The 114,746-nt window shown below is 39.8% G+C and overlaps 2 protein-coding genes across 5 annotated transcripts; both read left to right on the top strand.

Moving 5' to 3' along the window:
* The first annotated feature begins 6,023 nt into the window (after positions 1-6,023).
* On the top strand, positions 6,024-33,468 carry FBXO30 (F-box protein 30). 3 transcript variants are annotated; one of them, XM_083348230.1, is made up of 8 exons: positions 6,024-6,134; positions 19,930-19,971; positions 20,273-20,365; positions 21,242-21,281; positions 25,575-25,634; positions 25,735-25,818; positions 28,043-30,104; positions 30,884-33,468. In XM_083348230.1, exons 5-8 carry the CDS (start codon positions 25,627-25,629, stop codon positions 31,085-31,087), a joined length of 2,358 nt encoding a protein of 785 aa, XP_083204356.1. In that variant the 5' UTR covers positions 6,024-6,134; positions 19,930-19,971; positions 20,273-20,365; positions 21,242-21,281; positions 25,575-25,626; the 3' UTR covers positions 31,088-33,468. The 3 variants fall into 3 exon arrangements, with proteins under 3 accessions (XP_083204356.1, XP_083204357.1, XP_083204355.1); XM_083348231.1 differs by lacking the exon at positions 25,575-25,634 and having other exon boundaries at positions 6,025-6,134; XM_083348229.1 differs by lacking the exons at positions 6,024-6,134; positions 19,930-19,971; positions 21,242-21,281; positions 25,575-25,634 and having other exon boundaries at positions 20,033-20,365.
* A 2,983-nt stretch (positions 33,469-36,451) lies between these two features.
* On the top strand, positions 36,452-92,008 carry EPM2A (EPM2A glucan phosphatase, laforin). 2 transcript variants are annotated; one of them, XM_083367478.1, is made up of 4 exons: positions 36,452-36,824; positions 61,847-62,021; positions 73,034-73,275; positions 90,128-92,008. In XM_083367478.1, exons 1-4 carry the CDS (start codon positions 36,560-36,562, stop codon positions 90,400-90,402), a joined length of 957 nt encoding a protein of 318 aa, XP_083223604.1. In that variant the 5' UTR covers positions 36,452-36,559; the 3' UTR covers positions 90,403-92,008. The 2 variants fall into 2 exon arrangements, with proteins under 2 accessions (XP_083223604.1, XP_083223605.1); XM_083367479.1 differs by lacking the exon at positions 36,452-36,824 and adding an exon at positions 57,043-57,136.
* Positions 92,009-114,746: the final 22,738 nt, after the last annotated feature.

The raw sequence follows: 114,746 nt of genomic DNA, 5'->3' as shown, positions 1-114,746 counted from the left end.
AGTGTGTCCTTGGTTGCTAGAGCTACAGTTTGTGCTTGGATGGTACGTAAACACAATTTTACTACAACTAACTATTCAGCTGCTTGCTTTTAATTATTGTAAAGTTTTTAAATTATCAGTTTATTTTTTAAAGAAAACATTTTACCACCTAGAATAGGTAAAATGTGCAAAACCTGGAAATAACAAAGTGCTTTCTCCATCAAACAAGCAATATTTATGTGTTTACTTAACTACAAGCTAGCTGGGTCAGTTGTGACAAAAGTTTCTACCATTTCAGGCAGTCTGAAGACTTGGCTAGCAAAGCATCCCTCTCAGTAGAACCAGCCTTTTTCTTCCTTTTTTGGTTGCCTGAAACATAAAAGTTGTTTACAAGAATTGTCATGTACTATTAACAGAGGCTAAAGAAATACCAAACTAGAGTGGGGGGGGGGGCAGGGATAGGTTAACGCAAGGATATAACTTTATTTTTTCCTTACTTGCTCCATTTAAGGAAAAGAGCAGATGAATCACAGTCCATAAACTGGGTGTTATGAAAAGTGCATTTTAGAATTAAAATTCTGGAAAAACTGAAATACTTTTGAGAGAAAAGTTCTTAGCACACACACGGGAGGGGGGCTAGCTATCTCTCACAGGCATGATTCCTTTTAAATCACATTACTGAAGAAATAACTAGGGAGCTTGCCTTGGCATTCTGGGACATCCCAGAGACTTGTCCCAACTAGAACAAGGGCTGGTGTATTAAAATCTTTGGCTCTTTATATCTTTTTCACATTGGGGAATTTATTGAAAGATATTTCATTCCTGAAGTGGTATAACAGTATTTAAAAATAGTTAAAACTACTTAAAGATGAAAACGCATACCTCCCCCACAGAACCAGCCAGATAAGTCAAAAGCTTATATTGCAAGGGGGGGGGTGGTTCTTCAAAAAAGACAGGGCTATACTTTCCCAAGCCAAGCCAATATTTTTTACTGTGCAACTAGGTCATACTAACCCAGCTTTTCTTATGCCCTATCTCAGACCTTTTTAAATGCCTAGCATGTCTGTCTAAAGAATTCTGATTTGATTAAGGCATGCTTTTATGAACACAGTTCCTTAACAAGACTGCTTATAACCTTCAAGCTGCACTCAAATCATGTTGCTAATTAGGGCAGAAAACAATTCAATTTCTTTCAATAGTGCCATCATTTGAATAACAGCTCGATTTTTTCCAGTATTTTTTTTAATAAAAGTGGCAGAATTAGTGATATTTTGAAAATGAATTTCTTATTGATGTTTGTTTTGTATGTCTTCCTCCTGTTCAATATATATTCCATTAGAAGCGGTAACTTCCATCTTTTTTTAAGGCATATCTAATGACTAATGATGCTGCATAGAATATAAATTACACTTTCAAGCTAATGGTTCAGTGACATTCAAAAGAATTTAGTATGTAAGAACTTAACTGATCGATTCCATGAAGCTGCCAGTAAAGGCAAAAATCAATTAAAATATATTAAAATGATTTCAGCCTGATAAATCTACTCCTTTTGCAATAAGAACAAGTTTGGTTGAGTGTTTTAAGGCATCAGGCTGCAAACTGGGAGACTTGTGATTTCTAGTCCAGCTGTAGGAATGAAAGCTACCTGGCTGATTTTGGGCCAGTCACTCTCTGTCAGCCCAAGCCACCTCACAGGATTGTTCTTGTGAGGAAAATAGGAGGAGTAAGGATATGTCTGCCACCTTGAGTTATTTATGCTAATGGTGGGATAAAAATAAAAATGTTTTAAATTAGATTGCACTTTTATTTTGTGAGTGGTCATAATCAGTCTTCCTTTTGCATATCATTGTTTTGTATGTATTAGGGGACTGGGGTAGGGAATAGATTGAGATCCGCTTCCTTTAATAAATATATGTTAGGCGAAAAATAGGATTTGAGAAAGCTTGAGCTATTATGCAACATGAAAAATAGAGGCTATGTTAGGCAAATAATGCTAAAATAGTGCTTTTCAAATATGACAACTTTAAGATCCATGGGCCTCAATATTGGCCAAGGAGTTCTGGGAATTGAAGTCCACATACAGGTGAAACTCAAAAAATTAGAATATCGTGCAAAAGTTCATTTATTTCAGTAATGCAACTTAAAAGGGGAAACTAATATATGAGATAGACTCATTACATGCAAACCAAGATAGTTCAAGCCATGATTTGTCATAATTGTGATGATTATGGCGTACAGCTCATGAAAACCCCAAATCCACAATCTCAGAAAATTAGAATATTATGAAAAGGTGCAATATTCTACGCTCAAAGTGTCCCACTCTAATCAGCAAATTAAGCCATAACACCTGCAAAGGGTTCCTGAGCCTTTAAATGGTCTCTCAGTCTGCTTCAGTAGGAATCACAATCATGGGGAAGACTGCTGACCTGACAGTTGTGCAGAAAACCATCATTGACACCCTCCATAAGGAGGGAAAGCCTCAAAAGGTAATTGCAAAAGAAGTTGGATGTTCCCAAAGTGCTGTATCAAAGCACATTAATAGAAAGTTATGTGGAAGGGAAAAGTGTGGAAGAAAAAGGTGCACAAGCAGCAGGGATGACCGCAGCCTGGAGAGGATTGTCAGGAAAAGGCCATTCAAATGTGTTGGGGACCTTCACAAGGAGTGGACTGAGGCTGGAGTCAGTGCATCAAGAGCCACCACACAGATGGATCCTGGACATGGGCTTCAAATGTATTCCTCTTGTCAAGCTGCTCCTGAACAACAAACGTCAGAAGCGTCTTACTTGGGCTAAAGAAAAACAGACCTGGTCTGTTGCTCAGTGGTCCAAAGTCCTCTTTTCTGATGAGAGCAACTTTTGCATCTCATTTGGAAACCAAGGAGTCTGGAGGAAGAATGGAGAGGCACACACTGCAAGATGCTTGAAGTCCAGTGTGAAGTTTCCACAGTCTGTGTTGATTTGGGGAGCCATGTCATCTGCTGGATTTGGGGTTTTCATGAGCTGTACGCCATAATCATCACAATTATGACAAATCACGGCTTGAACTATCTTGCTTTGCATGTAATGAGTCTATCTCATATATTAGTTTCCCCTTTTAAGTTGCATTACTGAAATAAATGAACTTTTGCACGATATTCTAATTTTTCGAGTTTCACCTGTATCTTAAAATGGGCAACCTTGTTACAATGCCACATAATGCGAAAGGCCTAGCATTAATCAGGCCAACTTTTCTTGGCCTGTTTTGCTTGAGAAGTAAAAAGCAAAAGGAAATAAAAGAGAAGACAGCAAGAGAAGACATTCACTTTGTCCTGGCCTTCTAATTTATCTGTAACAATGGATCAATGGTGCTTGAATGCCTGCCCTCATTTTAGTATGTCTGATCTTGAAAAAAAATCACATTTCAGTGTCCCACATACATTGATTAGATTGCACAATGATCGACTGTGAACTGCTTTATTGATGCTTGTTTTTAAAGCATATTTTTCCTTGAGGATCTCTGATCTGCACTTTAATGATCCAGAATATTGTAACAGAAAAGTGGGAGGCCTCCATGTGTTCCACATTAAGACCAACTTCACATATTGTGCAACAAGAATGGTAATACTGGTATATATACAACACTACTGCAGTTTTTAAATTGTTTATAAACTTGCTTCCACTGCCTCATTTGTTTTCCAGACTGCTATGAAGATCTTCAGAGTCCTATTTAATTCTACATGGAGTTAAAGAGTAAATTTTTTGTTACTTAACTTTGAAAAAGGGGAAATCATATAAACAATTCTGGTCTTTTAGAAGTATGTTGTGTACAGCAACAATATAAAAAAAGAGTTTAAACTTCTAAATATATGGAGATACCATTCACGAAGTGTGCAGTTTACCTTGTTGTCTGTTCAATACAAACAGAACATAAAGCAGGCACCCTGCATCACTTATATGGATGAAACCAGGAAGTATTAAAGAAAAAGTGCAGTTTTTAGAGAGTTGGATATTTTAACATTTTAACTGTGTCATGTCTATTTTGGGGTCCATTGTACAGATATATGCATTTCTTGCATCAAAATGCCATTGGTTACTGTGCTGCAAAAATTTGCTGGAAAGTACAGATGGGCTTAGGTTATACATCTAGGAAATAAGTCATTGGGCCAACGTTACAGGATAATAGGTAGGTGCTATTATTTGTAACCCTCTCCATGAAAAAAGTGAAATAGATTATTTCTACGCATGTGTAGTCTCTCTCTTGCAAATCACCAAAAAGTCATATATCAGGAATTAAGAAGGTCCATGCTCTTCTGCATTGCCAATCCTACAGGAATATTTACTACCAGTTGATTACCCCTCTTTTATTTAAATTTCCAGGGCACTCTGATAACTCTGATTGTTAAATAATGCAGAGAAATTTCTTTTAAAGTAGCAAAATTATGTGATATTACAAAGGGTGGTGAGCACAGCACAAGACATTGTGGGCTGTCCCGACACCACTGGATGACATTGCCAGGGCTCACTGACTTGGAAGAGCGAGGAAAATTCTCAGGGATGGACTGACACCCTGTCGGTATCTCTACTCTCCTACCATTGGGTAGGAGATACAGGAGTATAGCCAGCCATACCAACAGGCTGAAGAACAGCTTTTATCCATGGGCTGCTAGGCTCTTGAACAGGAAATAATTTTATAAATTTTATGTATGATTGACTTGTGAGGCCGGTGTGTTGTGCAATTAGCTCACAAGGTGTAATAAGATGGGAGGGTTTGTTGTCACTGTGAGTTGGGGCGGCACGAAGGGTGGCTCAGCCAATCTCAATATATACATGGTTGTAGTTTAACAATAAAGGTTCAGTCATTCATGCTAATAGTACTTCTTGTAAAGGGATAATTTTAGTTCGTTTTATTGACTGTACTTTTGTTGGCCAATGACTGAACTAAAGTTCTGTCTTACCCTCTTCTTCCTTTCCATACAGATCTGGTATGATCTACCTAAAAACAATATGCCATAACAATTTTATATCCGAGCCTTGATTTTGCTGCTCAGAGTTGCTTCGAACAATAAGGTAGCAAATAAATTCGATAATAAAATTTTACTTGTACAACGCACGACGCTACTTCCAACGTAAATTTTGAAAACAGTTGTTTATGGAGAGACTTCTTTCTCTAACAGTTAAAAATCACTTGCTTGTTTTGGGGTGCCGAGTTCTAACTCAATAGTAGTGGTCGGTTTAAAAATCATATTCATGCCCTTTATTTCCCTGTCTTGCAATTTGTAATTTGGTTTACAAATTGTAATTTGGTAATTGTAATTTGGTAATTTTGCTTTGTAATTTGGTTTAAAACCTGTTGATCTGCCCCAGGGGAAGGCAACCTCGGCTCTTTTATGACTCATGGACTTCAACTCCCAGAGTTCCTGAGTCAGCACAGCTGACTCAGGAATTCTGGGAGTTGAAGTCCATGAGTCATAAAAGAGCCGAGGTTGCCTACCCCTGATCTACCCCAATAAAAACCCCACAATAAAAACCTGTTGATCTACCCCAGGGGAAGGCAACCTCAGCTCTTTTAGGACTCATGGACTTCAACTCCCAGAGTTCCTGAGTCAGCAGAGCTGACTCAGGAACTCTGGGAGTTGAAGTCCATGAGTCCTAAAAGAGCCGAGGTTGCCTACCCCTGATTCTACCCCAATAAAAACCCCACTGGTGACGTTCGCTCTTCTTCCGCTCAAGAACGGTTGGTGACTTAGCATAAAGTGGAAGCGACGAGGGCGATTTTTACCGCCAAGTCCTCAACCTCTCGTTAATAAAAAGGAACAGCGAACGTTCCGGCAACACCGCGAGCGAGCTTTGAGGCCGCTTATAAGAAGCGGCGCAATTACCACATTGGAACAACCCTGTCCTGCTCCTTTGGGGAGGGGGGGGGAAATAAGACACTTGCGTCTCTACGTCATTCACGTGACTGGCCGCGACGTCTTTAGAGGCCTCTATCCCCCGACTCCCCAGCTGGCGTGGAACGGAGGGGGCGGGGCGAAGGAGCGGCACCCGGAACGAGGCCTTCTCTGCCCCGCCCCTCACCGGAACGAGCCCCAGAACGTCTCGGGGAAGGCTGGCGCACCGTTCGGGGGGATCCTTCAGACGCAGGAGGTGGGGAGTGGGGAAAGACCGGCTGGGCGGTGAGTCCTAGTGCGCGAGAGGTGGAGGGTCCCGGGGCTTGGCTTGGCTTGGCCCGGGGTCTGCTGCTCCTGCTGCTGCTGCTGAAGCCAGACGGGTAATCGGCCCAACGGCGGGGTTGTCGTTCGGGCTGTTGCTGGCGGCTGGGGACCTGCCCAGGCGAGCGGAGTGCCCGGGCCTTCCTAAGGCGGCCGGCCACAGCTTCCCGGAAGACCGGGAGAGATCGGGTTGCCGTTGTTGTTTGACAGCCGGTGCCTTTATGAGGTGGCCCGGGGAGCCCGGCGCCTGCTTGACCCGGGGGGTGGTGGGGTGGGGGAAGAAGAAGGAGAGAAGAGTAGGCTTTGGTCTCTGCTGCGTTGGCAAGCTCCGGGGCGAAAGGATGGGCGAAGGCGTTATGTGTCCGGCGAGGTGCCTTTCTTCCCTTGGCGACCCCCCCCCTCCCCTTCTCCTTCCACCACCCGGGAGACAATGGCATAAAAGTGTGTGTGGGGGGGGGAATTTGGGGGAGAGGGAGGGAGAAGGCCGTCCCCTTCTTCATCCCGGGGCTGACGAATCCGCGTAGTTTGTATCGGTCGTTTAATAATGGGGAAGGTGCGCAGATTCACACAACCTCGGGCACGCCCAACTCCGCCTGCTGCTCCCAAGAAAGCTCTTTTGTTCGCTGCGCAGGAACCACAGCTGCAAGTCATCGCTCTTTCTTTCTTTCTTTCTTTCTTTCTTTCTTTCTTTCTTTCTTTCTTTCTTTCTTTCTTTCTTTCTTTCTTTCTTTCTTTCTTTCTTTCTTTCTTTCTTTCTTTCTTTCTTTCTTTCTTTCTTTCTTTCTTTCTTTCTTTCTTTCTTTCTTTCTTTCTTTCTTTCTTTCTTTCTTTCTTTCTTTCCCCTCCCACTGTTCCTTCCAGGCCAAGTGAAATTATTCCGTGGAAGGTTTTCTTTAAATTGGGGCATTCGAAATAAACGAGAACACGAAGCAAGTGGGAGTGCAGCCAGCCCTCTTCTGCGTTAGCCTCTAGAGCAGGGGTCGGCAACCTCGGCTCTTTTATGACTCGTGGACTTCAACTCCCAGAATTCCTGAGTCAGCTGACTCAGGAATTCTGGGAGTTGAAGTCCACGAGTCATAAAAGAGCCGAGGTTGCCGACCCCTGCTCTAGAGAGTCTAGATTAAAACAAAACAACAACAACAAAAACTGTCCTGGAAGGAAAACTTGTGTCTTAGAAAGAGGCGCCCTTGTGTTTGTAGAGAAAGGTGTTGTTGTTTTTTTATCCCATTTATATCCCGCCCTTCTCCGAAGACTCAGGGCGGCTTACAATCTAAGAAGCACAAATCAATGTGCTTAGCAATAGCCTTCATTCTATGTATATGCCTGCTTATTAGGGCTTTCGTCACCACCACCACCCCAAGCGGCATTATTACAAAGTCAGCTTAATTGCCCCCAACAATCTGGGTCCTCATTTTACCTACCTCGGAAGGATGGAAGGCTGAGTCAACCTTGAACCTGGTGGGACTCGAACCTGCACTAATTGCAGGCAGCTGGTGTTGTACCATTTGTTCATAGGCAAGGCTGGATGGTTCTTGAGATGATCCCTAATTGAAGCACTGTAGTCTTGTGTATACAGTAAATATCTGAAAAGATGCTGCTTTTTTTCCTCTGCTGAAAGTTAAGTCGGTCTGACATTCTGAAAGCTGGAAACTAGATACTGTTAGGACTGCGGTTACGGTAATTTTTTACAGCAACTGATTTAATTGAAGGCACAAAAGGAGCACTACAGTGCTTCTCCTGTTGAGTATATCAGGAAGCAATTCATCCTCAGGTTGCTATCTTAGGGAACAGTACAAAACCTTGTGAAGTTTACATGTCAAAACCTCTAGCAATGAAAGAATAGAGTGAATGTTAGTTATTTCATGTGCCTAGCTCTGGATTTTGGTGAAAATGGAAAATGAATAATAAGTAATTCATCATATATGATAGTGTCATATAATAATGTTTTGACTTTAGCTGAGTCATAATGGTCAACAGTTCTTTGAAAATGAAATTTGGAATAGTTCTTGATTCAGGTAGAGTATTATAGGCTAAGGACTATTGTGTAAGCCAAGAAACACTAACATTTTCATTGGGGGGATGTGAGGGGACCATGTTTTATTTTTAAATAGTTCTGCTGAAATACTGTCTGCTGTTTTATCTTTAAGCTCTTCCATATTCCACAATAAAGCATTTTTTTCTGAAAGTTCTTCAGAAATTATAGGATGAAATAAAAACCCCAAATCATATTCAGGTAGAGTGTGAGTATTGGTGATTTTATGAACATGTCCATATAATATTCTGGGAAGTAATACTGAAATAGTTTAAAATTGCCTTTTTCTGAATTTTTTTTTTCATTTCTCCATTTAGCCTACAGCCTTGATATTCTTGATCCTGCTGCATTTCCAGGGGTGCTGCCACCTGCTGCGACTACATGCAGAAATGCATGTTTTTATAAACCAAAACATGAACAATACAAACTTATACATATTGAGAAATAGACCTTGAAATTAGTCTTTGAGATCTGCAGTAATGATTTCTAAGTAGGTTTATGTACAATTGCCTTAATTCTGATTAAAAATATTTTAAATCACAACTATTTTTGGGGAAAAAATCCCTATTTTTCCAGATTAGTTGCCATTCATATGACGTGTAGGGGTTTCCTCTTGGATGTTAGGTTAGCTAGGACAGTGAAGAGATAAATTGATGGCTGCTGGTTAAGTAGCTACAGGTAATCCTCAACTTATGACCACAATTGAGCCCAAAATTGATCTTGTTAAATGAGGTTTTCTCCATTTTACAACCTTTCTTGCCATGGTTAAGTGAATCACTGCAGTTGATAACTTAGTAACCTGGTGGTTAAGTGAATCTAGCTTTTTCATTGACTTTGCTCATCAGAAGGTTGCAAAAGGTACAACATGTCCTTATGACACAGCAATGGTCGTAAATATGAACCAGTTGCCAAGCATCTGAATTTTGATAGTTGTAACTGAAAAAGAGTCATAAGTCACATTTTTCAATGTGATTATAATTTTGAATGGTCACTAAAAAAACAGTTGTAAGTTGAGGACTACTTGTATCACCACACTGAAAAACATGTCAGTGAGTAGCTTAGGCATGAATCACAGAAGTGTGTGTTGTGTTTTCAGATCCTAGTTGATGAGAAGTAAATAATTTAGAAAAATATTTCATGCCTAACTTGCATTTCTTTTTTTCTGGGAACTGTTTTACAAGATTTTTAAGTATGTTTTTGTTTTATTTAAAATACATTATGGTTCTGATTCAGAGAACATCTATACACGCTGAGAGGTAAACTGTGTAGAGGAAGTCATGGATGAACAGAGCATCGACAATTCTTTTTATTGAGTTGAAGAGAGAGATGTGTCTGGAATCTGTTGTTCCTAAATTAAGTGTAAATCTCCTCCCATCCCATAAAACATTAGTGGATGCAACGTGCAGGGTTTTCTGGGCAGCTTTTCTTGTATATTCTACTTTACAAAACTGTCAGGGTGCAAATGCTGTAATATATATAGCAACTAATATTTGAAGAATATTTAATTTTCTTATGCAGTTATATTATCTGAATTAAAATTCAGTATTCAATAATTTCCAGTCTCAATAGGCAGACAGTTTATTTGCAGCTATAGCATTTGCAAACGTGCAGGGTTTTCTGGGCAGCTTTTCTTGTATATTCTACTTTACAAAACTGTCAGGGTGCAAATGCTGTAATATATATAGCAACTAATATTTGAAGAATATTTAATTTTCTTATGAAGTTATATTATCTGAATTAAAATTCAGTATTCAATAATTTCCAGTCTCAATAGGCAGACAGTTTATTTGCAGCTATAGCATTTGCATCTGAGTACAGAATAAGCTGTTTGCAGTCACTGAAAGGTAACCAATATGCATATAATTATGCTATATTTTTTGTTTTTCAGATATTCAGGGACTCGCATATTAAAGAATTGATATTTTTAAGCACTTTATCCAAATTGTGAACATTAGTTTTCAGAGGAGTTTAGCCAACACCTTTAGTTAGGCATTTTAAAAAAAATGTCTACATATCATTTCCCCTAGAAATATTCAAATGAGAAATATTGATGGAAGTAAAATACAATATTGATGTAGGTGTTTGATGCGACCCAGTTTGATCTAGTGGTTCAGGCTTCAGATCAAAAACCTATGAGTTCTAGTCTTACCTTAGACAAAAAAACTCAGCTGGGTGATTTTCAGCCAGTCAGTCTCTCAGTCCATGATCTCGGGCTTAGGCAACAATCCCATTGGTCAGTTTCTGTCACCACCAATGGATTGACATTTGGTTGATCCAAAAAAGCTGCAGGAAAAAATAGGAAGAAAATGAAAAAAGAAAAAGTAGGTTTTTGACATTGAGCCGAAACACATCTAGAGTTTTTGTAATGATTTATTATTAGATTATGGAAAATTCTAGTCAAATATACAAGTAGACCCTCAATTTAACAGTTATGAATTTAGTAGACGTCAAGTACAGTTGGCAATTTTTTGTTTTAGACATCATCCACCATCAAATGTTCAAAGACTACAGGTAGTCCTTGACTTATGATCACAATTGAGCCTAACATTTCTGTTGCTAAGCAAGACAGTTGTTAATTGAATTTTACCCCATTTTATGACCTTTCTTGCCATGCTGTTTGTCTCAGTCACCTGTGTTTAAGAGTTTTTTCAAGTGCGCTTCTCTATTTTTATAAATTTTGATTTTGATAATATTTTTCTGTTGAAATTTTAAGGAAAACATAGCAGCTGGTAATGAACAAGTGGCAAATTAGTTACCAAGATAGACGGCAATTGTATTATTTTTTTAGGATAACATGACGATCACTTCTATGTCTTAATATCTTCCTTTACACTGTAATGGCTGAATATTTGTTAAACAGATCTCTCTGATCTAGTGATACCTTGACACATAAAGTTTCACTATGGAATGCAGCATCAAGAATAAGAATCTTATCTTTATTGCTTAATTTAAAGGAAATCCATGAAATCACAGGTTGCGCCTAAACTGAATGTTCTAAAAACTTTATAATTGGGTTTTATTCAGTCCAAATTCTCCACTAGTAGAATAGAAATCATTGGCAAAAAAGATTTACCCATACTTCCTGTGTACTTCTTAGCTTTTTTCCTTAAATATGTTCACATAATAGTATATATAGCTTATATTAGGCATGTCAAACTCGTCGCACGACGTATTGCAACTTTTTTCCCATTGCCAGCAATGGGGAGGGCGCGGTTCCGTTGTGATGCATCCGGCCCGCGGGCCGGCAGTTTGACATGCCTGGCTTATATAATCATATTTATACTTTTGGTGTAATGTTTTGCTAATATATTCATGTGAGGGCTGTGTATTAATGAATTATGCATTGGTTTTTATGCTTGACTATGATATGTGAACTTGGCAGATTTCCATTCAGACCAGAATCTTGAATCCTTTAATTAAAATTGGCTTCTTTTCTTAGAAACTAATAGGCATTGTTCCTAGATTCAGATGTACCAAGGAAATATAACTAACATATCTTCTTTTCCCCCATTTATATAAGGGGAGGAACAAAAGAAAGGGAAAAGAGGGCTACAAACTATGGATAAAAGTCAAGCATTTTTTGTCTTAAGTCTGATATGCCAGTTAGGTTGAATTTGTCATTGAGTTGCCTCATGGCATTTAAATTTAAGAATTTATCAAGTTTTAGAAATGATTAAAAGAAGCCTTCCATCCTTCCGAGGTAGGTAAAATGAGGACCCAGATTGTTGGAGGCAATAAGCTGACTTTGTAATAATGCCGCTTGTGGGGGGGAGCGAAAGCCCTAATAAGCAGGCATATACATAGAATGAAGGCTATTGCTAAGCACATTGATTTGTGGTTTAAATTGTAAGCCGCCCTGAGTCTTCGGAGAAGGGCGGGATATAAATGGGATTAAAAAAAAAGTAAATCAGCTGTAAACTGTTTTTCTTTTCTCCACTTGGAGGTTCCTGTGGGTAGCATTGGGAGTTCTGAGCTGCTGAAGTCTGATTTAATCCGGTTAACAGGAAGACAACAATTTAACATAAAATAATAAAACATAAAATAATAAAAATAAAATGGATAAAAGATGATCAGAAGTGGAATTACAACTCAGCTATCAGGTTTTACATCTGTTGCACTAAGTAATTGGTTACCAAAGAGGTAGATGGTATTTGGAGTAACTTCTGTGTCAAATCATTAACATGATCTTTGCTGTTGATACAAACATTGGTGATTGGATTGCTGGAATTCTACTTGTGCTTAGCAGACTTTCCAAACATGCTTTGGCAACTGTAGTCAGCTGATTGTAATATGTACAATAACATCAGGTGGCCTGGACCTTCTAAGAGCAGTGTACATCTCACCAGAACTGTGTGTATTTTTAGGTTTCTTGGTTGGTAACAGGCAAGCCACAAGTACTTCAACATATCTGACGAACTGAACCTACTTGCTGACGTTGCCTAATGAGAAATGAGCAGCTGCTTTACAAGATTTGATCATTAATGAGGCACAGCATATCAAAGGCTATTATTCTGTTGCTATGACTGGGCATTTTCACTGCAGTAAGTGAAACTCGGTTCTTGCAAGCAAGAATGCGGTGACAGTGTAATTAAATATACGTTGCTGAATAACAAGTCAGCTCCTTATGCACACATTCTACTCCCTGTATTTCCCAGGTTTATTTTCTAGTTTTACCCAACGGATATAGTTTGTGTCTCAAACTGACAATTATTTATATGAAAAAATATAGTTGAATTGTATTAAAAGATGATGTTGGCTGGAAGGAATCATAGAAATATTTACTTTATTTGGCGACCTTTGGAAGGAAATATTTCAAAATCGTGCTCATAGATTTGGCTCCAGTTCATTTGAACTAGTTTTTCAATTTGAATAACTTAAAACACAGCTGTGATTTAGTCAATAATCATCCACAAGAGTGCAAAAAGTATTTTCTAGAATAATAAGCCCCACACATGCATTGCTAAAGTTTTAAAGGTTTATTGCAGCAGATAACAGCATAAATACTAGCATTCAAGAAATTTGAAACAAAATTGTAAAACGCCTATGTTAGAAATCTTCATATGCAATAAATTACATACATTGGAAAGATTTAAGTATTTCAGTATTTGGGGCTTTTTTCCCCCTGCTTTTCTTGGCTATGACAGTAGTATTTTGGCTAATGTCGCTAAGGTTGTCTTTTGGCAGATTTACTAAAAATATATTTGTTTATGTAGAATACTCTTTCCAACAATATCTCTGTAGATGGAAATGTTCTCTCGTTAAACTTACATTGAAAATGAGAGGTTGGATTTATGGACTTTAGAAACTTGAGATGAAAGAACCCTTGATATATTTCATGAACAACTTCCAGGAACTGAAGGATGGTATTGTTGCGATTTAAGACACTAGTGTTTACAAAACGGCAGCAGAAGATTTATTTAATTTGCAATACTTTTTCTTGCATTTTTGTTCTTTTTGTCAATAATTATTTTTTTAAAAAAATGCAGATTTAATTGGAAACTAATAAAGTAAGAAAGGGTGTCTCAATTATGGGAACTTGGGTTAAGTGCTCAAGTAAAGGAATAATAATAATAATAATAATAATAATAACAATAATAATAATAATAATTATTATTATTATTATTATTATTATTATTATTATATTTATTTATTTATTCGTTTTATATACTGCCCTTCTCCCGGAGGACTCAAGGCGGTGTACAGAGCAAAGTAAGTATACAATAAACCAACAATAAAACAAATAAAACCCCAGATCTACAAATAAAACCCCAAATATATCAGGCCAGGCCGGCTTGCTGGAATAGATAGGTTTTTAAATCTCGCCGAAAGGTGCGAAGGTCGGGGTCCATCCGGATTTCGGCTGGTAAGCGGTTCCAGAGGATTGGCGCACCCACTGAGAATGCTCTCCCCCTGGGGGTTACCAGCCGGCATTCTCTGACCGGTGGCACCCTGAGGAGGCCCTCTCTGTGGGAGCGCACAGGACGGAGGGGTGTTGACGCTGGCAGTAGGTGCTCCCGTAGGTATTCCGGACCCATGCCATGTAGGGCTTTGTATGTCATCACTAGCACCTTGAATTTCACCCGGAAGGCAACTGGAAGCCAGTGCAGCTCACGAAGCAGAGGTATAATATGGGAGTATCGGGGAGCATAATAATAATAATATAAATAAATAAATAAATATAAAGTTTTGAAGGTGGTCTTTTAGTTGAAAACCCTGCTCAGGCAGGAAACCCTATACCATTTCAGACAAATCGCTGTCCAGTCTCTTCTTAAAAACGTCTACTGTTGGAGCATTCACAACTTCTGGAGGCAGGTTGTTCCACTGGTTAATTGTTCTAACTGTCAGGAAGTTTCTCCTTAGTTCGAGGTTGCTTCTCTCCTTGATTAGTTTCCATCCGTTGCTTCTTGTCCTGCCTTCTGGCGCTTTGGAGAATAGCTTGACTCCCTCTTCTTTGTGGCAACCCCTGAGATATTGGAACACTGTTATCATGTCATCCCTCATCCTTCTCTTGATTAAACTAGACATACCCTATTCCAGCAACAGTTCCTTATATGTTTTAGCCTCCAGTCCCCTAATCATCTTTGTTGCTTTTCTCTGTACTCTTTCTAGAGTCTCAACATCTTTTTTTACATTGTGGTGACCAAAATTGGATGCAGTATTCCAAGTGTGGCCTTACCAAGGCATTGTAAAGTGGTATTAACACTTCATGTGATCTTGATTCTATCCCTCTGTTAATGCAGCCTAGAGCTGTGTTGGCTTTTTTGGCAGCTGCAGCACACTGCTGGCTCATATTTAAGTGATTGTCCACTAGGGCAATTAGTACATCTTGATTATCAATTAAGGGAAAATTCTATAACTGGACTTCATTATCCATGGCTTTGTTATCTGGGGTTTCAGATATTTACCATTGTTTATATAAACCAGACCTCATTATCTGTGGTACACAGGTTTTGCCTGTCCGCAGTTTTTGGCTATCAGTTCTGAACTCCACCATTGTGTACATGTGCAAAAGGCTACAGATTTGGCTTCTGTTTCCCAGTGTTTTATACTGTTTTGACTTTATATGTTCATTCTCTTCCTGCACATAATGAAAGTGAGCAAGTGTATAACAGAGAACTTTGCTAAGAGATGTGGAAAGTGTTCATGTTAGCTTTGCCTTTGAGAGAAAAGATAAGATTCTGCAGCTGGAAAGTGCCATAGAGCAGGGGTGTCAAACTCAATTTCATTGAGGGCCGCATCAGCATTGCGGTTGCCCTCAGGGGGCCGGGTGGCCGTGGCCTGGGTGGGCGTGGCTAGAGTGTGTATGGCCTACTGGGTGGGCGTGGCCAGCTCTACATCGTTCGCATCAAGGGTGCCTATGGGGGCCTGGGCAGGAATGGGACAGATCTGATGGTCTCTGGCAGGAGGAGGGTCTCTGGGCCAGGGCCAAGGCAGTGGGGGCCATTCCCTCACTGTTTCCAGGATGGCTTCACGGGCCACATGAAACCACTTCGCGGGCCGGATCTGGCCCCCGGGCCTTGTGTTTGACATGTCTGCCATAGAGGATAAAGTGTTTTAATTTGCCCCACTAATGAATGACAGCGTTCAGTTCAGTAGGCAGCTAGAAGTTGCTTTTCAAGTCTGTAAGGACAGGTTCTGAAAAGCAAGACCTGGCAAAGCGTAATTATCTGCTACTTTTCAATACAGTCACACCCACCACAACTAAGGTTCATTAGGAAGCAGCACAGACAGTTCAGAGCAGGAGCAAGTGGAAGATTACTCCCCTTCTTTCCATATTTTGATTCAATAATTTTATAACTACTCTTATTTCAATGTTTTCCTTATATTTTTTCATGATTTTGTTTTGTAATTTTTTTAGTTATTTTCCAGGTCTAACTCTTAAGTATCATAGGCCTGGTGACTCATCTGTGATTTCATTAACCATGATTATAAGCTGGAACCTAACTGTTATGAATAAGAATGCCCAGTTCTATATTTCAATTATGTGATAATTGAATGCTATTTATGGGACACATTAGTTTTTTGTAGTTCAATGGGACAGCAAAAAGACAGAATATTTCTCTTAAGAACTGGATTAATGCTAAGATTATGAAGAATTACCTAGTAAACCATGAAAGGTTGTGAAGTACTAACAAATCTCTGCATTCTTTGCCTGTATTTGGTGATCTAATGCATGTTACTGAGCATTCAGTTGTCAGTCCTGTGAAAATGTGCAGCATCATATCAACATTAGTTATAACGTTATAATCTAACTACAGAATGACTACAAATCTAAAAATACCCCTATATCTGGTTTAGCTTCAGTAAGGTACCATTATATAAGAGAGAGAAATATAGGAAAATGCACACTTTTTATCAGATCTATTACTTTCCTAGTCTGTTTTTTAATCAAATTTGCACCAGTTGCAATTGCCAAAAAAGTAACTTCTTCCTCTGATCTTCATGTAGCATTTTAAAGCATGTTTACTAATGCATCTGGAAATCTATTGGGAAGGGAAGGCTGATTTTGGGGATATCACTGCTTTTCTTTCATCTACTTCCTGTTCTAAACTTCTCTATCATGAAGTGTTCTCTAACAGGACATTTGTTATCAGTTCTTGAATACAAGTGTTTATCAAGTGCTGATAAATTTTATAGCATTAATTAGAATAACTGGTTTCACTACTTAGTTCTTTATTTGATTTATATCTCACTTTCCTATTCAGATACTCTTTAAGTTTAATATTGTGAAAATAATGATTAGAAATTAGGAAATTTTTTAAAAAAATAATGCTAAAGTTAATAATGAAAGGATAAAAATATGTTTATTCCAATTCCTAAAGGCACAGATAGACAGGAGCCAAATAAAATTACTGAGGGCATGCATTCCATAGCTTGGGACTTACGTAGGATTTAATTTTGTATTGTCCTTTTTTCAGAGTAACCAGAGCAAATTACATATGAAATAGAGGTGTCGGGGAGGAGGGGAGAAAGGCTGGACTTAGATAAAACAGGACCGTGACACCAATAATTATTAACAATAAGTAACAATTTAAAAAATTTATTTTAAAAATCATGGATCAGCATAATAACAACAGAGGCACTTTTGTATTTGTCCTACACATTTCTAAGTGAAGAGCAGTTTCAGTTGTTCATTAAAAAAGGATAGTGACCTTGGATGAGAATTCTGTAGTTGGGACAACTAGCACTGGGAAGACACTATTTTTGGCCTTTGCGCAATAAGCCAAACCAGCCAATGGGATCATGAGCCAGGCTTTTTAAATTTAATCTAAACACATCAGTCATATGACATTACTTTAAGCATATCTGGTCGTAAGCTATTTAGAGCTATATAGGTAAAGGTTTCCCCGCACATGTGTGCTAGTTGTTTCCAACTCTAAGGGCCGGTGCTCATCTCCGTTTCAAAGCTGAAGAGCCAGCGCTTGTCCGAGGACGTCTCCGTGGTCATGTGGCCGGCATGACACAACGCCAAAGGCGCATAGAACACTGTTACCTTCCCACCGTAGTGGTCCCTATTTTTCTACTTGCTTTTTTACGTGCTTTCGAACTGCTAGGTTGGCAGAAGCTGGGACGAGTAACAGGCGCTCACTCTGTTACGCGGCACTCGGGATTCGACCCGCCAAACTGCCAACCTTCTGATCGACAAGCTCAGCGTCCTAACCCACTGAGCCACCGCGTCCCTTAGAGCCACCGCTATAGACCAATGCTAAACAACTTAAATTGGGTCTGGTGGCTCAAGGACAACCAGTGCAGTGTTAATAGGAAGAGTGCTTTATGGTCCCATATAACTATCCCACACAACAAATAGGCAACTTTGTTCTGGATCAGATATAGCTTCTAGTTAAGTCTCCAAGGGTCACCCTACGTGGAATAGATAGTTCTATGCAATAAAAAGATTAATATTAGAGCATAGATTGCCAAAACTGGTCTGCTTTGGTCCCAGCAGACTTGTATCTGATGTGCCAGCTAAGATATCTGTACCTTCAGAAGCAATACTCCCTGGTCAACTATAGGCTAATTTCCCAGGCTTCTTTCTGCTGCACCTCTGTGTTATCTTGGCTTCTTTAGCTTATTGGTGCTTATGAATCCATCAGATTCTCAAGTGCCATTAAAATCATCCCTGACTCAACTCCAAAGAAGAAATAGATGCTGAAATCTTCAGATACATCTTCATGTCGATGTATAACTTCTCCATGTAGATACCTCGTGGTTATGGGCTCTACAGGCTGCTTGCTGAGAGTTTCAGAAGATTCAGTTGCATTTCTCTCTCATGGTAACAGAGTTCTGTGTTATATGCAGGTCTGAAATCAGAGTCTAATTTTGTACTTACTGCCTTCCCACCATGCTTATAATTGGACAGTATTATAAGGAATATTTTTAATATTTGCAACTGCCACTTGTTGCCCAGAATTTTAAAATCCAGAGGATTATCACCTCTTATGTAGCAATGGACATAACTTTTTCTTAAAGAGTTACTGATTCTTCATGGGCCCATGCAAGCTGTCCATGCTGAATTTTAGAGATCAGAATACAAGAAGTTGGCTTAACCCCTAGAGGTGTCTTGTGTACTTCTAGTCAAAATAATTCAAACTGATTTTATACTTTCTGATCAAATGGCACTCCCTTCCAAGTCAATAATATCCCCAAGGACCGTGTCTAAGAGCTGATGTGAGCAATGTAATCAAATGAGATTTCCTCATGGCTAGTCTTGAACAGATCAGATCCACACAACACCCCGTCCCCTGGAAACCCTGCAATGGTAGTGCAGAAAGGAGCTTTTTTTTAAAAAAAAAAATCATCTCCCACCACTGCTATTCAACATTGCAGGTTTGAGTCTGCACCCTGGTATGTGCCTGATTTAATTCACTACAAGATATACAGTATTTGTACTCTTATCAGCTCTCAGTTTGTAACAGTACACCAGCTTGTACTGATCAGGGTCTCTGAATGACTAACCCAGGGGTCAGCAACCTCAAAACAGTGAAAGAGCCACTCGGAACCGGTTCCCTCACAAAAGGAAAAACTGGGAGCCGCAAAAAATATGTGCGCATGCGCGTACATGCGCACATGCGCAGAACAGGGTTTGACTGAAGAGTAGAGCCAAGGTGAGATATGCACCTACCCTGCATATTTGAATTGATTGGTTGAACTTTTTTAGTCCCACTTTTTTGTTTTGTTTTTTGGACTGCACATGGCAGAGGACCAGGAGCCACAGGAGACGGTTGAAAGAGCCACATGCGCCTCCGGAGCCGCGGGTTGCAGACCTCTGGACTAACCACTGAGATTGGAAAATCCCTCATAGCATTTAGAAATTCCTTAGATTCTGTCAGTCTCTGAGTCCCTTAAATTTTGCCAGCTCATTGCCAGTTGTTTAATTCCCAGAAAACAGATGGAGTATGCTCTGTCATATATGTAAAAGAAGAGTTTGGATAATCTGTGCATAAATTTGCAATTGTTTGTATCGTGGATTTCTGTTATGTGGGCAGACAAATCTGAGCTGGGTATAGCTCATATATCTTTCATTGTCTCACTTTTCTCTAGTTTATCAAGAGAAAATTCCTTTGTAAACGTATGGTTTCTTTTGTTTTGAAGTTCACATCAGTATTCAGATGATTGTGACTGTGAAGATTTTTCCTAATCATCACAGTTTATTTCAGTCTAAAGAATAAAACTGCATTAAAACAGAGGTGACATTTTATTGAATTTAATTAATTTGTTTTTGTTACAGGAGAAAAAAACCCCACAACCGCTGAAAATCTATTCTGGCAATAAGGTAATAAAAGCAAGAAGATGAGAAGACATATGGAGAGGAAGAAAATAGGGGAGAAGCACTGAATAGAAAAATTACATGCGAAGGAATTTTATTAAAATGTTATATCTTAGATTACAGTTTTAAACATACATTTGTGTTGTTTACTTGGTTGCAGTTTAATAAATTAAGAGAGAAAAGGAGTTATTTCACATGTTTACAATTTAAAACATGAAGAGGATTTTTTTTTAAATCTAGTGATATTCCAGACTTTGCTTTATGGGCTTTTTAAAGAATGTATCCATATGATTCTGTATCTTTGTAGCGTTTTAGCTGTGCCGCCATCTAAATATAATAAGAATGGAGATTATACAAAAAAACTCGACTGCTGTATTGTTTCTTGGAAAGTTTTAATCTGGTAAGTTGATTGTTTCTTTCCTTTTTGTGCCTTTACCTTTTTAGCTTATTCTCCATTGAGTAAATGTTACCACCCAACTGATAGGTTCATTTCTGACACCAAAGGATTCAGACAAATTAAGTCATTCAGAAAATATCAGTGAGGATGATCATGGAATTTGAAAAAAGAAACACCTATGCACAAAGGTGAAAGTTTAGTCATGTTAAAAGTGTCAGGGATAAGGATATGAAATTGCATTATTTGATTATCTGAAAAGATGTCACACAGAAAGCCAAAATCTATTCTCTGTCATACCAGAGAGTAAAAATTTAAACAATGGCTTGAATTTACTAGAAAGCAAGTGAAGGTTAAGATTGAGTATATATAAGTAATTGGATTAGACATCAATAATTCTTTACTGGATGTGTTTAAAGACTGGAAAGACATCTGTTGTAGATCCATCCATCCATTCATTAAATTTATAGGGCTACCTATCTCAATGAAATGATTCTGAGTAACAACCAATCACCTGAGAAAAATTATAATCAGTAGAGGTTAACATAACCAGGAAAAGGGCTCCTAATATACTGGGGGGGGGGGGGCGGCAGTGGCCCAGCCACTTAAACCAATCTTCAATGTTAGATTTTCTGTGTAATAGCTTATTCATATGTTTCATACATTTAGTATTTCAGCTGCTCCTATTGATTAAAAAAGTAGAGTTGGTATACATTATTTTGGCTGTGGGCTGTCTGTTTTAGAGTATGATGGAAGTTTATAAATTTTATTCACATGTGAAATATGAATCAGCATCAACCAAAGCACTGTAATGCTTGCAGTAATATGTAGGAGTTTTCTAGAAATATACATTTCATTGACTAACATTTTTTTCACTTTCAGGACTTCTAATGACTTAGGAATTTTCAGAGAACAGATTCAAGTATGTATACATACATATATATATATATATATATATATATATATATATATATATATATATATATATATATATATATATATATATACACAACATTTGGTTTCTATAAAGACTACTTAAATGTGGAAAAATCTTTGGAATATCTTATTATAGTGTAAGGTTTTACACTTAGCCTCACAATTGCCCCAGCATTACTCAGGAATTTAAAAGAGCCAAAAGAAACTCCTGAGCCGAGGTTTCAGCAAGCAAACAACTTTTATTTTGATCAAAATAGAGTTGGGTGGCCACATCTCTCTTCGTGGCTGGTAGAGAGATGAAGGCAACAACCAGGAAAGATGTTTTCCACCTTTTATACCTTTCCAGAACAAAGAGATCTGGTCTTGGTACTAGGAACCAAAAGATACAGAAAAATAATTCCTAGATGATGACTCATACACAACAACCCAGGCTCCACCATAACTCCTTTCCCCCTCCCCTTACCATGCTCTTTTCATGTAAGCAATCCCCTGTACCTAAAGCATGAAACATTTGCTTTTATATAACTAATTTCCCAATATAAAGCTCCTACAAAGCTGCTTGCACATAAAGATGATTACAAAGTATCACTACTAATATCAATATTACTAACATCAACCTTATACATAATAAAATCCCTTCAATAGGATTTATACATTAATTACATGTAGTGTTATATTAGACTTTAATGCAGAATGCCAGAAAGTAGTGTCTAATTCTTGGTAATTTAATTCATGTTTGATATCATCATTCAAAGTGTGTTCAAATTTCTTTTCCCATAAAGCATACATTTCTTTTCACCAGAAAGTATTGGGTTATTTCTGAATCTGCAGCTATGATTTATGTTGTCTAAGTAAGCATTCCAAATATCATTTATAATTATGGCTTACTCTTAATCTCCAAATTTGAATTGTCTTGCTTAAGTTAGAGTTGTTGCAATATAGGACATATGGGCATAGTATTATTTAAGGTATTATTTGGTTCCTTACATTTTTGTTTCTCTAGTTACTTAGTTAGTGTTAATTAGTTTTTAAATTAGCTTCATTAGGGAGTTTCCAACACATGCCATGTAAATATTCTCCAATTTTAATGACACTTTTAAAATGGATGTTAAAATGGGTGGATGTTTTTTCTATATGTAATATTTTTATTTCCCTTTTTTGGTTGCAAATGAGCTCTAGCTGACAAAAAATTATGCCTTATAATAAAATGTGTTATTTTGAAAAGGTGCTATCTGACTTCTTTGTGAATGTTAATAGTCATCTATATAATAAATGAGGGAACTAAAAACATTTTGTACTTGAACATTTTGTTCATGTTCTAGATTCTGTTGTATAATCAGGAAGCTTAAGCTGATTTATTAATAAGCTTTTTAAGAATTTTTTTTAGAAATGTATAAGGCTGCCCTTATAACTGGTGGCCTTATTTAGATATATTGTGAAGCCATAATATGTGGGTTCACATATCCTGCCAAAAAACAAACAAGTTTATGTTTTAGCACTATGAATTAGGCTAGCATGTAGGAGAACTTATTGGAGTTGTTAAAATTTTAAACTGTTCAGATTTCAGAGACATAATGTTAACTACCCATTCTTCTGGGCGAACTTCCATTTTAGTCCCATGAGATGATTATTTATAAATCTACTTGGCTCTTAAACTTTAACTGGACTGAGTCTGGATAGATTTAGCAGAAGATACAATGCTGACATCTTTTCATGTGAAGACATTGATAATACAGAAATAAGACACAATTGTTTGTTTAAACTTACTGAAAGGGGTAATTTTCCCACTCTGAATCCTCAATATTTGTAGAATTTCAGAATTCTGGAGGCCTTTTTTCCCCCCAACTATGGGTATGTTATTGTAATTTTGGTATAATGATACCATATTATAGTTACAGTCATGGCCGAAATTGTTGGCACCCCAGAAATTTTTCCAGAAAATCAAGTGCCTTGGTGGAGCAGTGGGCTAATGCCTCCTTAAGTAACACCAGCTGCCTGCAATTAGTGCAGGTTCGCATCCCACCAGGCTCAAGGTTGACTCAGCCTTCCATCCTTCCGAGGTAGGTAAAATGAGGACCCAGATTGTTGGGGGCAATTAAGCTGACTTTGTAATAATGCCGCTTGGGGGGTGTATAATAAACAGGCATATACATAGAATGAAGGCTATTGCTAAGCACATTTGATTTGTGCTTAGATTGTAAGCCGCCCTGAGTCTTCGGAGAAGGGCGGGATATAAATGGGATTAAAATAAATAAATAAATAAATAAATAAATAAATAAATAAATAAATAAATAAATATTTCTCACAGAAAAGTATTGCAGGAACACATGTTTTGCTATACACAGGTTTATTCCCTTTGTGTGTATTGGAACACAACAAAAAAGGGAGGGGAAAAAAGCAAATTGGACATAATGTCAAACAAAACTCCAAAAATGGGCTGGACAAAATTATTGGCACCCTCTCAAAATTGTGGATAAACAAGATTGTTTCAATCATGTGATGCTCCTTTAAACTCACCTGGGGCAAGTAACAGGTGTGGGCAATATAAAAATCACACCTGAAAGCAGATAAAAAGGAGAGAAGTTCACTTAGTCTTGTGTGTCTGTGTGTGCCACACTAAGCATGGACAACAGAAAGAGGAGAAGAGAACTGTCTGAGGACTTGAGAACCGAAATTGTGGACAAATATCAACAATCTCAAGGTTACAAGTCCATCTCCAGAGATCTAGATTTGCCTTTGTCCACAGTGCGCAACATTATCAAGATGTTTGCAACCCATGGCACTGCAGCTAATCTCCCTGGTCATGGACGGAAGAGAAAAATTGATGAAAGGTTGCAATGCAGGATAGTCCAGAGGGTGGATAAGCAGCCCCAAGCAAGTTCCAAAGGAATGCAAGCTGTCCTGCAGGCTCAGGGAGCATCAGTGTCAGCGCGAACTATCTGTCGACATTTAAATGAAAGGAAACGCTATGGCAGGAGACCCAGGAGGACCCCACTGCTGACACAGAGACATAAAAAAGCAAGATTACAGTTTGCCAAAATGTACTTGAGTAAGCCTAAATCCTTCTGGGAAAACGTCTTGTGGACAGATGAGACCAAGATAGAACTTTTTGGTAAAGCACATCATTCTACTGTTTACCGAAAACAAAATGAGGCCTACAAAGAAAAGAACACAGTACCTACAGTGAAATATGGTGGAGGTTCAATGATGTTTTGGGGTTGTTTTGCTGCCTCTGGCACTGGGTGCCTTGAATGTGTGCAAGGCATCATGAAATCTGAGGATTACCAAATGATTTTGGGTCGCACTGTAGAGCCCAGTGTCAGAAAGCTGGGTTTGCGTCTGAGATCTTGGGTCTTCCAGCAGGACAATGACCCCAAACATACATCAAAAAGCACTCAGAAATGGATGGCAAGAAAGCGCTGCAGAGTTCTGAAGTGGCCAGCAATGAGTCCAGATCTGAATCCCATTGAACACCTGTGGAGAGATCTTAAAATTGCTGTTGGGAAAAGGCGCCCCTCCAATAAGAGAGACCTGGAGCAGTTTGCAAAGGAACAGTGGTCCAAAATTCTGGGTGAGAGGTGTAAGAAGCTTATTGATGGTTATAGGAAGCGACTGATTTCAGTTATTTTTTCCAAAGGGTGTGCAACCAAATATTAAGTTAAGGGTGCCAATAATTTTGTCCAGCCCATTTTTGGAGTTTTGTTTGACATTATGTCCAATTTGCTTTTTTTCCTCCCTTTTCTGTTGTGTTCCAATACACACAAAAGGAATAAACCTGTGTATAGCAAAACATGTGTTCCTGCAATACTTTTCTGTGAGACATACTTGATTTTCTGGAAAAATTTCTGGGGTTCCAACAATTTCGGCCATGACTGTATATGCCATCAGTTTTTAGAGTTTGGAGGAACAGTTCTGAGAGAAAACAAGTGTGTTAAGCCCTACCTGTATTCTTTATGCCTTGGTGTAAAGGCCCCAAATCATGCCACTGATTTTTTTTTCCTCACATTTTTCCATTAAAATCCAATGGCATTATCTGGGGTCTGCATATAGCATGAAGCACCAGTATGATTTTCTGTAATCATATTAGTTTAGATCATGTTACAAATTTTGTTAAAAGTATATAAGTGATAGTAAAAACATCCCAAACAGTCCAATTCAAACAAAATGAAGTATAAAAATGCAAACAAATTAACAAAATGAATGCAAAGAGAAGACAGATTCCAAACTTGGGGGATATAATTTAGCAGCACAATAATATCTTTTAAACTTAATTTTCCAGAACCAGATAATATCCAATCAAGGCAAATTTACCATGAACAGGATCAAAGCATATGTACTGGTATACTATTGAAATGTAACTATAATCTCTGTGTAAATATAGAACAAAGAAAATGTCTTTGAAGTTAGTTGGTGATTGATCAAAATTTCTTTGGTTATAGGTGCCACCTGAAAAATTTATCATTTACTGTATCAGTAGGGATTGGTCTTTCTTCTATGCCAGCTATGAGCTCATCTGAAGAAAAGTAAGTTCAAATGTGTATTAATTTGATTTTCAGATAAGATTGGTCTCCAAGCTGGTGATTATTTTGAAATTAAATATAATAATAATGTAATCCAATTCAGTGCAATAATATATTAATAAAATGCAAACTTATAAATAAAAACAACATGCACTTGTCTTTAAGACTGTTCAGAGAAAATTTGACAGTACTTAAAATTATGTTATAGGCTGTATTCTACTTTTGTACTGTAATACATTGTGTAGGTGATTGAAGATAACCAGTTTGATGTAATAATTGATGGGGTAGTGGTTAAAAGCACCAGACTAGAAACTGGAGACAGTGAGTTCTAGTCCTGCCTTAGAAATGAAGCCAGCTGGGTGACTTAGGACCAGTCAGTCTGTCATCCTTAAGAAGAAGGCAGTAACAAACAAAATCTGGCCTAGAAAACTGCAGGAACTTGTTCATATAGTTGAGTCAACACCAATTCAAAGGCCCGAAGAATTTTGAGTAAGTCATAAGCCACGGGTCGGCAACCCGCAGCTCCGGAGCCGCATGCTCCCAGCCGCCCGGTGCGCGCGCACCTCTTCGAACGGGCAGTGGTGCGCGCGCACCTCTCCAAATGGAGAGTGGCACCACCCGTTCCGAGAGGTGCATGTGAAACCTTTCCAAAGGGCTGGAGGTGCGCGTGCACCTCTCTAAACCGCCGCCATCCTGTCCGGAGACCTGCCGCGTTCGTCAAACATTGACGAACACGGCAGCTGTGCAAACGGGATGGCGGCGGTTTGGAGAGTGCGCGCGCACTCGCCAAACCGCCGCCATCCCGTCTGGAAACCTGCCGCATTCGTCAAACATTGACGAACACAGCAGCTGTGCAAACGGGATGGCGGCAGTTTGGAGAGTGCGCGCGCACCTCTCCAAACCGCCGCCATCCCGTCCGGAGACCTGCCGCGTTCGTCAAACATTGATGAACACGGCAGCTGTTTGGCGGCGCGCACCTCTCCATAGGGGAGACCTGTCGCCGCGCAGGTGCCTCCCATTTTGCGCATGCGCAAAATGTTTAGCGCATGCGCGTGAGTGGACGCACGCACGCGCACTTTTTGTGATGGAACCGGTTCTGAGTGGCTCTTTTCCTTTTCCCGGTTGCCGACCCCTGTCATAAGCCCAATAAATTTCTATATTTTACCACAAGATGAAAAATGAGAAGTTGAAAAAATTCTACCATGTGATTCTAAATAGATACTCAATTTTTATATTATTGCTATAAATTGGAAGACGTCTGAATAGCACCTTTCCCAACTAACACCTTTTATCGCTTACTTCATCGGAGCCATACTGTGGCTATACTGAGGTAGGATTTAAATTGGAGTGAGGCAGAGAGGAAGGGAAACGAAAAAAGGCTGGTTATGCAAATGCAGGCTACATGTGAAACAGATTAAAAAGTATCTTTTATCAGTTGAAACGTGTAATGTTTGTTAGAATCTCATTGTGTTGGTTGAGATCTGAGATTGTCTGAAATGTTTTTAGAGTGTGCTGAAAGGTGGAGGTGAAATTTCATTTTTTCCGAAATAATCCGTTTGAGGTCTGCCACAGAGCATCCTGAGCAGGTGCTTTGCTACCATAGCTATTGTTTTTTTAATTTTTAACTTCAATTTTAATTTATTTTATTGGGGCTGTTAATTTAATTCTTTTTAACTTTTGTATCGTTGTATTTTATTGTTGTTAGCCGCCCTGAGTACTTCGGGAGATAGGGCGGCATATAAGTCCCCAAAATAAATAAATAAATAAATATTGTCCTATAGTGCTCTAAATTGCCAACATAGAAGTTTCCCAACTTAATATGTGTAAAAATGAGCATGTAAAGACTATAGTAAAAACTATTAATTTTGTCAATTTGAAGAACCTTCTCTGTGGTGAGCTCCAGCTTGCTTACTTTTCTAGATTAGTACATTTGGCACCAATATTGTACTCTGTCTTTCCTCTCTCCTTGGCTTTACTCTTTTGTTATCTCATTTAATATTGTTTTCATTGCATTGGATAGTTTAATTTTCTGCATACAGTCATAAATTTCTTTTTTTGGGGGGGGGAATAAAATATGGGTTTAATTTTTAAAACAGGATGTATTCAAAATTTTCTTGGGATTTTGAACATATTAGCTCTTCTTTCATTTCCTTGCAGAAATAGTTTGTTCTAACTTGCAACCAAAAGCCTTGATATCTTCTCTGGCTTTCTTGTTTTCTATATCTAGCACTGAAGCTGCCACCATGGAAGATCTTCAGCATTTACATTGTGTCAACTGTATTAGTCGGCGTTGTATGACTAGATCAGAAGCTGGGATTTCCTGTGACTTAATTGGCTGCCCTATGGTTTGTGGAGCAGTATTTCATTTATGTAAAGCTGAAGAGCATCGCCTTTTATGTCCACTTGAACGAGTGCCTTGTCTCAACAGTGGCTTTGGCTGCCCATTTACTGTAACCCGAAACAAAATTGCTGAACATCTAGAAACCTGTCCTGCAAGTGTTGTATGCTGCACTATGGAATGGAATAGATGGCCAGTCAGTTATGCAGATCGAAAATCTTATGAGAATCTAAGTAAAGATGTTGATGAAATTGAACAGTTAGATATGGCTCTTGCCCTTCAAGATCAGCGGATGCTTCTTGAATCTCTCAAAGTTGCAACTATGACATCAAAAACTCCTGATCCTGTGTTAAAACCCAGAGAAAAATCTTCTGTTGTAAGTGTCCCAGATGCTACAGTTGCAAATGGGTTATTGCCTGTTGATGAAGAATCATTTGGTGCACTTTATCAAGCCACTGTGGAAACAACCAAAAGCTTAGCTACAGCTCTAGATATTCTAAACACTGCTACCAGCTTGCTAAGTTCAAAACTCAGTATCTTACCATGTAAAACAAATGCAGATTTCTGTGTAAAAGAACAAATATGTAATAGCAGCATGCAAACCATGGTGGAACATGATTCTGTAGAGGAAAATGGCATGGGAGCAGTTGGTGGTATTAAGTTGGATATTTTGAATCAAAATGGACAATTAGAACAAAACGGGTCAAGTGACATTTGTTACGATACTACAAAACACTACAAACTGAATATAAGCCATGATAATATCTCTTTATGTAATGGCTTTCATCTAGATGATTCAAGCACAGAGAAACTGCAACAGAATGAAGAACTAAATGTATGTAATTCCAGCCAGTTTAATGTAGCAAATATTATTCACAATGCATCTCCCTGTGATAAAGCAGCGAATGTTTGTAACTCAGTTCCTGTAGCACAAGTTAAATATGAAATACCTCTGCACAACTTGTCTAACGGCACCATTGACCACATATATACGTCACATGACTGTAACGATGAACTACTACAGAGAGAACTAGAACAAGAAAAACTCAGAAATGATGTATTTTCTTTAATTCCTCACCACACCTACAATTACTTGGCAAATTACTGCTTATCTGCATCAAAGGAAGACAAAGCAGTAGATACATCAGATTTGGAAATAACAGAGGATCCTATGGATCTTCAGGGAATAGACTTAATCACAGCAGCATTGCTGTTTTGTCTCGGAGATTCTCCTGGTGGCAGGGGAATATCAGATTGTCGTATTATTGATGGATACCATGTTGATTTTGGGACTCAGACATTTTCTCTCCCTTCTGCAATTCTGGCCACAAATACAATGGTAGGGGAAATTGCTTCAGCATCTGCTTGTGATCATGCAAATCCACAGCTGTCAAATCCAAGCCCTTTTCAGACTCTTGGGCTAGACTTGGTACTAGAATGTGTGACTAGATACCAAACAAAGCGTTCCATGTTTACATTTGTTTGCGGACAACTGTTTAGACGAAACGAATTTTCTTCACATTTTAAGAATGTACATGGTGATATCCATGCTGGCCTAAATGGCTGGATGGAGCAGCGATGTCCTTTGGCATATTATGGATGTACATATTCTCAGCGCAGATTTTGTCCTTCGACACAAGGAGCAAAAGTTATTCATGATCGGCATCTTCGGTCCTTTGGGGTTCAGCCTTCTATATCGACTGTGTTGTCAGAGCCTGATAAGAGATGCTGCTTAGGGCTGCATAGTGACAATCTCAGTAATCTTCCTTTTGAGGTCCTACAACACATTGCAGGTTTTCTAGATGGTTTCAGTTTATGTCAGCTGTCACAAGTGTCAAGATTAATGAGGGATGTATGCGGAAGCTTACTTCATGCACGCGGAATGGTCATCTTGTTGTGGGAAAAGAGGTTATATCCAGATGGAAGTTTTTCATGGCAAATAAAAGAAAAGGTTTGTATATTTAATTATGAGAACTTGCTTACCTCTGTTTTGAATTGGAATGATCTTTGCATAAAGATTGAGTCCCGATATTTCTCTCTCAAGTCCTATGTGGGAGGCAGGTGTCTAGAGTATGGGAGCAATGAAATAGAAAGAACTTGGAGAACAGTATAACTAAATATATACTGCTCAAAAAAATAAAGGGAACACTTAAACAACACAATGTACAGTATTTAATAGTAGGATGTCTTATCTTGTGTTCCCTTTTTTTGAGCAGTATAGTTAATACAATAATAAATACAAGAAAGAGATCAACTTTCAGGTGATGGGCATACTGGTATCTGCCCTACAGCTGCTTTCTGTATCCAGATTTTTCGTATCTGGATAAGCTAATTACAGCTAAGTTAATTAAGAGAAAGCAAGAAAAGTGTGTGTCCTAAAAATGGCAAAACTCTGGAATCAAACAGAAATTTGGAAAATCAGGTCACTTTTTCAAAGCCTTATCAGCCAATACGTTTGTATCATTTTATAGATCAATACACGTAAATATACAGTATGTCATCGCATTTCCATATTAGTTTGCAGGGTTTTTTAATGCTTATACTGAAATTTGTGGCATGTTTTGTACATTATCCTTCATAGGAAAAGATGTTTGGAGATTCTTTTTTTTTTTAAAAAAACTATCTAGTCTATGCTTAACATTTGTGCTATAAATGCCAGTTCTACATGACGTGCACATGAATGAGTCCTAATAAATATATCATCATGCTAAGAGAAATTTATTTTTTTAGGTGTGGCGATTCAGCACAGCTTTTTGTACTGTAAATGAATGGAAATTTGCGGACATTGTAAGCATGGCTGATCATTTGAAGAAATGCAGTTACAATGCTGTAGAGAAACGGGAGGAAGCTGTGCCACTGCCATGTATGTGTGTCACAAGAGAACTAACAAAAGAAGGACGGTCGTTGCGCTCAGTCTTGAAGCCTGTACTTTAAAGATGAAGAATAATTCTAATTGCACACTCAAGCACCTGAAGTAACCTCTGGATGATAATTTGTGACACTTTATTAATTTACTAAATATGATTTCTGGATAAATTTGTCATAATGTACATAATGTTTTGAAGTGGCATTTATTTTTTTATAATATGGTCTGGTTAGAATGAACAAAAATTGCCTTAAAAATGGAACTTGCTGGTCAGGGGAGTTCTGTATGACTTTTTATCATTTGTAGGTTGTTTTTTTTTCTTTTGGGTTTTCCCTGACTAACTGTATCCATTTCTTTTTAGTGAGTTCAAGAGAGATGCTCATCCAAGCTAAAAGTCTTTGTATAATTTGTCTCTTTGCAAATTTGAATGTAACATTGAATGCTAGTTGAAATTTAGTAGCATATGTTTTGGCGAGTCTTTTCATTCTATGGATTGCTGTGTTCATATAAGCTGGATACAGTGTTATTTAATGTCATTTCTTGCTAAGATTGCAAAGTGTGATTTTAGTGTTAAATGCAAATGGAATAGGAGCATAATCCACAAGTATTTGGAGTTAGGATCAAAACTTCTAATTTAATACAGCAAAATCCTATCAAATGAATTCTGAGGTAGATCTTTTTTTTTCCTAATAGTACCTTCTCTTGATATTCAACATAAACTTCTGTTAGTTCAATGGAACAAAATTCGATTTCATTTTAGGCTCTAAATACCTAGGCTAGAATTTTGGATCAATACACTTTTTCATTGTTTGGTATTAATAAAAGGTAATCTTGAAAAAATGTATTCTTTGCTGTAATTAGCTACACAGATTTCATAATACTTAGATTAATACATTTAACAAAGGGCTTAAGTTTTATCGTGTTGAGATACATTCTGTTATGTTAACAAATCTGGATGTACTATGTGGTTTCAAGGCTACTTTAGAGTTTAGGATTCATTCTCAGTACACTAAATTCCATTGGAATTTCTGTCGTAGCAAATGTGGTTAGGATAGGGCTCTTGAAACACCATCTTTATAAGATGAGAACTAATTCATTGGATAAAGTGTATTTTAAATGTTTATTTCATAACTCCATATTTTTCATAGTCTTCCATAATGAGGAAATGTTGGTGATTGTTTTTTCTACTTACAAAATGCCTTTGTTGATGTTATTCAAAAGCTTTAATACTTATACAGTTAGTTTACTGAGCTTGGTGCCACAAATTTTTAAAAAACCCAAGTTTGTTTAAAAATAATACAATGTTTCAGTTTAAAGAACAAAGTGTTGGAAAGTTAGCTATATATTGGCAATATATTAAATCATTCAAATATACTTGATTAAGACTATGTTGACATAAATTTAGTCTGGAAAGTAATTGTCTTATTAAGCAGTTCTATTAAAAAAGCTAAGTCTCATTCTGGTGCCATATAGCTAGATCATTAAGGAATATGTTTTATATAGCTATTATCTACAATGCCTGGATCTTGGGATCAGTTAATTATTTTCACAATGCTGCCTTTCTCTTTGAAGAACATGGGTGAAAAAGTTTCCTGCAATTGGTGGAATCTTCAGCTGCAAAAACACTTCTAGTTTTAGCAGTTTAAAAGAATGAATGCTACATCAGTATCATATTAGTTTTGGTTACATATTGGATTTTTTTACAGAGGTTTATACTAGAGCCAGGAAACCTGACCCTGACACATAGAGATTTCATTTGCAAAAGTACTATCAACCTAAAACAACCAAGAATATTCATTCTACAGGTGTTGGAAGCTGTTTATGCATATATTGTTATTCATCAAATATTTTACCAATACATAAACCATTCTACCTTTTCCTCAAGAACAGATGGGCAAAATATACCTCAGCCCTTATGTAAGGAGTACGTATATTGTAATTGTAAAGGCTTCCTGCAGTATTCAAGACATCTCTTGGCTTCTAAAGAAATGTGGATTAACCTATAATGAATGCTTAGTTTATTTGTTTACATTAAGCATTTTGAACAGTTCATTCTTAACACTACTTGCATTTCTGCCTTCAAATTCCAATACTGTTTCTTGTTTTATGCCTGAGTTATTAAACATTATTGCTGTAAAGAATAATTAAATATTAAAATATTCTCACAAACAGGAGGAATACAGTTAAAAGGGTATCAGTATTTTATACTGCTGTGCAGTTTTCCAAAGTAGTAGTTTGTCAATACCTAATTTCCTCTACAATAGTATACTTTCCATATTAAAGTCACACTGAAACCTCTCCTAGTTTGTTCCATTTGAATTGCCTTTACAACTTCACATATACAACTGTTTTTCTTACTGGCAATCCATATTACTTTGTTTTAATGTTCACTTAATACTGTGTTTTGCAATGTTTAGTATAACTAATAAAAACACTTGACATTTGTTTAGCACATGATTTTTGTTTATAATTTGGGAAATAACTTTTTCCTTAATAAATCTCCATTCTTATATAGTTAAGGTGAAGCATCAAATATGATTTTATTGCTGGAGTTAGCATTTCTTATAGCTCAGTATGTCATTAATTAAAAAGGTAAAACTTATGAAGAAAAGTTGTATTTTAAAAGCATCAGTTGCTTTAGTTCATTAGCATTATTTCATTCTAGCACTAGTACTATAGTTAATATTGCTACTAAAGTCCCCATGATTTGTCAGTTGTGGGAATACGTCATAAATTGTTTATTGTTTATAATCTATAGGTTTTTAAATCATGAGATTTTTAAAAACAGATATTTTAGAAGTGAAAGCAATATGATCTAACAATTTAGTATTTAGACTTGATATGTTGATCAATCCTGTGAACTCTTTAGAACTGTCCATATTTCTGTAATGCTGTGTGAGCTACAATGTAATAATTTAAGTCCTAGTAGCATGAAAAGATTCTGGTTAAAAAACACTACACCATAGAATGTCCTGGGTCATGACTTTATTGAAACAGCCAATATTCACAATTTTTCTTGGAAATAAATGAAGATTTATTTTTAAGTAGCAAGAACTTCAGTCAAATGTACCTACTGATCAATCATACACATTGGCTTGGAATTATTTTGGCCGTAAAAAAAATTGTTAGGTTTTGACAATTCAGTTCTAAGTAGCCATCTTAATGCATTTTTCATTATTTACAAAAATAGTTCTGCATTTCCCTAAGGATGTTTACAAATTTAATTAAGATTTCTCCAAATAACAAAAGGTGTTTCTTTGCCAATAAATGTTAAGTATCAGGTACATTTAATTTTGGATCCTTTACCTCTATAAGACTGTTGTATAATATCCAATACAGGTGTTAAGCAAGAAATGCAGTATATATTTTTCTCAAGCAAACGTGCAGTAGCAAAAATGCATAATTATTTGGATATAATCTTACAAAGAGATGGGATTATGAAAAGCTACATATGATCAAAACGAGTTCCTGATTTCGTAGGAAGATTTGTTATATATCTCTACAATACTTCATTCCAGTTTTAATAAATTATTTCAGAATACACTGTGAAATTATATGCGTTGTCCAGTAATATATGAGGAGACAGGAAGAAGGGTTTCAAGAAGTTGGTTCCATCCATCAGTTCTTATAAGTTTTGAAATTAATTTGAGGAATATAGAAGCCTATCTCACTAAATGATGGTATTTTTATTCTTTCATCTCAGTCTTAGAAAAGTAATCATTTATGGAGAATAAACACTTCCATTTTGAAACCTGAATTGCTTCCTTGGGTGGGTACAAGTTCTGAGGGAATGGGCCGTACTTGGCCTTTAAATGACATACAGACGGAGTACCCCTCAACAGGTAGGCGGGTTTAGCAAAATACATGCCAATGTTAACAAACACAATAGAGATTCTTACTCCCATGGATTTTTTTAATGAAACATTTATACAGTGCGCGGCACCTTTTGGAAGGACTTTTGGTTCCGCGAAATTTCTGTTTCTGTACCTTTGATTTGGGAGCCTTGCTTCAGTATCTGGCAGCAAGACATTTATTCTGCTTGGAAGTGGGAAAGCTAGTTAGGATATCTCCAGGTCCGCTTGATTAATCTCGACAAATCTAAGCAGCATCCTGTCTGGTTGGGTCTTTTGTTATCAAGTCCCCAGGAAATTCTCCTAAATCGGCGCCGATTCTTCCTCCTGCCTGCCTGCCCACTGTCCTCTGAGTCTCCCCTCCTGCCTAGGGGGTCCGGCTTTCCTAAGAGCGCACAGACTCGACGGAACCAGATCATTCTGTGAGGGTCGGCTCTGCTTTGTCCACCCCACTGAAGCTTTGCACCGGCACGCCACAGGGCTGTGTGCTTAGCCCCTACCTGTACTCTTTATACACTTATGATTGTGTATCATCTGACCCATCCACTGCGATAATCAAGTTAGCAGATGATACAACTGTGGTGGGTCTTATTACAGGTGGGGATGAGACAGCATATAGGGCGGAGGTACAAAAACTATCCATATGGTGTAGTAACAACAACTTGCACCTAAACATCGGCAAGACGAAAGAATTGGTGTTAGACTTCCGGAGAAAAAAGGAGGAACCTGTCCCACTTTACATTGGAGAGAACTGTGTAGAGAGAGTTTCCTCCTTTAAATTTCTGGGAGTCTACCTCTGTGAAGATCTGACCTGGAAAGTTAACACAACTCAGGTGGCTAGAAAGGCCCAACAGAGGCTTCACTTTCTTAGGGTCTTGCGGAAGAACAGGGTAGAACAACAGCTAATGACCCTCTTTTACCGGTCTACTATAGAGAGCGTCCTCTCGTACGGTATTGTGGTTTGGTATGCCGGTCTGACAGCCACGGATAGGAAAGTATTACAGAGGGTAGTGAGCACAGCACAAGACATTGTGGGCTGTTCCCTGACACCACTGGATGACATTGCCAGGGCTCGCTGCCTTGGAAGAGTGAGGAAGATTCTCAGGGATGACTCACACCCTGGATGGTATCTCTTTACTCTCCTACCATCCGGTAGGAGATATAGGAATATAGCCAGCCGTACCAAGAGGCTGAAAAATAGCTTTTATCCATGGGCTGTTAGGCTTTGAAATGGGACATAATCTTATGCAGAATTGACTTGGGAGGCCGGTGTGTGATGTAGTTGGTTCACATAGTGTGGTGGGATGGAGGGTTTGTTGTCACTGTGTGTTTGGGGGGGAGAGAGTGGGGGGGGGGAGGCTCAGCTAATCTCAATGTACACATGTTGCACTTTGACAATAAAGGTTTATTATTATTATTCAGGGATCGAACGGAGAGCAAAAGAGCGAAGACAAGACGCGACAGCGTCTCTCTGCCGGCCAAGTCACGTGGCCTTCACCGGCCAATCCCGTCCACCTTCTCCCTATTCGCTCGATAGAACGTGGCGGCGGCCGGTGACGTCACGGGCACCCCGCAGTCGAACGGGGATCTCCCTGAGCGCGTCCCTCCCTTCTTCTCTTGCCCCCCTCCCCCTCCGCTCCCCCAGTCCCAGGGTCTTTGCTCTCCGTCTCCTTTGCTCCGAGGACGCCCATGCTGCTTCGTTTCGGCGTGATTCTTCCCGCCCGTCTGGCTGAAGGCGGGACGGTGCTTTGCGTGTCGGGGTCGCGGCCGGAGCTGGGTCAATGGGACCCCAAGCGGGCGCTGGCCATGAAGCCCAGCCGGCCGCTGGCTCCCTTGCCTGCTCAAGAACCAGTCTTGTGGCTCGGCGAGGTGGCGCTGCCCGAGGAAGAGGCCGCGGACACCTTTTGGTACAAATTCCTCAGGCGGCTCGAGACCGGAGACGCCGTCTGGGAAGGTAACACGCGCTCCAAGTCCCGTGCGCTCCTTCTCGGCGGTGCCCAGTGACGTGCGCGCGCGCGCGCGCCCCTGCTTGCGGGCTAGAATCGAGGCCGCGGCCGCGTCCCCGCATTCGAACGAACCTTTATTGTCAAAAGTACAACTATGTGTACGTTGAGAGTAGCATTACCTTCTCTTGGCTCTTTCCCTCTTACTAAGAAGAGGAACGGGAACCACCTTACGCACTGCTTTTTCGGTTTTGGTTTTTGCAACAGGGAAGGCGCCCCACCCCAGTAAGCGGTGAACGGCCGTTCTTCCTCCACTCCCGGCTCGTTTAGCGCGAGCTGACAAGAAATAGGCAAAGGAGAGAGAGCCCCTTAGGAATTTGGGGATTTGGAAGTGTGCGAAAGAGAAAGCTTCCTCTACCAAGTAGAGCTGTGCCAAAGATAGCGAGCTCTGCTTCTGCCTTTTGCACAGCTTCGCGGGGCGCTGCAGTAGGAAAAACTGAGGTGTCAGTGCTGCCTGGAGAGAAAAAACAGCAACTGCTTTCCTTGCTACCTGTGGCTTCTCTTTGAAGGAGCTGGCGGTGAGACCCAGAGAAGTTACAGTAGGAGGTGTCACTGCTGTCCTGCAATGGCAGGTGGCCTCAGATTTATCTATCTATCTATCTATCTATCTATCTATCTATCTATCTATCTATCTATCTATCTATCTATCTATCACATTTACATAACCACCCATTTCACATACATGACATAGATGCCCTCGGAAGAGGCCCAGAGAAATTATAAAGTGATAATCTGAATAGTCACTGCTGTCCCGTACTGGCAGGTGGCCCCAGATGCCCCCAGAAGTGTATGTTCCACAGCTGCAGCTGTTTTCAAACCATGAGCAGGATGTTTTGTCTCCCATGATTATTTGTTCTGTACCCTGCCTTTCTTCCAGGAACCCATGGGGGTGGTATAGATTTCCATATATGGTATACTTCTAAAACAGCCTGCTGGATAGGCTGGTGGAGAAGGAGTTATTAACCCATCTTCATCCAGTGACTTTCCATGCCTGAAGGTAGACTTGAACCTCTGTCTCCTGGGTCTGGGACCAACATCTTCACCATTACCCCACGCTTGGTTAACCTGTCCTTCCTTTCAGGAATGTTGCACTTAGAGTATGCCCCATATCCCTTTGTGCAATACAGGAGGGAGAATTACTTATTACAATGTGCTTGTGAGCAGTTGATAGCATGCTACAATTAATAGGAGCTAGCATGTATTTTTGTAATACCATCCCACATTGTTATTTCCTTCTTTGATGGAATTACTAGCATAGTAAATCTGGAGAATTATGTAGACAGATTGTAATTGGACTCAACAAAGCCTTGGATGGAGTGCTAATTATATTCCCTTACACAAAATGCTAAAATATAAGCTAGATGATAGACTCGTATTGGGTGAACCACCACACCAAAGAATGCTCATTAATGTTTCCAGCTTCAGAGGGGATTATACCTAATGAAGGGCCAGAGGACTTTGCTGTTCAACATTTTTTTTATCAGTAGCAGCTGGGGATGCTGAAGCAATATAGACAGTCCCTGATTTATATAATGCAGTTTGGTCATAAGTCAATATCATGTCATGAATCTTGTGACCAACAAAGTTTGCAATCTTTTTTGTGGCCATCATTAAACAAACATAGCAATTGTTAAGCAAACCAATGGTTCGCTATGGATGCAGTTTTGCAGAAAACAGTAAATTCTGGGTTTTGCAAAACCATTGTAAAACACAGTCACATGGTTGCAGGATGCTGCAAATGCCACAAATGTGATCCAGCTGCCGAGCAGTGGAAGTTTGGTCATATGACGATTGGGGAGGGGGGGTTAGTGTCAGAACTTTAAATCCAGGTTGTAACTAGCCCTAAGGTAGCTTCATTATAACTTTGATCAGTCTCCAAGGAGTGATAGTAGATCAAGGGCTATCTGTATTTAAAAAGTCTGCAGATGGCCCAAAGCTGAGTGGGTTGCTAATACTTCAGATAGAAAACTGAGAAGTGAGCTGAAATGAATAGGATGGAATTTAGCAGGGAGAATGATAAAAGTTCTGAACTTGGGCAGGAAAAATATGAGACACAAGTACACGTAGTCCTCGAGTTAGAACCACAATTGCACCCAAAATTTCTGTTGCTAAGCAAAACAATTGTTAAGTGACCTTTGCCTCATTTTATGACCTTTCTTACTGCAGTTGTTACGTGAATCACTGCCTGATTGCATGAGCTGTCAGCCAGCAGAATGTGAAATATCCTTTTGCTACAGTCTCGATGCTGTAATGGCTCCTGCAGCAATCAGAGGTTGAGTAAGATCACAGGTGTCAAACTCGCTGCGTCAGATGACATGTTGGAGCTGGGGTGGGCACGGCCTCTCTATGATACAACCGGCCCAGTTTGACACCCCTGAGTTAGATCAACCCAGAGCTGATTGTCTTTGATAGTGAAGTGTTCAATGAAGCCCTGCCAGTTCACATTTACCTGATCTTATTCTAGTCTTTTTTCACTGGCTGATATGATAGGTTGGACTAGTTCCTCACCTCATTGCCACTTAGAATGTAAGTAAGTCATAAGATGAATTCACTGCCTTTTCCATATGAAACCTCTAGAAAATAGGAGTGAGTTGGCAGGGATCCCTGTATGTATAACACTAAATAGCACCATGGACTAAATTGACCCAGTCTGATTTTAGGCTAGGGATGGGGAGATAAGAAAAAGTACTTTCTCTAACTTAAGGCAATCTGTAGTCTTTGATCTAAATTTAAAAATCCTGTTCAATCAATCATTCGAGACATCTGGTAAGATCACTATATTCATGTCTGTTATTTAGGGAGTTGACTCAGGAAAAAAGAATTGTACGTTGTGTCTTTTGAGGCAGATGTGCTGGGTCACTGTTAGCCAGCATCATATCTTTCCATGGTTCACACTCAGTTTTCAAAGCTTCTCCTCATTGATATTAGAAAGAAAGATGCAGTTTCACAGCAAGATGGAGGAGATTGTTTCATCTGCATCATCTGGCTCTTTCCTTTGCTTGGTATATATTCACCCTTTTCCCCCCCTGGCGAGTAAGTTGAGAAACCGCAGAAGATAATGCCTTGCTTCACATCTTAAACCTTTAAAGGTAAAGGTAAAGGTTCCCACGCACATGCGTGCTAGTCGTTTCTGACTCTAGGGGCCAGTGCTCATCTCCGTTTCAAAGCCGAAGAGCCAGCGCTTGTCCAAGGACGTCTCCGTGGTCATGTGGCCGGCATGACTAGACGCCAAAGGCGCACGGAACATTGTTACCTTCCCACCGTAGTGGTCCCTATTTTTCTACTTGCATTTTTACGTGCTTTCAAACTGCTAGGTGGGCAGAAGCTGGGACGAGTAACAGGCGCTCACTCTGCTACGCGGCACTCGGGATTCGACCCGCCAGACTGCCGACCTTCTGATCGACAAGCTCAGCGTCCTAACCCACTGAGCCACCGTGTCCCTCTTAAACCTTTAAAAAGGCCTAAAGCCGGGCATTGCTTCCTAATAAGAAATATTGCTTCTCTTACCACAACCCCATGCAAAGGAAAAGAGTGTGCAGGGTAGGAGAGCAAACTAACAGGTGTGCTTCACCTACCCCAAAACCATAAAAAAAACTTGCTTCAGCCTTCACCATTACTCCCTCCCCCCAATACACAGAAAAGAGGGGCAAGTGTCCCAACAGGCTGAAGGAGACACATTTCCTTTGTTTTCCCCAGGCCTGCTCATTGGTCTGTTTGTTCTTTTATAACCTGTGGGGAGTGTTGCCTCTCATTCATGCCTCCAAAAAAAAAGTATGATTATTACGGTTGGGTTGGCCAGGATACTTCACTTAGAATTTTACCCCTAAAAGGAAATCCCTCAAAAAGTGAATTTCCTAAATACAGATATATTTAAAGCTATGTATGTAGAAATATCTATTTTGTGGTTTCTGTCATCGTACCTTTTCTTGAATTCCCCCCTTTCCATTTTCCATTTCCCTGTTTCTTTTTCTTCCCTTTCTTATATAAGGAAATAGTCAGGAAATAAAAATTAATATCTCCTAAATCCACTAAGTGTCACTGTTCTACCAGAATTGAAAATCTCAGTTTCTCTACAGTATATAGTGGGCCCAGCACTTGATCATTTTTGAAGAGCATTGTTATGGTGAATAGTAAAAGATAAAGATGCTTTTTCTTTTGCCTCCTTCAAATATTTATAAGAAATAAAGGGAAGCAATATATTTATAATCTGTTGTAACTTTATACTGCTGTAATTCCAAGCAAAACTGCCAGTGGAGTCACATAAAACTGATATATAAAACAGATAAAATTAAGAATTAAAACAATTATAGTAAGCATAGCCATGACCACACTATTCCATCAATGCTTTTTGGATAACTCATTGTTTAATCATTTCCTGAAGGCCAACAGTAAGGACCGTCCATCCCCACTGCAGGCACTGCAAAGAGACTCTACTCTCAAAATCAACAGATCAAGAGTCTGAAGGAGGAGAGCAGCCCTGAAGCTACCTAAAGGAAATTATACATTAACATTCCATTGGACTTGGAAGTACATTGGTAGTCAAGTTACTACAAAATAGGATTTAAATGACTGTAGCAACTCTGCTTCACTGGACTACTGCTTCAAAGGCAGCCCCATGGACAACAGGGGAGAGACCTTATCTTCCTCACTGCTATCAGCTGGGACTCTGGTCTGGAAGGAATGGAACCACTGGAGCATAGAGTCTGCAATTCCCAACCCTTGCAGGAAGTCCAGGATGATACACTAGTCACTCCCTCCAATTGAGAACCTTACAAAAGTCATTGAACCAAATGTCCAATGCCGTTTCTCAGTGTAATTTCTTACTGTTCTTATTCCTACAGTGGAGGCTTCAATATAATGTTCCCTCATCTTCCTCCATTTGTGCTCCAGGTATCTCTTCTACAGCTTCATCTTCTAGAAGTTCTCATAAGCCCCAAATTAGCCCACAAATAGAAAGCAGTCATGAATTTCCGAATTCCAGATACCTAGCAAAATCGCTTGCCAGTTGTTAGGGAAACTCCCCAAGTGTCTTTTGAAATCCTCTAGATCAGGGGTGTCAAACTGTCCCTTGAATGTCCCTTGAACATTCATCTCTAAGCAAGTTATCTAAATAGATGACAGAATATGGCTTCTCTCTGGTTTCACTCCGGCTCAATTTCTAAAGAGCAGTCATGTGAGAAGGAAACCTAATACTGTTGTCCATGTTCTAACTTTAGCCTGTACAAAGTAACTGGGGGAATTCCAGTACCAGCCAAGAAATCAGGTCCAGGAACTCAGGAAGAGTTGCTGCGAGGCAGCATGGTGGCTAGAATGTAAACAGACCACCAACTGTGGAGAGTGAGGCAAATCTCCTGAGGTAGTCTGGAATCTTTTTAGGTTTGTGGAACTGGAGCAAATAGATAGCATTTTCTTTACCATTTGTCAGTTTAATCCATGTCTGTCTTGGTTCCTGCAGGCTGCTAAGTAATTGGGTACGGGTAGGGTGTAGTGATACCCACTTTAAAGGTATTTGACCAATTTCCCCTGGTCTCCAATCTCCTTTAAGGAGCTGTTCCATCTATTGTGATGGAATGTAGTGTGTGGACTTCCAGGATGGAGGGAATGCATTCAGGAACAAGAGACAATTCAGGTTGTGTAAGAGAAAGAGGAGTAGATGGCTCTTCCCTAATAATTCCCAGAGTATATGCTTTATGAGGCTGGCAATTTGCTTTTGGATTCTGTCTATGGGTGAGGAGCAATAAAGAAATCTGCTTAGAAGAATGACACGTATCTTTCTTGGTTTTTGCAGCCTGATATTTATAGATGCCTTTAGAAAATATAGATTATATATTTGAGGGGTGTTGGCAGAGGCGACTTGGTTTGTGGTGAGCTGGTGGTGGTCAGCCGGTCACACCAAGCTGGCTGTGGTGAATTATTCTGGCTGACTACTGTCTATTTGGGCTAAGATCCTAAGATGGGCAGTTTTAAGAAAGTTTGAGTTGTGTTCATTAAATTTAATCACTTACCAAATACATGTATTTATTTAGCATGTGCCACATACCAAATATAAAAGTTCAACCAACTATTAATTGCCTAATAACATACAGTATAAATAGCTAAATTTAACTTCAACTATTTGTGTTGATGAAAAGGTTTAGAGGTTTTTTTATATTTTATGTTTGTGAGTCATGTTTGGGTAATGAACAGCTATATAAATATGATAAAGAGACTTATCTAAGACTTCTTGTCTTGGGTGATCAGCCCATGGTTCGAATCTCAGAAGGGTATGGCTGGCTGATGACGACTAATGAGTCAGAAATGCATTTCAGTTTCCCTTTAATTCTTTGTTAGTAATTTACACAAATATAGGAATTGTCCGGTGTGACTACTGCCTGTTCGATAGCCTTCAAGATAGGCTGAAAACAGGAAATAAAGATTTGCCCCATGTTTGGGGCCTAGCAAGGTAATCTAAAGAGTTAACATTTGAAACATATCTTCCCTTGCAGAAAAAAAGCTAACAGAGCGAGAGAGACCTTGTGGCTTAGAGGCAAATAACACTGCCTCATATGCAATCAGCCCATGGTTCGAATCTCAGAAGGGTATGGCTGGCTGATGACAAAGCCCTGACTACTGTTGTAACGTTTGATCAGCTGTACAAAACCATGCATTTTTAGAAATTTAAAAGTTACTGATCCATCCTGACTTCACTAATCTGGTCTTCTGCAGAGATCTGCATTATTATCCGTGCCGCTGCACTTTGCACCAGTTGAAGCTTCCAAGTGGATCTCAAGGGCAGCCCCATGTAGAGAGCGTTACAATAGTCTAGGCGAGAGGTCACAAGAGCATGGGTGACTGTACGTAAGGCATCCAGGTCCAGATAAGGCCGTAATTGGCGAACTAGTCGAACCCGGGAGAAGGCCCCCTTGGTCACAGCTCTTATGTGATCTTCCAGGGAGAGCTGCGAGTCAAGGAGGACACCCAGGTTGCGGGCCCTATCAACAGGGGGTAGTAACTTGTCCCCGATGTTAAGGGATGGGATGTTCTGAGTATCCTGGCTTGCCGGTACGTACAGCCATTCAGTCTTGTCCGGGTTCAGTTGAAGCCTGTTCCTCCCCATCCATTCCCGGACCGCTTTCAGGCAGCGGGACATCACGTCGAGGGCATCACTGATATTGTTTGGAGTTGAGATGAAAAGCTGGGTGTCATCAGCATACTGATGGTACCCTACTCCAAAGCTGCGAATGATCTCACCCAGCGGTTTCATGTAGATGTTGAACAGGAGAGGCGAGAGGACCTACCCCTGAGGGACTCCGCAAGCGAGAGGCCTCGGGGTCGACCTCTGTCCCCCTGCCAGCACCGACTGCGAGCGACCCTGGAGAAAGGAGGAGAACCAACGCAGAACCGTGCCTCCCACTCCCAGTCCCCTGAGGCATCGCAGCAAGATACCATGGTCGATGGTATCGAAAGCCGCTGAGAGGTCTAATAAGACTAGGACAGAGGAATGGCCCCTGTCCCGGGCTCTCCAGAGATCATTCATCAGAGCGACCAATGCCGTCTCCGTGCTGTAGCCCGGCCTGAAACCCGATTGGTACGGGTCTAGATAAACCGCTTCATCCAGGATCTGAGGAAGTTGGTGCGCCACCACGCTCTCAACAACCTTCGCAAGGAAGCGAAGATTGGAGACAGGACGAAAGTTATCCAAAGAGGATGGGTCCAAGGTGGGCTTCTTGAGGAGAGGTCTCACCACCGCCTCCTTCAAGGTGGTGGGGAAGTGACCCTCACTCAGAGAAGCAGAGATGACCGCTAGGAACCAGCCTCGTGTCCCCTCTCGAGCTGCATAGGCCAGCCAGGAAGGGCACGGGTCCAGTAAGCATGTGGAGGCGCTCAACCTTCTCATAATCCTGTCCACTTCCTTAGGAGTCACAGGATCAAATTCCTCCCAGATGACGTCGACAAGACTGTCCATGTCTTGTTCTTCCAGCTCAGCCCAGTTGGAGTCCAGGCCAGTTCGAATCCGAGCAATTTTATCCAGCAGATATTGACCGAATTCCTCGGCTCGACCCTGCAAGGGTTCCTCCCTCACCTCTTGGTTCAATAGGGAGCGAGTCACCCTGAACAAGGCAGCCGGGCGATTATCTGCGGATGCGATGAGGGTGGAAAAGTAGTTGGATTTTGCCACCCTTATCGCAGCGAGATAAGACCTGGTGAGGATTCTTAATCGCAATCGGTCGGATTCGGATCGACTGGATCTCCAACGGCTCTCTAGGCCCCGTCTCCGACGCTTCATCTCCCGGAGCTCCGCGGTGAACCATGGGGCTCGCTGGGATCTGCGCCGTGTCAGAGGCCGCAAGGGTACAACTCGGTCCAGAGCCTCCGTGGCTGCCTTTTCCCAGGCTTCCACTAAGGCATCCGCCGAGCTGTGAGCAGGGAGTGCATGTGTGTCCCTAAGCGCTGCCTGGAACTTATCAGGGTCCATTAGGCGCCTAGGGCGGTACCATCTGACTGGCACCGTGCACCCACGGTGGGGGGTGGCAAAGGGGAAGTCTAGCCGCAGGAGGTGGTGATCGGTCCATGACAGGGGCGTAACAGTCGTGGCACCCCCACCGATATCATCACGCCACCGTCCAGACAAGAACACCAAGTCTGGGGTGTGGCCTCTCTCATGAGTCGGTCCAGAAATTATTTGCGACAGGTCCATGGCCGCCATGGAAGCCATGAACTCCCGAGCCAGTTCTGACGATCCTCCCAGGGACGGTAGGTTAAAGTCGCCCAAGACCATGAGTTTTGGGAATTCAACCACCAACTCTGTGAGGACATCGAGTAGCTCGGGCAGGGCCGCCGCTGCACGATTAGGTGGTAGGTACACCAGCAGCAGGCCCAACTGCGCCCCTGGGCCGTATCTCAGTAGGAGAGACTCACACCCGACCATCTGAGGGACGGTGGTCTCTCGCGGGCTAAGGGATTCCCTGATGATAACTGCCACTCCCCCGCCCCTCCCATGGGTCCGAGGCTGGTGCAGCACCTGGAAACCTGGCGGGCAGAGGTCAACCAGAGGGACACCACCCTCTGGGCCCAGCCAGGTTTCCGTGATGCAAGCCAGGTCCGCATGCTCGCTCTCCACTAGGTCACGAATGAGGTGAGCTTTGTTAGCTACGGACCTTGCATTCAGGTAGACCAGCCTTAGCATGGGAGGCTGCACACCTTCGCTCCCGGGTCCTCCGGGGGAGTACAGAGGGTCGGAGCGTCTCACCGCTTGTACAGAGCGGAGATGACACTCCCGGTGACGATACGGCCCTCTGTCTGTGCACCTTCTGCCGTTCCCCACCATCCTGGGAATGGGCTGTTTGTCAGTACACCACTGGGTATTATCGGCGACTGGTCCTCGTTGTACACCGTCGCGAATGGTCGTAGGCCTGGCATGTGTTACGGTGGCTGGAAGGCATGCCTTTCCCACGCAACCATAGTCTTCTCCCACCCCCCTCCCTAACCCCACAAAAAACTTAACTAAGAACTTAATCAGGGGCCTCTTGTGTATATATATATATATATATATATATATATATATATATATATATATATATATATATATATATATATATATATATATATATATAATGTGTATATTTTATGTATTCAGAGAACATTGTAAAATTAAAACATTGCAAGTGCTACATTGCAAGTGCTAAAATCTTTAATGAATCAGTTTACTGATACAACTTGAAATTCGTCCTCATGATTACCTTACTCATAGTCAGGGGCAAAAGTGCATGTGTGTATGCCCAATGGACAGAAAGAGTTGGGGGATTAAAGGTTCCCTGCTGAGGCTGTAGCTTAAAATATTTTTAAAAAGAGGACACATTCGATATAAAAAAGACTAGGAGAAAGACTGTAAATCAAACACTTATATTTATTTTTTAAAAGGGTTATAAATTAGTTTGAAATTACACATGTTATTGTATAATCACTGATGTAGATGGAGTTCTTTCATCCCACATACAATATAGACAAGAAAAAAACAAGAGCCATATTTTTTTTATACAAAGATACACCAGGGTAATAGTACGGAAATTTATGTAATGTATGTAATCAATATATATAATCAATACAGGAATGTTCAGGTTGATTCTACGGTAATGCCCTGCCCCCCCCAACTTTTGTGCATTAGGAATGGGTTCTATGGAGATAAGTTTTTCCACTGACCGGAGGGGGCATGGTTTCATGTGTTGCCTCCATCCCGTGGATGGCGCTTCGCTTGCTTGCACTGCCTAGCTTCTGGCATGCCATGGACTGGTGCCAGTCCATGGACTGGGGTTTGCGAACCCCTGTCCTAGGGAAAAATTTCTAACTATATAAGAAATTGAGAGGCAAGGCACACATGCTGTTTGAGAGATAACTCAATGATTATTTTTCAAACAGTATGTAAGTATCTGCCTCAACTAGGTCTCCCAAGAAAGCAGAACTCTTGAAACAGGCATCGGTTGAAAAGGAACCTTTATTGAGAGTTAGTGATAGCAGTAGAACAAAGCAAGGTCTGAAGAATTTGCATGGAAAAGGTTACATCATAATGCCCATTCAAGACTCCTCCCCACAGTGTCCAACCGTCCAGTTGAAATCCAGCCAATCCATAGGTGCTAGATTGTTTTGAGAACCTGGATTTAGCGCCCAACTCAAGGTATCTCCCGCTTTTGTTTCTCAATGGTCCCAGGCTCCATTGTCTGGAGAAAAGGCAGATGTTTTCAGGCCACATTCCTTTTTCATGAGGGAGGACATTTCAAAGAGGACATAGCATAGCAAGGCAAATACATTCCCCAGTCAGCAGCTCCCTTCCCACCAGAATGGCCGACCCGAAAAGAATATACAGGTGATGGAAAAATAAGCAGGCAAATACATTGGAGCGGTCTGACACAGTAGCTATGACCAAGGCAAAAGAATGGGCAGAACCATGGCAAAAATGAAATTCGATTTACCTGTATTAAAATGAAAAATTAATCAAATTCACCTTAAGGTGGCCTCATGACTATTGCAGTGTGCTGTACGTGGAGCTGTTGAGGAAGTTCCTATGTCCATTTGCTACCTGAGAAGCTGCTTATTTCCAATGGTTTTCACCCACTTCATATATTTGAGCAGGGACTGGGTGCACTCCAAGTCTCCTCTATTAAATGTGGTCATCCTATGGCACCAACGAAGCATGCCTTCTGGCCTGTGGCTCCACCTTCTGGAACACCATCTCTGCAGACATAGGGACAGCACTCTCTCTTCTGAGGTTCCGGAAAGCCTCAAAACCTCACTCAGGCCTGGGGTTAATATACTGTGGAGCCTCTGTTATGACTCTTTGTTATTGTGATGGTCAGTGCTTTTTTTGTAAAAGAAAAAGGTGCCGGAACTCACACATGTCATACAACCCTCCTTGCCTAACCTACAAGGTTCCATCCAAAAAAGGTGCCGGAACTCCGTTCTGAGCGTTCTATGAGAAAAAAAAGCCCTGGTGATGGTTATTTTGGTTCAGGCTGTTCGTGTTGTCGTATGCTCTTTAACAGCTTATAGCATTTTTAGATTTTTGTAAGCCATCCTGAGTTTATCAGAGTGGGCAGCTATAATGAATCTAAACAAATGACTATAATACCTTATGGATTTAATAATATTCCCTTTCTGCCACATTAAAGAATTCAGTTCAGTGGAAATGTTTGGAGGATTTCTAGCAGTGCACCCAGGCTTTCAGAGATTTCAACCGCTCCTGCTTTATAGGTTGTCTGTACCTCTACTCAGATGGAAACATTATTCTCCGGCTTTTCCCCAACAGAGCCTTAAACATGCAATGGTATTTTAGCAAAGTTTGCTAAGAAGTTGCGTTGTTGTGCTCCCAGTCAAAAGGGAGAGTGCCAGATTGGATGCCTAAAGTATTTTCATAGGGAGACCTGTTTTTTGAGTGCTATTTGGTATACCAGATGGTGTCACTAAAGATACCTCGTTGACACTGATTATACCCACTTGCTACAGATGCTTTCTTTTGTCAGTTGAAAAGCTTCTGAGATTTAACACTATCAGAACAGTGTTAATCTAACCCAAAGTGATCTAGTAGAAAGGTGGGGAAAGGAAATTTGGATGTCTTATCTTGTGTGAGCCCAAGCACTTGCTTTTGCAAAGCGCCATTGGATTATAAAACTGATTAGCAGCAGAGCAATGCTGCTTCACATCATCCATGCTTAATTTTGGTAATTCTTCATTGTCACAAGATATGGTAATAGAGTTAAGTTAAATTAAATGCATACCTTCATCCCGGGTTTATTCGGACATTCCACCTCTTGCTATGGGGGGTGAACTATTACCCCCCGTAGATAGGGCTCGCAACTTGGGAGTCCTCCTAGATTCACGGCTCACCTTGGAAGACCACATAGGAGCTGTGACTAGGGGGGCTTTTGCCCAGGTTCGCCTGGTGCGCCAGTTGCGGCCCTATCTAAGCCGGGATGATCTATGCACGGTCACTCACGTGCTTGTGACCTCTCGACTAGACTACTGCAACGCTCTCTACATGGGGCTGCCCTTGAGGACCACCCGGAAGCTCCAGCTGGTACAGAATGCAGCCGCGAGAGTTGTGTTGGGAGTCTCCCGATACTCCCACGTTACACCTTTGCTCCGTGAGCTGCATTGGTTACCAGTTGCCTTCCGGGTGAGATTCAAGGTACTAGTAATGGTATTCAAAGCCCTACATGGCAGGGGGCCGGAGTACCTTAGGGAACACCTGCTGCCGGCATCAACTTCCCTCTGCCCTGTGCGTTCCCACAGAGAGGGGCTCCTCAGGGTGCCACCGGTCAGAGAATGCTGACTGGTGGCCCCCAGGGGGAGATCCTTCTCTGTGGGCGCCCCGGAGCTATGGAATCAGCTACCGGTTGAGCTCCGGACGGCGCCCGATCTTCGCTCCTTTCGCCGCGAGCTAAAAACATACTTTTTTGAACAAGCTGGCCTGGCCTGATGAGGGGATTGGGGGGGGGGGTGTTATTGTTATTTTATTGGGGTTTTAAGATGTATTTTAGCATATGGGCATTTATTTAATCATTTTTTAACTTTTGTAATCCTGTATTTTTATTCTTGCCCTGTTCACTGCCCTGAGTCCTTCGGGAGAAGGGCGGTATAGAAATATTATTAAATTAAATTAAAATTAAAAATTAAATGCTATTAAATTTAAATTAAAAAGAGAAGTAGACAAGTTATATGGTGGATAGTTTTCTCAATGGAATTAGCTATTGTAGATAAAGATCTCTCTCTCTCTCTTTCTCTCTCTCCCAGAAAAACAATGCTGTGCGTGAGTTGTATAAGTCAAGTAGGTTCATTGTCAAGTGGTTTAAACTGTGTTAGCTCTGTACTAACAATCACTATTCAGCCGTGCTTCAATTGAAATAGACACTTTTCTAAGTAATTTGAAAGTGAATCTCGGTCAAAGTTAGACAGGTATCTATAAAAGACTCAAATACCAGTATAGAAGACAAATATTTAGAACAGCTAAAAATAATACAAGAAATGAAAATGGGTCCTTACTTAGCATTGTATGTCCCTTCATTATTATAATATTAGATAAGGAAAAGGGGGACACAACAAAAAATCTTGGGCTGTATCATGTGGTGGCTTTACTTCAGTGGAAAATGTTTCTCTGCAATTAAATTGGCCATCTGATCATTGTCAGTTTTCCCTCACTAACCATAATATTTCACATCATCTCTTATTTTATTTTGGAGGGCTCCCTGTTGCACAGGAGCTTTTCAGAGGAGAAAGAATTTTGAGTAGATAAGATAAACACAGAGCATAAAATCACCAGGGTGGAAGGGACCACAGAGGTCTTCTAGTCCAACCCCCTGCTCCAGGCAATATACCATCCTGGTCAAATGGCTGTCTAGGTTATTTTTAAAATCTCCAGGATTGGAGCACCCACAATTCCAGGACACAAGCCATTCTGCTCACTAGCACTAGCAATAGTAATAGCACTTAGACTTATATACTGCCCCATAATGCTTTACAGCTCTCTCTGGGTGGTTTAAATGTCAGCATATTTCCCCCAACTATCTGGGTCCTCATTAATGACCTTGGAAGGATAGAAGGCAGAGTCAACCTTGAGCCCCATCAGGATCGAAGTCTAGGCTGTAGGCAAAGTTTGCCTGTAATACTGCATCCTAACCAATGAATCATCAGGGCTCTTTAATCCTTCTCACTCTCAGAAAATTTCTCCTTACATCTAGGTTGGATTTCTGTTCAACCAGCTTCCATAAAAACAAAGTTTCTTTCAAGTTGAACTTAAATCCTGGTGATGTTATGGTTGTACAGCAAAATCAAGATTCTTTTCTGATTCTGGGATTTCCAAGTGGTGTCCCACCCAAGTATTAACTAGGTATGACCCTGCTTGACTTTTCAAGATAAGTCATAACTGGCTGGGAAGGTTTGGAACATCAAAAATTGTGAGAAGTAAGGGAAACCAGTATTGGATTAGATGGGTTAACAAAGTTATAGCCTTCTCTGTAAGGCTCGTCATAGGTTTAGAATGAAAATAGCTGAATAGAATTGATTCTCATCATTTATATTTGCAAATTTATCTTCTTGCTAAAATATATTTCTAATTACAAAATCAATACTCATGGAGCTTTCATGGTCATTCACAGACATGCAGAGCTGCAAAAATTTGAGTTGCCCATTGCACATGTCCCCAACTGAGGGTTCAGTATTTGTGAATTCAATGTATACAGCAACTTCATAGAAGGTAACTACCATGAACAACAAGAATTGACTGTATTTTACTAAGCTTATTTGACTTATTTCCCACCTGACTTTATAGAGGCAAATGTTAGTAATCTCTGAAGAACTGTGCTATAAGGAAATTGAAAACTGGGTTATTCTGGGACGCCTGTGATATCCCACTTGGGAGAACATCATCTTCTAAAATGCCTCCTTTCCTTGGGAGTTTACATTACTTCTTTTTCCTTTGGAAATCCATAGAAATTCTGGTTGAGTTGTCTGGACTTTGACCCACACTAGAGTTAATAAGATTTCCTAAGGGATACATGCAGAAATGTGTTAGTAGAGGTGGGATTTGCATTAATGGGGCAGAATTAAAAAGAAAAAGTCCTGAAGTAAAGTGGCAGAAAGAATGCCAACTGGCAGAGTGAAAGGGAAATCCATTAAGGTGAAATAAATAAATAAATAAATGAAGGAGATGTGGATTAAGAAAAGCTTAGGGAAAGAGATGCAGAATTGGCCACATGTGGACTACCGTATATAATATGATAGAACAAATGGAAGCAAGGGAAAAGTGCCAATAAATTACTTTTAAGGAAACAGTATATCAGAATGTAAGGAATGTATGGAACGTACCAAAATATAAGGAAAAGTATATCAGATAATAAGAGGGCAGTTAGCAGTTAAAAAGCTAAGCTTCAAGACCCGAATGCTGTGTGACAGAGCGAGCTCCTGTTCTTGCCTTCGCTTCTGCCCACCTAGCAGTTTGAAAGTAGGGAAATGTGAGTAGATAAATAGGTATCACTTTGATGGGAAGATAACATTGTACCATGTTTCACCACATGCTCTGTGCTGGAGCGTGATATCATGCTGGCCACATGACTGCGGAAATGTCTTCAGAGAATGTGGACTCCCTCAACTAAGAAACAGAGATGAGCATTACCCCCTAGAGTTGGACACGGCTGGAAGGAGAAACCTTTACCTTTTATATACTGTTATGTTATATTCTTGAGCGAGTTTCTTTTGACTCCCAGCTCACCTACCACCATCATATGAGAACTTACATTCTTTTTCTATGATAGATTTTGGCTACCTTGGTTGAGTTTTTTGATCATATCTTTCTTGATACATTCATGTCTTGTTTTTCTCTCCTATACGAGCTGCACATTGTTCAGAGATCCTTGTTTTAATCTGCTTTGCAATAAAGCCAGTGGCTTTTTTATATATACCAGCTTGATCATCTTTCTTACGCTTCAGCTATGACTATATGAGCAATCCTTAGGCACTAAAAAGAATGCTATTTGCAAAGATTGATCTGTAAGGCAGACTTGTGACTCCTTTGTTCTTTAACATGTTGCTCTGCAAGCAAATGACAGAAGAATTTTTGAACATTAGTGGAATAACAATGAAAACCTTAAAAACCAATCTCAAATGTGATGTAACTTTTGCTTTCTAATGTTTTTATTTTGATCTTTTTAGGCATAAAAATAACTCTCTGTATAAGACATCCATGCGGATATTGGATGTTATCTTTCATAAGTGAAATACAGTGTTTTTATAGACATAGTGTGCACTAAGTAGATTTTAGTTTGTAAATTTAATAGAAAGTCAGTTCAATAGCTGCAATAGAGGAAACTAAAAATATTTATTTTTACCATAAATATTTACAGAAAGTAGGATTCTTGACTAACATATTCCATACTGACACTTACACTGATAAACTACAATATTCTTATAAACATAAACCTGATGGATAGGGACCTTGATGCTGTTAGTGCAACCACCTTCCATTATTAGATCCTTGTCCCATCTGGTTGGTGAAAACCACCAAGATGGTGACTAGGAGGTGGGTTCAAGCAGTGATAAATTCCTCACTGCAGGCAGGGCATTCCCAGAGCCTTTTAAGGAGGTCCTGGTTCACCACCTCCTTTAAAAAAGATCACTTGATCCTACTTGTCTGGACACTTGTCATCTGGTGTCCCATCTACCCTTCTTAAGGAAGATGGTACAAAAGGTGGTTGCTTCAAAGGATCCTGGATGAAACAGATTAGCTGGACCTCTTCCAATCAGGATTCACTCTCGATTACAGGACAGAAGTGACATTGGTTGCACTAGTCCGTGATCGGTGGTGAGACCAGGATGGGGGTACTGTAACTATCCTTGCTCTCCTTGATCTCTCAGCAGCCTTTGATACCATCAACCATAGTATCTCTTTGGGCCGGCTGCAGAATTTCGGACTAGTTGATGGAATTTTGCACTGGGTTTGGCTTCTTTCTCCAAGGCTAATCCCAATCAGTGTTGATGGGCAGTGAGATGTGCAGCCCAGAGCTGCTTTTTTTTGTGGCATGCTGCAGAGCTCAGTAGTCTCTCCATTCCTTCTTAACATCTATGTGAAGCCACTGGGTGAGATCATTCACCACCAGGTGTTGAGATATCATCAGTATGCTGATGATACTCAACTTTATATTTCCACCCCTGGTGGTCCAAGGCAGGAGTCCCCAACCTGTGGGCTGCAGCCTGGTAGCTGGTCAGTGAGCGCACACACACACACCACACGCACTAGCATCACAGCTGCAGGGTGTGAAAATAGGATGCTGCGGCTGCAGGGTGCAAGAATGGGCTGCCGCGGCGCCTCAGGGCATGAAAACGGGCCAATGCTGTGCCGTGGGGCACAAAAATGTGACTCCACCACACTGTGGGGTGTGAAAATGGAGCGCTGCACCACACAAGAATGGAGCAGGGCTAGTGAGTATCACACAGGCACTAGCCCCGCCCTGCTTGCATCTGCACACGTGCGCATGTGTGCATGTGAAATGCTTCCCCCTTCCTTTCCCTCTGGTCTCCCAACCGAGAAAGGTTGGTGACCTCTGATCCAAGGGATGCTGTTGCTGTCCTCACACAGTACCTGGAGGCTTTGGGGCCTGGTTGAGGGATAACAGGTTTCAGCTGAATTCTGGCAAGACCAAATGGTTTTGGGTGCATGGAGCTTCAAGATCCAGGATTTAAACTACCGTAACTTAGTTCTTGAATGGGGTGGCACTACCCCAAACAGACTTGTGATTCCTGCTCAAAGAGCAGGTGAGAGTTGTGACTAGGACATGCTTTGTACAGCTATGTCTTGTGTGCCACTTGCGGCCTTTCCTGGATCGGGAGTCTTTGCACTTAGTCATTTAGTCCATAAAAAACTTCTTGAGCTTACAGTGCTTGTTTCAAGTACCCCATTGTTTATCTGTGATCTACAAAAGGGTTCCCATCTAAACCTAAGAGCATAGGCTACTCAGATACTTACTGTCATAAGTGACTGAGACTCAGAAGAAAACCCTAAAGCCCATCCTATTTTGGATGTGTTGTAGATGTAGTAAGCTACTTGTAAAAGAATTGTGTGACATAGGCTGGATATTCATCTACACAACAGACAAGAGAAAAAAAACCAATGCAGAGGGTTTATAGTTTGTTGAGGGATGGGCATATAATGGCAAGAAAGGAGAACAAATTTATTCAATTTATATTCATTCAATAAACATTTCAGAAAAATGCAACAATAATGTTTAAGTTTAAACTTTGAACTATTTGCCCACTACTGTTGTATGCTATCTGGACTTGCATTTTTTCCAAGTTGGTCAGCTTAATCAATTAATTAACTAATTTTAGAGTGTAACATAGTGATGTCAAAATTGCCATCAGATCACTGGACCAATGGAACAATTCCAGGTTTTTAATATTGGAACTTTCATCTTTCCCTGCTTTTCTCTGTGTTCATGTACAGCTTGCTACTAAACAGAATACCCCAATTACAAGAAGACGTTCAAAATCACTCTGCTTATATTTTTCCAAGTTGCAGTAAGGGGATCACACATTTTAAATCAAGGAAGCTTTGGTCAAAATAGTTTCATAAATCTCTAGGAAACTGAAAAGGTTTAATGGCTTCAGCAATAGAATTTAGTGGTAAGTTTCTTCTGAACAGTAAAAACTTAAAGCAAAATCTCTGTTTGAGCAGAGGGGAAATTAGAAAACTTTTTCTGATCTCAGCATAAGCTTTCACAGTCAAGCCTTGAAAAGGAGGAGAGCTTTGCGATTACCTGGCAACAAGAGTCTGTAGAAAACAGAGCAGTCACCAAATTCAGCTGCATGATTATTGATCTTTTGAGGTTGCTTGAAGATCTTAACAGTGCACATGGGAGTGGCTTTCTGCTCAGGATACCCCATATCTTTCCCTCTTTAAAAAAAACCCTAACAGCAAAAATGAATAATAAAAGTATCCATCACTACATCATTGGAAGGCCTCTTGTGTTCCTCCAGCTGATGGGAGAATAAATTGTTTGCCTAATCCAGGGGAAATTGCTCATCTCTGAGGTAAAACAAAGGGGTCAGTCACTGAATTTTTGCAGCTTGAAAGGGAACCTCAAGGTAGCTCTACTGATTTAAAGTCAGCTACCTAAGCATTCTAATACAGGCAGTCTTTGTTGAAAGAGCATTTAAAGTTATGGTGGTACTGAATGAGTGGTACTTATGACCGGTCCTTAAAGTTCCTGCCATCCCAGTATCCCCCACAGTTATGCGATTGCAGCCTAGGCACTTGGCAATCAAGCTTGCAGTGTCCCATAGTCACATGATTACCATTTGCCAGCTTCTTACAAGCAAAGTCAATTTGAAATCTGACATGGAAGGTTGCAAATTGTTTCTGTCACTTGCACCCTTCCTTACCTGCCAACAGCCATCCCTGGCCCCTTCGTGCTCAGGCCACACCTCACATTGTACCTTAACTGCCTGCTGGCCCACTTGCAAACACCTGGGGTTTATTTAACAACCACGATTTTCACTTACTGATGGCAACAAGGATTTCCAGGATTGCCACTAGTAAGCAATGTAGTCACATGTTGTCGTACTTTACTATCACATTGCACAGTGATAGAAATTCCAACCCCAATTACCACTAATAAGCAAGGATCAGCTATAAATATAATTCCGAGGTCGAGTAAATGGAGGTTCTTAGAATGGGGGAACACACATCTCTCTTTTGACTGGAAAGCCTTTTTATGCCAGTGAAAACATAATCGGTTGGGATGGAGTTTCAAAGGCTAGGAACAGCCAGGAGGAGACCATCAGTTTCTCCTTCCCCTCTTTTGCTCCATCTAGTTGGAAAAAAAACTCAGCAGGGTTGAAGGTTTCTCTTGAAATGTGGAATGTGGCACAAGTCGCTGTTGGGGACTAGGTAGACTTTCTGACATTTACCCAAATCCATAATTGTGTGAGTGAAGTTAGATTAAATGATACCCTGATGGTTTATTTTAATAAATAAAATCCCATTTATGCTCGCATTTGTTGAAACTGAAAAGCTAAAAGCTTTTAACAGAAATGTGTTTGTCAACTGCTTTGAGCCTGCTTTGTTTAACTATTGTTTTATTTACAATTTACAATTTCATTTATTATTTAGCTGTGGGGGAAGGTCTGGCAGAACCTGAGGGAGGATTTAAAAGATGAATCAGCCTAAAATCCCTACATAGCCACAAGTGAACTAAGTGCAACCACACTGGAATTCCGTTGACTCTTATCTAACTCCAAGCAGGTGCTAACCATTAGTTGAGAATATTCCTGTACATAGGCATGAGTAGCAATAAGTTGGATCTTCACATGTGGACCTTATCCTTTGTGTCTGACATGTTTAAGAGAAAGTAGATGAAAACTTTGGTTGATTTTTGTGGTGGTTTTTTTAAAAAAACCTCCACAGAAATCAATCAAAATTTCTGTTTACTTTTTTTTAAACATGTCAGATGCAAAAAAAAATCCTTGTCAATGGAAGTAGAGAAAAATGTGGAAATTAAAGAAACATCTATTATGTACATTTTTAAGAGTGCATGTTCAATATGTTTAAAGGGACAGAATACCTAATCATTTATCATTGATTGATCACATTAAATTTTATTTTCATGTCTTCTGAAACAAGATGTAGGAATGGGTTGGATCCATGAATAATTGGATCCATAGCTTGTGTCTAATAACAGCAGGTTTAGTATTTATTTATAGCAATCAAGGTGTACATTTTTGTCATTTTGAATTGTTATGGAGTTGGTAAATGAATTAATAATTAAATCAGAGAAGCAACTCTAACTGACTTTAGTTTTGGTAGCGACTGCCATTCTCTCGTTTGAGAATAACTAATTTTTCCTTCATTAATTGTTAGATTTTACATTTATCATTCCCTTAGTTATAATTCCTCTTATTAAAATGTACTCTAATTAAAGCTATTCCCTATAAAAAGCCGGATGCTTCAATTTGTGCAAAATGTAGGAATAGGTATTCAGATCACATAATGGTAATACTGAAAGATCTGTAGAGGTCATCAGTGGCTTAACAGGTGCAATTCTAGATGTTGGCATTAACCTTTAAAAATTTAAAATAGCTTAAGGCCTCACAGTCTGAGGGACTGCATCTGATAATCCTGATAACCTGTCTGACAATTGTGATCTGCAAGACAAACTCTTGTGAAGATGCTCTCAATATCAAAAACTTAAGCTATAGACTGAACACCCTAGGGCAGGGGTAGGCAACCTTGGCTCTTTTATGACCCGTGGACTTCAACTCCCAGAATTCCTGAGCCAGAATTCTGGGAGTTGAATTCCACGAGTCATAAAAGAGCCAAGGTTGCCTACCCCTGCCCTAGGGATTTTATATTTGGCCTTATTGCTCACTATTAATTGTAAATATGTATCTTTTTAATAATAATAATAATAATAATAATAATAATAATAATAATAATAATAATAATAATAATAATAATAATAATAAGAAGAAGAAGAAGAAGAAGAAGAAGAAGAAGAAGAAGAAGGAGGAGAAGGAGAAGGAGAAGGAGAAGGAGAAGGAGAAGGAGAAGGAGAAGGAGACGACCTTGGAGGTCATCTAGTCCAACCCCCTGCTCAGGCAGGAAACCCTATACGATTTCAGGCAAATGGCTGTCCAGTCTCTTCTTAAAAACTTCCAGTGTTGGAGCATTCACCACTTCTGGAGGCAGGTTGTTCCACTGGTTAATTGTTCTAACTGTCAGGAAGTTTCTCCTTAGTTCTAGGTTGCTTCTCTCCTTGACTAGTTTCCATCCATTGCTTCTTGTCCTGCTTTCAGGTGCTTTGGAGAATAGCTTGACTCCCTCTTCTCTGTGGCAGCCCCTGAGATATTGGAACACTGCTATCATGTCACCCCTCACTCTTCTCTTTGTTAAACTACACATACCCAATTCCAGCAACCGTTCCCTATATGTTTTAGCCTCCAGTCCCCCAATCATCTTTGTTGCTCTTCTCTGTACCCTTTCTAGAGTCTCGACACCTTTTTTACATCGTGGTGACCAAAACTGGATGCAGTATTCCAGGTGTGGCCTTACCAAGGCATTGTAAAGTGCTATTAGTACTTCACGTGATCTTGATTCTATCCCACTGTTAATGCAGCCTAGCACTGTGTTGGCTTTTTTGGCAGCTGCAGCACACTGCTGGCTCATATTGAAGTGATTGTCTACTAGGACTACGAGATCCCTCTCACAGTTACTACTATTGAGCAAGGTACCACCTATACTATACCTGTGCATTTGATTTTTCCTGCCTAAATGTAGAACCTTACTTTTTTCACCATTGAATTTCATTTTGTTAGATAGCGCCCAGTGTTCGAGTCTGTCCAGATCCTCCTGTATTTTAAGCCTATCTTCTGGAGTATTGGCTATTCCTGCCAGCTTGGTGTCGTCTGCAAATTTGATGAGATCCCCATCTATCCCCTCACCCAAATCATTAATGAAGATGTTGAAGAGCACTGGGCCCAGAACAGAGCCCTGGGGCACCCCACTACACACTTCCTTCCATGTAGATGCAGTTCCATTGCACGCTGAGTAGGGCCTGTCAGCCAGCTACAAATCCATCTGGTGGTGATGCTATCTAACCCACATTTTTCTATCTTATCAAGTAGTAGGTTGTGATCTACTTTATCAAATGCCTTACTGAAGTCCAAGTAAATTATATCTACAGCATTCCTCTGGTCAACTAAATTTGTCACTTGGTCAAAGAATGTAATAAGATTTGTCTGGCATGATCTGTTTTTGACAAACCCATGTTGACTTTTAGTGATGACTTTGTTTGCATCAAGGTGTTCGCTGATTTGTTGTTTGATTATCTTTTCCAGAATCCTCCCAGGTATTAAGGTCAGGCTGATAGGTCTGTAGTTTCCAGGATCTATTTTTTTCCCTTTTTTGAAGATGGGAACTACATCAGCTCTCTTCCAGTCCTCTGGTAGTTCCCCAGTGCTCCAGGATCTTTGAAAAATATAGTTCAGTGATTCTGAGATCACGTCTGCCAGTTCCTTGAGAACTTTGGGGTGTAATCCATCTGGTCCTGGTGATTTGAACTCATCTGGGCTGGACAGATGCTCACTTACCATTTTCTTGCCTATCTTAACTTGCGTTTCTATTCTGTTTTTTATGGCACTGGTTTTGGTAGGTTGGACTGTTTTTTTCCCTTTGTGTAAAGACAGATGCAAAAAACGAGTTAAATAGTTCTGCTTTCTCCCTATTGCTTGTCACCTTCTTGCCACTTTCCCCCACTAATGGACCAATCATTTCCTTAACTTTTTTCTTGTTTTTTATATGTTGAAAAGCCTTAGTTCATTTTTGTCCAGCTTTTTACTATTAATTAACTTTAATGATATTTTAGCTAATGTTTTTAGAAATTTTGTTAGCAGCCCTGAGTCATTACTTAAGTAGATAGGCAAGATACATATTGAATAAATATTTTTAATATTGAAATGTATGTATTTATATTTATTTAGTTAATTTTTTATTTGGTTTATATACCATCCTTCCTCCAAGATCTCAAGGCAAGGTACATATTACCTTCTCTTCAAATTTTTCCCCACAACAAGTCAGCATTCAGTATTAACAGATTAACCCTACATCACCTAATCAGGTTCCATGATGGAGACAGGACTTTAGCCTATGTCCAGTATCCACTTATATACAATTCAATATCTAAAGCATTATATCTGGGAAAGGAAAAATGGAAATCTGTGTAGGATTGGTAGCCTGTCCACCAGCCTCTGAAGAGCCCTAGAATAACAGATCAGTCACAATGTTTAGTACTATAATGATGCTCTCCAGGAATTTTGACCAACAATGACAAAATCTCCAAACTATAAATTAGATTACAGTTCCAAAAGATTTATGGAAAAGCATGTTGAAAGGTTTCTTAAAAGGAGAGCCTAATGAGCTCAGGCTTAATTCCTAAGTGAACACTGGGTGAGAGATGTATTCTGCAGCAAAAGAGATTATTACTATATCATAAATGTTTCATCTGAATTTATATTCTGTTAAACGGTCCTAGATATCCTTTGGGAATCATAAAAAATGTAAAGGTTATATTGTATCTCAATATGATTCCACTCTCTTTAATCTTTATGTGTCTTTGGGTTTATAACACTGACTTTTTTGTACAGAATTGTGGCACAGCCTGTTTAATTGACTTTGATATTAAATCTACCTTTCTGGTATAATTAGTCATTTTTGCTACATTGCAAAAATGCAATCTATATTTTTATTGAATCTCAGCTAGTCTGCTTGGAAATTATACAATATGATTTGTTAGACTTCTGAATTTAAAAACAATAGCTTCAAAAGTAAACTGTTCCAAATCATAGCATGCACCATTTTTCATACAGCAGAATGCTCATAAGAAAGAAATCAAGGAAAAAAATCATGCCTGTTTACTGTGTTAAAAATTCTGGGACTGAGTTAGTGTTAGTTGCCAAAATTCAAGTTACTTTAATTCAGAACATAATTTACCAGTTATCTGCTCTAACTATATCTACTTCTTCTGGCAATGGATTTAGAATAAGAAAAATAACAATATTAAAAATGTGATAAAACATTTTAAGATATAATAGTATGGCTTTTTAAAAAGTGTATAGTAAATAAGTTATTCAGAATGCAATTTTTAGCTTATAAACAAAAATATATAGTTAAAATAGATTTTGTTTTGTATCTTCTAAAAAATGTTAAATATTTATGTACAAAAACTGGTCCCAGTAAATGCTATTTTATCATTCAGTTAAACAATCTTAATCTGGTCTGTTGTGTGCAAACCTGGAAAAAATGACCAGCGATATACTTTTAAAAAACACACATGATGCAGGTGTGTGTGTGTGTGTGTGTGTGTGTGTGTTGTGTGTGCAAGGAAAATTCTGTTTTCCAAATATAATTTATTTGATGATTTCTGCTGAATTGTGTATGTTTGTTTTCTTCTTGTTTTAGGTAATGGGCCCCACCATGATCGAACAAGCATTTATAACCCATGCAATTTAGTTGATGGAGTTTACTGCCTCCCAATAGGACACTGGATTGAGGTTTCTGGGCATACAGATGAAATGAAACATACAACTGATTTCTATTTTAATATTGCTGGACATCAAGCTATTCATTGCTCCAGGTAATAAGCAAAAATGTGCTGCAGGGTGAATTAGATTTTAACAGAGATGAGGTGTGCCTTAGGTGGGGACTTACATAAAAAGATGCTAAGCAAGTATAGTCTCCAGCATTTCCTGCCAGAGACCTGTTCATGCTATCCATATTGCATGTTTCTGCAGTTTATATTCCAACTTTTCCTCCATATTGGAGGAAAGAAAAAAAAACTTCAGATCTCTTTTTAATTGTCGTTTGGTTCACTGGTGTCAACCCTCTCTGGAGGGATATAGGACCCATTCAGCCAGCCCACCCCCTGGTGATCCACAGAACTAAAGAGTTTCCAGAGAGAGCTTGAGGTTGAGCTTTATGAGTTTTAGCAGCTAGAGTGCCAGAAGAAATGCTTGGAGTATTTTGGGTGAAGATTCAGAGTGAGTTTGACTGAGCATAGGTAATTTGAACTCTGATTAGACAAGTCCAGTTGAGATGCCTGGGGTCAGATCTTATGGTGCAATCTGGGGTGAGATTGAACCAGTGACTCCTGAAGAAGTGGACAGGGTTATCAGTTTGACCATCTGTTTGTTGGATCAACCAGCATTCTGGACTCTGAAAGTGGCCAGGGCAGGAACCTGAGTTTGAGTTCATGCTATGGTCTCAACGTTTTTGGGTGGTACTGCTGCCTTAAAGGAGGTTATGGTGTGCCCCCTCCTCAAAAAATCATCCCTGGATGCAACACTGTTAAGTACCTGTAGTCCTTCTCCAACCTTTTCCTTTTAGAGAAAGCTGTTCAGAAGATGGTTTGTCTGCAGCTGATGGTATTCTGGGATAGGGGTTGGGGATAGGGGGCACCTTTGGGGATAGCATGCATTGTTCTTTGTTAGTTCTGTTCCTTCCTCTGGGACTGGTTTCAATCAGTATTTATTTGGGAGGAAGAGGTAGTACTCTATGCCCTTCCATTTTTGGAGTGCTGCAGGGCTCATGTATGTTCCTCCTTTATTCAATATCTACGTGAAACTGTGCGTGAGGGCATCCACTGGTTTGGCATTTGGTATCCACAGTATGTTGATGATACCCAATTATATTTTTCAACCCGAGGCCAGCCAGGGGAAGCTGTTGAGGTACTTATCACAGGGCCTATTACATGGAGGTTTGGATGGGGAGGATCTGTCTCTGACTTATCCTACCAAGACTGAGTAGCTGTGGTGGTTGGGGCATCTAGATATGGAAATATTCTACCTTTGGCCTGGATTGGGATTGCATTTCCCCATTTTAGGGGTGGTGCACAATCTGGAGTACTCCTAAACTCACAGCTCCTTCTTGATGAGCAGGTGGCAGCTATGGTTAGGAGGGCCTTTGCACAGCTTCATCTTCCACAGCTGCACTCTTTCCTAGATTAGTAGGCCCTTCATACAGTCAATTATTCCCTAATAATTTCATGACCTGACTGTTGCAGTGCATTACATGGGCCCTTGAAGACCACTTGAAAATTTCAACTGATCCAGAATGTAGTGACATAGGTAGTGATGCCCATGTGACTGTAACCCAAGCTGTACTGGTTATTAGTAACTTCTAGGGTGCAATTCAGAGTATTGTTTATGATTTATTAAGCCTACACAGTATAGGGCCTGATTAAGTGAAGGATCATGTATCTCCTGTGACATCAGCTGGACAGTTTTATCTAACAAAGTTGGCTCTAGGTTTACTCAAATATTTCTTGTGTGTGTGTGTGTTTCAGATCTCAGAGATAAATATTCTGGTTTACCAATACTAAAAAAAACTCCCTGAGGTTGAAATCTTGATGACAAGATAGTTCTGAGCAACAAAATGAATGTTGTCATCATTGTTTTATTCAAAAAGCATGTTTTTTCAGCTTCCCACCCCTGTAACTCCTGGTGGTCTCCTAGGTGCTACCATCTGCTTTGATTCTCAGTGCCTTTGGAAAGATTAATAATTGGAAAAAGTCAGTCTGAAAAACTGCCAGTAATTGACATACTTTTAACAGTTCCTGACATTGTGTTGAATGATCATCTGATTAAAAACCTCAACAATGACCTTTAATATTGAGCACAGTCTTCTTTATTAGCACTATCAAGCAATCCTCCTTTCCGTATTTCAAAATTAAAATATTTATTGCCTTAGTGAACAAAGTCCTGAGCAGTTTTCTACAAATATCTGCAAGTAGATGTTGATCTTCACATTCAGCTTCTTGACTAACAGCAGCAATAGCAGTTGCCAAGCACTGAATTCAAAAGTGAATTCAGAGAGAGGCAATGATACGAGATAATAAGAAATTCACTGTCAAGCAGAAAGAACCAAAGCAAAAAGTAGCCACAGGAATAAGGCAGAAAGCCGGGCAGTAATAGATACCAGATTAAAAGAAGCTACAGCCACCCTTGAAAATAACAAAGTTTTGTTCTCATAAAGTGATCTGTCACACAGCAGAGGCAGCTCGCTTCCTTGCAACCCTGATGTGTCCAAAGCTGACTAACATGGAACAAATTATATTTTATTTATTTTATTTTTATTTTAAATTCCATTTATATCCCGCCCTTCTCCGAAGACTCAGGGCAGCTTACAAGCTTAGCAGTAGCCTTCATTCTATGTATATGCTGCTTATTAGGGCTTTCATACACACACCCAAGCGGCATTATTACAAAGTCAGCTTATTGCCCCCAACAATCTGGGTCCTCATTTTACCTACCTCGGAAGGATGGAAGGCTGAGTCAACCTTGAGCCTGGTGGGATGCGAACCTGCACTAATTGCAGGCAGCTGGTCTTACTTAAGGAGGCATTAGCCCACTGCTCCACCAAGGCTCTTAGATGGAGTTATGAGAAGAGTTTACTCTTTTGTCTATTGTGAAATGTAAATTGTCTGTCTTCTGTCTATCTATCTAGTAAAGCAGTAGGAAAATTTACCTGCAAGTAGTCCTCACTTAGTGACTGCCTTGTATAGCAATTATTCACGCTTAAAGACAGTAAGGAAAAGGAGACTTTGCAACTAATCATATTTATGACATTTGGAAGTTTGTACAGCAAAAGAAAGCTGAAGTAATACCATAATAAATAATAAATGCAGTTTCACTTAGCACCTGCTTTGTTTAATGACCAAGCTGTGATCCCAATTGCAGTTGCTAAACAAGGACTATTTGGGAAAGTTATTTTAATTTAGAATACCTTAATGTAAGTGTAGATGGCAGCATGTGAATGAAATTCTGTCAGTTTTACTAGAAAATTGTCACCCAGCTAGTGGTGGGATTCAGCTAATTCGCCCCAGTTCAACAGAACCGGTAGCTAATTTTTGGTTGCCCAGGCCCAAAATGGACTTCCGGAAGCGGCATCCACACAGAGAACCAGTTGTTCACATATTTGAATCCCACCAGTACACCCAGCCCAACATAGGCATCTGGAACTGATGGCAGTAGCAATCAAACATGTATCTTGTTTTATCCACCATGCAGTACACATGCAGAACTAAATAACAGCTTTTGGGAAGCAAATCCGGGCAGCCTAGGACTAAGGTAGTCCTTTAGTTATGACCAGTCTCTTAGTGACTCTTTGAAGTTACGCTATGGACTCCGAAAAAGGGACTTACGATCTGGATTCAAAGTTGCAACATCTACCCCCCTGCACAATCAGGTAACCGCATTTTGGGTCCTTGGCAACTGGCCTTCATTTACAGCCATTTGTAGCATCCTGCGGTTTGATTTACTGACTTACAACATTTTGCCAGTTTCTGGCAAAAATTGCCCCATAATGAACAATGGTTTCACCTAACAGCCCCCACGTTCACTTAAGGATTGCTGCAAAAAATGATAGTAAAATCAGGTCCCATCCCATGGTGACCCACTTTATAACTGTCACAGAGATTACCTGTATAAGTACCTCAAATACAGTTCTGAAAATAAACACCAAACTTAATTGGAAATGCCAATGGTGTTCAAGTGGTGCTCCAGTTGTTTTGGGATTGCACCCAAGGTGCCTATTACTATTGGTATTACCCTTGCTTGCCTTTGCTACAGTCGTTCTAGTTCTATTTGTAGGTTTTTGTATTTTGCTGACTTCTTCAGTTCATCACCACCACCACCACCATCATCATCGTCTTTATTACTATTGTTGTTGTTGTTGTTATATGCCCTACAAGGTGAAAATCTCTTCATTGAAAGTTATGGACTGTAACCTACAAGAGTGATCTATTGTGGGTTGGTAGATAGATTTTTTTTTTTAAAAAAAAGTAAATTTCTTAGTCTAAACCTGAGAAAGAATGATTGGCCTATAATTACCCAGATGGCTTCCGGATCTGAGGAAGGACTAGAACCTGGTTTTCTTCACTCTTGTTTTGAAAACTTGTCATTTTATGCTCAAATTGTATTCTCAGAAGACTGATGTTTCACTTTCCAACTGCTTAGGAGCTGTCATTTGCTCCTTCAACATAAGTTAAGGAATAAGAAGTAATTCCAATTAGAGAGCTGTAACAGCCTGCTCAGGATATATCTTCCCTCTGTGTCTTTATGGGATTAACAATATGCTGCCGAGTACTTTGCTTCAAACTTTTTTTCAACACTTGACAACAAACTGAAAAATTATGAACTCATTCTGAGTCTTATTAAAAATTCCATTACCTTGTGATATGCAAGTAAATAAAAGCAGGAAATAACATACAAATTAATAGAAGAGCCGCATAAAAAGCAGGATTCATATCAGTAAGAATGCTGCCTTGCACAATGAGCAATTTATTTTTGTATGTGACTTTTGAGAAGGTGCAGTCTTGAGAAGGTTCAGACTTTTGCCTCAAGGTTGAGCCATTCAGGATGAATGTCAGGATGAAGAAGGCAAACCAAACGCATTATGACAACCCAAGATCTACCTTGTCCAAATAAATTTTAACAACCCAAAACCTGGCTTAACAGATACAATGCTCAAAGACATATACATACTGTATATATCAAAGAGAGGAAAGTATTTTGGATAGCCCACTAAGGTTGAAAATATATATCCTCCAAAGATACATGCTTTATTTAATATGTAAGTCCTAGCCAGAAGCTTCAGCGGGTGCATATTCATCGATATTCTATGAGAGTCATTAAAATTTCTGGTTGCCATTAATATATACAGTACACTGAATTATTCATTCAAAAGATAGAGGAGGGGACTAACATGCTTCGTTATCGTTGCTTTTTGTTCAATTTGAATTAAGTTCAAACGTAACAGATGAATGTTTAAAGAAAAATGTGAATGCTAAGTGTCTGGAGTGTATTTTTTTATTTCAAAATTATAACATGGCTCTGTGAAAGGGGAAAAGAACAATTTTTAACTGGAATTTAGTGAACCATGATATGAGCAGAAAGTGTGATGCTCCATAGTTAAAAGAATTGCACAGTTGTTACACTTGTTGCAGGTCCTACATTGGGAACAAAACTTTGAAATCTAGTTCTTAATCTCATACAATAGAAATTCATTACCATCTAAAATAACCATTGGGATAAAATGTGATGAGTTAGAGAACAAAAATAATTGTGATCTAACTCATCATTTTGTGTGTGTGTGTGTGTGTGTGTGTGTGTGTGTGTGTGTGTGTGTATGTGTATGTGTATGTATATGTGTGTGTGTTCTCCCAGAAGAACGAAGCTGAAGTCACCAGCCTGAGGATGACGGATGAGATTTTGTCGAAACGTTGCCCTGATACCTCCAATTCTACGTGGAGAAAAACCCGAATGACCAAAGATCTACATACAAACACCCGCGAAAACCTCAGAAAACATATATATTCACTTCAATAAAGGTTTTGATGCTGATCAAGGCAGCCAGCCTCCACATTTTGAGAAGTGGAATACCTTACCTTTTCCATGCTAAGGCACTATTGTCAAAAGTCACTTCACAAAGCAAAGCAGTGGCATTTCACCCCGATATATCATATAATTAAACACCACATGCAACTAGATGAGCTGAAATATGCAGCTGTCTTAAGATGCTTATAGATAATTTGCAGATTGATCAGAAAAATACAAATTTCTGCAGCTTCAATATTTAGGTGTGTATATACATGTGCCTATAAACATACATAAACAGAGTCTAAACATATAAGAGCTCTCTCTCTCGCTGTGTGTGTGTGTGCATCAGAGATATGCACAAAATAACATTGACAAAGAGAGAAGAGTGAGTAGCACAGTGAAATTAATTATTTATCAATAGATGAGAGTGAAAATTAGCCAAAATCATTTTGCCTACCATCCTATATACATTTAATTCCCAAAGAGATTGGAAATTCTTAAATAATTGTCTTTGGTGTTTTAATATTCAGAGATATAAGTTATATAAGGGGCAGATGCTAAAATGGAGGAGTTCTTTTGCCTCACTTTAGCGAGAACCTGGATGGCACCAATTAAAATCATTGATGGCAAAAGTAATGGCAGCGGTTTCTTGCATCAGTGTAGACATTTACTCTCTACTCATGGAACAAAGCCAGTCTAACATTGCTTAGAAATTGGAAAAAGCGTTCGTGTTAATCATGCAAGCAAGAGGGAGGGGCTTCACCCTTCCCAAGTTGTGCTGATAAACATCTTCAGAGGACTCCAGGCTCCCTCAGTTCTTTCCCTTCTGTCATTTTTATTTGGTTTGTTTCTCTCTTTGTTTTTGTTTTTCCCTTCCAGATTCAGATATCCTTTCTTCAGATGGGATTCCTATTCAAGGAAATTCATCATGGAGGAAAGTCAAAGGGAGCATTAGTCCCATATCAGTATCATCCAGAGTTGTGGTGGCATGGTGCTTAGAAAGCAGCACTGCAGGCCAACTCATTGCTCACTCCAGGAGTTTGATAAATAAATAAATAAAATAAATAAATAAATAAGCCTTTTATTGTCAAAGTACAACATGTGTACATTGAGATTAGCTGAGCCTCCCCCCCCGTGCTCTCTCCCCCCTCCCAACACACAGTGACAACAAATCCTCCATCCTACCACACCATGTGAACCAACTACACCACACACCGGCCTCCCAAGTCAATTCTGCATAAGATTATGTCCTATTTAAAAGCCTAACAGCCTACAGATAAAAGCTATTTTTCAGCCTGTTGGTATGGCTGGCTATATTCCTATATCTCCTACCGGATGGTAGGAGAGTAAAGAGATACCGTCCAGGGTGTGAGTCATCTCTGAGAATCTTCCTCACTCTTCCAAGGCAACGAGCCCTGGCAATGTCATCCAGTGGTGTCAGGGGACAGCCCACAATGTCTTGTGCTGTGCTCACCACCCTCTGTAATGCTTTCTTATCCGCGGCTGTCAGACCAGCATACCAAACCACAATACCATACGAGAGGATGCTCTCTATAGTAGACCAGTAAAAGAGGGTCATTAGCTGTTGTTCTACCCTGTTCTTCCGCAAGACCCTAAGAAAGTGAAGCCTCTGTTGGGCCTTTCTAGCCACCTGGGTTGTGTTAACTGAGCGGTGCAAGGATGTCTCAGCTTTCCATCCTTCCGAGGTTGGTAAAATGAGGACCCAGATAGTTTGAGGGGGGGGGCTGTAAAGCACTATGAAGTGGTATATAAGTCTAAGTGCTATTGCTATTGCTATCAAATAGTAATTGCCAGTAATGAACTGCCTGCCCTGTGAAACAGCCTCTTCCTTGAGGTACAGATGGCCCTGACTCTAGTGATCTTTCAGAAGGCCTTAAAGACCTGACTTTTCCTCCAGGCATTGCAGCTTGGATGTTAATTATAGGAGCTCATTGTTGTCATCCAGGGTTTGGATAGATAGATGGATGAGTAACAGAAACTATCTTACATACATACATGCATACATACTGTACATCCATACATCCGGTAAAGTAACTTAATTTTGGCAAGTATTAGCTTTAATCATAAGGAACAACCATAGAGAGCTGCATTATAAAAAAACAAGTTAAATTCATCACTTCATTATAGATAAACAAATTTATTGAAATCTGTTTACAGAGGCTTGTTTTTACACTGCTTCTTGATGTGGTTGAATTGCTTGTGAAACCAGAAGATGGTAATTTTCTAATACTTCACAGTGCAAAATGGTGTCAGAACAGCAGTGACATTTTACAACTGCAGACTTGTAATGTCTCTGTAGGTAAAAACAAATTCATATGATTAAATGAAAAAAGTGTGTTCTAGTTTTATGTGCATTCAAAGTGATTTCTCAAATTTAATTAAGAATATGCAGAGTTGGGAAGGAAAATCATCCATTCATCCTGTGCATTGATATTGTTAAAATAATTTAATGTATTGTGACAGGATAGTAATTGTAAAAGTGACTTTATAAAAACCATTTTCTTAATATCTGTTTACTGCATTTTTAAATTGAACATTTTCAGAACCAGCCTCAATCCCTTTGGTGTTGTTACATTGTGTAGAAAGTAAAGAAAATGACCTTAATGGAGATATGTTTGATTCATTGCTCAGGTGTTGAGAAACAAAAAATACTTCATTTCCACAATAAACAGATAATGTTTGTAAGCAACTCATATAGACACCTCTAATTCACTAAAATATAAGAAGGGAGATAAGGTACAACACAGTTTTACTTGCACAACTATTATTATAACCAGTCTCAATACAAGTAGTTTTAGCCTTCCCGCTGGGTTGATTTCTTGGTCTGGTCTGTCTAATGGGGCTGACATGTTGCTCACAGGGCAAAGGAAATATGAAGATAGCAATAGCACATAGACTTATAAACTTATAGACTTCATAGCTCTCTCTAAATGGTTTACAGAATCAGCATATTGCCTCCAACAATTTCGGTTTTCATATCACCGACCTTGGAAAGATGGGAGGTTAAATCAACCTGTCAGGATCAAACTCCTGACTGTGGGCAGAATTAGCTTACAATATTGCATTCAACCACTGTGCCACCACAGCTTTAATGAAGATAAGGAATTTGTTCTTAGATACCCTCATCTGAGGATATTTAATTGAAAATTCTTACATGCTACTCCTCATAGCACCCAAGAATGGCTATAGATTATTGCTTTGTCCTTGTTATCTCTTCAGGGCTGGCTTCCCTGTCTATTTTCCATTAGTATCATTGAACCATGGATAATGAATATTTTCAGCTAGATATAAAGTCTAAGCAACATCATTCACAATCTTTTGTATAGTCAATTTGGTCTTGTGTATGTTGTTTTTTATAAGTCTAGTGCCATCCAATTTACTCATTTAATGCTTTTCTTTCTCTTGTCTTTCTTCAAATATGTAAAGCGAGACTTTAGGATGAGAGTTCTAAGTTCTAGTAATTTTATGGAACTCTTGAACTTGATCATGGCATAATCTCCTAAATATCACATTTCAGGCTGCAGTACAAGATTTTTTTTTAAAAAAAAGTGTGATTCATTTATAATTTCCCTTCCATCTCTCTAGTATATACTAACTTTTAATGTGAGTTTTAGAAGTAAGGACCACATCATTTGTCATGTAAAATAGCATACAGAGCTACCCTTCTGAAGATAATTGTTTGGATCATTCCACAGACACAGTATAAAAGACAAACATGGTCTTAGGAATTGTTGTCAAGGAAGAAATGACTTATGATCAAAATCAGGCTCAGAGTATAACTTTAATAATAATAAAGTTAGAAGGGACCTTGGAGGTCATCTAGTCCAACACCCTGCTCAGGTAGGAAACCCTATTCCATTTCAGACAAAAGATTGTCCGATCTCTTAAAAACCTCCAGTGTTGGAGCATTCACAGCTTCTGGAGGCAGGTTGTTCCACTGGTTAATTGTTCTAACTGTCAGGAAATTTCTCCTTAGTTCTAGGTTGCTTCTCTCTTTGGTTAGTTTCCATCCATTGCTTCTTGTCCTACCTTCAGGCGCTTTGGAGAATAGCTTGACTCCCTCTTCTTTGTGGCAGTCCCTGAGATATTGGAACACGGCTATCATGTCACCGCTCATCCTTCTACCCTTTGTACACATTGTCACATCTTGAATACCACTGTGTAATGAAATGTCTTTGTTATCTAAGAGTTAACAGACTTGGAGCACAGGGATGAAAAGCCAAAAACCTCAAGGAAAGTAAAAAATATAGTTATCCTGGTGATCTACTTTCTGATGTGAATCAATTTCTCTGTATAGTCAAACACTCACTAGCTTAGATACAGATGAAAGAGAGAATTATTTTATTCAAGAAGCTGAATTTTTAGACAGAAATATAAGAAGCATACAAGGCTCATATGTCATATAAATGGCCCTCTAGTTAAAATTGCATCATCCAGTGTTTAGTATATTAGTTACCACTATGGGAAAACAAAACCATTACAGAGAAGCACATTTCTGGAAGACTTAAACTAACATCGTTAAAATGCAATTAAATGTGACAAGCCTTGTATCTATGGAAGAATGATAGAATTTGTTATCATAATGTATAGTGACAGTCCTCACAAGAATGAGGTAATTTGACAAATAGGTTACCCTCTGAGGATTTCTTAAGTCGATATTAAGAACATTGTCTTCTGAGTAAATTGCTACAATGTGAATGATAATGCAATACAAGTGATAAATAACTTGTTTCATAATGCCCAAACTAAATCACTGGCAGTCTAATTTAGAAGTCCAAGTAACTGAACTCAGTATCAATAACAAGATTATTCAACTAAATGTTTTTGTAGGCCAAATATTGGTCCGTTACTTGATTTCCCCGTGCAAGATTTGACAGCAGATTTTTTTATGTACAGTGTTATATTTTATATCCAGTAAGAAATAGTTGTTGTAATGTATGAGTAATTATCTGGCCAAATTATGAAGTGAACTTCTTAGGATGTTAGAAAGTATTATCAAAAAATACATTTTTCTTTGTCCTTCATGAAAGCCTTGAATTTGGCTTGAGGGGGTTCATTCTAGTCTGTACAAATAATTCTTTATTTCCTTCATTTCTTTCTTGAATTTCAAGTTCCTAGTGATATTTGGCAAGTTTTTATTTAAACATGAATTGTAGAAAATGACTACCCCACAATTAATCATGTTGCTGACTTAGATAAATCAATGAAGTCTTTTAACATTCATTAGTTCAATATTTTTCTCTTTGAACAGGATTTTGCCAAATCTGTGGTTAGGAAGTTGCCCTCGTCAAGTGGAACATGTGACTGTCAAACTTAAACATGAGTTGGGCATTACAGCTGTAATGAATTTCCAGACTGAATGGGACGTGGTTCAGAATTCCTGGGGATGCAACCGCTATCCAGAACCAATGAGCCCAGAAGTTCTTATGAAATTGTACAAAGAGGAAAGCCTTGCTTATGTCTGGATGCCAACACCAGACATGAGTACTGAAGGTAATATTCACATTCCATCTCTAGGAAAGCATCATTCAATGATATAATTGTATAATGTAACTACAAATTTACTTGGATGCTTGCATTATGGTTCTCATAACTAATTATGTATTGTTTCTTAGAATATACTAAATATTCAGCAATACTCAAAGGAAATACCTGTTTTTATGCTAGAGGTTAATAATATGATGGTGCTGTTTATAAAGATAAGAAAACCATGTTTACTCAATAGGCTATAATTAATTTCTATCAGTGCTATTAAAAGTGTATAATTATTTAATTTATAAATATAAATGTGTGGAGCGGCATGGTTTCCTAGTGGTAAAGATGCTCGTCTCCCACTCAGAAAGTTGAGAGTTCAATCCTGGGTAGTGACAGATGTTTCTCTTTTAGGGCACAAATAGAAAATATCTGCTGCAAATTCCACGTAGGTGTCAGGAAGAGCATCCGTCCAGTAAATGCTCAATTCCATTCAGTCGCCCTGACTCTACCCTGAATTAAGGGTTTACAAGCTCATAAAAATATAAATGTAAATATAAATAAATGTGGCAGCAAGATGGATCTCAAAAGTAAAATGATTTGTTTCAACACATATATTTTCTTTGCCCTGGGATATTGTCCATAAAACTATCATATAATCATAATTAATTAAGATCATTAAAGTAAGGTCATTTTTGTGCATATGAATTATATATTCAAAACTGCATGCTGTAATAAATGCTCTGAAACACTATAATTCTGGGTGTTTGTTAGTCAGCCAATTAATAGGGTCATAACTACTCCTTTAAAGTTTGTAAAATGCTACACAATTAATCAATTTCACTGTACTTTGCTAAAATAGCTTTTAAACTAGATCAATATTTTTCCAATAACACTTCTCATGTTTGCAATATTCCAGATAGCAGGATCAAGAAAGATGTTTATCTATTACTTAGCAGAAAAGTTGTGCCTCACATTGTTGAATTAAAGTTAGAAAGTAACAAAATAATTAAAATTTAAGTGACAGAATAGCCAGGCAATAATTAATAAGATCCCAATAATCAAGAGTAATAAAAAAATCAAAATCAGCAAAATAACTCCATAAAAAAGCCCCAAAAGATAATCAGATACCCAACTTGCCTTCTGAAAAAGTATAGCCTTTATCTGACTATCAAGCTGGAAACTTTCCCTGAAGAATTTAACATTTAATGCCTCTGTTGTAAACCTCTTGTTCATATCTCAATTGAGAAAGAAGAATTGGAGCACTCCTGAAGTGACAGTATTAAGCTGGAGAAAGCTTACATATGGCCAGTTTTAGGGTGGAAAGTATATTCCCTCTTTGTTTGTTGAATGTTTATCATTTTAAATTAATTAGGCTAGTAGTGTAACCTTTAGACAGCACTTTTTCAACATACCTTTACCTTCTGAAGTTCCTTGTCCTTGTCTTCAATTAGCTTTATTAAAGTCATGTTTTACAGCCATGTCTGATCATGTCTTAAATGAACTATGAAGGACACAATTTTTGCTGAAAGCACTTCAGTAGAAATAACGATACTCCTTTGAAGCTCTATATAAACAGAATTTGAGATTTTATATTTTTCATCAATAGTTTTATAGGAGCAAATAATGTGAGGTCCTTTTAGTTCACCACACATTCCTACAGTATTCAAATTCCTCTTTGGGCCAGACTAGATGTTGTGCAAAGTTAGAATTAATATTGTTTTGTGTGTATTTAAAGACATTTGAAAAGCAGACTTTAGAAGTTGTACTAAGCAAAACAACATGGGTGGGAGACTGAACCTTTTCCTTGATCAACTTTTTATTTTGGCTTTGAATTGTTCCTATTGCTTGGAACTGTGGTTTTAAGTTGATAAAGAGTAAACATGGAAAGCATTACGTGCTATACATTTCCTGCTTTTTCACCATGCGTGTAACCTTTTGTTTATGTCACATAACTGATTACAATATCTAGATTGGGCCTCTTTGGAGGAGATGGTGGTTTAGAAATATGAAATATAAAATAAATAAATAATACATAAATAAACATGGGAATGGCTAGCCTAGGGGAAAGGTGAGACAAAAAAATGCACAAAGCAGAGATGTTTTCTATAAAACCTGCAGAGGTATTCTGATCCTGCCCCTGCACATAATACATTATTTTTTTTACCTCCTTCAACTTTGCCAGGCGTAATCATTTTTTTAGTCCATCATCTGCTTGCATCACATGTCAAAAATATATGGGCTTCTGCTTCCTAATAATCAGGTTCAAGGGAGCAGTCACTTTACTTCTTCAAAGACCAATTGATTGGTAATTCTTCTTGAACTCATGTTAGTCTAGGTAACTGTTTTCAGATCCATAATTCTTGCATGATCAGCATAGTCAAAAACTTGCTTTACTGCGTAAAGAAAAAAACTCATTCATTTAGCTCACTGTGATAAAGTCTGCATCTTATATTAGCAATGTGATCTTATGTGTCTCTGTCTTTTCTGAAATTTGCCTATTCATTTATCTTTTCTGTTTCCATATATGACTATTTTTCTTTCTAAGATTTTTAGTAAAACTTTCATTCTTGAAGAATTAGTTCAGTGGATGAATAATACGCACTTTCTCTTGCATCTTTCTTGTTCTATATAGGTGTGCACACCAGTCTTTTCCAAGCACCAGGCTACATCATGTTTTCTATAAGTATTGACCTATAGCTGTTGGCAAGCTTTAAAAATTTCACTAATCTTTAAAATATCTTTCATTTTTCTTGTTAATTTTTCTGTGTTTGATTTTTTTTCCAAGTTACTTCTTGTTTGATGTTGAAAATCTGCATTCAGTCAAATTCTTCTTATTTATCAAAGCCTTTTGATCAATAAGAATTTAAAATGATTTAATAAGAAAATAACAACAACAATAGTAATAATAATGTAAGAACAATAAGAAGATGATCAAAGGCCTGGAGACTAAAACATATGAAGAACGGTTGCAGGATTTGCATTTGGCTAGTCTAGAGAAAAGAAGAAATAGGGGGGACATGATAGCAGTATTCCAGTATTTGAGAGGCTGCCAGAAAGAGGAGAGGGTGTGTGTCAACTAATTTCCCAAAGCACCAGAGGGCAGGACAAGAAACAATGGTTGGAAACTAATCAAGGAGAGAAGCAACCTGGAATTAAGCAGAAATTTCCTAACAGCTAGGACAATTGACCTAGTGGAACAGCTTGCCTTCAGACGTTGTGGGTGCTTCATCACTGGAGGTTTTTAAGAAAAGACTGAACAGTCACTTGTCTGAAATGGTATAGGCCAGGATCTCCAGCTTAAGCAGGGGGCTAGACTAGAAGACCTCCAAGGTCCCTATCAGCTCTATTCTGATTCTGATTCTTTGCCTTCTGTCTTTCCTTGGTCATACGAAAGGTCATTCTGAAAGTCATTTGAATTTCTTTTTTTTAATTTTGGGGAATATTTTTGTCTGCTTTGTTTTTCATGTGATGCCTCTTGCTTCTTTCCATAGCCATATCCATTGCTTTCAATCCTGCACGAAAGGCAGATATAAATCCAGTACATCAAAATAAATATTGCATTCAGACTGAGTGTCCCCCAGCTGCTAGTATATGTATATCCTTTATTTCTTTGTAAAACTTAACCTTTATTTTGGACACCAAAATTCATTCTGCACTTAGAAGTGTTGTGGCTATTTGGATTGCATTTATCCATCTTCAGTTTCCATTAAGTAACTTGACTGTGACGTTGTCCATCTGGTGATGTCAATTCATAAAGCTTGTATTTATGTTGGCTAAAGCAGGTTTGGACAAAATGAACAAAGAATTCTCTCTGTAAAATTCTATTAACCTTTTTACTATTCTGATGCATTTTCCAATTCAAATCCTCCTAATTCCAAGTATCTCTTTTTCTCCAACTTTGTCCATCCAGTCACCCTATTACTGGATTACATTCTTTCTGTCATTTTGTTTATCACTTCCTACATTTTTCCATATAATTTGTGTCCTCTGCCATTATAGCCATATTAGGTGCATGAAACTTATTTAAAGCTGATACTCATTGAATAGTCACTAATTCTAATAGATATAGTTCTCTTTATTAGTTTATAGGCAACTATATACTTAGCATTGTACTTTTGGAGAATTATTGCCACTCCAACTGTTTTACATATGCTCTTGCTCTGAATATCACATAAACTTCTGATTTAAAATAACCCATTCTGGTCCATTTAAACTTCATTTATTCCAAAAATACTGCATGTAATATGTTAACATACCTGCTTCAATATTTCTAGAATTCCTTGATTTAGGCATTTACAATTCCATATTCTCATTGTTTTTTGCTTTGGAAAAATCACTTCTTTTTCAACACCAATAATATTAGTGACCAGATTTCCATGTGGCTTTGTGCTGTGTGCATTTTATCACTTCATTATCATTTTTCCTCATTAGCTACAGGAAAGTTTTTTAGCCTAGGAGGAATCTCAGCATCTGACATCCAACTTGTTGAGACGTTTATACAAATACAATGCAACAAGATAAAAGTATCTTGCTATCTTTTTTAAAAAAAATTGGAGTTTTTACCCTAACTTTCATTATAGGTATACAGCCCCACCTTCCACCTCCTTTGGTGTGGACTATTCTTTGTTCCACCCCTCGCCTCTTGATGTTACTCCAACAAGTGTTAAGCTTGAGTTAGACTGATGTGGACGTAGGTATTGAGGCATACTTACACTGCAAAGTGGTTGATGGGTAGCATAGGTTACAGATGGTTGCAGACGGGCTGGTATGCACACCTCCCAAATTTCAACTATGCATTGTGTGGAGATGCACGTCCTGCATGTTGATTGGTTGATCTGACTGTTGGTAAGTTTTCTGTGCTTGTTTTAGCACTCCTTAGCTTAAAACATTAACATTCACAGAAGTATAACTGCAACAACTATGTTGTTTTTGTTGTTAGCTGCAAAGTCATGTCCGACCCATCGCGACCCCATGGACAATGTTCCTGCAGGCCTTCCTGTCCTCTACCATATTCTGGAGTCCATTTAAGCTCACACGTACTGCTTCAGTGACTTCATCCAGCCACCTCATTCTCTGTCGTCCCCTTCTTCTTTTGCCCTCAACCTTTCCCAGCATTAGGCTCTTCTCCAGTGAGTCAACAATTATGTAACCATCTCCAAAGACAGGCGTGTACATTTCTTGTCATGCAGTGACACAGAAGTCTAATTCCCACCTTATCCTATCAGGAGAATGCACTTCCACCAGCATATGCTCCCAAGGTCATTGTTGCTGTTGAATTTTCCTTAAAGAAGTAATATCCTGGGAAGAAAGTAGAATACATCTTTATTTAAAGAACTGAAAAGCTGTTGGTCCTACTCGATGTTTCTTGTGGAGTGGGAATCATTGACATTGTGACCCCTCTGTCTGCTTGTTTCATTCTTCCTTGTGGGTTAATGAATTCATGTTATTCACTGAGGAAAGGTCAACTTTACTCCGTTTTGCACCTCACCATAATCAATCCTTACAGAGTATTTACCTCAGCCTGCTTCTTGTAAGATCAGGGCGGCTTACAAGCTTAGCAGTAGCCATATAAGATGGCGGACGTGCAGGCGGATCTGTTAGGGTGAGCTCTGCAAGTCTCAGAAAATAGGCGTCCTAGGAGCCCCCCAGGGGTGTTTACACCCTCTGGGTTGGGGGGATAGTGAGGGCAATTGATTTGGCAGCTGAAGGATGAAGGTTGCTGGACTGCTGTTTTGCTGCTGGCTCTGCTGCTTTCTCGGACTGGATGTTTGCGGCGCCTACCCGCTGCCTCGGGCGTTTTCCGGGCCGTTTTTGCGGTACCTGGCAGTTTCGGCGGCCGGCGGTTTCGGCAGCGGCGTCCTCGGCGGTGGCGGAGCCGGCGTCCTCGGATGGTCCCTCGCTGCTGGCGGTCTCGGCGGAGGCGCTTCGGGCCATTTCGGGCCGCTTCTGTGGTCGGCTTGGTCTCCCTCGGCTGTGGCGGCGGCGGCGTTCTTGGCTCGTTCCGATGGCGACGGGGACGGCGGCGGCGGCATTGCTCCAGGGCCGCTCTAGGCCTTCCTTTCCATCGACTGCTTGCTGGGTTGTCTGCCTGACCGTTTGCCCGTTCCCGCCTGAGCCTTTTTGGCCCGTTCTCGATCGGCGGCGGGAAGGGCTGGATTATTCTCGGTTCAATCAGCGTCCTGGCGGCGGCAGCAATGGCGGCAGCGTCTGCAGCAGCGCTCCGGTGGTGGCAGCGGCCCTGGCGGCTCAGCGGCGACGCTGCACTCAACTTGTCGCTTCCTCTGCTTGCTTTACTCTTTCTAGATGGCCTGGTACTTTCACTGCTGTTGGTGGCCTCGAAGGTTCCTGGGCTAGCCGGTTAATTCCGGTGGATCCCAGTGGAGCCCAGTGGTCCCTTGAAAGACCTATGCTTTCCGTGGCACCAGTTGTGACTTTGGTTGGTGCCATTGGATTTGTGGACCTAAAAGAATTAGATAATTTGGAAGACCCCAATGACTGCAGAACTGGCCATGATCAATCTTCTTGAAGGGCAGAGCAGCGGAGGATTTGGCCATTTAGTAGTGCAGACTTTGATGATGTAATATACTATCTCATCCCTGCCTTCGGACTGTTCTTTATTGCCATTCACATATCGTCCCCAAAGGATTCAGAGTTCCCTGGGTACTGGCCACAGTGAGAGGGTGGCTTGAACTTACATCTGCTGCCCCTAGAGGTGAGAGCTCTAGGGGACATGCTGTACCCAGGATGGATGTTTCGGACCATTCCCCCAGGTATAGGCTCTCCAACTGTCGTGAGAGGACGGTGGTTGGCCTGTCCTGGGGTGGCACCCAGCTGAGTGGCAGTGGCTGGGTGGAGGCTCGGGACACCTATTTGCTCTCTGTTTGGTTCCTCCTTAAATTAATTGACCATGGACTGCCTATATCTGGACTGCTCTTATGCCTTGTCTTAGGTACTCCTCTACGGACTTGCTCACCCTCAGGGGTGCTCCCCCTTCCTGGAGGCGGCCCGCCTTTCCAGCCGAGTACAATCTTGAGGAAGGTCCCATTTATTGGGATCCTGAGAGATGGCTGGGCACGGTTATGGGCCTCCGACGTAAACCTAATAAGAGGTCCTTGGTTTGCTTTTTGTCAAAAAATTTTTGGGGGTTAGGGAGGAGGGAGGGTTCTTTTCTTGGTTGTTTGGATGAGGGGGGCAGTCCAACTACCTCTGTTCAGGCTAGTGCTGAAGCTGATCGCGGGGGGGAGGAGCGGGGGTCGGCTGCTTCTGGGGCTCCAGGGCCAGTCGTGGGACTATCCATCCCCACGACGATAGGGAATGGCAGCAGGTGTAGGAACAGAGGGCCGTATCGGTCTCAGGGAAGGCCTCTCCGCTGCTTACAAGCGGTGAGGCACTCCGACCCTCTGGCTCCGCCCCGAGGTCCCGGGAGTGAGGATGTGCAGCCTCCTGAGCTCCGGCTGGTGTACTTGAATGCCAGGTCGGTCGCTAACAAGGCTCCTCTCGTCCGTGACTTGGTCGAGGGTGAGCAGGCGGACCTGGCTTGCATCACGGAAACTTGGTTGGGCCCAGAGGGCGTCATTCCTCTGGTTGATCTTTGCCCACCAGGTTTCCGGGTGCTGCACCGGCCTCGGGCTCAGGGTAGGGGTGGGGGAGTGGCTGTTGTTATGAGGGAGACCTTGTGTCCACGGGAGGCCACCGTTCCCCAGATAGTCGGGTGTGAGTCTCTCTTTTTGAGATGCGGCCCTGATGCGCAGTTGGGCTTGCTGCTGGTGTACCTTTCGCCTAGTCACGCAGCAGCAGCCCTGCCTGAGCTGCTCGATGTCCTCTCTGGGCTGGTGGTTGAGTTCCCGAAACTTATAGTTTTGGGGGACTTCAACCTACCATCGCTGGGAGGATCATCTGAGTTGGCTCGGGAGTTCATGGCTTCCATGACGGCCATGGACCTGACGCAAGTAATTTTGGGACCGACTCATGAAGGAGGCCACACCCTTGACCTAGTTTTCTTGTCTGGACGGTGGTTAGATGATCTTGGTGGGGGCTCTCCAATTATTATGCCCCTGTCATGGACCGATCATCATCTCCTGCGGCTGGTCTTCCGTTTTGCCACCCCCCGCCGTGGGTGTTTGGAACCACTTAAATGGTACCGCCCCAGACGCTTAATGGATCCCCAGAGGTTCCAGGCGGCGCTGGGGTCCCCACCTGCCTCCCTTGCTCACAGCTCGGCCGATGCCTTAGTGGAAGCCTGGGAAAGGACGGCCACTGAGGCTCTTGACCGAGTGGTACCCCTGCGGCCCCTGACCCGGTGCAGATCCCGTCGAGCTCCATGGTTCTCTGCGGAGCTCCGGGAGATGAAGCGTCGGAAACGGGGCCTAGAGAGTGGTTGGAGGTCCAGCCGATCCGAATCCGACCGATTGCGACTAAGAGCCTATATTAGGTCTTATCTCGCTGCGATAAGGGAGGCGAGGTCTAACCACTTCGCCACCCTTATCGCGTCCGCAGATAATCGCCCAGCCGCCCTGTTTAGGGTGACTCGCTCCCTCCTAAATCAGGAGGTGAGGGAGGATCCCTTGCAGGGTCGTGCCGAGGAGTTTAACCAACATCTGTCGGACAAAATCGCTCGGATTCGGACCGGTCTGGACTCTGACTGGGCAGAGTCTGACAATCAGGACACGGGCGGTCTTGTCGATATCACCTGGGAGGAGTTTGATTCTGTGACTCCGGAGGAAGTGGACAGGATCATGGGGAGGCTGAGCACCACCACATGTTTATTGGACCCGTGCCCTTCCTGGCTGATCTATGCAGCCCGGGAGAGGACACGCAGCTGGTTCCAGGCAGTTATATCGGCTTCTCTGAGTGAGGGTATCTTCCCCGCCGTCTTGAAGGAGGCGGTGGTGAGGCCTCTCCTCAAGAAGCCTGCCCTGGACCCAGCTGTATTGAACAACTTTCGTCCTGTCTCCAACCTTCGCTTTCTTGCGAAGGTTGTTGAGAGTGTGGTGGCGCATCAGCTCCCTCTGGTCCTGGATGAAGCGGATTATCTAGACCCGTACCAATCGGGTTTCAGGCCCGGGCACAGCACGGAGACGGCATTGGTCGCGCTGGTGAATGATCTCTGGAGGGCTCGGGACAGGGGGCATTCCTCTGTCCTAGTCCTATTAGACCTCTCAGCGGCTTTCGATACCATCGACCATGGTATCTTGCTGCGGCATCTCAGGAGACTGGGAGTGGGAGGCACAGTTTTACAGTGGTTCTCCTCCTATCTCTTGGGACGTTTGCAGTCGGTGTTGGCAGGGGGGCAGAGGTCGACCGCGAGGTCTCTCATTTGTGGAGTTCCTCAGGGGTCGGTCCTCTCGCCTCTCTTGTTCAACATCTATATGAAACCGCTGGGTGAGATCATTCGTGGCTTTGGAGTTGGGTATCATCAGTACGCTGATGATACCCAACTTTTCTTTTCGACCCCAAACCACCCCAGTGATGCCCTCAACGTGATGTCCCGTTGCCTGGAGGCGGTTCGGGTCTGGATGGGGAGGAACAGACTTCAACTCAACCCCGACAAGACTGAGTGGCTTTGCATACCTTCATCCCGGGTCTATTCGGACATTCCACCTCTGGCTATGGGGGGTGAACTATTACCCCCCGTAGATAGGGCTCGCAACTTGGGAGTCCTCCTAGATTCACGGCTCACCTTGGAAGACCATATAGGAGCTGTGACTAGGGGGGCCTTCGCCCAGGTTCGCCTGGTGCGCCAGTTGCGGCCCTATCTTAGCCGGGATGATTTGTGCACGGTCACTCATGCGCTCGTGTCCTCTCGTCTGGACTACTGCAACGCTCTCTACATGGGGCTGCCCTTGAGGACCACCCGGAAGCTCCAACTGGTACAGAATGCAGCCGCGAGAGTTGTGTTGGGAGTCTCCCGATACTCCCACGTTACACCTCTGCTCCGTGAGCTGCATTGGTTGCCAGTTGTCTTCCGGGTGAGATTCAAGGTACTGGTAACGGTGTTTAAAGCCCTCCATGGCATGGGGCCGGAGTACCTTAGGGAACATCTGCTGCCGGCATCAAGCTCCCTGCGCCCTGTGCGTTCCCACAGAGAGGGCCTCCTCAGGGTGCCACCGATCAGAGAATGTTGATTGGTGGCCCCCAGGGGGAGATCCTTCTCTGTGGGCGCTCCGGAGCTGTGGAATCAGCTACCGGTAGAGCTCCGGATGGCGCCCGATCTTCGCTCCTTTCGTCGCGATCTCAAGACATTTTTGTTTGTACAAGCTGGCCTAGCCTGATGGGGATCGGTGGGGTTGTTTTATCTTTGGTCTCTTAATTTTATCTTGGGGTTTTTAGAATTGTACTCCTATTGTTTTAACTAGGGCAACTGTTTAATCTCTTTTTAATGTTTGTATTTGGTATTTTATTCTGCCCTGTGAACCGCCCTGAGTCCTCAGGGAGAAGGGCGGTATATAAATGTTATTAAATTAAATTAAATTAAATTTTGTAAAAGGTTTTCAGTAGATAAAATTTGAGCGCAGTTCTATTTTTGAAAAAAAAACAACTGCTTGTAGTAGTTTTTCAGTAAGATAGGATGTGAATATGAGACCTCACTTCTTGCAAAATCAGAAGGAATATAAGCATTGAATATGCTCCAGTCCTCCCCACATTCTTATTTTTAGACCTCAGACATTTGCCAAGGGACACACTCTGCTTACAGATTTTTTTACAACATACTGGAGAGGTAGGACATTGCCTTGGTAACATCACAGATACCATCCAGTTAGCATTATGGATAATAGGTAGAATAGATTAATTACTGAAACTACTCCTAAATTCAGCCTTTCCAAAATATTACACTTGTCATCGATCTGAAATCTGTACTTCTTTCATTAGCTCGCCACACCATAGTTATTCTGATAGAACAACCTGTTACTGTATAAAGTCCTTATTTAGTACACTTTTTTCTGTTTTTCTTAGTTCTTGTGTCCCAAAGCAGTTCTCTTTCCCTGTCTCTCACACAGACAGAGAGATAGGTAAATAAATCCTGTCATCAAGCTTATAAATTGAAAAGGACAAGGTACACAAGAGAAGGGGTGGGGGGGTAAGAGTTTTTGCAAGGTCAAAATAAACTGCTAATGCTGTTAGCAAGTATTTCTATCTAATACTGGCGAGTCTTCCCTTGGCGATTTTCTTGCTCTACTAGTTCATGATTCTTATTTATTTGGCTGATAGGGAGGACCAGAACGTCCTTTCCTCTTGTTTCTGCAGTGCCAGGATAACTAACAATTGGGTTGAGACTTTGTGGCAGGAAGGGCAAAACAAGCTCCAGCTAGCTGTTTTTTGTGACACGTTAGTCCCTCTCTTGCAATTGTGTGTCAACCTTCCAGGCAAATGTAATGGTATGTGGGAATGATCTTGGACATGAGGAAGATTTGCAGCCAGGGCAACAACGGTTGATTAAATGGCAGCTTAGCCTGCAGAAGGAAATGTGGGCATGGGACTCGGAAGGGACTCTTCTTGGTTCCATATAAAGGCAGTGGGAGAGAAATGTACTTTCAGACTTGCAAGATTCTGTTCATGTAACCTTACCATAAAGTAAAGCTAGTTCTTCTGGGTGTGCTTCCTGTCTGGACTGTCTTGCAAGGCCAACATCTGTCTTGCAAGTCTGAAAGTACACCTTTCCTCCATCACCTTTAAAGCCCAAGAATCTAGGGAGGATCCCTTCTGAGGCATATGCCACGCTTACATTCTTGCTGGAGGCTAAGCTGCCTCTTACCCAAGTATTGCCTTGGCTGCAGCAATTCTCCCTGTCTCCCAAGCTCAGCCCCACATACCATTAAATAATATGACAATAGTGTTATACAATACAAAAGACTATAAAGCCTATGACAATTTAACAGCTTTTGTAGATCCAACTGTTGTAATAATGATGTGAGCATTAATTATGCCACAGAATTTGATATGGAGTAAGAAAGTGCACTTACTATATCATTTGAAATAGGGAAAATAGAATTCACAGTTTTTGAAAAGCATTTGATAGGTACATCAGACTTTTTTAAAAAATACAAAATAATAAGAACTTCAACCGTATGTATCATAAGTCACATATACATTATTTAAAACAAATTCCACATTTTTCTCACCTTCATTTATTATATGAAAGATAATGTGATCATGGTTAATTTAGCATTTCAGGATTTGCACTAAGCACCCAGAGTGTCTAATTTATAATTGAACAGGAAGAAAGCTTTCTCTGTGCAGAGTCTTGATAATGAATTAATGTGTTAACACATTAGCAAAATTTTTATTTTATATATATATACCATTTATATATATATATATATATATATACCATTTATATATATATATATATATATATATATATATATATATATATATATATATATATATATATATATATATATATATATATATATAAATAAAATCAGCATATATTTGCAAGCAGAATTATCTTTTGAAAATGGTGGACTGGTCATATCACTTTTGTTAAAATAGAGGAAGAATAGAATAATAAGTTTATTGTCACTTTGAATGTACACTAATCAGCATATATTAAAATGAAATTTCACTGCATACAGCTCTCAAAGGGTCACCACCTTTGATATACACTATATAAATATGACATAAATAAATAAATATAGAATTATGTATATACCCACATATATTATATGACACAGAGAAACAACGCAGTCTAATTCAAATTATGTGTACATGTGCATGGCGAGAAAAGCGAATCGTGTGAGTTTACCAGATGGAGTTTGGTACAAAATAAACAAACACTTAGGAATTGTTGAAATTATTTAGCATTAGTATTATTTTTACTTTTATCTTATTTTTATTCACTAGAATTTGCCCATTTTGCAAGAAATAAAAAGACTATGTGCATGCAAAAATATCTATGTGTATAGGTGTGCTTTATACATTTATTTAATTACATTTATATCTTGCCTCTTCTCTAAAAAGGTAAAAGTTACCGTATGTAGGAATACCTTCACCCAGCTCATCACTCTAGCCTCTTCCACCTAGAAGTCATTCACTTTTGCTTTGTTTTATTCACAACATATTTTCAGCTAGAAAGCAGAATAATCAAACAGTAAAAAAGGATCTAGTTCTCTTTTAAAACTTTAAGATGGCTAAAAGGAATTTAAATGCATTCATATTTTAATCCATGGATCAAATTGTTTCCCAAAGAAACTGCAAACCTTTTTATTACAAATTTTATATAGATACCTTTGGTGTAGTACTAAGCACAAGGCTTGAAACCAGGAGGCTGTGAGTTCCAGTCCCATCTTCAAAAAAAGGGGGGGGGGGAACAGACCCAGGAAACTACAGAGCAATCAGCCTAACATCAATACCTAGGAAGATACTGGAAAAGATAATCAAAAACCAGATTTGCGAACTTCTAGAAACAAACAAAGTTATAACTAGAAGCCAGCACGGGTTTGTTAAAAACAGATTATGCCAGACCAATCTTATTTCATTCTTCGATCAGGTGACTAAATTTGTAGACCAGCAAAATGCTGTAGACATTTGTATACTTAGACTTCACCAAGGCATTTGACAAAGTAGACCACAACATACTTCTTGGAAAGCTAGAAAAAAGTGGGATAGATAGCATCTCCATCAGATGGATTTATAACTGGCTGACAAACCATACTCAACGAGTAGTCCTTAATAGTACTACATCTGCATGGAGGGAAGTAAGCAGTGGAGTACCATAAAGTTCTGTCACAGGCCTAGTACTCTTCATAAACAACTTAGATGAGGGAATAGAAGGGGAACTTATCAAATTTGCAGATAATACTAAGCTGGCAGGAATAGCCAACACCCTAGAGGATAGGCTCAAGATCCAGATGGATCCAGATGGATCCAGATGGATCTTGATAGACTTGAACACTGTGCGCTATCTAACAAAATGAAATTCGATGTAGAGAAAAGTATAGTCTTATACTTAGGCAAGAAAACCCAAAAGTAGAAATATAGATTGTATGAAACCAGGCTTAATAGCAGTAACTGTGAGAGGGATCTTGGAGCCTAAGTAAACAATCAATTAAATATGAGCCAACAGTGTGCGGCAGCAGCCAAAAAAGCCAATGCAATCATAAGTTGCATTAACAGATCAAGATCATGTAAGGTACTAATACCACTCTATAAAGTCATACTGTGTTTCCCCGAAAATAAGAGCTGGTCTTTTTTTTTTTGCCTCCAAAAGAGGCACCAGGTCTTATTTTCAGTGGCATCTCGCCGCAGCAGCACCAACAGCCCTGCCCAGCTGGCCCACTTCTGTGGCTGAAGGAGCAGCTTCATTCTGCAGCTGAGAATGGAGCTCAGGCCTGCATTTCACTGTCAGAAGCCTTTCTGGAAGGCCTGTGCAACCAAGAATCAAGCTACAGATCCATAGCTTGGTTCTCGGCTGCAGAGACCTTCCGGAAAGGCCTCTGACAGTGAAATGCAGGCCTGAGCTCCATTCTCAGCTGCAGAATGAAACTGCTCCTTCAACCGCAGAAGGCCAGTGAGGCAAGTGTCAATCCATAGGAGGCAAGGCTGCAATGGTAAGCTCCACCCTCGTCCTAACTTGATGTTTAGGTGTGCGCCTCACCCCAAAACTAGGACTTATTTTTTGGGGTAGGGTTTATATTAGGTCCACCCCCAAAAATCAAGCTAGGGCTTATTTTCAGGGTAGGTCTTACTTTCGTGGAAACACAGTAGTATGACCATACCTAGAATACTGCATCCAGTTTTGGTCTCCACACTATAAAAATGATGTTGAGATTCTAGAAAAAGTACAGAGAAGAGCAAAAAGATGATTAGGGGACTGGAGGCTAAAACAAATGAAGGATGGTTACAGGAACTGGGCATGGCTAGTCTAGTGAAGAGAAGGACCAGGGGAGACACAATAACAGTGTTCCAATATTTGAGGGGTGTCACAGGCAGGAGGAGGTCAACCTATTTTCCAAAGCACCTGAAGGCCGGACTAGGAATAACAGGTGGAAACAAGGTCCCTTCCAACTCTGTTATTCAAAGTCTAGTTCTGTTTTAAGCACTAAATCAGCTGAGAGGTCTTGGGTCAATCACTCTCTTTCAGCCCTAGGAAGAAGAAAAGGGCAAATCATTTCTGAAATCTTGCCAAAAAACTACAGGGACTTGTCCAGTCTTCACTGAGTCAAGGGCACCAAAAAACCCCACAGATGTTTATGTAGATATTTGGAGTATTTTTACACTGCTGTTCTTCCACTTGGACTAATTTCTTTTAGAATGGCTTGTTGCTTGATTAGCTTTCTTTCTGCAAATCATGTGAACAGCAGTTCTTTCAAGCTAGCATAGACTGTTTCTAACCTGTGTATAGGACAATTCTGTCTATATTTTTTATTCTGTAGGCAAGGCGAGGCGTGAGAGGGACAGTTGGAAGGCTGCTAAAGTCCTCTATGTGGCGAATCATTGATAATAGTGGATAACAATTGCTAACAGAAGTAAAATAATGAGGCCACTCTTAGCTGTTTGGCTCCAACATGCAATGTTTTTAAAGTCACCCTAGCTGATGGATAATCATGAAACTAGGTTATTTGACTGGATCTGGTTGTTACTATTCATTCAAGAAACAAAGCAAACAAAACAAAAAAAAACACTTTTATCCCTGAAATCATAATAAGGATGTAATGGGGCAGCTCATGGGTGATTAGGAAGAGACATTCAAATAATTGTGCCAATGGAGTATCAGAAATGATTGAAACAAAATAAAATTACAATTTTCTCATTTCACTTAAATAAAAACACAACTCTTTTCAAAAGTTAGTGGAAATGTTTAAGAGCACAGAACATTATTTAAATGAATGTTTTCTAATCTGGTGACTTTAAGATACGTGGACTTCAACTTCCAGAGTTTCCCAGCCATTGATACTATTATTGGCATGTTGAGGTCCCTCACTTTTTTAAATTTATGCTTATGAAATACTCAGCTGATACACATGAGGGAGACAGATATATTATTTCAGATAGTTTGAAGTGGTTGTCACTTATTTATTTTTCAATAAGGCAATGCAATACTTCAGATTTATCTCCAAAAAGATGCTCCAGGATGCAAAGGAACACAATTGTAGCATTTGTTTATAACACATGAAAGCCACTACATCTTTTCCTGGGATTGCAAAGCAGATGCAGAAGATAGGCATGTGAACCTAGGAAATGACATGGCTGCTTTAAAGAGTTGTAGGTAAGTACCACATTTGTGGTTCTTTTTAAGCAGACACACAGAGACACACACATATCAAAAAGTTTGAGAGCAATAATTAGAGCTAATACAAATGAAATTAGAACAGAAAAAATGAAAAAACCCTAAAAACTAAAAACGCAATAAGAAAAGAAAATGGAAAAAAGAGGATATAACGATATAAGCTTCTGATATTCTTCACAGCAGTTATAATTCTATTTTCTCTCTCTCTCAAGTTATATTGTGACTCTCTTCTTTCTATAATATATCTCGTCTAATCATCATAAACATAAATCACAAGTTCATTTTTCTATATTTTTATGAAAAAAGTCTATAAAGGTTTTCCAGATTCTAGTGCTACATTTGTACTCCATTGTGCTTCAAAACATGCTTTCTGGAATGGAATCAGACCTGTTGCATAGCCTTGTTGCTCACAATACTTCTCTGTTTGATTTAGGAGGGATTCACAGAAAATAAAGATGGTCTGAAGTTGGAGGCCCCACTGTGTTGTTTGAAATGCCCTGCTACTCAGAAAAAGAAAAAGAAAAATGTATTGCCTAATAGGAAATAGGAAGTTTTGCAACCAACATCAGACCAACTGGGGTGATCTAAGAGAGAGTTGAGGGAAAGCATGCCTTTGACAGTGATCTTTGTTTCTAATCCTAGGAAGAGTCCAGATGCTGCCTCAGGCTGTCTATCTCCTGCATGGGCTGCTGGAGAATGGGCACACTGTCTACGTTCACTGCAACGCAGGTGTTGGTAGGTCCACTGCTGCCATTTGCGGCTGGTTAAAATATGTGCTGGGATGGAATTTGAGAAAAGTGCAGTACTTTGTAGCCTCCAGAAGAGCAGCCATCTACATTGATGAAGAAGCTCTGGTCCGTGCCGAGGAGGATTTCTTCCAGAAATTTGGGCCGCTCCGTTCCTCATTCAAGCCCTAGCAGCAGCAGAAGAATGCTAGCAGCGTAGTCAGGCTCAAACTTCTCAGAAATCGTGGCTTTATCTCCAGAAATGCTACTACCACTGCCTGAGGAAATAGTAAGATGAAAATGTGAGTGAATGTGTCGGTAGCAGTCAGGATACATAAAGATTATGTAGCCATTTTAGAGAAGGAGAATTCACATTGATTACTGATAACACAGACTACTATTTAAGAAGGCGACTAATTTTAATTTGCCCACTCCTTCATGTCTAATCATTTGGCAGGTCCTGATTTAGGTAGCTAAGTAGGGTCAGGCCCTCTTAGTACTTTGATGAAAGACCTCTGGGGAATGTATCTAAAAGAAGGTGGTAGCCCATCATTTCCATACTGTGCCAAGGAAACGACATGGACTGCCTGAAATAAGTTCATGTTACTGCCTTTCCCAAGCATTATTATATATTTTATTTTTACGGAGCTGCACATATGCATATGCAAACATGATCCTGGGGGCTAGAGTAGGAAAAAAACTGCAGGTTTCTGGTTATGGCTAGGGAGGCGTATGAAACTTGGTAAACCTCCTAGCCCAGACAGCAGATATGATAGAGATATCCAATGTCTCCAATGTAGATTTTAAAATCTAGATTTGTTATAAGCCTCAACTTGGCTAACCTTGGAATCTGGGCATGATAAGAGTCGTAGTATAACAGTTGTGTAAAGGAAAAGAAACAACCTTGTCATACTTCACAGCGTGGGAGGAGAGCTATGATCATCCAAAAATCAGAAGGGTTTTGGTATTACATTTTCCACTTAACAAATGTTATTAAAAGGTATAGGTTTGGGAAGTTGAATTATGTTTTGCAGTCGTTAATTGATAAGGAACTTGTAATCTGTCTTACACGTATCCTCTATCAGTTTAGCCTCTCTGTGCATTTGATGAAGTGAGCTGCAATTCATGAGAGCTTATGCCCTTTAATAAAAATTTTTTGTCAGAAAAGGTGCTACCAAGCTCCTCCTGATTGTGTGCTTCGGCAATAGAAGCTGTCACCAAATAATAAATCAGAAACATTTTTTCTCACATATCCACATGCATAGGTGTTGGTGTCAGTGGAATAAACTATTGTAATCCAGGTGACAAATTAAGTATGTGTAGGACCAAAGGCTATGCATTGTTTAAAACAAATGATTATGACTTAAATGGAAAAGTTAAACTCAGACAATACCTATGGGCATTGTGCAACAATCTAGATAAATTTGTGAAATCTCAGCTGGAATAATTGCCAGTTGCTACCATCACATCTGGAAGAATACTTAGGTGCCGATAATCACCTTACAGAGAAGATGGCATAAAAGTTTAATAAATAAATAGTGCCGCTGGGAGAAAAATCCAGAAGCATTACAGGGTTTAATAAACATGTGTGATAGCTTCTGAAAGGACAATTCTTCTATATAAATATTTTTATTTATTAACTATCCATACTTTGGTCTGTTTAAAACTATGTACCGTATCTTGTTCTTTATTTTTTTGTTAAAGTCATCTTGTACACAAAAATAGCACTGAATATGTTTTTAACTGCATATTTGACTTTATTTCTGAATTTGGATTTTAGCTAGCGTGTGCCAATAAATATTTGAAACACACAATATTACTGTGAACAAGTTCTTCTGTTGGACGTCAATATCTGTGCAAGAATGACTTGCAGATCTTATGCTGCAATTGAATTATAATAATTTACAATGCATAACATAAATAAAGGGTTAAAAGTATTTGCTGATAAAATGCATGATAATACATGGAGAATAATTTTGACAATAGGAAGGTTCCATGTGGTCTATTTTAATTTTAATTATGTTTGTATGACACAGGACAAATTATAAGGCCAAATGGAAGCCAATTCATGCTAACCAGTAGCAAATTTACATCATAGAAACTTCATGTACTGTATAACAGGAGTGTCCCACTGCATCCCATGACGTATCATGATGTATCATGACTTTTTTCTCCTTGCTGGAGCTGGGGTGAGCACAGCTTCTGCATGATGCATCGGGCTGGCAGTTCGACACCCCTGATCTCTTAAGTTTCTATAGAGCCAGCTTAACTGTTTTGACAACTCTCCACAATTGCTGCCATTTAATTAGCTACTGTATGAAAATGAAAACAATCCTCAAGAGGACACAAGATTGAATATGATATCAGTGGGATCAGAATGTGACACACTGTACCTGAATTCTCATACATATATTAATATTTCCATCAGTATTCTAGAGACATATTAAAAGTGGCTTGGACTTTTTTTAGGTCTGAATTACGGGATTGGAGAAGATTAAGCATTAAGTGAACTTAGCAAGAGATATGCAAATGAGAACAGTATATACTCTATCAAGCCAATTAACAAGTCATTGTTTCAAAATATTTATAAAATATTTAAATTTGCCCCAGTGCATAAATACATAATAGCCTGGAATTCAGTAGTTATCCATTAAAATCCAATTGAACAGAAGTTAATCTGTTGAATAAATCATTAATGATCAACATACAAAATCTATTATATTATTTAACTAAAAGGATGAGTACATTTATTTATCATCTTTTCAAAGTCAATCCAAAGATGCTAATACATTTTTGGAAGTAAAATTCTCATAAAATGAGGACCTATTAGCATGATTTCCTAGTGAGAAACTGCAAAGATACCGAGGAGGCTGGTATATCCATTCAAAGAGGTTTGTTAAAAGTAGCAATTAACAGCCCAAATTTTAAACCAAGAACTATGTAAAGTCTAACAATTCAAAAAGCCAGAATAATCATTGTCATCACATCAGCAGCAGCAGCAGCATGATCGATACTTGAAAAATGATGGAATTCAGATAGAATAGCCCTCCAGTTGAAAGACAATCAATTGGGATAGAGAAGGGTAGCTACAGAAATCTATAAATATGCAAATATTTAAAACCAATTGTTCAGAAGTTGGGCAATTGTTGAATGCTGACTAAATGGGTTATAAATAAAACATTTACCAGATGAACATGGGCCTTGTGTGTTAATGTTGTATGAACATCTGGAATGTTTTGGTAAGTTCTTTTACTTGCTGACCACAAGAATCTTGCAAAGAAGTATAGCATATTAATCTGAGGTTGTTTTTTTCCTGTTAACTGTACTTTTGAAGTAGAGGTGTGCATAAAACACGTTCTGCCTGAGCTACTTTCTATGTGATAGTACCTTTTGAGACTATATCTCTGGAGAAAAATAGAGCCTTAAGCTTGGGCAGATCATATTAATGGCCTCATCGCAGCTTAATATTATTCTAACAAGAGAGGCACGATGTTTTTGCAAATAATTCCTGTTCCAACTTAATATGAGAGATGAAATCCCGTTCTTTCTCACTCCAAGCCAGGACAAGTTTGGAACTGGCATCAAAGTGACAAAATATGTCAGGTTGCCTCATAAAATGTGTGCAGGTACTCCTTGGCTTACAACCATTCATTTAGTGACTGTTCAAAGTTACAACGGCACTTGTAACTTAATGACTGTTGTAGCATCCCCCTGATCACATGATCAAAATTCCGATACTTGGCAACTGGTTCACATTTATGACAGTTGCAGAGTCCCAGGGTCATGTGACCACCTTTTGCAACCTGACAAGCAAAGTCAATGGGGAAGCCAGATTCACTTAACAACTGTGTTACTAATTGAATAACCGAAGGGATTTACTTAACAACTGTGCCAAGAAAGATCATAAAGTGGAGCAAAACTCACTTAACAAATGTCTCACTTAGCAACAGAAATTTTGTGGTCAGTTGTGGTCATAAGTCAAGGACTATCTGTACATGTATACACAATTCCCATAGAAAGCTATTTTGTGCAACAAAATATTACTACATTAATTTAGCATATAATTTAGTGGAACATGTTTTGTAACTTGCTTGGAAGCCCCCTCCCCAAAAAAAAGCTTTATATGGAAATAATCACTGCTCTAAGAGAAAAAAATCAGGACCTAATTCTAATGGGCAAGAAGTTAAAGATGACGGGCTTCATTAACTACACTTAGTGGAAGCCTATAACCAGATTCTATAACACAAAACAATTGTGCACAATTATGCCTTAATATTTTGTTTCAACTGCCAGGTTTTACCTGGGTTTGAGACACACTGGGGAGTGAGGGTGAAAAAAAATGAGCCATTTAATAACTTCCCTAGAATTAAAAGTTGGTGGTTGCAGCTCATTTGATGGAACAGTTAATCAATGGAACACGCAATCCTGATCAGTATTTATTATTTATTTATTTATTTATTTTTGGGACTTATATGCCGCCCTATCTCCCGAAGGACTCAGGGCGGCTTACAACAATAAAAAACAACAATACAAAAATTAAAAAAAGAATTAAATAAACAGCTCCAAAATAAATTAACTACACAGTTAAAAATTAAAACATTTTAAAAACCCATCGTCAATCCAGGTCAGCCTGATGTAAAAGGAACGTCTTGAGGTCGCGGCGAAAGGACCGGAGGTCCGGGGCCATCCGAAGCTCAAGGGGGAGTTGGTTCCAAAGGGCTGGTGCTCCCACAGAGAAGGCCCTCCCCCTGGGGGTCACCAGCCGATATTGTCTGGCCGACGGCACCCTGAGGAGGCCCTCCCTGTGTGAGCGCACTGGGCGATGGGAAGTCGTCCCCGGTAGCAGACGGTCCTGCAAGTATCCCGGGCCTAAGCCATGTAGGGCTTTAAAGGTAAGTACCAGCACCAGTTCATTTCAGTTCCTTCCATTCCTTTTCATGTGTATATATGTCACCAGTGTGCAGTTTTGTGCCTGGTATGTGTCAGTGGTGTTGCCATGGTTTCAGGAGGAACGGCTGTCATCACTTGTATATTTTCAACTTTGCCAGACTGCTCCATTTTTTCACTGAAAGCTCTTTGGATCCTAAGATTTCTTGACATTACTTTGGAACTTACATTTCTTGACGTGATTTGGGTGCTAGGAAAAGGACCGCCACTGCATTCCCTGCCAAGAGAAAAAAAAAGGAGAAATAATGAAAACATAATTTTAAGAAAACTGACTGGCAGAAGAGTTTGGAAGTAGAACAGATGAGTTTTCAAACAAAAAATAAAATGTAGGGAAAGAGCAGGCATAGACCTTTAAAAAGAACTTGAGCAGTTGGAAGAAAGATAAGATGAGTTCAGACAGCTTAAAGAATTCACGCAGAGCTGTAAACTGCAGGAGAGCAGTTTTGACTGGAACTAAGAAATGGATAATGATGTTTTGGAGCATGGTTTTTGCTTCCTGGCAAGCGGGCGTAGTGACTGGCAGAATACTGGCTAACTCAACCGTTTATATGGGAAGAATAAATTCCATCCATTGAAAATTTAGAAGGGATGTTCATTAAAAATGGAAATAGCATTGAAATCTTTGCATGGTTGTTGCACAAAAACAACGAGAAAAACAAAGCACATTATATAATCGGAACTACTTCTGATTTTTATTCATGAACTCACTCATTTGGTTAAAATTATTTCTAAAACAAAGTTTGGGGTGTTTTCTACATCTGATTTTTTTAAAAAAAAATATATCCAAAAGACAATTATGGTAGAACTCTGGTCTCTTCAATTTAAAACTATACCAAAGGTGGCTGGGGGGAAATGTACAGGAGTACAGACTGGATGTCTTCATTGCAGCATACGCTGCAATTCCATCTTGTCTTGGAATTCCTCAGATAATGCCAAGCACATTCCTTGAAGTCCTTCCATATCTGACCCTCTGAAGACAAATTCTACAGAAGTATTCTCAGAAGACTTTCCTGAGGAAAGAAAGAAAACTACATCATACTAAACTTACAGTTGTTGGTTCCAGACATTCAGGTCAGAACTTAGAAGCCTATCAATATCGGGCTCATCATGAGAGCAAAGAGAACTTTAGATGTTTTGTGGTCTATGGCTATCTATCAGTGCTTATGGTGCAGGATGCGGGCAGCTATGTATTTAATATTTGCTGAGGGAGCTGTGGGCTTGCATATCTCCCAAGTGTGTGTGGCTGGCATTTCTGTTACGTGGGAATATGGTTCACTTTAATGCTGCCTCCCTTCCTGCATCAGTCTGACTGATCCTTGTCTATACTGTCAATCAATCAACCAATCAATCAATCAATCAATCAATCAATCAATCAATCAGAGCTTCTAGTCCAACCTCCTGCACAAGCAGAGACCCCATACCATTTCAGACAAGTGGTTGTCCAGTCTTCTTAAAAACCTCTAGTGATTATTAATTGTTAATTGTCCTTACTGTTAGGAAGTTTCTCCTTAATTCCAGGTTGCTTCTCTCCTTCATTAGTTTCCATCCATTGTTTCTTGCCTTGCCTTCTGGTGCTTTGGAAAACAAGCTGATCCCTCTTCCTTTTCTTTGTGGCAGCCCCAGAAATATAAATCAGTTAGTTCAGATGATCTGCTCTGTTTTCCAGGAAACCCTTCAAAAGACACCCCCCCTCTTTTTTTTTTTTAAAAAAAAGCTATGTTCTCTTGTCCCATTAGGTAAATAAAATTTCCTTGTTTTCACTGGAGCAGATCCTTAATTCTTATCCCAAAATTAGTTTGGGGGGGGAGAGATTTGAGGACTCTGTGGATGAATCTGGAGGGATTGTGGTCCAATTCAGAACCAGACCTAATATTTATGGTCCAACAACTATTGTCATTTAATCATAGAATAAGGTCCGCATTCCTCTTTCCTTCTTTAGTCTTGAGGTCTGTATACTATCTGAAACTCAACTGGGCTAATCTCAGATGCAGAGGATCTAGTCTGAACCTGTCTATTCTTATCTATATCATGAAAGTGTAGGGATGTATTTAACAAAGTGAACAAGTGTTCAAAAGAATCAGTCTACAGCTAAAAGACTCCAATCCAAAGCCTTCAGCAATTCAGCACTCAGGATCGCAGGGAGGAGGTGGCTGGACGGTGAGCTTGGAACCAAATTTTCTGTTCTCTTTTCCCCATAACTGCCTGACTCTTCATCATACCTTTACTATTCATCTGTATACTATACTATACTATACTATACTATACTATACTATACTATACTATACTATACTATACTATACTATACTATACTATACTATACTATACTATACTATACAATTATACTATACTATACAATTATACTATACTATACAATTATACTATACTATACAATTATACTATACTATACAATTATACTATACTATACAATTATACTATACTATACAATTATACTATACTATACAATTAGAAGGGACGCAGTGGCTCAGTGGGTTAGGACGCTGAGCTTGTCGATCAGAAGGTCGGCAATTTGGCGGGTTGAATCCCGAGTGCCGCATAACAGAGTGAGCGCCTGTTACTCATCCCAGCTTCTGCCCACCTAGCAGTTCGAAAGCACGTAAAAAATGCAAGTAGAAAAATAGGGACCACTACGGTGGGAAGGTAACAGCGTCCCGTGCGCCTTTGGCGTCTAGTCATGCCGGCCACATGACCACGGAGACGTCCTCGGACAAGCGCTGGCTCTTCGGCTATGAAACGGAGATGAGCACCGGCCCCTAGAGTCGGAAACGACTAGCACACATGTGTGGGGGAACCTTTACCTTTTTATACTATACAATTATACTATACTATACTATACTATACTATACTATGCTATGCTATGCTATGCTATGCTATGCTATGCTATGCTATGCTATGCTATGCTATGCTATGCTATGCTATACTATACTATACTATACTATACTATACTATACTATACTATACTATACTATACTATACAATCTGTATACTATACAATTCCTCACAACTCACCAGCCCTGAAACTTCTTCTCCACACCACCCCAGCCCACAATACTTTCATTCTCCTTCTTCCTTCTTCCTCTTGTCTAGCTGGGGCATTGCTGCTACAGCATATTCTTGACAAGGCACCTAAAGTCACAGAAGCTGCATGTTTGGCTTCATTGAAGTGTGGGGATAATAATGCTCCTCTTTGCAGAGGGATTGCACTTCCAGCGTCTCTTCCAGCCTTTTCCTTAGTCAGAAATGAGCTTTTGAGCTGAACTCTGTATGGTGCCCTTTCCTTCCAGCCACGCAGTGCAACCAAGCCTTTAAGGTCTTCTCTTTAGAAAGAGTGAGCCATGTAGCTTCTCCAAGTTCTTTAAATCTTCATCAAAGTGAACATCTCCCAGCTCTGAAAATTGCACAGCCCTAATATAGTGTGTGCGCATACACACGCACACACATGTACACTGGATGAAATTAATTAGATGAACACTAACAAGTTGACATACAAAGTGATTATTGAACTGTGGCCATGTAATTTCCCAGCTAGATTAGAGGCAATTGATGTAACAGTAGGACTTAGATAAGTAATCTAAGCTCTAATAGGGATTAAGCAGCTGAAATGCAAGATGCAAAATTGTATATGTATGGCGTAAACAAAATGAAATAGAATAAGGTCTCAATGGTTGCAACAATCTGAAAACAATGAGGAAGACAATTATAAGTAAAACAGGTAAAGTTAATGCAAATTTACTTGTATTATATTTAAGGACATGGAATTCATCCAGGTTACAAGAGAAGGGGGAAATGTCATACTTAGGAAGATAATAATATCAACAACAAAAACAAACAACAACAACAACAACAACAACAACAACAATAATAATAATAATAATAATAATAATAATAATAATAATAATAATAATAATAATAATAATAATAATAATAATAAAGTTGGAAGGAACCTTGAAGGTCATCTAGCCCAACACCCTGCTCAGGCAGGAAACCCTATACCATTTCAGACAAATGCCTGTCCAGACTTTTCTTAAAAACTTCCAGTGTTGGAGCATTCACAACTTCTGGAGGCAGGTTGTTCCACTGGTTAATTGTTCTAACTGTCAGGAAGTTTCTCCTTAGTTCTAAGTTGCTTCTTTCCTTGATTAGTTTCCATCCATTGCTTCTTGTCCTGCCTTCAGGTGCTTTGGAGAATAGCTTGACTCCCTTTTTTTTGTGGCAGCCCCTGAGATATTGGAACACTGCTATCATGTCACCCCTCGTCCTTCTCTTCATTAAACTAGACATACCCAATTCCAGCAGCTGTTCCTTATATGTTTTAGCCTCCAGTACCCCTGCCAAGAAATGTTTTACAGATGATGGGGGGTATAAACAAAACCAGATTAAAAATTCATTCATGCAATGAGTCACTTCTCTTCCAAGTAGCTCTGGAAATATCTATATGAACCAATCACATTTTACCTCTTTAATCCAGTAATTTCAGTTCCCATGTTTCTAATGACAGAAGGACAGGGTGATATGTATACAAAATTTCAATTGTTTTCAGATATCCTGGAAATCCAACTAAGTATAAGTAGCCATCGATGGCCAGACTTGAGCAGCACACGGCTTTCTATTTGTATGCCCTACCAAATAAGGTATGACTTTGTGCTATTTATTTTGCAGCTTTCTATTTGACTCTTGCACTTCAAGGAAAACCGGAAAGATTGTCAGAAGACACAAGTTAGATAAATAATTCTGTGCCCAAAGGTATGCTGAGAGTAATGGATGTCCCTAGCTTGAATATCATGCAATTGCCCTGAGTGAGTAGGTCTACCAATTATGGAGGGGGATGAAGTGGGTGGGTTTTTCCCTCCACAGTTTAAATTAATGCAGTGTTCACACACTTCACTTTCGGTAAACAGATTTCTTCTTGACCAAAAGAACCAGCTGTGGCAGTAAGATAAAGCAAATACCTCGGCAATGAGGTGGGATGGTGAGAGGGCGGAGTATGTTTCTTGAAGGATCACTTTTGCTGCAGGCCTTCAGTCTTTGCCTTTTTGAGTTCTAGAGGTGACAGGTATTTTTTTAAGCTGCCTTGAAAATAATCATTTGTCTTCCTCCCCTTTCCCATGGTGAAAGATGGAAGGATTGCAATATTTTGGTTGGTTTTTAAGGAGGAAAAAAAAATTGGTTCTTACCACTACCACGCTTCACAGTTATATCTATTTTTTCACGTTCATTGTGGTGCATATATAGGCCTGATCTTTTAAAAAATTCCTAAGAAACAATTTAGGACTCAGCCTAAACCATCTTTCAGCTTCCTTTTCTTCACTAAGGCTTCTTTGCATCTTATAACCTCACTCCAACAGTCTCTGCAGTGTATTAGAGCCTATCTCCATTACTGCTATATTGACACAACAGTGTTGGATGATAGTAGAAGATGTTATAAATCACTAATGTGAAAATGGTTTTTAATTTGTCACTGGGAAAACAGCAGAAGCGGAGGAGCTGAGCAGAAGTAGGGGACAAATATGCAATTACTCTAGTGGCATGTGTTTAGGCTTGATTACAAGCCAAGTTGCAGCAGGGTAGCCTTCTCCAATGAATGCTCTGAAACTGTATTTTAACTTATAACAACAATCAATCCTTGACTGAAGATGTGGTGCATTTAATCTGAAGGGTGTCAAGCTGGAGATGTAGAATCCAGAGGGAAAGATGAAAATGTTTCTAAATTAAAGGAAGTTCCTGAATGAGGATTTGAAATAGGTAAGAACATTGAAATCAGTAAGAATATTGAAATAGGTAAGAGTATTAGTCAGTGTTCTGAGAGCTAATGGGAAGTGTCTAAAGTGGCAAGAAGAAGAAAGTCTTTTAAAGCAAATTATAGGGGTTTGATGAAAGAGGAATTGGACAAGAAAGAAGATACATGTGGCCATCACAAAATACCAAGATAATTGAAGCTTATCAATTATCCTCCTCCTCCTCCTCCTCCTCCTCCTTCTCCTTTTTCATTTTCCCACAATGTAAAGTTCACTTTTCAGATCAACGAATGCTATTTCACATGATTGAACATAGCAGCCAGGTCCAAGTGTAAACTTATCATGTGCACATTAATTGTGACCTGCCACTTTTGTTTTATTTTCCTGTCTGGACATATGTCTTCACTATTAGTTGTAGGAGGTGAAGGCAATAGCCTGGGGTGCTGTCCATAGAATGTAGGCAATTTTCCCATATTTTTTCTGTTATTGGTGTAATGCCCAGCTACTGCTGGACTGTATCATTGCTGATGTGGTCAAGAAGAGAAATGCCTAATGACTCATGGAGTATGTGCATCTCCATAGCATTTAAAGGGCATTCAATATTTTTACTGGCCAGCACTCAGTCATTCAGTAATACTAGGCAGATGATCATTCTGTACAATTTTGATTTTAGTTGAATTGGCATGAGCTTATTTTATAGCATTCAAGTGACCTACTTCAGCCATGTTGCATTCACCCTCAAAAAGTACTTTGTCATTAAAGCTGCAGTCATTTTGCAGATGGGATCCTAATAACTGAAAGAGTTTGGCTTCATTTATGAAGATCATAGCAACATGTCAGAGAACATTTTGATGCTTTAAATGTTAATCTACAAATCAACATTTTCTTTCATTAGTGTGGGATGCAATCTGGGTTAACACATTCCAGTAGAGAGAAGTTCCTGAGGATGGACTTCAGCGTGAATCCAAAAGCTTGGAAGACTAAACCTCTGATCTTGGTGACCACCCCCAGATTGGATCCAGTGACATTCTGAGGCACATATATTTGCCTTCATTCTTTCCTTAGTAAAAATGTAATAACCCTGAAGAGATATATTACTATTTCTTCAAGACTTTACTCTTGTACAGATTGTTTCCTAATGTATTTTCATATTTTTTTCTTTTCTCAATATTCTCTTGTTATGCTTTCATTGAATTCTTGGTTCCATTAAAGGACTTGTTTGTCACAGTAAGAAACAAGAATATGTAATGCTCTTCCCAGAAACACTGAAGATAGAAAGAGTATTATTGAATCATCTGCCTACAGCTGCATTCCAAGATGTTGTAAAGTTTTGTTAGATGGTAATCTAGGTTATCTAGGTAAGGAATTGATCAACTAATATATAAGTTAAACAATAACCTCTAATACAGAAGTGGGAATTTGTGAACTGCCATCCTGAAAGGGAGATTCCAGAAGATGCCATGTAATGAGCCCCTTTGTTGCAGCAACTCACCAGCTATTAAAACATACTTTCTGTTGTCAATCCAACCACAAATTGGAATACAAACTTATTATATATTTATTAACTGAAATCACAGGGCGCACTGACTCTTTTTACCTTAGCTACCTATAAAGCTGATCAGAATAATGTATTCCCTTTTATTATCACCAGATTCCACTTCATAGTAGCAAAACAAATTAGGACCTTACTTGACCAAAGTAAAGTACTCTGCCGTTGACTTTGTTCTTGGTTCCCTGAAGTGTTTGTTTGTTTTCAGCTGGAGATTTTTTTTTAAATGGGAAAAGAGTGTGAAATGTTTTCCCTCCTCAGCTTCTCAAGCAGATTCGCCTTGCTTCAGAAAAAAAAAATTCTAAGAAACCTTCAAGAGTTAAAATTGGCTAAAAAAAAAGTCATTCTCTTTTCATATTTACTGCAGGTGAGGAGACATGGTAAACATTCTTATTAAATTAGGTTGACAGTTTCTCCTCTCCACCTCCATCCAGTTCAAACATGAGAGAGATACTTGCTTGGTTGACACTTTTAAGAGCAGTAGTTTTTAGTATCCAGTTTGATTATTGTGCTTCAGGCAATGCCTTTGGAGAACATCTGGCTGGGGAAACCTACTTGAATCTGAGGATCTGGCTCAAAGACCAACTTAAGCATAACCCCTGATAAGTGGTTCAGTGCTAGGGTGCCGAACTGAAGGTAGGGAAAACAAAAAGCAATGCAGTGTAACCCGTAGCCCCACACAGTAATCCAGACTTGACTATGTTGTTTCTCTGTGTCATATAATATATGTGGGCATGTGCGTAATTATTTATTTATTTTATTTATTTTATTTATTTATGTTATATTTGTGTAGTGAATATTGGAGGTGACCCTTAGACAGCTGTATGTAATGAAATTTAATTTTAATATATGCAGATTAGTGTACATTCAAAGTGACAAAGAAGTTTCTATTCTATTCTATTCTGTTCTGTTCTGTTCTGTTCTGTTCTGTTCTGTTCTACAGAGATTATGTGAAGAGATTGGCAGACAGCAGATTTGCTAACCACCTAACACTAGCCAAGAGTTGCATTGAATACTTTTCTCTTCTAAGCCCAGTTGAAGAATCTAGTGAAGACTTATGAAACCATAACGGGCTGGAACTTAAGTCTTAGGGGGAAAATTGCTTCTCCCTCTACCTGCCTGTGCTTTAATATCAAGACAGATGACAGTCTGATATCATTATCACACTATATAACTGTATTCTCCATGGATAAACATGGAATGCTCTGCCTTCTCTGTAAGAAGCCAATTTTGTCACTATTTCAACAACTATGTAGGAGGACCAAACTGTTTCATCAGGTAATGAGATATGCTAAAGTTATTTCTGAGAACATCCATGATCAATCTCATTAAATTCCAACTGCAATAAACCTCCTACCCATCATTATGATAAGCCCATGTGGTTTAATTATCATCACTATGAGGCACAATTACATAAGGCTTCAATTAATTTCTATTATTTGTTAACAGCTCCTGAATTAATTGGGTCGGCAAAGCTGTACAATGAGTAAATAACTTTACAAGTATTATGTACTATTTGATACACAAACCTGGCACATTTTGGGCAGAGCCTCACAATTTTAAAGTAAGAATTTGTGCTATGTGTATGTTTATCCACTAAATATTTAAAAATAATAATAAAAGAAAATAGATTGAATTATTAGCTCTATCTATAAAAATATGTAAATGTGCCACTGAACAATAACATTTGGACATGTTACCATAGATCTCAGATTTTTCATCCATTTGGGAAGCAACCTAGCATTAAGGGAAAAGGCAATGCTTTAAATTATTCAAAATACCACATTAAAATTGTAGAGAGCAATTTAATAAGTACCAACAGCAAGATTCATTTTCACTGTGAAAATTTGCATGAAATTTGCATTGACACTAAAATGGGAAAAGGTAATGGATGAATATATAACACTGCTTAATTTTTTTTCAGAGTTAAGATTCTAAATTTGCTTAGACTGCCATCATGGAGAAAGTTAATCATGTCAAAAGCTGCCTATTTGATGAGAACTTACTTCTAAGAACACATGATAGGATTATAGTATCAGTCTCACTAAAGTTAATTCATGATGTAACGTAATGATCTGAATGTATGCGATGTAAGTAGAAAATCTCTCTTAAAACAGAAATGTAACAGCTTCTTTAGCAAGAGAGGCACCAGGTTCAGGTAATAAAAGTCAGTTAATGTCAGTTGTAGCATATTCCTTCTCTCATCAAATGCAAAACTGTTTTTTAATCAATTATATAATGGTTCACCAGCCAGAATCACTTGTCTGAGATGGGCAGCCATAGAAGCCGAATAAATTAATAAAACCAGTCTCCATAGAACGGTAGAAGAAATACTGCCTATGATTCTGTTTTACTAATTGTTGCAGAAGAGCCATTAGGAAATTCCCATAAATAAATCTGGGAAAGATTTGCAGAAGGCTTTGGACCAAGAAAGCCAGGTTCTTTGCTCCTATAATGCAGACATGTCAAACACAAGGCCCGGGGGCCGGATGTGGCCTGCGAAGTGGTTCCATGTGGCCCGCGAAGCCATCCTGGAAACAGTGAGGGAACGGCCCCCACTGCCTTGGCCCTGGCCCAGAGACCCTCCTTCTGCCAGAGACCCTCAGATCTGTCCCACTCCTGCCCAGGCCCCCATAGGCACCCTTGATGCGAACGATGTAGAGCTGGCCATGCTCACCCAGTAGGCCATACGCACTCTAGCCACGCCCACCCAGTAGGCCACGCCCACTCTGGCCATACCCACCCGGCCCCCTGAGGGCAACCGCAACGCTGATGCGGCCCTTAATGAAATTGAGTTTGACACCCCTGCTATAATGGATCTCATGCTCTCAGTATTTTCACTGGCCTCCTTACTTCTTGGTGGCTTTCCAACCCATGATTAAAAACAAAATTCCATAGGTGGAATGATGAAGCAGTCTTTAAAAGTGGTGATATTATTCAATCTGAAAGGTCGTCTTTGCCTTTCAGTTTTTGGACACTGAAATTCCTTAGGAAGCATAACCCATGTGTGGTGTTTCTATCTTTTTTCCATTCAACCTACTAAGGGAAGCACAGTATTGTTCACACAAAAAATTAAAGACATTTTTGTTATTAAGTAAATAAGCATGGTGTAAACATTGTGAAACATTTAAAAAAAACAACATTTTAAAGGCACAGCTAGGAGTTGATTCATGTTTTTTTTATTACAAACCACAGGCTCCTGAATTAACAGTATAATTCTACCATTGGGGTTCTTCTGTTAGTTGAAGATCAAATTAATACTCCCTTGCATAAGCACACCATGCCTCACCATAACCAGAAGCTTCTATTAGTGGAGCCCCATTAGCAACGGTTATAGTGAGGGGAAAATTATTTGATCCAAAGGTATTTGTCTTGTAGACCTGCTTTATTCCACCATTTAATTCAGAGAGCATTATACCATTTGCACAGTGTGCAAAGAGAAGATTAGCATAGCAGGAAGTAAATGAACCCAATGGTTGTGCCTATCAAGATGTGCCTGAGAAAGCAGAAGAGGGAAAAGACCCAGAGAATATGGGCTGTAGTGAATCAGGTTCTCTAGCAGGAATGTCCTGGTCCTAGTTGGACAATGAACCTGAGAGCCTCTTCATGCAAACCATGTATTCTTTAAAAAAAAATCAGGAGGAAGTAATCATGTGTTTAAATCACAAATGATATGAATGGCTCAACTTGTTTCAAGAAATCTTGGGGCACTTCAAAAGTACTTCAATCTCCTGCTGCATATGTTCAGAACTCAGAGTTGTGTGCTTTTAAGTACCCATGTTGTCAGAGGTTCATCCTATGAAACCTCTCTCTTTCCTTCCCCCATCTTCCTCATGGTTAAATCCAAAGGACCTCGGTTTGCCTAGGAACTTTTCAGTAGACAGCTTTGAAGAACCTGCGGTTTGCGAAAACTACCGATGAACCTCTGAAGATCACACCCACTCAGTCAATTCTTCATTCATGTGAACTGAAAGGGCACCAGGCCGGTCGGGTTTATGAATTGGCTGCATATTTCTGTAGAGCTGATCAGTATGCACTAATTGGTGAGACCTTAACAAATTGCAATTCCTATTCTAGCATGCAGTTAAAGCAAATGGCTTTTACCTCCAAGATTTCTTATTAACCTTGGCTTATATTCAGGCTCTAATGCGGTGAATATCCTTATGTGCTTAACTGTGGCATTTTTGCCATTCTTCAAATGGCACAAAACTTACAATTTGTTAGCACTGGTCTTTCATAGGAGCAGATTACCTTGAAGGATTTACTTACTTAACAATACATCCTACTGAGCTTAGCAGGCTTTGCTTCTATATATATATATATGTGAGCACAGTGTTACATGACTGCAGTCTTGTGCACAGTTACCCTGGGGAAAATCTATTTGAATTCAATGCGATTTACCTCTTAGGTATGGATAGGATTAAACTGGAAACATGCAGCTGAATCTCTATAACAATATCATTTCCAGAATTAACTTTTTTAAAATCATTCTTGGTATTTGCAGTGTCTCTTTGGGGATGGGGGGGGAAGGGTGTCTTGAGTGAGTGTTGGCTCCTGGCAATTGCCTTGACTAGTCCCTGAACTTTTCTGGGAAAGATTTCAGAAATGGTTTTATGTCACTTTTAATGTATTAGAATTGTAGCCCATCTTCATTATTTTACAAACAACTCAATAAGGCAAGCATATACAACACACCTTCCTCCTTGTGTTTTCCTCACAAAAACCATCCCGTGAGGTGAGTTAGGCTGAGAGAGAGCAAATGCCCCAAGGTCACTTAGCTGACTTTCAGACCTAAGGTGGGACTAGAACTCACAGTCTCCTGGTTTCTAGGCCAGCATCTTAACCACTACATCAAATTGCCTCTCAGTTTGTCATTGCCCTCTTTCTAGGGCTGAGAGAGGATGACCAAGGTACCCAGCTGGCTTGGGTACCTTGGCTAAAACTCACTTTAATTTATTTAATTAGTTTATTTTCTAGCCTTGTACCTTAACCCCTAAGCCTATGTGCTATATCTTTCCTTAAAAAAAATAGGTACCTAATCTGGCCACACTGATTTTGGTTTCCTTCTATGCCTTCACATACAAAATTATGTTTCACGAAAAGTCTGGCCTTATATGTCAGTCTTGAAAACATGATTGTTGTTTTTTTAATCTCACAACTATTTTCAGTCAAGTGAACGAGGTCTGCTGATGTAGACCCAGTCTTGCCACCTGAAAAAAAATGAGAAATTCACTGAAGGGTTCTGGATCTTTTTAACAAGTTCAGAGAAAGGTCCATCTAGCCAAATGTATATTTATGCATCTGTGCATTGCAAAGCCAAGACACCTCTGGGCTATCATTCCATGAGCTTACTTAGAATAGGTTTAACCCAACCTAGTGAGATTTGTTTCTGAGAGATACAGTTAATGGCTGAAATGTAAAGAAAAAGAAGAAAGACTGAAATGCTATGAGAACGACAAGAAAAAACGACCCATAAAAAATGAAACAGGATCAATAGCTTCGGTTCATAACATTGACAACATTTTTCAAGAAAAATGCTTCACCGAGGAAAGTGGTTTTTATTTTTTTGACTGAAAGCATGGATGTAGCAAATAAGATAGGTAATAGAATAATAACATTGTAAAGCATCTCAGAGGTCATCTAGTGCAACCCTCTTTTCAGTGCAGGATCTACTAAATCATTTTGGACAGATGGCTACCCATACTCTATGTGAAGATCTCCAGTGAAGGAGAACCTACTGTTTCATAGGGCAATGTATCCCACTAGGTCAGGGGTGGGGAACTATGGCCCTTTTATAATTTGTGGACTTCAGCTCCCAGTATTCCTGAGACAACCATGCCATGCTGGCTCAGGAATTCCAGAAATTGAAGTCCACAAGTTAATAAAGGGGCCATAGTTCCCCATCTCTGCACTATGTTCTAGCTGTTACCATTAGGAACAGCTAACATCTAACCCGAGTTAACTTCCCTATAATTTCTAGCCATCAATTCTAGGCTTGTGGCAATGGAGAACAAATGTACTCCATTCTCTGCATGGCAATTCTTTAAATATCTGAAAATTGCAGTAGTCCATAAAAAGAAATCAATGCCAGAGACACTCTTTCTATATGAGGTTTGTTGTTTGTTGTGGTAACGTCTGTATGTCTCCTGAGAATGGATGGGATCTTTCCTATAGCTGAGAATGGGGTGAAGACTTCTATGATCATTGTATTTGGATAATATTTGTCTTGATTCAGACTGGGATTCACCATGGGGTCTGCCAAAGGACTAGGTTTCAAATCAAGGGAAACCAAAGAAGGATTGCCATTGCAGGCCATGTGGTACCCCTCACTAATATTGTTTATTCCCAGGGCATGATGGGCTTTTCGAAAGGTGTAGTTGGCTACATTATATGCAGTCTTCAGCATCATGTCCTTGCCTAGAACACTGAACAAAACAAATGGCCACGAACAGAGAGAATTTATTGCCACAACAGTAGCTCTTCCTAAGACGTTCTCTTGAAGCCATTGACCTTGAGCATGGTGGAAGGGTCAAATGTCAACACTGACTGAAATTACAATAGGGACCAGCCTTCAAATCATGTCATTATTTTGTTTCCTTCCTGAGACAAGCAATCAAAGCAACACTGTATTGTAAAGATGCTGAATGCCAAAGGGAAGTATAGTTGTTCCTGAGTCATAATATAGGCCTCAGAAGAAAATTATATTCCCAGTCTGCAGTCCCTAGTCGCAATCTATGTGATGAATAGTGTAGGTGCCGCTATAACAATGTACAGAAAAAGTAGGCTATTGAAAAAGTATGTAGCCACTAGTAATAGGGATATTGTACTGCTGTGTAGTATTGGAGCATATCAACAGATTCCTTTTTTAAATGCAAATCCTATGGGGAAGGGAAAGGAAGGAGATTTTTAGCTGTGGTCATAAATCAAAGGAACAAATTGCACTTAATGCCTTCCTGGAACAGAAAATTAATGATTCTGAGAGAGGCAAATCTGAATGGCTATAACTCTTTTAAATACCTACAAGAGCTGCAAACAACCCGATGTAAATGAATAATAACAAACTAAGCATAACAGCCATTAGCTATAATGACAGAAGCTCCTCTTTCAGATATTAGCCCTTGCAGGCTGTTACAAATTTGCAGGAACAAAGCATCATGTTGGAAACAAAACAAAGAACTTGGGGAAACCAATTTTGTGACTTTTATGTGAACAATTATTTGGCATCTTCAGTTAATTAAGAAGAAAATTTAAAGAGTACATGGTCATTTGAATCACACACACACGCACACACACACATGCTATAAAAAGTTTTAAAAGATCATTTTTAAACAATATTAATAGGAAAACAATGTCAATATATCAGTTTTGAAAAAATGTTCACATGTACCAGATCAGCCACATTTCCTGTATTTTTCCTTTTGATATTTCCTCTTGATATTCATCCAGAAAAAAAAAGGTTGAGCTCCAAAGTTACTGTACCTGTAAATTATTCTAGCATGACAATCTGCAGGCTACTTATTCCAAGATGACCCAACCAAAAAACAGACTGTTTCAGATCTAGTGGTCTGGTTACATTTCTGTTTAATGTATTATTTAAATGTTAAAATTTAAGTTAATGTGAATAAATTCCTACTCTTGATCATTCTTCTAAGGTCAATTATTCCAAGCTATAGAGGACTTACACAGTACAGAAGCATAGGGCTGGAAGGGACTTTGGTGGTCCTCTATTCCAACACTCTGCTCATGGCAGGAGCCTTACACCATCCCAGTGAAAAGGTTGTCCAGTCTATTTTTGAAAACCTCCAATGGTGGAATACCCAAAATTCTAGGAGGCAAACTATTCCCTTGATTAATTGCTCTCACTGTCAAGAAATTTCTCCTGACTTCTAGGTTGGATCTGTCTTTAACAAGCTTGGTTGGAATCAATAATAGAAACACCAAAAAGAGGGCAATATTACAAAATCAATGGAAAATTCCAATTAATTTCTTCCAGACAGGAAATCAAAGATGTCAGAGCAAAACTCAGTGACCTGTGAAGAAATTTCTGTTCGCCAATTGGCCTTTTTTCTTCTCTCCTCATCCCTGCAATTGCTGGAGACCTTCTTCCCAAATCTCTTAAGATCCCTCACCCTTTGGAACTCTTTTTAAGAATATATAAAGAGCATTTGCAGAGGTTTGCTTCAGTTCAAATTTCCTGGAAATTGATACCCACTTTTGTCCCAACTCAATTTATGCTCCCTAGAAATAGAATCTGAGCAATTAGGATGTGACTTGGTCTCTTTCCCATTTTTAAAACCCATCTTCACATTTTCAAAGCAAAAGAAAAGAAAGCCACATCCACCTGAGTTCCCTTCCTCATGCTCTATCAGTCACTGCTGTTGTGTTCCACTAGGAGGAAGGTGTTGGAAGCACAGCACAAAACCTCATTAATAGTCGAGGCACTAACAGATTTGAGCTGCATGAATGCTTCATGGTGAAGCAGATGGTCTGTCAGAGACTTATTGTCCTTGTCTTGCCAATAATTTCAATATGATTTTGACACGGGCTTGCCACTGCACATTAGCTGGACTGCCTTTGAAATCCAGGATAGGTAGCTCAAAAGGAAGTTTAGCATCATGCATTCTGAGGGCTTTTTGGTTTTTGAAATATGGTGCAATTAAAGGTTGGTATCAAAACAACCACTCTTTCCAGCAAATTGGCTGGTTTTCAGAAGCGACTGTTGCAAAAAGAATTCACTTGAAATAAAGGAACACAGATTCCAAAAAGAATTCACTTTCAGACTATCTGATGAAACAAAAACTGTAACTAGAAAAGACAGCAAAACACCATAGTCAAGACCTAGGTATGAGAGTAGGCATTGTTTAAATTTAGAAGTCCATTAAACTTCCACTTTGGTATTGTTGCATAAGTATATATAAGCATTTGCAGAGTTTCAGATATGATTTTCCTTCCAATTTGTTTTTGAACGCAAAACTGATTTAAAACGTTTTTAAGCTTTAAATGTTTTGTTTACTTCAATTGGAAAGATTTGCCTGAATGTGGGGGTTTGAATGTTGTTCACCAAATGATACTTGCATTTAAAAATAAATGAACCAGTAGTGAATATATGAGTCTTCCTAACATATGTTCTTGTGAAGTAATTTCATATATACACATGCAATGAATCAGCATTGACATATAAGTTTACCCTGAAATGCTGTACAGAGCACTATAAAACTTCAATGATACATATTGTAAGGAACCACAATGAGCCCTTAATGAGCCCTTTTTGTGGGAGATGGATGGTTTAGGAATATGAAAAATAAATTAATAAATAAATGATTGATTGATTATGAGATCCACCACCAAAGTTCACAAATGTAGTGTGCCACCTAGAAAATAGTTCATCCTCTTTTAAAGACGCTCTGGATTATGCAGTCTGAGGGCAGACATGAACAGATTTCTCCACAGATTTCTCCACAGAAGGAAGTGTTCCTCCAAAAAGAAAATTTGAGCCTTCTTCCCCTCATTTTATCTCAAATGTATTCTTGATGCATAGAAGAAAGTAATGTTAGAGGCATCATGAGACTGTTTTTGATCATACAAATGTAGGGTACAAATAATAATAAAAATAGTGAATGAATACATTGTGCCATCACATCAGTTATGCCATTTTTGGCATTTTGTGTTGAGATCCTTACATTTTGCTTCCAAACAATATCCTTGAGATACTGATAAACCCTGAAATAATTAAAGCAGGACTTACTTGCACAGAGTAGCTTCAAACCAGAGGCCTGCATGTAATTTGTTCCTAGTCCAGCATCTACAAAATAAAATGGGAAAATGACAACTGGACTTGAGAATGTCTGAGTCAGTTTCATCTCACAAAGTCCTTTTTAAATAAGGTAAGGAAAACAATTAGTGCATGGCACCTAGACGACAGACACTCAATTCTGGATCACATGCCTGGGTGGGTATATCTTTTATCAGGATTCTGAAAGTGGCATTGCAACGTCTCTCTTTGCTCCTTTGGCGCATGCAATGTGGCAATGCAAGCAGATAGAATAAGGGCAAAATGCTGTGATGTTCCTGACATCAGTCTCACCATATCCTGGGCATCCTCATGTGTGAAGCTGGCTGGAATGAAGAAGCTGCCAACATTCTAAACCAGGGGTCCCCAACCCCCAGTCTGTGGACCAGTACTGGGCGGCAATTGGTCCACACAAACAAGCAAAGCCCCATCTGCGACATGCAGACAGAACACGAATCCATGCATCCTCTGGTCTGTAGAAAAAACTCTCTCCACGGAGCTGGTCCTTGGTGCCCAAAAGGTTGGGGACCTCTGTTCTAAGCTGCAGTCCTACTAGCTTTCTCCATAGAGATGCCCCTGAGGAATTTTTTTTCCAGATTTTTTTTTCTTCATAGCCCCAAATGAATACGGTCCAAGTTTTTCAAACTTTTCTTTTGCTAGCTGTTTCTATAACAATACATTTGGTCTCCCCCCTTTTTTTTTGGAGACATATCCAGCTGATGTCCTGGAGAAAATCTGGGTACGTAGCTTCTTAGATTAACATTAACGTGATAGCTCCTCCTTCTCCTCCTCCTCCTCCTCATTGTCATCTTCATCATTGTCCTCATGCATCCTCTTCCTCATCATTCTGTTGAGGGACAACAGAGAGCCTGACAAAGAGACAATTTCAAGGCCCCTTTCCCCATTTTTTTCTAACACTAATTTACTTTGGAAAGAATAACCCCCCAAAATAACAGCAAACTGTCACACAGTGCCTCTATTCCAACTTAATGAGTCACAGCAGAACATGATGAAGAAGACTCCAGCCTGCCTCATCTTCTGCGAAATGCTTCTGAGTGTAATGGCTTATATGCCAGGAAGGAGTAAAAGGCTGGTTCTGCAGAGCATGAAATGTGCAATCAGAAATGCATAAATGATAATAACCCATCTGCATTCCCAATATTAATCTGTTTTTTTGAGAGAAAAGTACTCCATCATGGCCTGAACTGCACATTTTTAAAACCAAATTTTCTTTAAAAAAAAGCATAGTTCTTCTTGTCTTTCCTTTTGCTTTTTCTTCTTCTTCTTCTTCTGTTAGAAAAAAAAGAATATTACTGCCCAAATTGTGTGAAATAAAGCTAGGTCTACAGGACTTTCTCTATTTATTGCACTGCAGGTAAGATTTGGTAACGTGCAAACCTTTTCTAAAATAAGAAACATTTTTTTTAAAGCGTGACATTGGAAAAAAGTGAAAGTCATAATTCATGCCTGAGTAGGAATGTGAGGGCACAAAAGGACTGCAGTAATAATCAATTACAAAGCAGGGAAGAAAATGCAACTTTTCCTGAGAAGATTTTTAAAAATTATAAAAATTTCTCATTAAAAAACTGAGCTACATTGTCCTTGGAGATAATAATGTTCATGATGATCTCTACTCTCTACTGTAAAAGAAGAGCCTTTCATACAGTTTCTCTCAGTTTGTTAGTTTCCAGCTACAGGTGGACTTCACTTAACAACCACTTGTTTAGCGATTGTCTGAACTTGCAACAGCACTGAATGACTTACGACCAGTCCTCAAAGTTCTGGCCATTACATCATCCTTGTAGCCATATGATTATGATCCCACCTCTTCGCACCCAGCTGATAATTAAAACGTTGCAGTTTTCAATGGTCACACAATCACCATTTGCCATCTTCTTTGACAGCTACCCACAAACAAAGTCAGTGGGGAAACCTGGCAGGAGGTCACATAGGGTGAAACACAATGTCCTTGCTGAACAACCCACAGTGATTTGCTTAACAATAGCCAGGAAGTGCCAGAACTGCAGTTTCTCCACGACATGGTCATGTGAAATTGTGCTTTATGTCCGCTTCATTTAGTGATGGAAATTCTGGACCCAGTTGCCATGGTTAACTAAGGACTACCTGTATATTGGAATCGCATGGTTGAAATGTCAGTGCATTGCTGCAGTTTTCTTTTTTTCTTTTCTTTTTTCATGCCTAGCTGTTTCTAAGCTGACAATGTTAAGAAATATTGAAATTCACAGAAGGGAAGAATGAATAGCCTTAAGGCTCTATAGATTTACTATACATTAATTTTAAACGCTTAAAATTGTCGTTTGTCTTTTAATAACTTAACATCTAGTACGACATTATGATGCCATGTTCCAGTCATTATAGATTAGCAGTTCAAATATTTAATCTGTTGCCCCAAGGGTTGCCTTAACTAAATATTTAACTTCAATTAAGACAAAGGCAGAAAAAAACCCCAGGAAATTATTTGTTTGCAGTCTTTCCA

Source organism: Vipera ursinii (assembly GCF_947247035.1).
Source record: "Vipera ursinii genome assembly, chromosome: 1".
NCBI lineage: Eukaryota > Metazoa > Chordata > Lepidosauria > Squamata > Viperidae > Vipera > Vipera ursinii.
The sequence above is the reverse complement of the archived record's forward strand: the minus strand, read 5'-3'. Positions and strand labels throughout refer to the sequence as shown.

Coding starts and splice junctions, on each gene's coding strand:
- FBXO30 (XM_083348229.1), top strand. CDS start 20,253: ATGATTCTGTATCTTTGTAGCGTTTTAGCTGTGCCGCCATCTAAATAT. Junction 20,366..25,734: donor TCTTGGAAAGTTTTAATCTG/GTAAGTTGATTG, acceptor CTTTGGTTATAG/GTGCCACCTGAAAAATTTAT. Junction 30,105..30,883: donor CATGGCAAATAAAAGAAAAG/GTTTGTATATTT, acceptor TTATTTTTTTAG/GTGTGGCGATTCAGCACAGC.
- EPM2A (XM_083367478.1), top strand. CDS start 36,560: ATGCTGCTTCGTTTCGGCGTGATTCTTCCCGCCCGTCTGGCTGAAGGC. Junction 62,022..73,033: donor CAAGCTATTCATTGCTCCAG/GTAATAAGCAAA, acceptor CTCTTTGAACAG/GATTTTGCCAAATCTGTGGT. Junction 73,276..90,127: donor ACCAGACATGAGTACTGAAG/GTAATATTCACA, acceptor TTCTAATCCTAG/GAAGAGTCCAGATGCTGCCT.